The sequence below is a fragment of the Carassius carassius genome, chromosome 21, assembly GCF_963082965.1.
Source record: "Carassius carassius chromosome 21, fCarCar2.1, whole genome shotgun sequence".
Taxonomy (NCBI): Eukaryota; Metazoa; Chordata; class Actinopteri; order Cypriniformes; family Cyprinidae; genus Carassius; species Carassius carassius.
The window spans coordinates 9,185,289-9,306,866 of NC_081775.1; the positions used below are offsets into that span (position 1 = coordinate 9,185,289).

At 42.0% G+C, this 121,578-nt stretch overlaps 5 protein-coding genes and 1 non-coding gene across 7 annotated transcripts; 3 read left to right on the forward strand and 3 right to left on the reverse strand.

Moving 5' to 3' along the window:
* Positions 1–29,304: 29,304 nt before the first annotated feature.
* On the reverse strand, positions 29,305–51,629 carry LOC132097486 (embryonic polyadenylate-binding protein-like). Of its 2 annotated transcripts, none has more exons than XM_059503222.1 (16): positions 51,557–51,629; positions 50,903–51,109; positions 50,504–50,697; positions 50,285–50,400; positions 49,078–49,217; positions 48,801–48,895; positions 48,595–48,732; positions 43,048–43,143; positions 42,072–42,341; positions 41,890–41,971; positions 41,654–41,773; positions 41,211–41,350; positions 34,716–34,818; positions 29,793–29,923; positions 29,635–29,712; positions 29,305–29,559 (listed from the first exon to the last, which is right to left on the reverse strand). In XM_059503222.1, exons 2-15 carry the CDS (start codon positions 51,093–51,095, stop codon positions 29,653–29,655), a joined length of 1,878 nt encoding a protein of 625 aa, XP_059359205.1. In that variant the 5' UTR covers positions 51,096–51,109; positions 51,557–51,629; the 3' UTR covers positions 29,305–29,559; positions 29,635–29,652. The 2 variants fall into 2 exon arrangements, with proteins under 2 accessions (XP_059359205.1, XP_059359206.1); XM_059503223.1 differs by lacking the exon at positions 51,557–51,629 and adding an exon at positions 51,448–51,520.
* A 4,013-nt stretch (positions 51,630–55,642) lies between these two features.
* LOC132097483 (charged multivesicular body protein 4c-like) lies at positions 55,643–58,735 on the forward strand. The gene is made up of 5 exons (XM_059503216.1): positions 55,643–55,965; positions 56,452–56,629; positions 56,731–56,845; positions 57,355–57,484; positions 57,682–58,735. The coding sequence occupies exons 1-5, from the start codon at positions 55,782–55,784 to the stop codon at positions 57,744–57,746; spliced, it is 672 nt and encodes a 223-aa protein (XP_059359199.1). The 5' UTR covers positions 55,643–55,781; the 3' UTR covers positions 57,747–58,735.
* A 428-nt stretch (positions 58,736–59,163) lies between these two features.
* LOC132097481 (eukaryotic translation initiation factor 2 subunit 2-like) lies at positions 59,164–63,151 on the forward strand. The gene is made up of 9 exons (XM_059503214.1): positions 59,164–59,320; positions 59,609–59,780; positions 59,958–60,058; positions 60,824–60,959; positions 61,091–61,185; positions 61,297–61,445; positions 61,866–61,922; positions 62,010–62,095; positions 62,591–63,151. The coding sequence occupies exons 1-9, from the start codon at positions 59,306–59,308 to the stop codon at positions 62,764–62,766; spliced, it is 987 nt and encodes a 328-aa protein (XP_059359197.1). The 5' UTR covers positions 59,164–59,305; the 3' UTR covers positions 62,767–63,151.
* Positions 63,152–64,487: 1,336 nt separating this feature from the next.
* LOC132097482 (14-3-3 protein beta/alpha-B-like) lies at positions 64,488–71,293 on the forward strand. The gene is made up of 6 exons (XM_059503215.1): positions 64,488–64,646; positions 66,440–66,740; positions 66,952–67,075; positions 69,938–70,101; positions 70,453–70,548; positions 70,639–71,293. Exons 2-6 carry the CDS (start codon positions 66,447–66,449, stop codon positions 70,687–70,689), a joined length of 729 nt encoding a protein of 242 aa, XP_059359198.1. The 5' UTR covers positions 64,488–64,646; positions 66,440–66,446; the 3' UTR covers positions 70,690–71,293.
* A 10,800-nt stretch (positions 71,294–82,093) lies between these two features.
* Positions 82,094–90,469, reverse strand: LOC132097100 (L-rhamnose-binding lectin CSL2-like). Its single transcript, XM_059502724.1, has 9 exons — positions 90,380–90,469; positions 90,193–90,228; positions 89,681–89,725; positions 89,450–89,579; positions 89,271–89,380; positions 89,138–89,182; positions 88,911–89,046; positions 88,344–88,459; positions 82,094–82,290 (listed from the first exon to the last, which is right to left on the reverse strand). Coding segments are annotated over exons 1-9 (702 nt in total). The 5' UTR covers positions 90,462–90,469; the 3' UTR covers positions 82,094–82,288.
* A 22,490-nt stretch (positions 90,470–112,959) lies between these two features.
* LOC132098294 (small nucleolar RNA U13) lies at positions 112,960–113,060 on the reverse strand. Its single transcript, XR_009422861.1, has one exon. It is a non-coding gene; the product is annotated as a small nucleolar RNA U13 (small nucleolar RNA).
* Positions 113,061–121,578: the final 8,518 nt, after the last annotated feature.

A 121,578-nucleotide genomic window follows, 5' to 3' on the forward strand; every position in this document is an offset into this window, starting at 1 on the left:
AATATGCCCCAAACTTCGCATGTTAGATAAGTCTTCTGCCCTTAACAGATCTACATGCCCATATTCAATTATAGTCATAGCGCCACCTGCTGGCAACAGGAAGTGACATATTTTACACTGAGACAAACTACTCCTAGAGATTTTTTGACATTAATGTATTTTTGTGGTCAGTCTAATCTAAAGGCCTATGTAATGTTAAATTGTGTCAATCTTGAGTTTTTGTTAAAGAGCGTGTCCCTGGCAAAAATGACAAAATTTGATGTCTCGCCACAGCAAGAGAAGTTGTTGTGACTCAGGCATAAAATGTTTGATCTTCCCCAAACTTCACATGTTCGATAAGAGTGCAGCCCTGAACACATCTGAAGGCCAATATTCCATTATAATGATAGCACCACCTGCTGGCAACAGGAAGATTGGCACATATATGGAATAAACATTGATATTTTCTACTTATATTTATGAGTTTAGATGCATATTTCTCACCGTTCACCTATTTACTAAAGCCACTCGCTGCCGGTGAGCCCGGGTGCGAGGGCCCGTTCATCGCTGCTTGCAGCTTTAATTACAATTGTATCTTCTTTGTGTTGATGATCCAAGTCTCTACTAGCTAGCTAAACCACCACTTTTTCAGATAAATCAGTTGGCCAGCTCCCTCCAGTGTATGAAACATATTAAAACATGCTAGCAACACTTAGTTAAATGCTAAAGCATCCTATTAATGCAGTGGAACCGGAAGTTACTCTAATTAAGGCATACAATGCCCAATCTGCCCCAGACTTCACACTTTATAAGAGTCCTGGCCTGAAAACATCTAAAGGCCAATATTCAAGTATAATTATAGCTCCACCTACTGGCAACAGGAAATGACTTGTTAAACTAATGTCATGAAATGAAAATAAACATGAAATGTCTGATCTGCCCTAAACTTCACATTTGATAAGTTTCCTGGTCTCAACAGATTTTAAGGCCAATATTTCAGTTATCATACCGCCACCTGCTGGCGAAAGGATATTGCTTATTTTACACTAACTTAAACATGCAATATCTGATCTGTATTTACAGAGACAGTCAGCAAAGTTCACATTGTTTGTGGGGGGTTGTTTTGAGGTAAACTGGGGCTCCTGGACTGTGTTGTGCAGAGGTTCTGCTGCCACCTCATAACATATATATATATATTTTTTTAAAGGCAAATAAAATGCCTCCGAACTGTGCATGTTTAAGGCACTTTCTATGTGCACGTTCTGCTGCCACCTCATACATTTAAAAAAAAAAAGGCAAATAAAATGCTTCCGAACGGTCCTTTCACAAAGTTTGATATATGTGCATGTTTTAGGCACTTTCTATGTATGCCAAAAATACTTTTTTTTAAATCCACCTTAATCTTAATTACGTTTAACGATTAAAAATCAATCAAAAATGAGGAACGCTTCACGAATGTGCGTGTCATCCTTGCGCTCTCTGCCCAGCAATGGTCTCTGGATGCCAGCCAATCAGCAGCTCGGAAAATTGAGCGTTTATCGAGCGTTTTCAGCTTTGGGCCAATCAGAAGCTCGGATTATCGAGCGTTTTCAGCTTTGGGCCAATCAGCAGCTCGGTTTTCCGAGCGTTTGTCATAGCAACCATAACCAAACCGGACCTGACGTTAACCGAGTCACCGAGTGAGTAAAACAAAAATAAATAGAATATTACGAATGTACTGAAATAACATTGTCTTCCCAGAGTACTTTTACAATGTGCTGACATGGAATTTGACGATGTATTATTACGTCTTGCTGGTTTTGATAGTTAAAAGATACGTTAGTTAATTAACGTGAACGTCAACGTCAGACGACCTGTTTACACAGTTAAACTATATTTACACTTCGAATTTCGACTCCAAACTGTAGTAACTACTAGGGATGTAACGATATTGACGATATCGCGCTATCGCGGTGGTAAACGTGTCTCGATATCGTCGTGGTTGGGTTACAATATTAAAAGGACAGGTGTCCGTCAAAAAGCAAGAGGAATAAACACAGTCCCGTGGAACAAATCATTGTTAACTACATAGACCATGATTCTTTGCGCTGCGTCGTCACAACAACCGTTGTTAAGCCAATAGGATTGCACGCTGTCCACACAAGCTCACAGCAAGCCAGCATGGCCGACAGCGATACTTGTAAGGATGAAAAAAACAAAACCAAAGTTGAGATTGTGCCTGCCCCTGCAGCTTTTAAATCAGATGTCTGGAAACATTTTGGTTTCGCCGTGTCAAAAAACGCAAATTCTCTCACAAAGAAAGTCCTGTCCGGTCATAAAACCCTGAAGGAGGCATTTTCAACAACTATGCCACACAACAGCGCAAGGGCTCAAGAAATCACGAGGTACATCACGGAATACATAGCGTGTGATTTACGTCCCTTTTCTGCAGTAAATCTTTTGATCTTTCTAAAGAAAAACTTGAACATTAGCTAAAGGATAGTTCAGTGTTTTTCAGAAGGCTTTTTGCCAGACTATTTAAGCATTTTTTTTACTGTTTTTTTTTTCTTCTCCCTTGCAATGTAGATATTTTGATCTTTCTGATGAAAAACGTGACCATAAGCTAAATGATAGGTCAGTGTTTTTTAAAAAGCTTTTTGACTGACTATTTTATTTAAGTTTAAGTTATGTTCCTAAATACCAGTTTTAAAAGGCTGCTTTTATTTGCCTTGCACATTTAAACCTGACTTAACTTGATCTTTGTTTGCACTTAAAGGGAATTCCCTATTGTTTACAATTGTTCTAGTTGCTCCTTAACTTTGAACATTGCACAGAAGCATCAGTTATGCAACCAAATATTACTATACAGAATATTGATGTTCCTGACTACAACTTGCACTTTAAAAGCACTATGTGATCAGCGTTTTATGTCGTCATGGATCCATAAATACAACAATAAATTGCCTGTTGACTGGCAAAAGCAGAATAAATGTCAGCATTTTTTCGCTATTATCATCACAAACACTATCGTGAGCTATTTAACAATACCGTGAGCTTTTCCACAATATCGCAATAAATATCGTACCGTGAGGTCAATACCGAAATTGTATTGTACCGTGAGATTTTGATATCGTTACATCCCTAGTAACTACATCTACAGGGTCTAAGGAAGATAACCACGCAGTCTGATCAAAGATTAAATACATTTTGAGAGATCGCTAGTATGTAATGTAATGCATTGCATTGGAAATGAATGGGACAACATGTGACGATCTCTGAAAACAAAATTAAATTATGAAAAGACCATACAGTTAGTATCTTTAGACTCCTAAGATTATAATATCACCACGTGAAATCTAAAGATAAAGTTTAAGTGTATGTTTTATGCATTAACAATAAGCCTGTTTGTTTAATGGCTGCCAATGCATGGGGGGCTAACCCTGGGGTCATTATTTACCTGTTGTGTCACGTTATGTTAATTTGTTAACGTTAATATTTCAATAGTGAATGTGTAGTACTAGTATGTCATTAAACTTATGTGTGATATTCCAGTTAATAGGGAAATTAACATGTAGTTTAACCTGTAATGCTCGCTTAATGCTGTGCTGTGTCATTTCTTGTCATGCTAGAGATGGTTTTTGCTAATTTAAAAATAACGGCCTCGCAGCAGCTTCTACTGCGGGCCTCTGATGAGGCGGTGGCTTTCATCGCCGCTAAGGGGCCACACAGGAGCGCCGCTGCTGCGAGGGCCAAGAAGCCGGAGGAGGTGGAGAAGGAGTACCAAGCCCACGTCGTCTCCAAGGGCGGTGACACTGGTGACCCCATGTTGGTGCTGGGCTGCCACAGCATTCAGTTTGGGAAGTACCAGGGACAAACGTTCCGTTGGCTACTGGAGAACGACGTGGGCTACACCACGCAGTTGGTTGCCAGCCACCAGCGGGAGCGGGAGAAAAGTGCCTCCGACAGCCCCCTTATGGCCAACAAGGACGCACTCGCCCGGTACTCGTGCGCCCACCCTGCATTTGCGGAGCAGGTGCGGTACCACCGGGTGCACGAGGAGGCCCAGGCTCGCGCCGCTCAGCCCGGGTGTGAGGGCGAGGCGCTTGTTGGCTTTGGGGACTACAAGGAGGCCACCCTGAAGGACCTGTATGACTCCACAGAGAAAAAGCACCAGACGTAAGTCCTGTTGTGGTGAAGGGCAGTGGACTGTTGACAGGGTGCTGTGACTTATTGATATGCATGTTAATCTTTGATCATTGTCTTGCAGCTTTGTCAAGTGGCTGCGGTGATGGACGCCGCCAGGAAGTACATCCTGGGCCGAGACGAGGAGCGGTCGGCAGAGGTGGCTGCTACCCCCCCACCTCCCAGCAGCAGCAGCACCACCACCACCAGCAGTGGCCCCAGCAAGGCTGCTGCTTCCACCGCGCTGCCGCCCCGCAAGCCGATCGCTCCCACGTTCTCGGCCCTACTGGGAAGGCGTCCAATGGCCCCAGGTGAGCTGCAGGCCAAGGTCAGGAAGCTGATGACCACACCAGCACGGCCTGCAGTTCCAGGTAGATCTCTGTCATTCTCTTTAACACAACAGAGGTTCAGTGTACAGGATTAACTAACCACTGCCCAACCCCCCTCCCCCCACAGCGGTGTCTACGTCCGTCAGAGACCAGCGCCCCTCGGTTCCGCCACCGCCCCCCACCACAGAGGTGACGGACGTGGAACTGGTCCAGATGGCCACTGACATTGAAACAGGTAACTGGCACCACACTAGACGTGTCACACTGTAACATTTGCCCTCGATATATATATTCTTCTGTCAGTATTTTTGTATTAACTGTAATGGTTTCTTTTACTGGTCGCTACAGCTGATGCTTGAAGGACAAAGGTAGGTTTGGCAGGTAATGTAGCCGTCTTTGTCGGTGGTAGATGTGCCATCCTCACTAACGTGGTGGTAATGTAGAGTTGATTAAACACCTTCACATGTCTACTTCCCTTGGCCCTGCTGCATCTCTTAACATTCACCTTGTAGCACTAAACCATCTGCCCTATCACTGTCATGCTGCACGTCATCTAATCACTGTCATGCTGCACGTCATCTAATCACTGTCATGCTGCACGTCATCTAATCACTGTCATGCTGCACGTCATCTAATCACTATAACTGTGACTATCTAATGACTATCATCATGCTGATGCCATTTTGTTGTGTGTGAATGTGTCTGAAGCTCACGTACAGGTCCTTCAGACTCTCCCGCTGGTGGTGAGGCCTCCATCTCCACCCCGCCCACCGCCACCACCTCAAGTTGCAGTTGCGGCTGCTCCACCTACGCTCTCCGTTCTGGCTCGGGCTCCGGCGTTGACTGTGGAGGAGACGCCATCTGGGGAGGCTACCCTGGCACCAGCGCCGGCGAAGAGGAAGAGGAAGGAGAGGAAGGTGGAGCAGCCCCCGACGCCCACTCCTGCTTCGGCTGAGGTACACACACATACACACACACACACACTCAGTGGAGTTGACTGTCAAACTGCATGTAGCACCTCCTCTCAGCCTCATTACAGTGTTTTTGTTTGTGTTGTTTTTTTCCCTCACAGTCCCGGGTGCCTGAGAGCTGGCGGACAGCTCTCACCGTGGAAGAGCAGGAGTGGATCGGCCGGGCGCTGTTTAAGACCGACAGCGAGGGGAGGACCAAGCTCACCACAGACCTCAAGCTGTGGTGGGACCCCCCTCAGCCCCGGGCGAGTTACACTCAGCCACCCGCCTCACCGGCTGCCTTCTTCGCGTGTCGGCTGTTCCTCTGGACGCCCCTGCGTCTGTGGGGGGTCCGGCTGACATGCTGTAATAGGGCCCTCACGAAGTGTGGGCTCTACAAGACCATCCGGAGGGTCCTGGACATCGACGGCTGGCCCGGGTCACCTCCGTCTTTGGGATGGTCCTGAAGATGGATTCAACCAAGAAGGTAAATGTGGTGTTGTGTATATATATGTCATGCTCTGGCTATGTGCGTGCAGCCTTACTGAGATGCTTTGTTCTTTCAAACAGGTGACCCGGAAGCTCGCCGGTGCCGCCGCCCAGACCGCAGCGTGGTCAAAGAACGTTGGCAACGAGCACGGACAGGTGCTCATGTCCGTGCTCACGGACACCGAGGGTGCCGGCCTGTTGTCCATGGCTGCGGGGCTAATGCGGCGGTATCGGGACGCTGGGGTGGAGCCGCCTCAGCTCCTCTACGTTGACCGGGACTGCTGTTCGTCCCGCGGGGGATCCAAGACAGCTGACATGTTCGGGAAGTGGGACAAGCTGGTGGTCCGGCTGGACATCTGGCACCTGATGCGGCGTTTCGCGTCAGGTGTCACCACCGAGAGCCACCAGCTGTACAAGTCCTTCCTGCAGCAGCTATCTTCGTGCATCTTCCTGTGGGACCCAGAGGACGCGGCCCGGTTGCTCAAGGCCAAGAAGAGGACGCTCGAGGCGCAGGGGATGACCTTCTCGTCCGACGCCGGAGTGTGGAGGCACGTCAGCCGCAGGGACATGGCTCTCCATTGCCGTCGCCGCACGCGTGGAGCGGCGGAGACGGAGCGGCTGATCGGTGACCTCCTGGAAACCTTCGACGGTGCCAACGGGCGAGACACCATGGGGATTCCCCTGCTGGACCAAGACCGCATCAAGGCGATCTGGACGGAGCAGCGTCGCCACCTCCGGTGCATCCAGGACCCGCCGGGCGTGGAGCTGTACACCGAGACGGGCAGGCTGACCAAGGGGGGGATCAGCCTGCTGGTGTACCGTTGTGCGCGAGGCTCCACGTCCCTGGAGTCGTTCCACCTGCACCTCAACCGCTTCATTCCAGGTAGACCACATGTTTCACTGTCGTGTCAATCTTTCACTGTCATCGGCTCATTGTCATTCACATTGTGTGCACTGAATAAACTGCTCAATGCGTCTGGGTTTCTCCTGTTCAGGAGAAAGTGCCAATCCCTGGCACTTCCAGGCATTTCTCCTGGAGGGGGTGACGCGGTGGAACGAGGACAGGGCGGCGTCCGTGGCACAGGAGGGACGACCGCTGCTCCGCTCCTACAATGGCCCCCTGCAGCACTCACTTGACCAGCTCAGCCAAAGGGTGCTTGGCACGAGTGTGGTCAAGGATTACACCAAGCCCAGGGAGTACACCGGTAAGAACACTCAAGCCACCGCGCCGCTCACACACGTCCACACCGAATGATATTTGTGCCAGACTGACTGATGCGATTTGTGTTGTTGTACTTCAGGGGAACTCATCGGCATCGAGTACCTGTACTCCCAGACGGGCAGAGTGCTGCAGGACGTCAGCATGGACCCTGACATTCCGGACGCGGGGGGGGGGCGTTCCCCCACTCGTCGAGGACGACGAGCTCGCCGACGGCCAGCAGGAGGTGGAGGACCTCACCCTCCACGTGCCCGGCGAGTTCCCAGCTCCTCAGACGGACCCGCGGTCAGGGCAACCGGCTGACGCACCCGCGCCCGAGCCATCCCGTCCGACCGGTCCCCCAGAGCCCGCGCCCCACTCCCCCGGCCGGTCCTCGCCGGAGCCTCGGCCGGCTGCTGAGGTAAGCACGCCACCTCTTTGCAGTCTGCGATTGCAGTGCATCTCACATCACCAAAAACTGCGCTCTGTTCCTTCCAACTGACTTCTTGTTTTCCGTCTCTGCTCGTGTGTCTGCAGGACTACAAAGGACCGGATGACCAGCCGGGGTACCTGGCCATGGTCCAGTTGGCCACGGCCTTGGTGGGGTTGCGTCACGACCCGGCCTTTTCCGAGGGGAGGGTAGATGAGCTCATCGGGCTCTACGAGGCCCTGTCACCACGCGACAGGGCCCGGGTAGCTTACCCTCCCCGCTACAGGGACAGGCCAGCTCGGGGGCGCTTCATGGCAGCGAAGCCAAGCCGCACCAGTATACCTGGTGTGGAAAGCTTGAGACGGTAAGGCTACACCTCCATCATGAATTTTCCCTAATGTACACGCGAGCTGCTTTATGTAATGTTGCTCATTATCATCACGCTCATATCTGTCATTGTTTTTGTCCCTTGTCCGCAGCTGCCTGGTCGGACAGACCTCTGGACCTGCCAGCAGTCCCAGCGCAAGCCGGCTGGTAGAGGCAGTATGCACCCAGCTCTGCCGCTTGATCCCCTCTGGCACCCGTGCGCACGGTGCCCGGAGGTCGCGGTGGGACAGCATACTGCTTCGTTACCAGCACATCCGGGACCTTGTGCTGGGCCACCAGAGGCTGATGGTTCGGGCGCCCATACAGCTCTACGAGCTGAATTGCAGGACCCTCTCGCTGTGGTATGTTTGATGCTTTGGGCAGTGTTATGGGAGTGACATGATTGAATGACATGCTCTCCAAATTGCACGTGTAACTAAAATACTACGTTGAAATCCGTTCTCAGGTTCACCAGGACGCAGCGGGAGAAGGAAAGGACTGTGCTAGCTCCAGGCGTTGCAGCAGAGGGACGACCACCAGCGGCAGCGGGTTCCGCCGCGACAGCGCCGGCCCCAGCAGCGGTTGTGGATCTTCCTCCGGCAGCAGCGACGGCGGTGCCTGCAGGCCAGGCGACGACAGCGGCGTCAAGGGCGGCGGTAACTCTGGCAGCAGCACCGGCTGTGGCAGCACCGGTGCCTGTTCAGCCAGCGCCAGTACGTTTACTGGCGCCTTTACCGCCTGCCCCCTCAGCTGCTGTCCTGGCCGTACCGCCGGCTGCAGCAGCTGCAACTGGACCTTTTCCAGCTACGCAGCCTCTCCTTCTGGACCTCTCACACGTCCTCCCTCTGCTGCTGGCCGCCGCACATCACGCCGGCCCTCAGCTGCCTGCACTGCAGCTGCTGTCAGGACGGCAGGGACAACAAGCAGTGCAGGCAGCACCTCCTGCACCTCCTCCTACCTGCAAAACTCTATGGCTGAGGAGGAAGAAGGCTGAGCAGAGGGCAGCGGCAGGAACAGTCGTCGCTGCCCGGGCCGGCGTGCCACAAGCACAGAAGTGCAGAAAATGCGGCCAGCCAAAGCGGAGGGAGACCGGACACAGCCGCTACGGCAATGTACATTTTTGCTCGACCGCGGCGGGTAAGAGTGTGGAGGACTGGCTGAGGGAGATGAAGGACAGGGACCAGGGTCGAGCCCCGGACTGATTTCACATTCTCGCTGGGCCAGGTGTATATAGTTGTGTGTGAGTGTTTTTTAAAAAAAAGACATTATGTGTGATTGATGTGGTTTAAAAAAAGAGGAATAAAGTCTCTGCACAGAACAGTTATGCCATGTGTCTGCTCTGATGCTTTATTATTATTATCATCATCATCATCATCATCTTGTTTTATTGTATTGTGTAATAATCTATTTCACACTTGGTGTTCTGCATCTATACAACAACAACAACAACTACTACTGATATTTCATTGATATTTATTTTACTGAAGAAAAAGGTGAAACAAATAATACACGGCATGTAACTTTTATTTATACATTGACCTATAAAACAGGTATAATCATATTATCATCATCATCATCATGTTTTATTGTACTGTATTGTGTAATAATCTATTTCACACTTGGTGTTCTGCATCTATACAACAACAACAACAACAACTACTACTACTGATATTTCATTGATATTTATTTTACTGAAGAAAAAGGTGAAACAAATAATACACGGCATGTAACTTTTATTTATACATTGACCTATAAAACAGGTATAATATCATATTATCATCAAAATCATCATCATCATGTTTTATTGTATTGTATTGTGTAATAATCTATTTCACACTTGGTGTTCTGCATCTATACAACAACAACAACAACTACTGATATTTCATTGATATTTATTTTACTGAAGAAAAAGGTGAAACAAATAATACACGGCCTGTAACTTATTTATACATTGACCTATAAAACCGGTATAATATCAATATTTAATGAAGCATGTAACTTTTATTTATACATTGACCTATAAAAGAGGTATAATATATTATCATCATCATGTTTTATTGTATTGTATTGTGTAATAATCTATTTCACACTTGGTGTTCTGCATCTATACAACAACAACAACTACTACTGATATTTCATTGATATTTATTTTACTGAAGAAAAAGGTGAAACAAATAATACACGGCGTGTAACTTATTTATACATTGACCTATAAAACCGGTATAATATCATCATCATGTTTTATTGTATTGTATTGTGTAATTGTCAGGATGGGTGGTGGAGGGGATGAACTCAAATGCAGACAGTAGTCACAGCAACACAGTTTATTATACAAAAAACAGGAAAACAAAACCCACGAGGGGGCAAAACTAGGGCTAGACAGACGAAGGAAGACAAAACTAGACTAACACTGCACTTAACTAGACGATGACTAAAACATGATCAAACAATTACTTAGACAAGACTTGACAAAATCACAACTGGTAGCAACAGTAGACAATCTTTAAACAACGTGACAATATTTAAACAATGAACCGACAAAGGGACAGAGAAACATACGAGGTTATAAAGGGAGGCTACTAATGAACACAACAGGTGGAACAGGTGAATCAATGAAGACAAAACTAGGGTAACAAGGGGGGGCGGGGCAAGGGAACGAGAAAACGCAAGCACATGGCCCAAACAAATGGCCATGTGCTTGCACATAAAAGATGGGCCTGTCATGATCCTGCCACAAGACTAGAGAAAAATCAGAGACAAGAAGGCAGAATCATGACAGAACCCCTCCCCTAAGGAGCGGCTTCCAGACGCTCCCTAAGGGAACACTAAACACGTGACATGACAGACTGAGACCAGGACACAAACCAACAAAACATGACAAATAGCAATAAAGGCAGACACGAAAAGACGACAACAGGGTTGGGATTAAACAACAAAAATAACAAACACGGGAGGGGGGTGGGGGTACAACAAAGTTCATAGGGGGCAGTCCAGGGTGAACAGGTGGACTGGGGGTCTTGGGTGGACAGGACGATGGCTGATGGCGAGGGGTCCGGGCAGACTTCGATGGGGACACATGAGGAACAGTCTGGGGTGATGTGGTGACAGGGGTGACCGGGGAAACGCACAGGGGTACAGAGGGTGAAGAAACAGGAAGCCCGACCGGGGAAACAGCAGGGGACACAACAGGACACATGACGGGGGGTGTAGCAGGCGGCCGAGGAGCGGAGAGAGGAATGGAGCTCACAGAATCTGACTCAGAACCCACGCTCCACATCTCCGCCTTGGAAACAGCGTTGTCCGTAGCGTTGTCTGTAGCAGTCTCTGGAACAGCGCTCACGGCAGCTGACTGGGGTTTGGCGCTCACGGCAGCCGACTGGGGTACGGCGCTCACGGCAGCCGACTGGGGTACGGCGCTCACGATAGCAGGCTCTGGGACAGCACCTGGGACAGCGCTTACAGTAGCGGGCTCTGGAACAGCACCTGGGAGAGCGCTTGCAGTAGCGGGCTCTGGTACAGCGCTTTGTACAGCGCTTGCAGTAGCGGGCTCTGGGACCGGCAGAGATGAAGGGCGAGAGGCTCCCTTTCTCCTCTTCCTCTTAGGTCGCGGTGTGGTAGTCATAGCCGGACTCGTGACCGGTTGGAGAAGCTCAGCGGGATCTGTGACTTGCGTTGGATGGGCAGTCTCAGACAGCGCTGACTCAGCCGAGGATGACTCAGACGAAGAATCCCACGAAGTCCGTCTCCCTCGTTTACCATGAAGATTAACAGGCGTGGGAGGTGCCTCAGGACTCGAGGAGGGATGTGCCTGATCCCCCAGTGTTGCAACGGCCAGGAGACGACCCTCTGGGATCACTGGCAGCTTGGCCGAAGGTGGGGACCTCGAGGGGGAGACCTGCGGCTCCTCCTGGGAGAGCCTCTCCCATAGTTGGGCATAGTTCCGCAGGATCCACTCACCCTCGGACGAGTAAGGGAGGGTGACCCCCTTCTTGTCAGTAGGGGATGACAGCCAGCACTGCTTGCGGAACTCCAGTTGTCGCTGGAGTTCGGAGGACCCCCTGTCTGCTGAGTTCCTTCTTGGTCGGTTCATTCTGTCAGGATGGGTGGTGGAGGGGATGAACTCAAATGCAGACAGTAGTCACAGCAACACAGTTTATTATACAAAAAACAGGAAAACAAAACCCACGAGGGGGCAAAACAAGGGCTAGACAGACGAAGGAAGACAAAACTAGACTAACACTGCACTTAACTAGACTATGACTAAAACACGATCAAACAATTACTTAGACAAGACTTGACAAAATCACAACTGGTAGCAACAGTAGACAATCTTTAAACAACGTGACAATATTTAAACAATGAACCGACAAAGGGACAGAGAAACATACGAGGTTATAAAGGGAGGCTACTAATGAACACAACAGGTGGAACAGGTGAATCAATGAAGACAAAACTAGGGTAACAAGAGGGGGCGGGCAAGGGAACGAGAAAACGCAAGCACATGGCCCAAACAAATGGCCATGTGCTTGCACATAAAAGATAGGCCTGTCATGATCCTGCCACAAGACTAGACTTCATCGTATTGTATTGTGTAATAATCTATTTCACACTTGGTGTTCTGCATCTATACAACAACAACAACTACTACTGATATTTCATTGATATTTATTTTACTGAAGAAAAAGGTGAAACAAATAATACACGGCATGTAACCTTTATTTATACATTGACCTATAAAACAGGTATAATATCATATCATCATCATGTTTTATTGTATTGTATAATCTATTTCACACTTGGTGTTCTGCATCTATACAACAACAACTACTGATATTTCATTGATATTTATTTTACTGAAGAAAAAGGTGAAACAAATAATACAAGGCGTGTGACTTATTTATACGTTGACATAAAACAGGCATAGTATGAATATTTAATAACAAACATGTAGTAGTAGTAGTAGTAGTAGTAGTAGTAATTATTACATTTTAGCATTTGCGGCTCAACCGGGGTTCGAACCCGCGCTCCGAGGGCCGGCTCGCCCGCGCGACTGGGCATGCGCGAAAACAGAAAAGAACGACGGCAGGGCAGGGGGTACTCCAGGACAGGTTTGAGAAACACTTAGCTATGCGTTTCTCCACAACTAGGGACTGTTAATTCAAAGTTGTGTCTTTTTCTGCCACTAGAGCCCCCTTTACACTGCACGTGTGGAAGATTTTTATTAGTAAGATTTTAATTAAGTATATAATCAATGTGAATCTAGCCATTTTAGTTGCTAGTTATTACTCCATTATAATCTTATAGGTAATAGAAAGCTACATGCTGGAATGTACAAAACTGAGGAGAAACATATGGTCAGACATACATACAGGGCCTTTGTTTAGAATAAATCAAGCAGGGGGCCTCTCCTCTCTAGGGAGGTATTAAAATTGTAATCATAAGGAAAATTTTGACTGTGGAACTGCCCCATTTAGTGTTTTTAAGGGTGATACCAAATAACATTCGGGAGATCTCCTTGCAAGGACTCTCGGCTTTATTTTCTGTGAAATAAAGTATTTTCTTCTGAGAGAAAAATCCTTGACTGAGTGTGATTCTTCGGAGAACTGGCAGACGACACCACATATTTGGCACCCCAGGAAGAGCGGTGTTTGTTGTGTGAATGTAACTGTGTCCGGACGAATGAATGTGTGAACGATGATGAATGTATGAACAAATAAATTCCGTATTGGGTGGGTAAGGGTTGAGCACCGTTCCTGGACCGTCACTTCGGTGTGACCTGGCAGAATTGGACTCAACCCAGATCCACTTGAGAGGGATGAATGTATGATGAGCCTTGATAATAAAAGGACAATTAATGACTGATTATCCCTTAGATAAAGGGAGAAAGTATGCAAGAATAAGCACTCTGGCTCGATAAAGAGTGTAGAAAGTGTGAATGAGTTTAGGAAAATAGTATCAATAAAGTTTGAATCAAGATCTAGAATAGGTTTTTGCATTTGGATGCTTGTGTGAAAGGGGAGAAAATTCTTTGGCCCAGTGCAGTGGGAGTGGGAGCAAGGGATGAAGTGTCTACATTAAAGTTGTATTACAGGGGTGGACAAAAAAAGAAAGAGAAGTAAAAAATAAAGAATTCTGGTTAGAAATTGTTATCTAAAAAGTGATAAAATAGAGCAAATAAAATAGACAGTCAAATAATATAAAAAATAAAGTGTAAATGCATGAGACAAAATAAAAAACTAAATTCAAAGAGGTATGACACCGTAAAAAAAAAAAAAAAAAAAAAAAAAAAAAAAAAAAAAAAAAAAATAGGGTGAAATTGGTAAAAAAAAAAAAAAAAGTTAAATTAAGTGAAAGGAATGAAAAGATTGTAACCAAGTTACTATATAAAACTAAAAAGTTGATTTTTGATGGTAATAATATAAAGATATGGCAGCCACACCAGTGGAAATAATTGGATTAAAATATCCACTGTAAATAAACAATCTCAAAAAAAATGGCAGAAGAGAACAAAAAATGTGATGACAAAATTGCCAAAGGAAGGGACATTTGACGTGGCATTGTGTGAGGAAATGGAAACTCTGATAAAAAAAACTATAAAACTAAAAGCATCAATAGGAAAAGAGAAAAAAGAGAAACAAAGAGGGAAAAAGAGAAAGTAGTAATTGCTCTGTTTAAAAAAGAAGGTGAGGATATGTTGAAGAGTCTAAAACAGGCTAGGAAAATCCTGAAGGGAGCAGAGAAAGATAACATGAGAAAAGAAAAGTTATTTTCAGAGCCTTCCCCCCATTTGCCAGTACAAGGAGAGTTCCCAATACTCAAGGGAACAGTGGAAGTAACAGGAGAACTAGAGTTAGAAGGGCAGATAGAGATGGATGATAGAGAGGAACAAGATGTAAAAACACAGAGGCAACCCAGAAAGGAAATTGCAGAAAGTTTGCATCTTGATTGTTACAGGCAAGCACGTACAGCATTACAAAAAATGAAAGCTAATCAGGTAGATAAAACCTGGTTTGAGGAAGGATTAGAAAAAAAGAGGAGGAAAGATAGCGATATTGTAGCACAAGTACAAGCTATGGAAGAAGAAATGGAAGAGAAAATTAGAGAATCAGGGAAAAAGATACAAGAGGTAAATAAGTTGGAGAGAGGAAAGAGTAAGTTATTCTATGGTAGTGAGGATGAGAATCAGCAGAGGAGTTATTTGATAACGGTAAATGGGAACAGGGCAGAGAAAAAGGGTCACTTAGACCACTGGCCGCACAGCTCCCAATTTTAATCAAGGGTGAGCAGGGACAGTATGTCCCCTGGGCTTCACAGGACCTTGAGGGGCTTGTCACTCGCCTTCCTGATATAAATTAGGGCGCGGGCAAATTTATTCGAATGTTTGAGGACGAAACAACAGGAAAGCTATTGTCAGTAGGTGATGTCAAAGCTCTACTGGCTAGAATTATTGAAGGGACAAAGATGGATGAAATTCTCCTTAGAACGACTCTGAACAGAGCAGTGAACTCTCATAATATGGATGGGATTGTTTTTGATGCATTCCGCCCAGCAGTATGGCAGGCATTGCGTGCGAAGTATCCGATCAGACTGAATCCTAAATCACTGAAGGGAGAAGAAATCGGGGATGCAGAGAATCCAAACACATATGTACAGAAACAGTTGAAAAGGTGGAAACAAGAAACTGAGGGGGATCCCGAGGGAGACCCATTAATGGCAACATTGTTTAGGCAAGCTGAGATTGATGCTATGCCGCCAGCAGTAAAAAGCAAGCTGGAGGATGTGGTCGGTTTAACTTCTAAAACACACAAAGAGTTTTGCGACCATGTGTCTCATGCAGTGGAACAACACAGAAAAAATGAACAAAAACTCAAAAGTCAAGAGAAAGAGTTACAACGTAAACTAACTCAATTACAGCTTGAAGAATTCACAAAGAAAAATAAGAAAAATATTCAAGCTTCAGTAACCAATGCAGCAGCCAAACAAAATGACTATAATGCCTCCAGTAATTGCTCCACAACCAACTTTTCAGTCAAGCCCACTTACCGCAGTCCCTCCAAATGAACACTTGAACTCTGTGCCCATAATAAAGGTTTATACTCAACAGCCAGGACAAATGGGATGGAGAAAAAACCCCATACAGCAAGGTCAAAGAGGCAGAGGCAGAAGCAGGCCTCCAAGTCTGTGCTGGGGCTGTGGACAGCCCGGGCACAATAAAGCTGACTGTCCAACTCGTCAATGGTCACAGCAACCTCAAGGTGGAAGGGAGGTGAGCTGGCAACAGCCTAATCAGGGTCCAGTAAACCCTTGGGGAGGTCCCAATCCAGGCTATTAGGGGTGCCCAGAGAATCCTAAAGGGGAGAGTCAGCTTCCAATTTTATAGACAAAAGCTGATCAAGAGCCTATTATGCAGATTAAAATAGAGGGAAAAGATACTCCGATGATGATTGATACGGGCGCAAATCTAACTTGCATTAATTTGAAATATGCTTCACATCTCCCCATGTCTGGAAAATTTGCAAAGACGATAGGATTCTCGAGAAAAATGCAATTGATACCCATAACAGCTCCAGTGTGTCTACAAACAAAAGATCAAAGTATAACAATGCCCATTCTGGTATCAAACTCCTATTAATTTGTTAGGAAGAGATGAATTATGTAAATTAGGACTACAAATTTGGTGTTCTCCAAAAGGAATATATATTGATGCAATAGGAACAGAAACACAAATGGTTGCAGAGCCAAAAGCAAATGTTTATTGGATAGGACAGATAGAACAAGATGTGAGACAGACAGTCAATAAATGGGGAAAGTTTATTGAAGCACAGATACCTGAAGCACAGCTATCAAAGTCTGAATTTCATTGCACAATGATGTATGATCAAGAAAGGGATGAAAATATAGAACAGAAATGGCAAAAAGAAACAAAAGGACAGCGAATTGAGATAGTCTCCCAGTACATCATCATAGGTAAACAGGGAGCAGCTTTAAACATACCAGAAGGTGAATTTGTCAAAAAATGGTTCAATGTAAATAACTCTGTCCCGCATATTGCAGTACATGTAGGAAAAAGTTGGGAAGCAAAAGATTTAGGACCAATGATGAAAAGGGCAGAACAAAGCAAATGGGAATCAACAGAAAACCCATTCATTTTCCATTCAGCTGACAAAAATTACATCAAGATTTTGTGTGCAACCAGTTTGCTGGGAATTCCACAGGAAGTAGTTATCAGCCAAAAGAAAGACACAGATGACTACAGCATCCGAGTTAATAAACACAACTGAGACTGAATTATTTAAGGAAATGGAGTGTCAGGTACCAACTGAACTATGGTCTCAGCATGACACAGATATTGGATTAATAAAATCAGCAAATCCAGTAAGAGTTCAACTTAAACCCAATGCACGTCTACCTAGAAAAGCACAATATCCTTTACGGGCAGATGCTGAAGCAGGAATAAAAGACACAATTGAAGGCTTAGTGAAGGCAGGAGTATTGATAGAAACTACTAGTTACTGTAACACTCCAATTATGCCTGTAATCAAATCAGACAAAAACAGATGGCGACTTGTTCATGATTTACGAACAATAAATGAAATAACGGAAGATATGCCAGCTGAGGTACCAAACCCGCACACTTTACTGACAAATGTCCCTCCTGATGCTAAATACTTTGAAGTAGGCAGAGCAAAGATATATTACAGTAGTGTACCACTTGCAGAAGAGAATAGATATCTATTTGCATTTTCATTTGCAAATAAACAATATACATATTCTAGAATTCCCCAGGGATATAAACATTCACCACATATATTCAACAAGATTCTTAAGGCTGATTTAGAAGACCTCATAATAGACCGTACACCAGGGCTATTCAATTAGTTTCATTCGAGGGCCGCATTATCAAATCGAAAAGTTGAGGTGGGCCGGTGGGTTGGTTTGGGGGTTTATCTTATTTATTGAAACACATAACAGTTTCAATAAATAAGCTAAAGTAACCCTAAAGAAGTGTGGTATTTACTTGGAAATGTGGTACCCAACAGTATGCAAATATATAAAACCATAATAAATAAAAACTTGATAATTTACAGCTGTGTACAACTATTTTCCTTGGAACAAATAAATTATTTATACAAACTTATAGCTGTTGGTGAGAAATAATAATTATTTTATTTATAATGGTTATGCTTAAATGAAAATATTCTGACAGTGAGACTTGTTAACCACAGGCTCCCACTGTATAAAAAATGCCTAAACACAAGTTAAAAACTATACGCACCTTTACAAAGAAACTGACATAATTTCATAACAAGCATTAAATATATATTCCTCTACCCACCTAATAAAACTAATGCAATATAAATCACTATATTTACTATTAAACTATATAATATTATAGTATATATTTACTATATTTATTACTACATAGTATTCAATATAAATATTGCACATTTCTGCCCAACCATGGTAAATTACTACAGTAAATGTGGTAAATGTTTGTAAGGGTGATTAGGGGATTTAAAGTCTTCTAATTTCGGTCATGCCACAATGTTTCTCCTGCTTTCCTCATCAGTCTTGTTGGGAATGTTGAGGCTGTTTCATCCGATTTAATACTAATTAAATCATCGAGTGATTTGTGGTTTGTAACAGAAATGTTTCTGTCGAACTGAAACGCTTCCACTGGTTGTCGCAACGCTGTTTAATATTAGTGTGTCCGGGACCGGGAGTAAACGCAACTCCGCGCTGGGCCGTGTTTAAACAACTAGTGAAACAACTGAAAACATCGCTATTTGTTGTAACTGTACTGAACGAGAAACCGCTTCAGATGATTCAGTTACGGAGCGGTCCGAATGAATCCGAATAGTTTTAGACCGTTATGCAAGCGCGTTTGGAAAGAATCGAACCAAAAGAATGATTCATTCACGAAGGATTGGTAGCCTATCGCTGGTTCAGTCGACATAAATTCGGGACACATATAATAACTGCTGAAATATTCACACGTAAAACGTTTCTCAGGTCAATCGGAGCGAAAAGAGGAGGAGGGAGGTTGGTGCCGTCGGGCCGCATGGAGATGATTGGCGGGCCGCATGTGGCCCGCGGGCCGCCAATTGAATTGTTTAGGCATTTTTTATACAGTGGGAGCCTGTGGTTAACAAGTCTCACTGTCAGAATAATTTCATTTAAGCATAACAATTATAAATAAAATAATTATTATTTCTCACCAACAGCTATAAGTTTGTATAAATAATTTATTTGTTCCAAGGAAAATAGTTGTACACAGCTGTAAATTATCAAGTTTTTATTTATTATGGTTTTATATATTTGCATACTGTTGGGTACCACATTTCCAAGTAAATACCACACTTCTTTAGGGTTACTTTAGCTTATTTATTGAAACTGTTATGTGTTTCAATAAATAAGATAAACCCCCAAACCAACCCACCTCAACTTTTCGATTTGATAATGCGGCCCTCGAATGAAACTAATTGAATAGCCCTGCTATAGGCTATGTAGCCCAGGGATACCCACCATGTTACCAACAGGGTTTAGCTGCAGTGTATTATGCTTATGAAAAAGCATCCACAATAACTATGGGGTACCCAGTGACTATATATACCCATCACAAAGTTGTGGAATTAATAGAACAAGGGAAATTTGTTCTGACACAAGCTCGAATTCTAGCCTACTCCTCATTACTCACATATCCAGATGTTACCATTAAAAGATGCCAAACAGTTAATCCAGCTGAATTAATTCCTTTGGCTTTTGAAGGAGAACCTCATGAGTGTGTGAATGAGTCCTTGGCATTTACTAGATTACGACCAGATCTTAAATCAACACCTATTTCTGAAGCAGAAGTTACTTCGTAGATGGTTCTAGCTTTAGGGATCACGAAGGAAATCATACAGGATATTCAGTAGTGAAGAAAAACAAATAAAAGAATATGAATCTGTAATATCACAACATTGTGTACAGCCATGCTCTGCTCAATTAGCAGAATTAAAAGCTCTCACAACTGCATGTCAGTTAGCAAAAGGACAAACTGCTAACATTTTTACAGATTCAGCGTATGCTCATGGTGTATGTCATCTATTCGGAGCAGTGTGGAAACAAAGAGGTTTCAAAAAGAGTGATGGGACTCCCATCCAACATAGTGAACAAATAGGGCAATTGATTTCTGCTATGATGCTACCAAAACGACTAGCAATAATCAAATGTCAAGCACACAAGAAGGGAAATGACTATGTCATTAAAGGAAACAATGCAGCAGATTTAGAAGCTAAAAAAGCTTCAGGGTGTCAGGTAGCAGTATTAGCACCTGTTGTACTTCTCGAACCTCATCCTCAACTGGATGACATTATTCGAATTCAACAACAAGCAGGTCCTTATGAACAATCAATGTGGCATCAAAGGGGAGCTAAAAAAAGACTCACAGGACATCTGGCGTACACATGAAGGACACATTGTTGCACCTACTTCACTGTTGAATATTCTTATTACAGATGCACATGGTTTTGACCATTGTGCAAGGGGAGAAGTAGTAAGGATTGATGCATTACCGCTCGCACTAATGAGTTATCTCATGCAAACTAACAGGAACACGCATTTAACACCGCATGAAATGCTTACGGGTCGACCCATGCCTGTGCCATATTGTAGAGGTCCCTATAAAAGACCGCCTCTAGAACAATTACAAATGGAACTTCGTTCTTATATGAAGAAATTAACTGCCATACATAAAGCTATCTATTTACAGGAAAAAAAGAAAAGAGCCCAGAGAGGAATCGTAGACTGCCTGTCTAGTTGTTCCAGGGGACCAAATTTATCTGAGGGTATTCCGGAGAAAATGGAATGAGCCCCGGAGAGAAGGACCCTACACAGTGATGAGAGCTACTCCAACAGCAGTCCAAGTGGAAGGAAGCACAACCTGGTATCATCTAAACCACTGTACTAGAGTTCCCACAGGAAAGGAAGAAAGAAAGGAAAACAGTCAACCAGACAATGCAGGAGAGAGCATTGAGGAAAAATTTAGAGACACATGATGAAGTGCAAACTGACGAGAGCTCACCAAAAGATACACAAGGAGCTTCTTTCCTCCTGTCAGACAAACTGGAGAGGACAGAGAATAAGTCTGACAACATGTCTGAAGACCATCCTATGCCTAATGCATCTCATAATGCAGACTCAAACTCTACCGATAGAAAGCAACCTGACTTCCCTTCCATTGACTTTTCAACATTTGAACAAAAGTGACAAATGTAATCAACTCAACAGAACCAATGATAATCAAAATTCGTAGAGACATTGATTATGATGTACAAGGTGATGAAGACATTAGTCAAATTGATGCATTATGGGATACAGCCCAAAATAATGAATGGTATAAATGGGCAGCCTTTACAGCTAAAGAAACAGGAAAAGAAAATTGCTTGCTGTGCTCCAAATCCCCGTTAAACAAAGTAATAGCCATACCTAATCCATATGACTACCGAAACTGTGCCCAATTTGGGAGAAACTTTTGTCATTTAACAGATTTTACCAGGCCATATTGTATTGCTGAATGCCTAGGATTTTTAGGAAATCCTAAATTAACAGATTATTTCTTCAGACCACTCTGGGGATCCTGGTGTCAGTATTCAGATATCGGTCAAAATATAAAAATTGAAAAACAAAAAGTAGAGATTCCAAAATGGTATAGCATAGATTATAAACAAGAATATGAGTGTTTCCATAAACCAAAAGGAACCCAAGATGTGGGTAAATTCAAAAGGAAGATGTGCTATTATTTGGTATATATATTAGAAAAATTCTTGGAAATCAGGAGTTCCTGCTAGAGCTCCAGAACTTTTAGCATTCGGAACAAAAGGAAGTAAGATAGCACCTGAAAAATGTGAATATCAAACTATAGCCTTACCCCCAATAGAGATTTATGAAGACCAATCATTAGTAATAGCAGATTTCTTTTGGATCTGCGGAAGTGAAATATTATTGCCTTCTTTACCAGTTGGATGGAAAGGTATACGTGTAAGAGTACGATTACTTCAAGAAGTTAGCATGGCACAATGGGGAGCAGAACAGAGCACGAACAAGGAAGACAATAGAGCTAAAAGAGGATATGAGGCAGATCCCAATGTATATTTAGACTCAATTGGACAGCCAAGAGGAATTCCTAATAAATTTAAGGCAAGGAATGAAATAAAAGGAGGTTTTGAGTTAATCCTGGTGTGGATCACACCAAACAAAAATACAGAGTGGATTAATTATATTTATTATAATCAACAAAGATTCATTAATTATACTGAGGCGTTAACCTTATTAGGCGACCAAGTGCATGCAACAAGTAGAATGACATGGCAAAACAGACAGGCTCTTAATTGGCTCTTGGCAGACAAGGGAGGAGTTTGTGTTATGTTTGGAGATCAATGTTGTACATTTATCCCAAATAACACCGCCCCTGGAGGAGCTTTCAGTGAAGTTATGACAAAAATTAAGAAATGAAGTTACAGCAAATGCCGGAAGAGGTCCAACACATTTGGGATTGGATTGATGTGAAATTTGGAGCATGGGGAGCGTGGTTTATTAAACTAGGAATGTTTGTAGGAGTTGCGATATTAATAGGAGGATTATTATTTTGCTATGTATTACCTTTATTAAGATCATTAATCGTCAATGCTACTGTTAAGCAAATGGAAGTGATAAAAGTCCCGAATAATCAACAAAGGATCACTGAAAGGAGTCTGGAGGAATATTATGAAGGATGGCTAAACAAACTGAACTTAAATGGGCAAACTTTTGACGATAGTTCTATTGACTCTAACGAGAATGATGAAGATGTCTAAAGGTGAACCAAACCCTGGATATAAGTGCCAGTTTAACTTCGGCCCAGTTTATACAGTTCGACTTCAGTTTATACATACAGGGCCTTTGTTTAGAATAAATCAAGCAGGGGGCCTCTCCTCTCTAGGGAGGTATTTAAATTGTAATCATAAGGAAAAGTTTGACTATGTGGAACCGCCCCATTTAGTGTATTTAAGGGTGATACCAAATAACCTTGCAAGGACTCTCGGCTTTATTTTCTGTGAAATAATGTCTTTTCTTCTGAGAGAAAAATCCCTGAGTGAATGTGATTCTTCGGAGAACTGGCAGACGACACCACACACGTTGGTCCCAACAAAATTGCCAGAGTGCCTTCTGTGTGAAAGCATGTCCATATCCCATAATTGATTCTGGGTTGGGGGACCTAGTAACATTGCTGGGATCAGTCCCAGAACAAGCTCTCTGTGAAAATAAGCCAGAACCAATGGCTTAAAGGGTGTGTCGTAGTGATGACACGCGTTATCATGCAACTTTTTTTTACTGAGTGAAGGCAGATTAATGTTTGTGATGAAAAAATGTGCAATCACGTGTCACGTGCCTTTACAGGATGTGTTTGAAGGTGTGAATGCACACACAGATTCCGGAAAAATCACTGCCTCAGGACACCTTATCCGTGTATTTTTGGGGAATTTCTATGTGAAAGATGCTTGGGTGTCTCAAGTATACAGTCGGGGCCAAAAGTTTTGAGAATTACATAAATATTGGAAAAGTTGCTGCTTAAGTTTTTATAATAGCAATTTGCATATACTCCAGAATGTTATGAAGAGTGATCAGATGAATTGCATAGTCCTTCTTTGCCATGAAAATTTACTTAATCCCAAAAATACCTTTCCACTGCATTCCATTGCTGTGATTAAAGGACCTGCTGAGATCATTTCAGTAATCGTCTTGTTAACTCCGGTGAAAATGTTGACGAGCACAAGGCTGGAGATCATTATGTCAGGCTGATTGGGTTAGAATGGCAGACTTGACATGTTAAAAGGAGGGTGATGCTTGAAATCATTGTTCTTCCATTGTTAACCATGGTGACCTGCAAAGAAACGCGTGCAGCCATCATGCATTGCATAAAAATGGCTTCACAGGCAAGGATATTGTGGCTACTAAAATTGCACCTAAATCAACAATTTATAGGATCATCAAGACCTTCAAGGAAAGAGGTTCAATTCTTGTAAAGAAGGCTTCTGGGTGTCCAAGAAAGTCCAGCAAGCGCCAGGATAGTCTCCTAAAGAAGATTCAGCTGCGGGATCGGAGTGCCACCAGTGCAGAGCTTGCTCAGGAATGGCAGCAGGCAGGTGTGAGCGCATCTGCACGCACAGCGAGGCGAAGACTTTTGGAAGATGGCCTGGTGTCAAGAAGGGCAGCAAAGAAGCCACTTCTCTCCAAAAAAAACATCAGGGACAGATTGATCTTCTGCAGAAAGTATAGTGAATGGACTGCTGAGGACTGGGGAAAAGTCCTATTCTCCGATAAGGCACCTTTCCGATTGTTTGGGGCATCTGGAAAAAGGCTTGTCCGGAAAAGAAAAGGTGAGCGCTACCATCAGTCCGGTGTCATGCCAACAGTAAAGCATCCTGACACCATTCATGTGTGGGGTTGCTTCTCATCCAAGGGAGTGGGTTCACTCACAATTCTGCCCAAAAACACAGCCATGAATAAAGAATGGTACCAAAACAGCCTCCAACAGCAGCTTCTTCCAACAATCCAACAACAGTTTGGTGAAGAACAATGCATTTTCCAGCACGATGGAGCACCGTGCCATAAGGCAAAAGTGATAACTAAGTGGCTCGGGGACCAGAATGTTGAAATTTTGGGTCCATGGCCTGGAAACTCCCCAGATCTTAATCCCATTGAGAACTTGGTCAATCCTCAAGAGACGGGTGGACAAACAAAAACCAACTAATTCTGACAAACTCCAAGAAGTGATTATGAAAGAATGGGTTGCTATCAGTCAGGATTTGGCCCAGAAGTTGATTGAGAGCATGCCCAGTCGAATTGCAGAGGTCCTGAAAAAGAAGGGCCAACACTGCAAATACTGACTCGTTGCATAAATGTCATGTAATTGTCGATAAAAGCCTTTGAAACGTATGAAGTGCTTGTAATTATATTTCAGTACGTCACAGAAACAACTAAAACAAAGATCTAAAAGCAGTTTAGCAGCAAACTTTTTGAAAACTAATATTTAGGTAATTCTCAAAACTTTTGGCCACGACTGTAGGTTATGCCATTGTTGATTAGAAGCATCACTTTGGTCTTAATTTTCGGTACCAGAATAATAGCGAAATTGTAATTCCATAATTTAATCTTTCCTTGCTCTGCAGTTTAAACACTTAACATGTTTGTGGTTTCATGCATTTGGTCACACTATTTTAAAGGGGTCATATGATAAAAAATAACTATTTGGTGTAATGCAATGGGTTTATGTAGTTTAAAGTAAAAAAAAAAAAAAATTCTCCACATAATGTAGAAAACCAATAAAACCCCTTACATACAAGGCATTTGTTGCATCTAGTGGGGACATAATTATGGATTATAATGATTATACTGTATGCATTACATATCATGCTCCGTAAACAAAAAAACTGTCCGCATTTGTGATCAGAGAAATGACAAACAACAACTGCTACTTTACAATTGCATTTGAAATGTCAGTGACAAATTTTTTAAATATATAAAACGTACTTACAGACTGCGAGTCAGAGGCGCCAGACTGTCTTTGCAGAGTTGGAATTGCCCCACTTTATGATGCTGGTGCTGTAGGCTACTCTTCCAGGAAACAGTCCTCGTCCTCCATAAAATGCTCTCACACATCTGAAGATTTGTGAACTGTTGTGGAACGGTGTTGAAATTACAACTTAACCACTGATTTCTAGTTGTGTCCTTTTTTGACTTCTTTCTTTGTGTGAATATTTGGGTGGCGTTATGCAAATCTTCCCACATCGTGATGTAGAGATGTGGGGACATGTTTAAACAAGGCATTTTAGGTTGGCATGGTAAACATACCTTTATAAAGAATATCTCTTTGGATCTGAGATTTTAGTCTTTGCAACTTTACAGATCTTCTTTATGAACCAAGAGTTTGTAACACTCCAAAGAGAAAGGAAATTTTTTATTATATAACTAGTCACACTTGTGGTGTTCCCAGTCAAAGATAACCGGCCTACAATCAATTGCTTATAAATATCTCATTATGTTATATTAATCACCAGAAATTGGATTTCAATCTTTTTATCAAATTGTTTTCCTTCATTTAAGTTTGGTTTTGTGTTTCTATTTTTTTTTTTTAAGCACACGTTCAAATGTGAGCATAATCAACATGTTCCTGAACACTAGCGGTTTCGTTTACTTTCATTCTTCCCCATTCACTTTCAATCACAAGTGTGATTTTGTGCTCTTTTTTTCCTTTTTTTTTTTTTACAATATAAAAGCATTTCCAAGAAAAATGCTTTTATATTAGATTATATTAATATAAAGCACAAGAGTGTGATGGTGCAAACTGACAATTTTTTTAATCTCATATGGTGAAAATTATTCATAAAAATTCTTTCACTCAAAAAATTAGGTGCTCAGTCTCAGATAAATGAGGCCCACGATTAATCAGATGCACATAGAAACACAAAACCAGTCCTAAATGAAAGAAAACAAGTTGACAAAAACAGTGAATCCCATATTTGATGATAATATAATAAGGCATAATGAGAGATTTAAGCAATTATTTGGAGGCCGTGAACACCACGACTGTGACAGGAATCCGAACACAACCAGAGGGTTAATTTAAACTTAAATTAAGCACCTGGCAGGACATTGTGAAACACTACAACAATTGCTATTGATTTAAATAATTTACTCTGGATAAGTACTCACTTGCAAAGAGCCACCTTTAAATAGAGCAGGCTTAGGGAGTTCAGTCTCAGTTCGGCGATTTTATCAGTCAGTAGATGTTCGTGATGGGCATGTGGTTATCAACCAAGAAAACCATTCTAGTTTCTGGAAAAATTTTGTGCAGCAATTAAAGGTGACATTTAATGAAAATCTGATTTTGCCAGGTTTTAATTGTTATGATCAGGTCCCGAATGCATCTACCAACCAAGGAAACGTGAAATAGGTTAACACAGTAACTTTGTTTTGGTAGGCCCTTTTTTTACAAGGTCTGAGAAGTCGGATATCGCTCCCTTGGTGACATGGCAATGGGATCTCGAGATGATCATTATATTATTACCGCCCTTTAATATTAAACTTCCATACAATGTGCCATCAATTTGATTTTGCAAGTGACGACAGTGTACCAGCACTAATGCCATGGTGAAAGTTTGAGCAAAACATACCAAGTGTTGTGTCTTTGGCTGCACGGACGAGAACAGGGGCCCGTTCTTCGTACGTCGCTTATTACATCAAATGACACATCCAAGATGATATCATCGTGCTAATCATGATCTGGCTAATTGGGTTCTTCGAACACACCTGTTGTGTATGATTAGTATCGCTGAATTGAGTTATCTGAGATAATTGCGCGTTGATGTGTTGGCTTAAAAGGTAATATGTATCGATACTCGAAACCACGATCAGCAGTGCAGCGATTGGCTGGTGGCAAGACGGCAATGTAATGACGTCATATAATTTAAAATGACACCCGACGAAAAACTTGACAAATTTCTGGACTTTTATAAGGAAACAGCCAAGCAAACAAAACTACATAAATGTTATAATAGATACATGAAACAGATAATAGATGCATGTTTTTTATTTTATTAGAATTTTTTTCATGATTCCCAATTATTTATATTCGCAATTTATAATAGTTGTACAGTCTTTACATTTTTATTTCAATGTAGAAATTATCTATTCATTTCATTTTATATTTGGACAGATTTGTTACGTGACAGCATTAATGAAAGTTTCTTAAGGCTCAATATCATGTTATCTGCATCTGCACTCCATCAAGCCACTCTTATAATAGCAGTCATCACCCAAAATAATGCACGACTCTATTATCTGTATAGCATGTGTGTAAGACTCTAATACAATTATGAAGTAATAATTTTATGACAAATAAATATTTCAGTGAGTAAAACTGGCTGTGTCTATAGTAGGCTGTTATGGACTACATAGCATTTTTATATTATTTTTAAATAAATTTTTTAATGATTATTATTTTAAATTATTGTCCCTGGATCAGTACGATACACTTGTAATAAAGTAGCGGTGGTAGCAGACATATTTTGAGTATCAGTTCTGGTTGAAAAGAAGCGATCTAATCCTGTTTACATGAAATAAGCCTGCTCCCGAGCAGGTTTAAGCTTACGGACCTGTTGCTATGACAGCAGCTCCGGGATGAGCTTCGAAGAACCAAATGATCAAAGATCACGCCAAATCGTCAACATTCAAATCCAGCTGAGTTAGCAACGTACGAAGAACTGGCCCCAGAACTGTATTTAGAGTCCCAACCTCAGACGACACAACAGAGCAATGGATTTATTGATTTATTTAATGTATATTGCTGCTGCCATATAGATCTAAAACCTACACAGACATAACATCTCTTTTGTAACTTGTGTGTTTTTAACAAACTTGTGTGTGAAAGAGAACTTAGTTTAGTACTCACATGCTGTTGACAGTCGCTTTCTGTCCATGTGCTTCAGATGTGTGCTCTCAGAAAACCTTAAATCAGAAGCTTAAACTAATATAAACTAATAGTTTAAAACTATTTCGGCGCGATAAACATAACCAGAACCAAAACAGATGTTTTAACCGGTCTGAGATGTAATGGCAGCTCTAATCTGAAAAAGGGGGCGAGAGCAGCAGCTAATTTGTATTTAAAGAGACAGGCACAAAAACGTCATGTTTCTGCTTCCACTCAAAATAGTTAATTTTCAAAATATAATAAATGATCCGTTGGGAATTTTGAGCTGAGACTTTACAGAATCGTTCTGGGGACACTAGACACGTATATTACATAAAGTAAAAAAAACTTCAAAAAGCAGCAATAGTTGTATGAAAAATCTTCGTAATCCCACTTTTTCTCTACAAAAACTATTGTAGTTAAGAAATGTAATGTTTATATTTCAAGTAAAGTTTACTAATAGCAGATCAGCCAAAAATGGAAATACACTAATTCAATAGACAACTTCTCACATATAATTCATGTTAATAAAAAGATTACCTGAAAAATGTTTAAATATCTGCACTAGTAACCTTAGGAGTATCAAGTTAATACCAGATCACAACACTCATTGGATACATTCTATGCATAAAACTAAAAATAAGTTGTATTCACAAAACCATTCTTAAATATTATTTCCAGCATTTAGCACAAACATTAATTGAATCCCAAAAGGTTTTTATATTAATTCCAAGTGGGGTTTGTAAGATTATACATTTCAGGTTGTACCTTACCTCTGCAAAGTAGACCAATCTTTTACACACATTCATTAATGCAAAGCTTATTTTAATAAAAAGCTATGTAAAGTTACTGCAAATGTGTCCCTGCCACAAACTCAAAATAACAGTCTTAAGAATAACACACTCAGAAACTTATTTTGCATGTCCATTAAGCCAGAATCATTTTTATTGCACAGAAATTAAATATTTTGTAGCCTTTTGTCATTTTATTTTTTTCTATTTTTCTATTTTTTTTTTTATAAACAAAATCAGAACAAAACTTAACACTCTGGAGAGCAAAATGACATTTGCAGTGTGCGAACCATGCATCAAATAGCATGACTCTGAAGTGCTGTTTTCTTTCCCTCAATCTTTGGAACAACTCTCACAGACCTTCAGGGTGCATGCCTGTAAAATTGAAAAACTAATTGGTTTAGCATGATTAAGACCAAATATTACGACAGACAAATGCACATAGATTACCTGCCTTACAAAGCTCCCTCATTTTGCCGACAGTTCCTTGGCTTGATGAGCCTGAAGCACAGCTACGGCCTCTTCAACCTACACAGAAAAGTGCAATGATCAAACAAAATCTGATCTTTGAGACTAAAATGTCGAGTAAATGTTTTGAGCAGGTGAACCTTGGAGTGCAGGGACTCTGGAGCCTCGAGCATGTGCAGTAGTTCAGAGTTGTCGATCTCCAGCAGCATGCCTGTGATCTTTCCAGCAAGAGTAGGATGCAAGGCCTGGATAAGTGGATACAGGCGCTCGCCTGTATGGAAGGCAAACAGTTTGGTCGTTTTCCTCATATTATGATATGACATCTTATGAGCTATATTCCAAACCCATATGATAGCTATCTGCCATTTTACACTAAAAAGATACGGAAGTTTCGATGTAATATCGTCACTCCTGAAAACGTCTCCGGTTACTATCGTAACCTCGGTTCCCTGAGAGGCGGGAACGAGACATTACGTCAGTCAAAACGTATATGGGAACTCCTCCCTTCTCCACTTTCGCTGAAATCTTATTGGCCAACGCCAGCTGGGGGCAGCTGGCCAATTGACGCGAAGCATGCAAATACTGACAGGTCAGCAGGCAGTATAAAATCCGTGGGCGCGAAAATTACGTCAGAATCATGACTGAACGCTAGCACAGCTGATCAAACAGCGACCACGGCGGCTAACGTAATGTCTCGTTCCCACCTCTCAGGGAACAGAGGTTACGATAGTAACAGGAGACGTTCCCTTTCGAGGCGGTAACTCAACATTACGTCAGCCAAGACGTATATGGGAACTGTATAAAATCCCGCCGTGAGAGCAGTGAAGATAAGCCAATCACCCCCACACATAAGCAGGACTGTTCTAGCCAATGGCCGTGCCACTAAGAGTGCTTGCATCTGATAGGCGGAACTAAACCAATGAGACACCTGCTCCGACCCTAACAAAATTTGCATAACTTCAAGCAATAAATCGAAGTCTGCACTAAACAGGGCAGACACAAAGCAATAAGCACTCAAGCATGAGAGTTAAACAGAGTCGACGGCGTTTGCGGTGACTACTGCATAAACCATATAAACAATAACAGAGTTCGCAGCCATGGTAACTACTGTATAGCTGGTTATAACAATGAATAAAACGTAACTCACCGAAAGTACATGTGACGCTACAGAGGGTACATCCAGCTTGTAAACCCTGGCGATTGTGTTCTGGGAAGACCATCCAGCAGCAAAACAAATATTGGACAGACATACCTCTAGACCAGGCCCATCAGGAAGCATTTATATTGTCCTCGCAGAATGAGCTCTGATGTTGAGGGGATAATCCTTCCCCTGGCATTCGATAGAGTCCACGATCCAGTGAGAAAGTCTCCGTTTAGAAACAGCACGTCCCTTATTATATCCACCAAGCACACAAACAGCTGGTCTGACTGACGAAAGGTGGCAGAGCGATCCATATACACCCGTAAAACCCTAACAGGGTCCCGGCGCTCTGAGCATCAGCGTCACACGAGGCTGACAGCTCAACAGATAAGGCGGGCAAGGAAACAAAACGGTGTATTGAGTGACTTTGGAATGAAACCCGGTCTCGGCCGTAGAGTGACATTACAGTCGCCAGGTCCAAAACCGATGCAATATCGTTCACCAAAAACTCATGAAAGTCTCCAAGGTGCTTCGCCGAGGCGAGAGCAAGAAGCAAAGCAGACTTCAGGGAAGCTCCTTAACTACATTCGAAGCTAAGGGCTTGAACGGTAGTAAGAGAGTCCTCAAAACTAGAGCTAAATCCCACGGCAGCACGGAGGGCGGCCATGAAGTACACAATCTCCTTGCTCCCCTGAGAAAACTGATTACCAGAGCGTGCTTACCGATCGTTTGCCCGTCAACCGGGGAACGAAAAGCAGCAATAGCGGTCACATACACCTTCAGCGTAGATGGTTTCAAACTCCCGCTACCCATACTGTGCTGTAGAAAGCGCAAAACATCCGACACGGAACAGGTCCCCGGGTCAATATAAATGTCCTCGCACCATTTCACCATGCACTCTCTCAGGTCCGCGAACCAGGGCTGATTCAGCCAGTTCGGGGCCACGAGTATAACTGATGCTCTCTCCTCCCTGATTTTGCACAACAAGGCAGAATCTTCACCGGAGGGAACGTGTAAGCCTGGCTTCCGGCCAACGCGATGTCAGAGCATCTCCCGGCAGAGGGGAGTGAGATAGCGAGAAGAACGACTTAGTGTTTGTTCTCGCTCGAGGCAAACAAATCCACTTCCTCCCTCCCAAATTATTAGATCTGATCCTGGGTGAAGCCTCCATCTCCTTGAGGAATCCCGTTCCTCGAAAGCATGCTCACTCCACGGTTCAAAGTACCGGGGATGTGCGACGCTCTTATGGAGATTAAGTGTCGGTCTGCCCACAACAGGAGACTCACTGCCTGTTTGAATAGAGCTCTGGAGCGCACGCCGCCCTGGCGATTTATGTACGAGACCACAGACCTGTTGTCGGTTTGAATCAGTACATGTTGTCACTCCAATTTCGACCAAAAGGCTTGTAGGGATAAGGACCCTGCTTCCAATTCCAAATGGTTTATGTGCCACCTTCTCTGTGACTCCGGACGCCCAGACGCACTGCTCCCCAGCCTGAAGTAGAAGTTGTAGAGAAAAGAAAAGAACTCCTGGGCTGAACATATCCGGTCTGTTCCACGGTCTCAGAGTGCTGACGCAACTGTGAATGACCGTATGTGCTTGTGGACCGAAGACCACACCCTCGGCGGAACTTGAGTTACAGCCAAAACTGTAGCGCCCGCAATGTAGCAGACCCAGATGACACACTGAAGAAGCCTCTTGTGGCTCTGCACTGTTCTGAGACAGGGCGAGTGACACAGTGTTGAGTGTAAGAGGAAGTAAAACTATTTTGTTGATTGTATACATGCTTCAATTGTGGAACTCACACAAACAGCATTTAAACAGACATAGCAATCGTCGCCCGAAGGAACATGGGGGACATGATGCATTTGAACATGGCGCTTGGGGGCGGGGCCTCCCGCGCACTCACTCTTTCACTTTATCGGTCAGACAGGGAGACTGCTCGGTGGCCAAGGATGGCGCGCTGGCTCTCTCGCTGCGCGGGGTCCTCAACTGACCCTGACGTTTCCTCCCAGGCTCTTACCACTGCTGGTTTCGGCCGAAACGAGCGTCCGGTTCAGAGCGGGGGGCCACGGCGGGCTGTTTTAGCTGGTCTTAGAGCCTGACGAGGTGCAGAAGAGCGGAACCTCGCAGATGATGACTGGAGTGAGCGACGGGGCATCACGTGGCTCATTGCCTTGGCGCGCTTTCTGTGTCTCTGAGAAACGCTCCATGACTCCATGGCGTCACCAAAGAGGCCGGAGGGAGCAACTGGAACGTTTAGGAGCGTCCTACGGTCCGCGTCTTCCAGGTCAGCTAGGGTAAGCTATAGGTGCCTGTAAGGACGACCATGAGCCCATGAAACGGCTGAGCAGAGCGCTTAGTAGCCATCAGCGCGAGATCAGTTGCCGCGCACAGATCCCTGATGACGTCAGCGCTACTGTGCCGCCGTCTGCCTGAAACACCTCGAGTATTGCCCTGGCATGAAGAGCAGAAGCTGCCTTCCCTCAGAAGTATAGGCTTTGTCCGTCTATGGGCCGTGAACCGCACGGCTTGGAAAGCAGGCTGTGGTCCGAGCCCAATGCAGAGGGAGACGGGCACAGGTGTGCGGTAACAGTCTCCTCGACGGTGGGGGGGAGGGTTTCCACCCCGTCCATGTGCGTGAACATGGCCTGCGTGGCAGAGTGGGTGCGCGCCGATTGGTGTGCAGCCCACGACTTCACCACGAGCTCTTGCATGCCTCAGTGCCGTCTGGCAGCAGCTCGACTGGAGGAGCCACGAGTCCAGCTACCTTTCACAGGCTCGTCAGGTGCGTTGCAAGCGAGACCCAGCTCCGTGACTGCCTTTCCAAAGACCCTGATGAGCTCCTCCTGGAGGTCTGCAGGGCCCTCTTGGTCGGGGCGGTCCCACTGAGAGGCCCAAACCTTTTCCAACGTCAAAAGTCAACATGGAGTCGTTTTCCTCACCAGCTCCGAAGAGGACGAAGTTCGTGGGGCGGAAGCTATCGTCCACCACGCCGACGTCAAACTCGTCTTCGGGCGGGGGAGGGCCCACCAGCGGCTCGCTGGCGGCAGTGGGCCTCATTCCCGCTGTTTTCCGAGCCACTCTGGCTCTGAGGGCGCGCACTGGCAGCTCGGCACAGTGGGTGCACGTGTGGTCCGTGTGAGGCTCCCAGGCAGGTCACACAGAACTGGTGAAGGTCCGAATCTAGCATTGGCAGCCATCGGATGCAGAGAGGAAAAACAGGGTGAATAGTCCTCTATTGTAACTTCCACGATGACTTAGATAAGACTTCTAGCGTGAAGAAAGAGATTCTGACGTAATTTTCGCGCCCATGCATTTTATACTGCCCGCTGACCTGTCAGTATTTGCATGCTTCGCGTCAATTGGCCAGCTGCCCCCAGCTGGCGTTAGCCAATAAGATTTCAGCGAAAGTGGAGGAGGGAGGAGTTCCCATATACATCTTAGCTGACGTAATGTTAAGTTACCGCCTCGAGAGGGAACACTTCATGTTGGTTGTATTGACGGAAGTTAGAGGGAGAGGGGAGTTTCCAGGAGTGATGATCTTACCGTGCCGAAGTCAAAGTGCTGCAAAGTGCTCTTCCGCCATAGATTATTTTGTGTTACCAAAGTGGATAAAAATGGTGACTAATATGTGGCGATTTCCTTACTTATGCAACTACTCATGTAATGGTCTTTAAATAGGAAAAACATGGAAGTCTTTGGTAGCTTCTTAATTCACCCCTGTTTGGATCCTAAGGAAAGAATAGTGCTGAGCTAAATGCCAGCATAGTGGCGCCGCACGCTACAGTGATTGAGTGCATGTACTGAGACAGGAGAGGTACATAACTCGTCTAAGTTGCGGGAAGAACACTGTGGAATAAGGAAAAACGGTGTCATTTTGCTTTAAACCTTTAAGTGATTGTGTGTGCACGCCTCGTACCCAGGAGTTGTTTCTGCTCTTTCAAGGGTGCAGCCGCCAGCATTGAGGCAGTAAGGGGCTCCTTCCCTCTCACATGAACCGCCGGCTCTGTAGTTGGTACTACCTAAGAAAAACAAAACAAAAAAAACGGTAAAAAGACAGTTAGTTATATTTCTCAATTTAATGCTCCTTAATGTCAAATTACATCGCAGTGGCCTAAAACTGGATTTTTACTCTATGTGGTTGTCCTACATTTGAAATTTGCTTTTCTATTGACCACTTTTACAGTATTTTTGTATTTACAGAGACAGTCAGCAAAGTTCACATTGTTTGTGGGGGGTGGTTTTGAGGTAAACTGGGGCTCCTGGACTGTGTTGTGCAGAGGTTCTGCTGCCACCTCATAAAATATATATATATTTTTAAAAAGGGAAATAAAATGCTTCCGAACTGTCATTTCACAAAGTTTGATATATGTGCATGTTTTAGGCACTTTCTATGTATGCCAAAAATACTTTTTTTAAATCCACCTTAATCTTGAATTACCATTAACGATTAAAAATCATTCAAAAATAAGGAACGCTTCACGAATTTGCGTGTCATCCTTGATGCGCGAAGGCGCCACTGCACGTGCGCGAAAACAGAAGAATGAACGGTGAGCTTATATATGTCAGTATCCACATTCATTTCTGATCATTTAAACTACATATTTTGTGTAATTTATGGTTTTCTACCAAGAAACAGGCAAGCCTGTGAGAGAAGGGGCCCCTCTCGACAACAGGATTGGCTCTCAGTGTTGACGCATTCAGGTCATGTGATCTGTTCTCCTCCCCCAGCACTGAAGTTCCCATCCCCCAACATCAGTCTAGTGACTCGTGTAAGACCATTGTGAACCATAGTGTAAACCGAAGCACCCACAGACCTTTGTTTTAGATTTAAATTCTTTTGTAAATTTAGAGGCTACAGTGCCTCCATCTGCCACAAGAGAAATCTCCTCCTCTGCAAAAACAAATGTTTTATAGCCACAAGTTACAGAACAATTAAAAAAAAGCAAGATCTTTCACTGAATCCTTAAAGTGAAACTACTTTTAAATGTTATGAAATCTACAAATTACTACAGTGAAACAAAGACAGTTGTCAAAAGGAAAAGTGAGCTAACATGTTAGCATTTGTCACAGTTTATGTTTCCCAGCTCCACACAATCCTCCTCCACACTACATCTGCTTCCCTCCAGGGGAAGTCTTCAGTCCCAAATTTAGTTGTATCAAATTTAATGCCTTAAAGTTAAATTGTACAAGAAAGTCTTATGATATCAAGAGGACTTACATTTGGGGACAAGAGACAAGAATTGCAATATGGCATAATGTGATGATTAAACTTCAAAAAGGAAATGATTCCAAGAAATAAATTTAAGCTGCAAGCAGCGATGAAAGGGCCCTCGTATTCGGGCTCACTACCTCCCGTGGCCATAGAAGAACTGCGAACATTGGGCCATATGCTTATAAAATGGTAAATATTTGTGCCACATTTCCTTCTGCCAATAGGTGGCACTTTGATTATAACTGAATATCAGCATGTAAATGTCTTCAGGCCAGGACTCTTACCAAACATGCAAAGTCTCGGGCAGATCAGACATTGCATGTTTAAGTTAGTGTAAAATGTCATTTCCTGTTGCTGGCAGGTGGCGCTAAGGCTATAAATGAATATTGGCCTAAAGATGAGTTAAGGCCAGGACCCATATCAAACATGAATTTTGGGCAGACCAGATATTACATGTTTAAATTAGAATAAAACAAGTAATTTCCTGTCGCCAGCAGGTGGCGCTATAACTGAATATTGGCCTTTAGAGGTGTTCAGGCCAGGACTCTTATAAAATGGGTGAAGTTTGGGGAAGACTGGTCATTGTATGCATGAGTTAGAACAACTTCCTGTTTCATAGTGTTAATAGCATCCTTAAGCACATAAATGTTGCTAGCAGAATATTTTGAGAATGTTTCTAGCATGATAAGCACACAATGGCATATTTTACGGTGTTGTTAATAGTGCATAAGTGTAAAACATGGCACTTCCTGTTGCCAGTAGGTGGTGCTATAACTAACAAAATGAGCATGTAGATATCTTCAGGCCAAGACTCTAATCAAACTTGTGAAGTTTGAGGCAAATTGGACATCGTATATTCAAGTTACAGTAATGTTCTGCTTCACTGCATTAATAGCATGCTTTAACACTTAGCCAAGTCTTGCTAGCATGTTTTAACATGCTTCTAGAACTTTGCCAGCCTATTTAACACTTGTTGATGCTTTTTATTATTTTGCAAGGTGCCCAAAACAGTGTTAACCATGCCACTTCCCAGTACCAACAGGTGGCGCTATGACTATAACTGAATTTGGTCATGGGTGTTTGTTCAGGACAGAACACCCATCACACGTGTGAAGTTTGGGGCAGATCAGACATTGCTTGCCTGAGTTACAGCAACTTCCTGTTTCACAGCGAAATATATGATAACCCTCACCAAATTTAAAAGGTAATCCGATTAAAACTTTAGGAGGAGTTCGTCAAAGTACGAGGCATGGAAATGGCAAATACTGCACAAAAAAAAAAATCGTACAGGATATTCAAAATAACCTACTTCCTGTTGGGTTTTGGATTTTGTACCAACAATCTTTTTTTTCAAGTAATTGTGCTACACGTGTACCGATTTTCATGCATGTACATGAAACATAGCTCGAGGCGCACTCCATTGAAATTTAACAGGTGGCGCTATAGAGCCATTTTGCCACGCCCACTTCTGAAACCAATGTCAGATGTAAATTTTCGCCAGTTCTGATGCATGTGCAAAGTTTCGTGAGTTTTGGAGGATGTTTAGGCCCTCAAAAATGTGATTCATTTCGGAGAAGGAAGGAAGAAACGGAGCACTTCCAGTAGGGTCCTTGCACTGCAGTTACTCTCGGGCCCTAACAAGCGCTGCACATTCAAAGTCTCAACTTTCTCAAACGCTCCCCTGCTGGCAGAAAATAAATGAGCATTTTCAATAGTACTTTTTTGATCAGAGTTCAGAACAATGCAAAAAATAAATAAATAAATAAAAAAAGTGAGAAAGAAAGTGACGTGACATTCAGCTAAGTATGGTGACCCACACTCAGAATTCGTGCTCTGCATTTAACCCATCCGAAGTGCACACACACAGAGCAGTGAACACACACACACACACACACACACTGTGAACACACACCCGGAGCAGTGGGCAGCCATTTATGCTGCGGCGCCTGGGGAGCAGTTGGGTGTTCAATGCCTTGCTCAAGGGCACCTAAGTCGTGGTATTGAAGGTGGAGAGAGAACTGTACATACACTCCCCCCACCCACAATTCCTGCCGGCCCAAGACTCGAACTCACAACACTTCGATTGAGAGTCTGACTCTCTAACCATTAGGCCACGACTTCCCCTTAAAAAAACCATTCCCCCCAACTTTGTTTGGTCTACAATAATATCGTTATTGTTGTTTTGACAATGTAAGATTTGATTGTCCAGCATATCATGAAAAGCAAACAAAACACCATGCAGAGTGCATCAGGGTTTCCAAAAGTGTGGTTTCTGAACCCCTGGAGGTTCCTGAGGGAATTGCAGGGGGTTCAAGAGTTGGTACATGGTTAGGGTGACCACCCATTCTGCTTTGACTTGCAAAGCATTTTTACCCTTTGTCCCACACGTCAACCATTTATTAAAGTGTAATTTTTTACACAAATTACAGTAATGTTTTTTATAACTTAAGTGTATTAACAATACCTATGTAAATATTACTGAAACTTTAAATTATATTATATATTAATTATATTTTAAATATAAATTTTACACAATATTAATAAATATTAAGAAACTTGCGTTTAAGACACTATATTGGCTGTTTTTACTCTCTTTCACAAAAGTCATCTCAAACACTGACATGGAGTGACTGGATGCTGTTTTGTTCCTCAAAATCACCCTTTTAAAGGATTCGGTTAAAATGCAATGACTCTCTTATTAACAGTGACTTATTGCCTTCTGCTGGCAGTTTTAATTTAACATTTAAAAAGGTAATTTTTCATTTTTTTAATAAATTTTAGTATAAAATTTAAAATATTAGTTTTCAATGTTTTGTTTAAAATATCAAAACATTTAAGCATTTGTAACAGCTGGTTAAAGTATTCCATTGTCCCTTGGAGCTGCATTAAACTGAATAAATTTAAAATTCCACTTCTAATGCAGCTTCTGTTTCCTCTGCATTGCAAAGATAAATTGTTGATACTGAATTAATTTGCTTGGTAACAGCCCAAATACAAGAATGTGACTCAAAAAAATAGCTTAAAGGCTGAAATGTAAAGTTTATCCTTTTATAAAACTTTGTTTTTGTAAAAACCTGTATCTGAACTGTAAATTGTGCTTTTTACAGGAATTTTAGTTATAAATGGTACTATAGACATTGCCCTACACCACTCGTATCTCACACTCGTATTAATTTTACTTGTGCAGGTCTTAAAGTCTTAAAGTTGAGCTTAATCCTGCAGAAACCCTGTCCCTCAATCTCTTTAGGACATTACAAAGAGGCAGACAAAATATCCACAAATCTACAGAAATACGGTTTGAGGTTCCTTGAAGCAGTGCAAAACTTCAGTATTTGACCGTTATAGCTTAAGCTGTAATGTCTCAGTTCACCTCTAGAGGGCCTCAAGTATAAGCCATGCATTTCTCGACAACTAGAGGCTGTTAGATCAAAGTGGTGTCGTTTTCTGCCACTAGGTGTCTCTCGAGCATAAGTTATGCCTTTGCTCATCAATAAAATCGTCGATTTGATCTCGTTTCAGTGTTTTACTGCATAAGTGGATAAATAGCGACTTTGGATCTAATTTTTAATGTACCTATCCTGTCAGCCTGTTGCACTTATTACCAGAAATTACATCTTATTTGTGGTTTCATGCATTTGAGCAGTCATAAGCCTGAGTTAGAGGGAGGTGCTTGCAGTTCGCTGGACTATTCGCGTTCGTTGGGGCATTCTAATGTGACTTCATGCGTCACATTCCTAATACGTCACCGGATTCTGTATGCACCACCTTATTGATGCATACTACAGGTGCATATCAATAAATTAGGATGTCATGGTAAAGTTCATTTCAGTAATTCAACTCAAATTGCTTTCCAGAAGGCCAACAATTCACTAAAAATGTGTTCGTTTTAGTGGTCTTATGAAGTGTTCTAATTTGATGAGATGGATTTTTGTTAAATGTGAGCCAAAATCACCACAATTAAAAGAACCAAAGACTTAAACTACTTCAGTCTGTGTGCACTGAATTTAATACACAAGTTTCACAATTTGAGTTGAATTACTGAAATAAAACTTTTCCACCACATTATAATTTATTGAGATGCACCTGTATATGCAAAAAAGCAGATGTGCCCAGAATAAACAAAACAATAAATTGCAGTGTGGCTTATTACATTAAGAAATTGATATTGAAGCAACAGACTGAGATCTCGATAAAGTTCTTCATGGGCAGGGGCTTAAGTGTAAAACATCCATCACTGAGGAGTAATTCCAATACAGCAGTTGCTAGTAAGAAGTACTCGCTTGGAAAGAGCTGCACTGAAAACAGAGCAGCTTACTCAGCGAGCTCTCAAGTGCTCCGAGTCTGATGATGCTCAGTCTCCATTTGGCTTTTATATAAGTCCAGTCAGGAGATGTTATCACGAGCATGTGGTTGTAAAGCAATGAAACCATGGGAGTTTCGGGAAACACATTTTCCAGCACCAAATTAAACGATGACATCCTAAACATTTTGACATGCTACCAATGAAACTGGACACTCAGTACACGCCCCTAACTAGGAAACTCAGAGCTTAAAGACAACTCTCGGTTTCCAACTCTTAGTGACTACTTTGTGGTGATGGGCATTCATGTGCTAATAACTTGTAAATACAATCTTTCCTACATGTCTTAAATGCACTGATTGCAGTATAGGTCAGAAAACCTGTTCTCTCGAAGTAAACTATTTGGATGTAAGGCTTTTTTTTTTTTTTAAACGCGCGCACACACACTCCCTATAGATTCTTCCCCACGAAAGCTTCCATCATTTAGGTGTTTTTTTTAATCAAGTTCTACGGTCTATGATATCAGTCCAATACACTCAAATGTTGCATTTCTCGTCAAACAGTCCCTAAAGTAGCAATGATGTTCTGACGATTTGCACAATTTGAAAAAAAAAAAAAAAAAAAAAAAAAAAACTACACACCAGATTATGCCTTATTAACGTCTACACCTACCCCGACCATAAATCCCCCCTTATAGTAATGCAAATACAGTAATTATGTGTTGACCAGTATGAGAAAATGGACAATATTGATGTTTGCATGCGCCGTAAGCCCTGATCTAATCTAATGGGTAGGATGCAGTTCCAGGACACCAGGTTCAAAAGGCAAAGCTGCAAGCACCACTCCACAACCAAATTCAGCTTGAGTACAGAATGAAAGATGATAAGTGTGCATGTTACCTGGTGGACGACAGGAGCTGGAGCACTGATGACCTGCTGCACATTTCGGACACCTGCTGAGTACTTGTATTGACTGACTCCTCTGACTACAGCCCCCGCTCCTGCAGTTCTACCACCTGCAGTCTGTGTGCCAATGTTGGCTAAGTCAAGAGAAAAAAAAAAAAAAAAAAAAAAAAGACACAAGAGATTATTCACATTCCAGTCAAAAACAGAACATTCAAGATGACCCTAATATCGGTCAATGCTAGCTCATATGATTACATGCATTTTAACATATGGACCAAAGTAATTAAGAGAAGAGATACACCAATGCATTAAGGCCAATTTCCCCTTCTAGAAAAATAGATCTTGTATACAAACACACCTTCAAACAAGTTTTTGTATCTTTGTTAGGACTTTCTGCTGATGTTTTTATTCTTTGTTAAACGCGCAAAAAGCCTTACCCATTCGCTGGGTGTTGTTAACAATGTGAGGAACCTGAGTGGAGGCCTGGCGGACTGTGCTGATGGTGGTGGAGGGCCTGCGGGGCACTGCTTGTCTTAGAAACTGAGCTGTGAACGGAGCTAGTGCAGCCAATAACAGAAATTAACTCATCCAAATACAAAAACCACAAAAGCACACTGATGGGCTTTAAAAAAAAAAAAAAAATTGAATATTGAGATAAAATTAGTTACTTTACCTTGAGTTCTAGGAGCCTGAGTGGTCCAGCGTGGCATAGGCCGCAGGTTTGGTACAGTGTTGTAAAAAGAGCGAACCTGCTGCTAGAAATGCAGATATGCATAGAAGTTCACACAGCACAAGTAATGCACATAATGCTATCCCCATACAAAACCACACATGCATATAAACCCTTCCACCCACTTGCGGAACAGAGGTCATGTAGTAGCCGGAGCTCTGCTGGTAGGTGGTGGGTATGGCAGGGCTGGGAATGGCACGAATGCTGGCTAGTCTCTGCATGTACTGATTGGTGAGGATAGCCTTTCGCTCCTCTTTTCTCTGGGCAAGAGCCACATACAGTGGTTTAGTGCTAACGATACGGCCATTCATCTCAGTCACTGCCTTCGTGGCCTCTTCGGGAGAGGAAAAACACACAAAGCCAAAGCCTCTACTGTGGCCTCCATCGGTCATCACCTATCCCCAAATACAAGAAAATCAGAAGCAAGACTTTGTTCAATTTTATGATGAAATAAATTACATAGTTCTTGAATTTTTTTTGAAATTCTCACATTTATGATCATGTAATATATTTTTAGGCAAAACCTGCATTTTAGCATCATTCAGATTACAGTATTTTTACATTTATAGTGATTCTCATTTTAGTAAAAAAATAAAAAATGTTTTAAGTGCTGTTTTTATTTACTTTATTTTCAGTTCAAGTTTGATTAAATTTTATGATTAATTTTATTTCAAGTAACTAAAGTTTGTTTTTATTAGGTTTATTAGTTGGAATATATTAAATATGAATGGGTTGGATGGTGAAAATTGTGTTGCAATGTAGCTAAAATAATGGCTATATATCTACTTGAAAATGTCATTTTTTCAAAAAAAAAAATAAAAAAAGATTTTCCAAGATTAAAAATGTAAGCATAAATATTTTTTACGTTTATAATTTATTTGGATGACCCCTTAAGCAGAATTGTGCCAATATAACTGACATCACACACACTATGTTTATAAATAATGTTATGAACTAATGTTTAACCAATGTCTGATTTTTAAGACTTATCTTGTACTCCTATCAAACTTGTGAATCATTTTTATTATATTTAGTAGTTTGTTATCCTGTTAGCGTTGACGTTATTTATTAAGTTGAGTGTTCTGTTGCACTTAACATTACCTTTGCACTGGTGATGGTTCCATAAGGAGCAAACGCTTTCCTCAGCTTCTCATCATCAATGCTGTCATCTAGATTTTTTACATAGAGATTTACTCCCTAAAATTCAAGAAACAATGCATGCATTAAAACGGTCCTGAAAAAACCAACATACAGTTTAGCGCATGCATATCCTTCTCAGATGATTAGGATGACACTGAATTTTGGCTGTTTGCAGATTTATACAAGTTACCATACAGGTAAGCAGAGTTGGGTATGATGTGTTACACACAATAACAGTTACTGTATTCTAATTAGTTTTCCTGGTAACGCAGTAATGTAATGCTTATATTATAAATGAAGGCTTTTGTAATTTGATTACAGTTACTAATGACCCCAAAGAACTAGTTAATTATAGACCGATCTCGAATCTCCCTTTTCTGTCCAAGATACTAGAAAAGGTAGTATCCTCACAATTATATTCCTTCTTGGGAAAAAAAAAAAAAAAAAAAAAAAAGTGTTATCTGTGAGGAATTCCAGTCAGGATTTAGACCATATCATAGTACTGAGACTTAACTCACAGTTACAAATGACCTGCTCTTATCTTCTGATCGTGGTTGTATCTTTCTATTAGTTCTATTGGATCTTAGTGCTGCGTTTGACACGATTGACCACAACATTCTTTTGCATAGACTTGAACACTTTGTTGGCATTAATGGAAGTGCATTAGCATGGTTTAAATCGTACTTATATGCCCGCCATCAATTCGTAGCAGTGAATGAAGAGGTATCATATCAATCACAAGTGCAGTATGGAGTACCTCAAGGCTCAGTACTAGGGCCGCTACTCTTCACGCTTTATATGTTACCCTTGGGAGATATCATCAGGAAACATTGTGTTAGCTTTCACTGTTATGCTGATGATATGCAGTTCTAAATTTCTTCACAGCACGGTGAAACACCTATTTGAAAAACGAATGGAATGCATATTCGATATAAAAAAAAAACTGGATGACGAGTAATTTCTTACTGCTAAATTCTGAAAAAACAGAGGTGTTAATTATAGGACCTAAAAACTCTGCATGTAATAACCTAGAACACTGTCGAAGACTTGATGGCTGCTCTGTCAATTCTTCATCATCAGTTAGGAACCTAGGTGTGCTATTTGATCGCAATCTTTCCTTAGGAAGCCACGTTTCTAGCATTTGTAAAACTGCATTTTTCCATCTCAAAAATATATCTAAATTACGGCCTATGCTCTCAATTTCAAATGCAGAAATGTTAATCCATGCTTTTATGACCTCAAGGTTAGATTATTGTAAGGCTTTATTGGGTGGTTGTTCTGCACGCTTAGTAAACAAACTACAGCTAGTCCAAAATGCAGCAGCAAGAGTTCTTACTAGAACCAGGAAGTATGACCATATTAGCCCGGTCCTGTCAACACTGCAATGGCTCCCTATCAAACATTGTATAGACTTTAAAATATTGCTCATTACTTATAAAGCCCTGAATGGTTTAGCACCTCAGTATTTTGAATGAGCTCCTGTTACATTATAATCCTCCACGTCCGATGCGTTCTCAAAACTCAGGCAATTTGATAATACCTAGAATATCAAAATCAACTGCGGGCAGCAGATCCTTTTCCTATTTGGCACCTAAATCAACAATTTATAGGATCAAGAACTTCAAGGAAAGAGGTTCAATTCTTGTAAAGAAGGCTTCAGGGCGTCCAAGAAAGTCCAGCAAGCGCCAGGATCGTCTCCTAAAGAGGATTCAGCTGCGGGATCGGAGTGCCACCAGTGCAGAGCTTGCTCAGGAATGGCAGTAGGCAGGTGTGAGTGCATCTGCACGCACAGTGAGGTGAATACTTTTGGAAGATGGCCTGGTGTCAAGAAGGGCAGCAAAGAAGCCACTTCTCTCCAAAAAAAAACATCAGGGACAGATTGATCTTCAATCAACAAAAACCCACTAATTCTGACAAACTCCAAGAAGTGATTATGAAAGAATGGGTTGCTATCAGTCAGGATTTGGCCCAGAAGTTGATTGAGAGCATGCCCAGTCGAATTGCAGAGGTCCTGAAAAAGAAGGGCCAACACTGCAAATACTGACTCTTTGCATAAATGTCATGTAATTGTCGATAAAAGCCTTTGAAACGTATGAAGTGCTTGTAATTATATTTCAGTACATCACAGAAAACAACAAACAAAGATCTAAAAGCAGTTTAGCAGCAAACTTTTTGAAAACTAATATTTATGTAATTCTCAAAACTTTTGGCCACTCCTGTAGATTAAAAGACCCATCTCTTTAACCTGGCTTACACATAACACTAATATGCTTCTGATATCCAAATCCGTTAAAGGATTTTTAGGCTGCATTAATTAGGTAAACCGGAACTGGGAACACTTCTCATAACACCCGATGTACTTGCTACATCATTAGAAGAATGGCATCTATATTAATATTAGTCTGTTTCTCTCATTCAGAGGTCACCAAACCCACCAGATCCAGTCTGCACCCAGATCAGAGGGTCACTGCAGTCACTCGGATCCAGTACGTATCCAGACCAGATGGTGAATCAGCACCTAGAAAGGACCTCTACATCCCTGAAAGACAGCGGAGACCAGGACAACTAGAGCCCCAGATACAGATCCCCTGTAAAGATCTGGTCTCAGATGACCACCAGGACAAGACCACAGGAAACAGATGATTCTTCTGCACAATCTGACTTTGCTGCAGCCTGGAATTAAACTGCTGGTTTCGTCTGGTCAGAGGAGAACTGGCCCCCCAACTGAGCCTGGTTTCTCCCATGGTTTTTTATCTCCATTCTGTCACCGATGGAGTTTTGGTTCCTTGCCACTGTTGCCTCTAGCTTGCTTAGTTGGCGTCATGTCATTTACAGCGATATCGTTGACTTAGTGTCTGTGCATTCATTTGCATTCATTATTTAAACTGAACAGAGATGACATCACTGAATTCAATAATGAACTGCCTTTAACTGTCATTTCACATTATTGACACACTGTTTTCCTAATGAATGTTGTTCAGTTGCTTTGGCGCAATGTATTTTTGTTTAAAGTGCTATATAAATAAAGGTGACTTAACTAATGTCAATAAAATTTGCTATACTTAAGTTACAAATGCAGTGTGAAAAATGTGTAGTATAAATCATCGATATTCCCTTTCAAAGTGAAAGTCGTGACATTTATTTGAAATTGTTGCTCTGCATTTAACCCATCCAAGTGCACACACACAGCAGTGAGAAGTGAACACACACCTGGAAGTGTGTGGGCAGCTACAGGTCCTTCTCAAAAAATTAGCATATTGTGATAAAGTTCATTATTTTCCATAATGTAATGATAAAAATTAAACTTTCATATATTTTAGATTCATTGCACACCAACTGAAATATTTCAGGTCTTTTATTGTTTTAATACTGATGATTTTGGCATACAGCACATGAAAACCCAAAATTCCTATCTCAAAAAATTAGCATATCATGAAAAGGTTCTCTAAACGAGCTATTAACCTAATCATCTGAATCAACTAATTAACTCTAAACACCTGCAAAAGATTCCTGAGGCTTTTAAAAACTCCCAGCCTGGTTCATTACTCAAAACTGCAATCATGGGTAAGACTGCCGACTTGACTGCTGTCCAGAAGGCCATCATTGACACCCTCAAGCAAGAGGGTAAGACACAGAAAGAAATTTCTGGACGAATAGGCTGTTCCCAGAGTGCTGTATCAAGGCACCTCAGTGGGAAGTCTGTGGGAAGGAAAAAGTGTGGCAAAAAACGCTGCACAACGAGAAGAGGTTACCGGACCCTGAGGAAGATTGTGGAGAAGGACCGATTCCAGACCTTGGGGGACCTGCGGAAGCAGTGGACGGAGTCTGGAGTAGAAACATCCAGAGCCACCGTGCACAGGCGTGTGCAGGAAATGGGCTACAGGTGCCGCATTCCCCAGGTCAAGCCACTTTGGGCTACAGAGAAGCAGCACTGGACTGTTGCTCAGTGGTCCAAAGTACTTTTTTCGGATGAAAGCAAATTTTGCATGTCATTCGGAAATCAAGGTGCCAGAGTCTGGAGGAAGACTGGGGAGAAGGAAATGCCAAAATACCTGTAGTCCAGTGTCAAGTACCCACAGTCAGTGATGGTCTGGGGTGCCATGTCAGCTGCTGGTGTTTGTCCACTGTGTTTTATCAAGGGCAGGGTCAATGCAGCTAGCTATCAGGAGATTTGGGAGCACTTCATGCTTCCATGCCAGGTCGTTTTTCAGCACGACCTGGCACCTGCTCACAGTGCCAAAACCACTGGTAAATGGTTTACTGACCATGGTATTACTGTGCTCAATTGGCCTGCCAACTCTCCTGACCTGAACCCCATAGAGAATCTGTGGGATATTGTGAACAGAAAGTTGAGAGACGCAAGACCCAACACTCTGGATGAGCTTAAGGCCGCTATCGAAGCATCCTGGGCCTCCATCTAAAAAAGCCCATACATGTACATTAACAATTTTGTGCAGCATGTTTCTCGCTCGTGTTTTGACCAAAAGAAGTTACTAAAACTGCAATTCATCGACTGGCCACAAGAGACTGGCTCCAAAAGGGAGTCATTGTCCCATAGACCACCCATGTTAAAACACCTTTACAGCAGAAAAAAAATGTTAACAGCTTGGTACAAAAAGTGGGTTTGATCTATATAGATAATTTCATGCCTTCCTGACAACTGTTGGGGGAGGTTTTTTTTGTTTGTTTATAACTCATCTAATTAAATTATATTAAGCCTTAAAGTTCTGCATAATTAGGGCGTGGCTACTTGAATGGCAGGTCAATTGCTGCGCTGTCCTACAAAAGGCAAAAGAATGAGATCCTCCTCTGGATTAAGCCCAGTTGCATCGAATTCTTCTGGGGTAAATTCTAGGCTTATTCCTCACAGTGCGTCTTCTTCCAAAAATGAAAAGTAGCTGAGATTAACTTGAATTTTTCTTTGTTTACTGAGATGAATTGGACATTTACAGGTTTGCGCAGCTCAAGCCTGATTTAGCGTGGATGATTATTTTATAGCACACAATGTGCATGGGTGGGATCACATTATAGGTGAGCTCAGACGGGAAAGACTGTACCCCGCGTTGGTTTCACATGGATTATTTTATTAGAATATTTGTTTTCGACATGACTTTATTCAAGAAAAAGAAACTTCAAGCTTTCTTTAGATATGTAATTTTCATTTATTTTAGTGACTCATTTAAGGAAGATGTTTACGGAGACTGAGAATGCAGAAAGCACACCCTATATTTTTTTTCTTTATTTTACAAAAGCAAAAAAAAAGGTTCTTTATATTGCAAGTGTATACAAATAAGACTCATAATTTTTCAGTCAATATTAAATGAAGGAAAGAACTGAGTTTCACTTTGTAGTGTATTTTCTAGGTTTGATAAAGTAAACTTTATCAAAAAACTTTTTTTAAACTACTTTTTAAATGCAGTAATCAAATTACAATTATAAAAGTAATCAGATTACTAATTACTTTCGAGTAACTTATCCAACACTGCAAGCAAGCATGTGCACATGTACCTGGTAGCGTTGTATGCGCTCCTGCTTTATTTGCTCAAACTTGCGCTTGAGTTCTCCCTGCCTCTCCAGTCTTTTCTGAGCTCTGCCCACATACAGGACTCTGCCATTCAGATCTTTGCCGTTCATCTCAGTTACTGCCTACCATAGAGAGAAAAGGCTTCAGTCTTCAAATCTACTCACACATACTGCAAAATTTGTTTTCTTACCCTCCTTGCATCTCCGTGGTTTTCAAAGTTGACAAATCCAAAGCCACGAGACTGTCCCCTTTCATCCGTCATCACACACACGCTAAGGGTCTTACCTGTGAACCATAGCCAGCTTTAAAAGAAGCAGAATCAATACTCCTAATGAAAAGTGCTTGAATTCTAGATCTTAAATCAAAGTTTAATACCCCCTGCTGATACTTTTAGCGCATTTGCATATTTAACACTACATTTCCAAAGAATGTCTTTACAAAAAAACAAACAAATTGAAACTGCTTACCAAATTCAGAGAAGATGCCCTTCAGTTTCTCACGGTCAATATCTTCACTGAAGTTCTTAATATACACATTGGTGAACTCCATGGCTTTAGCTCCCAACTCGGCCTCACGCTCCTTACGAGACTTAAAATGCCCTACAAACCTGCAAATGCAGATTAAACGTCACTTACTTTTGTGAATCGCAATACGGACTTTGAATTATTGCAGAAAGTAAACTTGCAAGAAAAAGCAAATACAAAATACTCCAGAAATATAAAACCATTCAAAATGTATTCAATACTATACCAAATAATAATAAAAGATAAGTGTAAACACAAATACATATACATCTGTCCATAAATGATCAAATAGTAATGACAGAACTAGCATAATGTTTTGTCCTTGCTTTGAATAATATCAAATTACTTCACTTCCAAAGAAGTGGACCAAGTTTTTCCACCCCTGGTTGGTGGAAAAAGATCAAGGAGAGGATGAGGAAGTCTATATTACAGAACTGTGTTTTCTTTAATAAAAACAATAGTTAATGAAGGGCTTTTGAGCCATTGAATTTAAAGGGACAATAAGTAACTTTTTAGGTATTTTATTATCTAAAATCAATATTTTTATTCATAAATATGCCCTCAATGGTGTACAAATACCTATGCCAATGTTTAAACTAATCCTCGTAAATGAAGAATTTATTATCTTTATATACATGGGACGGGTAGGTGGACGGAGGCTTCCATGTAGTTCCGCCATCTTGCAAAACTATAATAGCAGAGAGGGACAAAAAGTACTAAGCCAACGCATTTCCACAACGCGTTTTCGGTCAGAGCCAGAAACGCAGGTGCGAAGCAGTGAGAGGCGCTTGAAACTGCACCGGCAAGTTTAAAAGTCTGGATTGCATTCTTATTATGGACCATACATATGCCGCGCCACAGGAGAAGAAAACATCGTCGCCAAAACGAAGTGCTATTAGAAAACACCCTGTCAAAGCTTTTTGGTACATATCGCCTACCGTAGATGCAACACGCATTTGAAAAAGCGAGGCGCTGGAGAGTAAAATTAGTTTGAATGCAAAATACAATTTCACCACTAGATGGGATTAATTCCTACTTACAGTCACTTTAATTGAAAAAGAAATTGTTGACATCTTGATGTTGTGTGTTTGCAGAGACCCCTAGTTTTTCCCTTGCTCTCTGGTTGAGAACCACTGGTGTCAATACTTACACTTTGCGATCATTCAGAAGCATGCCATTCATGGTCTCAATGGCTCTGTTGGCTGCTTCTTGAGTCTCAAAGTGCACAAACCCATAACCTTTTGAGCCATTCTCATCACAAACCACCTAGGATGAAAAACGCATTAGTTACATTGTAAATTATTTCAATCAACTTGTGGATAAAACTGCATTTAACAATAAACACACACAGTAATGAAAACAGATGTACCTTGCATGACAAGATGTTACCAAAGGCAGAAAAGGTGTCATAGAGAGCCTTGTTGTCAATAGACTCATCCATGTTCTTGATGAAGATGTTTCCCACACCAGACTTTCTCAGACCTGGATCTCGCTGTGACCACATGATCCTGATTGGACGACCCTTGATGACTTCATAGTTCATTGTGTCAAGAGCACATTCCGCTTTAATGTGGAGAAAAGTGAGATTTACCATTTAGAGAAGTGCTTGAATCACTAAAAGTGGTGACTAGTTTGGGTAATTCATTATTATTAAAATGCAATTCATCTAAATTACATTCAATAAATAAATTCAATAAATAAATTCCAGAACAGAGCTGCAAGAGCATTCTCGATTCAATTTGCAACACCCAAGTAAGAGTGTGCTCACCATCAGCAGGCTGCTGGAAATTGATGTAAGCATATCCTAGGGATCTCCGTGTAATGACATCACGGCACACACGGATGGACATGATCTGACCAGCCGGAGAAAACTTCTGGTACAGCATGGCCTCAGTGATATCAGGATGAAGGTCACCGACATAAAGCGAGGCTAATGGGTATGCTGGTCCACTGCTATTCATCCTTCAGACGCACTCTGCAATGAAATGTTGGGGAAAAGATATTAAGAGCACAAATAGGCTTACACAGATTCCTGAAGCCGATTTAAGTCTACGGGAATGCCTTCGTCCTCACGAGGATTACATTTAGTTCAATTAATTTAAAATTGTTAAAATGCGCAAAAGAACAACACATGATTTGTTGCTCCGCGTTCAGTGTCATTAGGGTTATTTATAGAAGCCTATATGAAAAGACCATATCTGTGAATCCTTATTAGGCACTCGCCAGCAACTGTGGCCGATGGACAAAAAGTAAAAATAACTACCTTTAAAGTGCATTATTAAAACAAAATGGGCAAAAAGTAAAAATAACTACCTTTAAAGTGCATTATTAAAACAAAATGGGCAAAAAGTAAAAATAGCTACCTTTAAAGTGCATTATTAAAACAAAAGCCCTCTGAGGAAACAATGTTAGTAACAGTTACCTGCTGCAATGTGGAGCACATAAACATATCCTTCAGTGTACGCTAGCTGCAAGCGGGCTCCACCCCGTTGGGACTGTTTTTGTGCGACTTTAATTATTACCGAGGAACACCTGTCACCGAGGAACACCTGTCAACACGCGCTCCATTGTGTATCAATTAAAATCCATCTGTGTGAAGAATTGCCTTTCCGTGTTGTTCCGCGAAAGAAAATAGTTCCTGCATGTGAACTCACACTGTCCTTTGATTAGGCTATTTAAGTTGCTAGCTACAGTATGTACGATTAAAAAAAAATCAAATACTGCGAATGAGGATATTGTTATTGTGCTGTACATTCAATACCGCAACATCGATATACAGCAGTCAAAATTTGAAATGTGAATCAAAACCTTTCATCAAAGTTGTCCTAAAAAATCTTAACTGTTTTGATCCACTTCAAAGGTTGACTACTATATTTAGCACAGTCTTCCGGTTTTTGGCCTTTCTGATAATCTTTCTACATTTGAAGCCTAGTGGTGAAAAAGCGTAATGCTGGGTGATACTTGGGCTTCATGGGCAGTAGCATCATATTGACAGTATTCCACACACTTCATATAAGCAAGTGTAGGTAACAAAATAAATAATAATACATTTAAACATACTGAACACAGAACACTTAATATAGCCTACACACTATATAAACAATATGCAGGGTGAAAGCAACTTACAGCAAATGGAGTGTCAGTGTACTGTAATGAAATGTATGCAACATATAGTGAAAGTGAAAAGTGAAAGTCATGACATTTGACAAGTATGTTAACCAATACTCGGAATTGGTGCTCTGCATTTAACTCATCCAAGTGCACACACACACAGCAGTGAGAAGTGAACACACACCCGGAGCAGTGGGCGGCTATATATCCAGCGCCTGGGGAGCAACTGGAAGATCAGTGCCTTGCTTAAAGGGAGAGTTCACCCAAAAATCAAAATTATGTCATTAATAACTCACCCTCATGTCGTTCCAAACCCGTGAGACCTCCGTTCATCTTCGGAACACAGTTTAAGATATTTTAGATTTAGTCCGAGAGCTCTCAGTCCCTCCATTGAAACTGTGTGTACGGTATACTGTCCATGGTTAGAAAGGTAAGAAAAACATCATCAAATTAGTCCATGTGACATCAGAGGGTCAGTTAGAATTTTTTGAAGCATCGAAAATACATTTTGGTACAAAAATAGCAAAAACTACGACTTTATTCAGCATTGTCTTCTCTTCCGTGTCTGTTGTGAGAGAGTTCAAAACAAAGCAGTTTGCGACATCCGGTTCGCTAACGAATCATTCGATGTAACCGGATCTTTTTGAACCAGTTCACCAAATCGAACTGAATCGTTTTAAATGGTTCGCGTCTCCAATACGCATTAATCCACAAATGACTTAAGCTGTTAACTTTTTTAATGTGCCTGACACTTGAGTTCAAACAAACCAATATCCCGGAGTAATTCATGCACTCAAACAGTACACTGACTGAACTGCTGTGAAGAGAGAACTGAAGATGAACATCGAGCCGAGCCAGATAACGAACAAAAGACTGACTCGTTCACGAGAGGCGAAGGGAAGGAAAAGTTTTGGTAGAAAAAAAGTGTATACAAGCAATAGGGATAACCGCACCCTGGAGAGGATTGTGAAACAAAACCCATTCAAAAGTGTGGGGGAGATTCACAAAGATTGGATTGCAGCTGGAGTCAGTGCTTCAAGAACCACTACGCACAGACGTATGCAAGACATGGGTTTCAGCTGTCGCATTCCTTGTGTCAAGCCACTCCTAAACAACAGACAGGGTCCGAAGCATCTCACCCTTGCTAAAGACAAAAAGGACTGGACTGCTGCTGAGTGGTCCAAAGTTATGTTTTCTGATGAAAGTCAATTTTGCATTTCCTTTGGAAATCAGGCTCCCAGAGTCTGGAGGAAGAGAGGAGAGGCACACAATCCATGTTGCTTGAGGTCCAGTGTAAAGTTTCCACAGTCAGTGATGGTTTGGGGTGCCATGTCATCTGCTGGTGTTGGTCCACTGTGTTTTCTAAGGTCCAAGGTCAACGCAGCCATATACCAGGAAGTTTCAGAGCACTTCATGCTTCCTGCTGCTGACCAACTTTATGGAGATGCAAATTTAATTTTCTAACAGGACTTTGCACCTGCACACAGTGCCAAAGCTACCAGTACCTGGTTTAAGGACCTTGGTATCCCTGTTCTTAATTGGCCAGCAAACTCGCCTGACCTTAACCCCATAGAAAATCTATGGGGTATTGTGAAGAGGAAGATGCGATATGCCAGACCCAAGAATGCAGAAGAGCTGAAGGCCACTATCAGAGCAACCTGGGCTCTCATAACACCTGAGCAGTGCCACAGACTGATCGACTCCATGCTACGCCGCATTGCTGCAGTAATTCAGGCAAAAAGAGCCACAACTAAGTATTGACTGCTGTACATGCTCATTCTTTTCAAGCTCATACTTTTCAGTTGGCCAAGATTTCTAAAAATCCTTTCTTTGTATTGGTCTTAAGTAATATTCCAATTTTCTGAGTTCCTGAATTTGGGATTCTCCTTAGTTGTCAGTTATAATCATCAAAATTAAAAGAAATAAACATTTGAAATATATCAGTCTGTTTGTAATGAATTTAATATTATATACAAGTTTCACTTTTTGAATGGAAAATAGTGAAAATAAATCAACTTTTGAAATGGTGAAATAAATCAACTTTTTGATGAATGGGACGAGACCTGGTTGAGCTGCACTAGAGAAGACAACGAGTGTTATCACTATGTTGGAGACATGCTACTTGTAACACACACTGGCCCAGCTAACCAATCTCAAATTTCAGAAGACAGGCCTTCATTTGATACAAGACTATTCGAGCCGTTCATGCCAGACTGGGGATGGAGGTTTTGTCATAATGTAAAATATGTGAAAAATAACAACCTAGAATGAGATCCTGTTCTAGTACACCCCAAAACAAAATCAAGACTTTATAAAAGAGCATAATAGAACCCCTTTAAAACATTTTCTATGGCAGAAAAGAAAACACGAACTGGATCAGGGCCTGTATTCACAAAACATTTTATCTTACAACTAGAGTTCTAAATAGCAGTAAAGGTTTTTTTCTGAAAACCTATTCACAAAGCTGTTTAGAATTTTTTTTTTTTAATATGGAAAAGAGAGAAGTCTTAGGGGCGGGGTTGATCTCGTGGTTATGGATGATGTCAGCATGCTTACTAACTATACACACAATGTTTGGCTTATAGTCTCTGTCAGAGATTTATTAATAGAAATATTATAGAGCATGATTTTGCCATATATAAAGGTTTAAAAATAAGAATGTTGCCACATTCAAAAGAAGATTTTGAATGCCGGCTGTCTCTAATTTAACAAGTATATTCAGCTAATTGTCGCCCTCTTACATTTCTGCTTCTCGTAAACAATTAATGTATATGCATATAAACAGCCTTTAATTAACAGAGTAGAATAATCATGGATGGTAGTACTACATTATTATTATTATTATTTTATATATATAAAATAAAACTGTACGGAAGATCAGTTGTTACTTCTTGCCCAACTGGTTAATGAAAACAAGGATATAATCAAAGGAAAATGTAGAGTTGGGATAACTTCCAAACCAATGGCGATACCTTTTTAAAAGGTCATTATCATCAGATCTTTCTAAAATGTTTACATTCAGAGGCCGATCGCTGGCAATCGCCAATTTAGGATAGTTTTGGTTAATAGTTGTGGTTTAATCTTAGTGACTTAGAGGTCCTCTTCACTACTCCTAACCTTTAACAGATTTAGGAGCTTTTTTTTAGAGCTAAAACGCTTTGTGAAAAACTCTGAGCAAAAAGTCTTACATTTAGGATTGACCTGATCATTATTTTTTAGACATTCTCCTAAATCGGCGAGTTATAGCCTTAAAGATGTTTTGTGAATACAGGCCCTGGTAGGTGGCCTAAATAATCAAACAAAAGAAAAGTGTTAAATCATTTGTTTGGTCACGAGTTGTAGTTTTACTGTTCGGCAGCCGCAGCGTTGATAGGTGGCATGACCGTGACGAGTCCCATGACGTCAGCGGGCCTGAAGGCGGAAGTAAGACAATCAACAACTGAACACGGAACAGTGACTGACGGTATTATCAGTAGCGTCTAGAAACACACCGACTCGGAGGGATTTTTTTTGTGTTTCGCAAAATACAAAGCAATATGTCCGTATTCGGCAAGTTGTTTGGCGGTGGGGGGAAAGGAGGCAAAGGCCCGAGCCCACAAGAAGCGATCCAGAAACTCCGTGAGACAGAAGAGATGTTAACCAAGAAACAAGAGTACTTAGAGCAAAAGATTGATGCGGAACTGTTAACAGCAAAGAAAAACGGCACGAAAAACAAACGAGGTATGTATTTAAAACCGAGCCTTCCTGTGATAAGGATCATAGGTGTCTTAAATAACTTTTAAAAGAAAGCTTTTCTCTCGGCCCACCTGTCGTGGATTTCAGTGATGTTAGCTACACCCCTGCGACACTCGCCTTGAACTCACTGTTATACAAACCATGAAGTCAGTTTATTAATATAACTCTTATGTCAGGTACGATACGCTGTCAATGAGCTAAATTCAAGAGTTGGACTAAATAAAGGATTGCGCTTCATATCACTTAGTTACGTCTGATTAGTGTCATGTGGTGTGTTGTGAAATAACAGCCATTGACAGAGAACTTAACCGAGTTTTTTACCTTAACCAAACATCCCACATCTCTTGTTTGTGTATGGTTCAATCTTAATCTTGAATCTTTGTTGATTAGCTTAGAAAAAAAGTTAAGATATAGTGTGCGTGTAATATATAATTTATTTATTTTGTGCATGTCTGTTATCCCTTTTTTAAGCTGCCTTACAGGCCCTGAAAAGAAAGAAGAGATATGAGAAGCAACTGGCTCAGATAGATGGCACTCTCTCCACTATCGAGTTCCAGCGAGAAGCATTAGAGAATGCTAATACAAACACAGAAGTGCTTAAAAACATGGGCTTAGCTGCCAAGGCCATGAAGACAGCGCATGAAAACATGTAAGATGCCCGAGTAAAATTTCCTATTGAATCTGTATCACAGAATACTGTTAGTGATGTGTAAAAATATAAATTGGTTTAATATTATTGATTGTTGTCAGGGATCTAGACAAAGTGGACGACCTCATGCAGGACATCACAGAACAGCAGGAGCTAGCACAGGAGATTTCTGATGCCATTTCAAAGCCTATAGGTTTTGGAGAAGACTATGATGAGGTGAGTTTAGACAAAGGGAGCGAACTTGTGAGATGTTTGATACACACTAAGGTGCATTCAAGAATTTGAATCCCCTTACAAAAAATCCCATATAATTTCAGTATGGTGTTCAAAGTTTCTCGACAGAACTTGTTAGGATTTTAAAATATCAAGCAGAGAAGCATTGTGTCTTAAATAAAAATGATTTAAGATTCTGCATTTTTTTAAGAAAACTTGTGATACTGATCCTGTGAATCCCAGATGTTTTTGCTCTTTGGATAATCTTGTTAAGAACATCATCACGTTTAAACATTTAAATTAAACATTATTGTTAATTTTTCATTTCAACTTAAAAAAAAAAATAACAGCAAAATTAAACGCATTTACCTGACTGGACCTATATTTTTTACAAAGGTACTATCAAACTATGATTAAGGTGAAATGCTTGATAATACGTCTTACATGGATGTATCGCTTCAAATGCAGTTTTACAGATGTTGACCGAACAATGCGATTCTTTCTCTTTCTAGGATGACCTTTTGGCTGAATTAGAGGAGTTGGAACAGGAGGAGCTGGACAAGAACCTGCTGGAAATTGGTGGGACAGAGGATGTCCCTCTGCCCAGTGTGCCTTCAGTCCCATTACCCAAGAAACCTGTCGGTTTGTATCATGCTGATCAGTACATATCAACATAATAAAAACAGATACTTTTTTTATATATATCTCACAAACTACTTTCAATTTTTTACATATGAGACAATACATGTGAAATTGTACTTAAAAAGTGGAGTACACTAATAGAAAGACGTCTTGAGAGTTGTAAACCCTTATAACTATTTGTCTTTGTGTTTCTCCAGCCCAAAAAAAGAGAGAAGAGGAGGATGAGGATGACATGGAAGAACTCAAGGCATGGGCCATGTGAATGTATCGAATCTGAGAGACTCTTGTTGCTCATCGCGGTTGGCCTGGGCAGGCGAACCTTCAGAGGGTTAACACTACAAAACAAATTTTACCATAGCTCTTGCAGAGTGGATAAAACAAACCCAGAAAAAAAACAAGAGTTACAACTGAAATGGATATGAAGCAGGTTAATCTGACAATAAAATCTGATAACATAATATATGAATTGACCCTTAAATGTTTGGCCATGGTTATTTAGGTAATGCATTGTTGTTTCTAATTTTTGCCTCTTTTGATAGAAGTGTTTTTTTGACCTCTCTACTATTCAGAAACTGGTTGTTTTGTTTTGTCATGGAGATACGCATGTTTGCCAATACATAATTTTCATATACATGATCAACATGCTCTCATCTGATATATTAAATATATTTGGTACAGTTGTTTGCTTCGATCTTTGATCTCAGTGTGTTAAGTTAAATTAATGTTATTCAAGCACTTCCAACAGCATAAGCTTTTTTCAGTTTGTTGACAGTGACATTATGTTTTGGTGGCAAAATAACAAAATGAAATTACTAAAATTAGCTCTACATATACACACACATCTATATAAATATATCTGACTGCCCATCATGTTTTGTTTTGGTGCTGCATCCGAATAGTTGCAGAAAAAGACCTATTTAATAACAGACCTATCCTATTGTGCTTTTTTCAGGCCTGGTTCATTGATGTGCTGAGGGTTTATCAGACAACAGATGGTTGTAATTATACAAAAGCTATACCATGTTTGTTTGTTTTTCCTTGTATGGGAGCAAATACTTCTTTTTGAGATGCAAAAATGCTGTATCTATTCAGGTTGAGGCATATGTGTACATTTGTATGTTTAAAAAAAATCAGATGGCTTTTATTTGAGAGATCATTAAACTTGGATTCCTTTTCTCTGGTGTTGTTAGTCTCCTGTAGTATATAGCTTAGTTCTTGTTAAAATTATATATGAAACAATAACTTCTGTCCTGCCCTTGCACTCTAACGCATAAAGACGTGTCTGCTGTGTTATGTGCCTTAACGAATGGCGTGTCTTTAAATGACTCTGAAATACCTCATGGTTGACTGATGAAAATTATAAGAGGGGGGCATTGCGTTTGTACTGGATTTAGCTGCTCATTTCTCTCTTCATTTTGTTCTTTATTTTACATTCATGTTGGTAAGGGGTGTGGGTGGATTCATGATTTTCAATAAAGCACATGACTGTTTGCTTTTGAAAAATATCTTGCTTATTTGATTAACATTTCGCTGTTCGATTCGCTGTGTTCTACATATGTTTCTGTAAGGAGCTACAAAACAAGCAACAATAATAATTATAACTATAAATGTAAATCTGAAGATAAATCTCGTATTGGATTGAAATACATCAGCAGTGTCATAGCAAGTCGCGTAATGTTGTCGTCATAACGATGTAATCATTGGTCGTCGGAAGTACGCTTGCGCGCTGAGCTCGTGCCTGTGCTGATGCAAGACAGTGCATGAGAACAGGAGTGCTAACCGTATCGTCGAGATTCAACAGCAACATTTGATTCAGTCATAATGTCAGAAGATGAGGTATTGTGGTGGTCTATTTGTATCTTTTGATATTATGGACAGCTGAGTGGAAATATTCAGCTACGTTGTGACTTTTGGCAATAGATTATGAGAGCAGTTAACGTCGTGCTGTGTGGTTGCACGCTTTGACGCCATTGCGATTTTTTTCTAATTCCATAAAATACAAAAACTAAAGTAAATAATTCTCAATATTGCTTGAGCAGTAAAAAGAGTTGAGCTCAGTGTTGTATCCTTCAGTACATTGAGGCATGTTTGAGCAAATGAACCTGGTGCGTTATGTGTCCTCAGATTTTATTCGACCCCTCCACAACAAAAAAGAAAAAGAAGAAGAAGAAGCCCTTCATGCTCGACGAGGATGGAGATGGAGAGGAGGTTCAACAGACTGAACAGAAAGAAACTGAGCCTGAAGCAGCAGAGGAGCGAGAACTGGACCCTGAAGATGATGAAGTCAAGAAAAAGGGTGAGAGGAGTGTTTTGTTCTTCTCTTTTATCTCTGGGTCTTGGGTTTAGTCAAATGATTCTCAACATATGTTTTTAAATCACAAACATAGAACATTTTATTGCGTGTGTAGAGTTTGCGCTCAGTGGTTTCAGGAGTGTACTTTTGGCCATTTATGACACTGTTTGATCTTCACAGAGACTTCCGATGATTTAGATGATCTGAACTTCTTTAACCAGAAGAAGAAGAAAAAGAAACCGAAGAAGGTGTTTGAAAATGACATTGAGGAGGGCATGAAGGTAATTGTTTTTTGGAGATTGGCAGGGAATGATGCAATGCACATTAAATGTTTTTCACCACTTGTGTCCAGGCATATGTGACCATATCTGTGTGTTTACATTGGGCCTTCTTCATCTTTAACCATTGCACTAACATTTGAATGATTTAACCATGCACATCATTTAAAATGTAATGTGCCCTTGTAATCTTCAAAAACATCTTTTCTTGTTCAAGACGGCATTTCACGTATACATCACAACAGCGGAAAAAGATGATCACCGCTTCCGTTTCATACCAGCTTTAATTTAGTGTGTTGCATTATTATTATTATTATTATTTAAAGAAATTGGAATCCCCCCCCCCCCCCCAACTTAATATACTGTATCTACTAATATCTTTAACTACTCTGTATGTACTAACACTTACATGATAAAATGCACTTACTTTGTAGATACACGTTTTAACATTATATGTATTAAAAAAAAATACCTGTATGTAATTATATACGTAATTAATTTCTGTATTTGCCCCACACACAAACCTTTATTCATTTCCCATATCAGAAGTGTTTTGCAATGCAACTTAACTACATTGTACCTGACATAGTGCATAGTTAAGACACCTAATATAAAGTGGGTCCATTACATTTCTGGTATTGTATTTTTTATTTTATTTTTTAGCTGTCATGTATAATGATTCCCAATGTGTCGTCCATTGAGCTTATTTTCTTGTATTGGATAGTTTTTCTAAAGGCTGTTGACGCTTTTCATTTTATTGGTGACCAGGAGCTGAAAATTGAGGGAGACCAGCAGGAAATGATGCAAGAGGACGATGAATTTGATCTGATGCTTCCAACTAAAAAAAAGAAGTCAAAAAAAGTGGAATTTGTAGAGGAAAGTGATACTGTGGAAAAGGATGATGGTATGAAGACACGCCTCATTTAATTAGTCTAATTATGCAGCTCAGTAATACTAGATTCTAAATGAAAAAGTTTTTATTGTTGATGATAAAATATTAGATTGTGTGAATTCTTGACCTATATTTTTTTACAGTCATTGAGGATGATAAAAATACAGATGGCGTTACATTCAGTTCACAGTCAGGCCCAGCATGGGCCGGTTCAGAGAGAGATTACACCTACGATGAGGTATGATGATGATTCTTATTCCTCACACATTTGATATACTTTACCCCATGCCAATGGCATAGTTTCCCTTTGATTCAGAGTGTCATTATTTCCATATCTGCATCTTTACAGTTGTTGAGCCGGGTGTTTAACATCATGAGGGAGAAGAATCCTGATATGGTGGCTGGGGAGAAGAGGAAGTTTGTGATGAAGCCACCTCAGGTGGTCCGAGTTGGGACCAAGAAAACATCTTTTGTCAACTTCACTGACATCTGTAAACTGTAAGTATAAACATTTAGTGTCCATGTCTACGTGTTTTTTTTTTTTTTTTTCAAATAAAATAATACAACATATGATACATGGGTCAGTTACAAGGCTTTTTTTTTGGTCCTACCAGTTTATTCAAAAATACATTAAAACTTTGAAATACAAAAAAAATGCACTAAAAATTCATACATACAATGATGATGCAAGCATGTTTTTTAATTTCAGTTTTTTTTTTTTTTTAATACACACAATTTAATACATTCACATGTGGGTGTGAAATAAATAAATAATTAAATTCCTTTATTATTATTTTTTTTACATAGACACATTTACTTGTCATTGACCCATATGTGAATATAACCAAACCAGTAATTCTAGTTTATCGGTGTAGTTTTATCTATTAAACTTTTGCATGTTTGCATTTTCATCTTCAGGTTGCATCGACAGCCCAAACATCTCCTGGCGTTCCTGTTAGCTGAGTTAGGAACATGGTGAGCTTTTAATTGCATTTCCAGAATTCTGTCCAATGTGAAATAGTGAGTTCTCCTGTAATGCAAGCAGTGTCTTCTTGCTTCTAGTGGATCCATAGATGGAAATAACCAGCTTGTTATTAAGGGACGCTTTCAACAGAAACAAATAGAAAACGTCTTGAGAAGATATATAAGTAAGTCAAACATTTTGCACGTATGAATTTGTAGTTGGTGTACCAATACTTTTTTGCTGATATGTGCACCCTATCAGATCCCTAGACATACTTGCTGTAACTTGGCATCATTTAATTTTAGCACTTACAAATAAATGAAATATTGCACTTCAGACACTTTAAAAGCAGTTAATGCATGCTGTAGCCATGAGCACTTAATCGTCTTAACAATTGGTGCAAGTGATGCATCTCGCCATCATTTGAGAATGAGTCACGACATGTATGTTGAAGGATATGGCAACTCCCCTACAATGTCATCTTATGTGATTTGTGCTTTTGAAACCCTGATTATTGTATTAATAGTTGTGCAGCCCTAGTTTCATGTAAATGATGTAGTCACCTCCTTTAAAATAAGTACATGTAGTATAATAGTGTTTTATTTCAGTCCACTCCACTCCTTTGGTTTACAGAAAAAAAGTTACTAATTTTCGACAATGAATTTTCTCTGTTTCACAGAGGAATATGTGACTTGTCACACCTGCCGCTCACCGGATACAATTCTGCAGAAGGACACGCGTCTCTACTTCCTGCAATGTGAAACCTGTCACTCACGCTGCTCTGTAGCCAGCATCAAGACCGGCTTCCAGGCTGTCACCGGCAAAAGAGCCCAGCTTCGAGCCAAAGCCAACTAATAAAAAGCACCCTGTTCTGGTCTCTTGCCCAGGCTGATGCTCTGCCCCTCTGGTTGATGACTGTCCCTGCTGCTCTTCTCTGAAGCACGGTGACCCAAAGCTTGGAGTGAACTGTGGAGGTTTTTGAGTGTAATCTATATTAATAAATCTGACTCTGAAGCTAGAAGGGTTGCCAACAGGCTGCCTCTGATTTGCTTGTCTTACTTTACCTCCTTCCTCCAGAAATGTTTTTTCTGCATTTAGCATATCTGATAACCAGAGCATATTTCTTGTCTATTTGGTAAATTTTTACTTTCAGAGCAGTATTTGTTTTTCAGAGAAAATGCAGGGATATTATTGGGTGGAAAATGAAAATAAATTTTGCTAAACGAACCACAGCCTTTTATATCAGATTTTGTTGTATCAAAGAAAAACTGAATCTCCGATGCACAATAATGTTCAGATTGGATCCAAGCGAGTGTTTTGTGATCCAGACATACAGCAAAAGTTTGATTTTTAATCTCCTCTGATCTCTAGAAAACTAGAAAACTCTTCTTATATAATTACACAGATGATTACAGATTGCACTGATTTCTTCAGTACAACATAGGGCAGCAGATGTCTGGGCATGTTTGCAGTGCTTGGATGGAACTGAATTCTTTTTGTTGGTATATTTTAAATTGGAATTATTCTTTTTTTTGTTGTTGGCATATTTGAAATTGGAATTATAATTACTATTTTTTTTGTTTATAAAAATGACTAAAAGTTTCAGTTTTGTGTTCTTGTTTTTTGCTTATTGATGCATGCCAATGTTTGGGTCTAAGATTTTTAAAAGCTTCAAGGACACATTAAATAGAAAAAAATGACAGTAAAGGCATGTTTAATGTAACAAAGATTTTCAAAAAACATATTTCAAATAAATGCTGTTCTTTTGAACTTTTTATTCATCAAAGAATCTTAAAAATAAAATGTATCGCCGTTTAAATAAAAAATATTAAGCAGCTCAACTTTTTTCAACATTGATAAATTTCTCTATACAAGCAAATCAGCATATTAGATTGATTTATGAATAGTCATGTGACACTGAAGACTGGAGTAATGATGCTTAAAATATCAGCTTTGATCACAGGAATAAATTGCATTAAAAATCTATTTAAAATTGTAATAGATCTTACCAACTCAAAACTTTTTGAACTGTAAAGTAATTAACATTTCACTTTGTCGGGCTGATGTAGCTTTTTCAAACATTGTGTTTGCTTTTTCTTGCTTTTTTGCTTTTATTTATTGTTTAGATGCAGTACTTCTGTGACTTCATTTTGTTCTAATTTCAGTATATTGTTGATGAAATAGCAGTAGGCATATTACTCTGTTTCACCAGAGTAAAACTGCCACACCTTACCTCACTCTCCCAAATGTGCTTCACTGGTTTTAGTTGGAAACTGCTGACGACTTTTTTGGTCTATACTGTATTTTTAAAGGGAACGTGTCACTTATATCTCCAGACGGTGGCATTTACAAACAATACTAATGAAGTTCAAAAATCAAAGCTAGGAACACAGACGTCAATACAAATGCTTTCTCTGCATAACTTCTTAATTTCATTCCTTAAATTCTGTGCTTAACTTCTCGTTGCTTTAATGAGTCGTTCATTATAACAGTACTCGCCGATCCCGGTATTTTAACATTAACTAAACGGGATACTCATGATGTTAAATGTATGTTACATAATAATAACAAACAAAAAAAAAACTTTCAGACAGTGTGACCGATTTGCAGGAAGCGGAAGTGTCACTTGTAAGCGGAAGAGGTGCTGCCCAGAACAAGCGAAGAGCGAGGCAGAGGACGAGGATCCGATTTGTGTCTTTTTAACGAATAAAGTCAGCGTAAACCGCATTCACAACGTGAGTGTATTTCCCTTATTCGTTCTAGCACTGTTCACGTGTCTTACATGACATGCTTTGATCGCGTGAATGAACTTGTGTTCAGTACTAGCGGCTAGCAGACAGGTTTAGCAGGTTGCTAAGCGCTTCGGGCCTCGCAGTCTGTCAGACGCGCTGAAGCGTTACAATTAAATATCATTTTGTGTTAGATAATATTAACGTGATAACGTTAGCAGTATTGTTCAGAAGGTTGAGAATCATTACATACCATCGGAGAATGTCGTCATTTCAATGAAAGGATGTGAGGTTCTCGTGCTGCTCATATCAGCAGAGCCTGACCAGAGTTCAGTTGAATCGATTGGCTGGACGTCTCGGGAAAAAAAGAACATATTAATTAGGAAAGCCACGGCACTGGATGATTTATTGTTATTTTTTAGCATCGGCCTGAATGTTCAATTTGTTTTAGTTTCATCTACTATTTAGTCGCTGTTTTCCTCTAAACAGGCCTTGTTAAATGTGACAAGTGAGTGTGAGACATGATGTCATAATGTTTTATGTTGGTAGAACATTAACGTTACATTTTTTGACACTTTCTTATAACTTTCGTCACAATGAGATCATAAACCTATTAGGGCTGTGTTTTGTAATTTTGTATTGTATTATTCGATTCCGATTCACAAGCTCTTGATTCGCTCCGATTTCGATTCATATGGATACAGGACATGTCAGCTTTCTCTTAGAGAAAAAAATATCTGTAAAGTAATGCTGTAAAATATATAGGGAACCCCATCGATTATTACATTGATATTAAAGAGTGCAATTCATCCGCTCTGAATTGTATACAACGAATTAAGTTCCACATCAGGAAATTTTCATATACATTTCTTAATGATAATAGTTGTTTTTAGTCCAATTCACTGATGAAAAATAAACATTTAAACGTGATTGCCATCTACACAAGTTATGACAGATGTATTCAAACATACATTAAATCATTAAATGAGTATTCACGAACCGAGTTCATGGACATCTGAATGGCTATTCTGAGGTGTAGATGCGACATTGCTTACAAGCTGTTTAATCGACATGCCTCTGGTTGAAACACAGATTGAACGATTTTATGAGACATGATGCGTTTCAGTAAATTGTACCGTTTCTTTCAACACCTGATGTTCATAAAATTGAATTTGTGCTGTTCACTATTAGTCAAGAGGACGAAATGATCAGTTCATGTGCCATTTTAACTTGTGTGGCTACAGTGATCTGTCATGCCATATTAAAGTGTGTCAAAACTGCATTTATTCTTGTAAATCCATGATTAAACTTTGAAAGCTGAGGCATTGTTTATATCAAAAGTAACAGCACAAAGCTTATTAAAATGATTGGATTATTATTATTGGATAATAATGTCTCGTGAAGTTTTGTGCATCAGCTGAAAACAGCATAAACTAAAACAAAACTATCAAAACTATCAGCATAAACTATCAAACTTAGATTTAAGAATCAATATAAATTAAAATTAAATTAATGTTTTTAGCAGACACTCTTATCCAAAGCGAGTTACAAGTGCATTCAGACTAAAATGTTTTTACCTAACATGTGTTCCCTAGGAATCGAACCCACAACCTTTCGCTGCTAACGCAATGCTCTACCACTTGAGCCACAAGAACACAAGTATAATATAAATTGATGAAAATTAGGATTGAGTAATTCAAATTGCTAATCTACTGCTCCTCATCAATTATTTATTTCTAAATCCATTTAATGTAGTTGTTTTCTTGTTCTGTTCATACCTCCTCGTATCTGATTCTCAGTCTAAAAATGGACAAGAGTGACCTGGTGCAGAAAGCCAAGCTCGCGGAGCAGGCCGAGCGCTACGATGACATGGCAGCAGCTATGAAGGCTGTTACCGAGGGCGGCGTGGAGCTTTCCAATGAAGAGCGCAACCTGCTGTCTGTGGCGTACAAGAACGTGGTGGGCGCCCGCCGCTCCTCCTGGCGTGTGATCTCCAGCATCGAGCAGAAGACCGAGGGTACCGAGAAGAAGAAACAGTTGGCACGCGTGTATCGTGAAAAGATCGAGACTGAACTGCAGTGCATCTGCAAGGATGTGCTGGTATCTGCTCTTCTTTCTCATGATCCTCTGAACATTTTATAATGATAACATCACATGAAGTTCATTCTTAAATACGAAGTATTTCATTTTCAGTTTGCTAAGGACACTTTAATTTCAGTATTTAAAGTGTAAGACTCAAATGTTGTTCCATTTTTCACTGTGTTTGACCACAAATATGAGACGTCCTGATGATCCCAACCTGTCTTGACAGGATCTTTTGGACAAGTTCCTCATTCCCAATGCTTCTCAGGCAGAGAGCAAGGTGTTTTACCTGAAAATGAAAGGCGATTACTTTAGATACTTAGCTGAGGTTGCGCCTGGAGAATCCAAGGACAGTAAGTTCATTGTATGCCTCTATAGCCCCTTTAACACTGCACGTCCGACCCGGCAAATTGCCGGAACATTGCCAGGTCGCCTTCTGTGTGAAAGCAAACACGTCCCGGGATTGATTCCGGCATTGGTTACTAGGTCGGGGACCTAGTAACATTGCCGGGTTCAATCCCGGGACGAGCGCTGTGTGAACAAAAGCCAGATCTAATGCCGTGTCGGAGTGATGACGTGTGTTATCACGCGACTCTTTTACATGCTGGTTTGAAGGAAGATCAACGTTTGCGACAAAAAAATATGTGCAAACTGTAATGAAGCAGAGATCAGTTAGTTCCTCACTTTCCGCGCTGACGCCGAGATCATTCGCCAGCTTCAGTGAAAGTATAACCTGCCTAATGTTTTCGGCTCGTACATTACACGTCACACCCTGATGTCACGTGTCGTTACGGGATCTTTACGGATTGTGTGTGAAAGCACGCACATATCCCGGGTAATCACTGGCAGTGTGAAAGTGCAAAATCTAGCGACCCGGGAACAATTGCCAGAACACTTTACCCGTGTATTTGCCGGAATTTCAGTGTGAAAGGGGCTTCTCTGTTTGTCTGTCCATCCATCCATCTTTCTATTGTTCTGTCATTATGTCTCACATTTTAGTGTTTCCCATACATTGATTTATTTGTGGCGTCCCACCACAATATCAACATTGACCACCAAATAGATTTGCACAGATTTGTTCAAAACAAAACAAAACAAAACTGTGAGTGACGGTATATAAATACATCATCATTCGTAATGTACAAATTAGGCTTTTAATGTGATTTATGAACTTTTAAAGTACATTAAAATAGAAACAACACAATATTCTTCAACATGGAAAGCAATAGAAATGTAGTAACCAATTCATTTCCCCAGATAATTGTCATATCATGCGCTTTGCAGGGCTGCGAGACACAGGACAGACAGTCTATTCAACTTAATTCGTTCCTATGACTTATTAATTTGTGGCAACTGTTAACGTTTCTTTAATTGTATTCTTTAACCTATGATTTAACTGAATTGAGGAAACGGTGAAATATATCTGACTTAAATAATTAATATAAGTAATTATATTATATAATAGATAATTATATAATTATAAATAACTAATAAAAGTTGTTTACTTTTTTTATCGCTGTTTGATCAGGCTGGCGCTTCACGCGCACCCCCCACATATTCTACCAGTTTAAACTTACATCGCAGTCTTTTCTTTTTCAAAATAAACTGCAGTCAACCAAACATATAAAAGGTAACACTGGTCAGTTTAAATAGACCTTAGTATACCGATCCACTCTGCTCTTATCCCAAAGGAAATTTTTGCTCATGTGAATGATATCATGAGTATGATATTTTCAGTTTATATGCGAATGCATGTAAAGTACAAGCCTAGTAATTTACATTACAAATAATAGTTTAACATTCAAATACATTGCGAATGTGGAAACAATTGGATTTGTGCTGAATGAGAGGTGAGCAATAGCCAAACCCACGGTCGCTCTGTCCTCGTCTGCACGCATGCATGCACTGTAAATGCCAGATTTTTAAAAAGCAGTAGTCCTACCGGAACGCAAAAAATTCAAAATCTGACATTTTCAGGAACAGGATCCAGCAGGATCAAACTAAGTACTGATCATAATACTGTGAACATTTGAGATAATTCTATTTTAAATGCTATAATGTCAGTTGAAAATATTGCAATTGTGTTTTAAAATACAACAACAAGCACCAGGAAACCATTTAAAGAGGTTTGTTCAGTGGTCAGTAAAATGATCTTAAATGTATGGCGTGCCCTCTTCATTTTATCAAATTTTCATAATCACATCTATTCATTTTTTAATCCTGCTACTAGCATTTTATTCAAACTAAACCCCCTTTAATTTGGGTAAGAAAGCTTTTTTGTTGTTTTTTTTTTTGTTGAGTGGTTTTTGCACATACTGTCATACCAGTGAATGTGCCACTGCAATAGATGCATTTTGCAGCATTAAGGTTAACAATCAATTGATAGTTCATTTAAACGATGATCGAAAATTTACATCCCTAAATGCCTGATAAAGTAGCATTTACAGGCATAGCGTTGCTTTGCCTTGGAAAACAACCATATTTATGCAGTTTCCAAAAGTTTCCTACTGGCAGAGAGTGAATTTGCATTCTCAATCAGCCTGTCTGCTGTTTTTGTTAAGACCAGCGCAAAAATCGACCCATATTTTTAAGCAGCAAACATCAAAATGTGTAGAACATTTAATAAAACTTTGTTTTACAAAACCCTGTATCTGAACTGTAAATCATGCTTTATACATTCATATTACGATTTAAAATGTTACAGTATTAATTTTGCATGTGGTTAAAAGCCTTAAATTTGATTTTAAAAACCCTGCAGATACACTGACATAGGCTAAATGATATTAACTGTAAAGTTAACCTCTTTAACTATGTTGCTCAGTTTCTGCTCCTTCAATCCAGATGAACATTACAAACATTTTTCCAAAATGTTTTTTTTTTTCAGAAAGCCCTGTAAAATAGCATCATGTTAAATGTGCTAAAAAAATGTTTAGATGTTGTGTGAGGGAGATGTTTAATTATGTATATAAAGTTCTTCGAATAAATATTTGCATTGGAGCATGTTTTTTTTATTACATTACAATAAAATAAAAAAAATAATAAACTCTCCCCCTTCATTGGGGGAAGTGCCGTCATAGAGTATAGGTCTGTGGGAAACACTGTTCTGTTTCTATCTGTCTGTCATTCTATCTGTTCATTGCAGTGCATTACTGTCTGACTGTTTTTAATCTTTTTAATGTAAATCAACACACTGTCAATTTAATGTATTCTTTCAGGCACGGTTGACAACTCTCAGAAGGCTTACCAAGATGCCTTTGAGATAAGTAAGCAGGATATGCAGCCTACACACCCTATACGGTTGGGTCTTGCCCTCAACTTTTCCGTTTTTTACTACGAGATCCTCAACATTCCTGAGAAAGCCTGTCAGCTCGCTAAGATGGTTGGTATCTCTTTAAATGCTAGCAACATAAGGGGCCATTCACAAAGGACGAGTTCTTGTGTTTAACAAAATTTAGACCGAGACTTGTTTATAGAAATTCAACTGATTTTTAACTTGCCAAGTATTAAGAGTACAGTAAATTAGCCAAAGATTCCCATGTAGTGCATGTGTACATATAAAACCATAAAAAACAAGAATGTGTCCTATGTGGACAGCCTCTTAAACTTCATTATATAAATGTGTATTTTATTTCTTTGCAAATCTTGACTACAGTAAACATTGATACAATACAAGCACCAGTGTTTTTGATGCTCATTCAACCCAAGTGAGAAATCAGAGCCTCTCTTACAGGCATTTGATGAAGCCATTGCTGAGCTTGACACTTTAAATGAGGACTCCTACAAAGACAGCACCTTGATCATGCAGCTTCTAAGGGACAACCTCACTGTAAGTCCTCCATCATACATTCTGCACCAGTGTTATTTCTGTTTCAGTGCTTTATCGGCTCATACATTATATCAATTCTCATACTTGCAGCTTTGGACGTCAGAAAACCAGGGCGATGAAGCAGGTGACAACGAGAACTAGGGGAGCCTCACAGATCTCCGAACACCCACACACATCCACCTTAAATACACAAATGGCTTCCACCAACCCTCCCACCTCATTCCACCCTTCAGCACCCACCCCTCTCAAAATCCAGTTCCCAGCCCCGCTCCCCTATACCTTCTGAATGATGATCAGCACCTGCAGGAAGACGCTCAGCGAAGCCCCCGTGGCTGGGAGGGGAGTGGGGCTGGCTCACAGGGTGGCATGCTGACATTAGAGCAGGTCCAGTGATTTTGATTGTGAATTTAACATGTACTGATAATCAAACCCTGTCCTTTATGCTTGTCCGAGTGACTGTAAGAGTGTGTGTGCTGCTAACGGAGAGTAACTGTGTATGTTTGTGTGTGTGTGTGTGTGTGTGTGTGTGAGAGAGAGAGAGAGTTGAGTGTATTGGGTATCGGGGGTTGTGAACTCTAATAGTCCTTTCTGATAATTCCCTTTGTTCAACTTTAGCTGGTTGTGCATTTTCATCCTCTTTTTCATTTTTTTTTTTTTTTGTTACAATCATATTTTTTTGTATAATTCATCGGTATTTTCAGGTTTTATTGTATGGTTATTAAACTGGCAGTTTATTTTCACCAAATACAGAGTAAGTCTGACATCTCTGCTCTCTTGTTCAATTCTGTGCTGTTTAAGCTGTTTCCATAAATGTCATATTCTTAAACACTAGCCATGACATTTTTAAACATTCCTTTTAAAGAGAACACTAAAGTATTTTGAACTAACTTAAATGGTATTAACTTGAATGAGTAAAGCTGGCTTTTAAGTTCTCTTTCTGCTTTGACTATGTTAATCATACGTTGAAGTACATAAATAAATATAGGGTTATAACCCTACAGTACAATCAAATGAGGTTAGACATTATTGTTTATTTTTTAAGTCAGAAAAGCTTGTTTGAGAAGTACCATAATTTTGCCACTAGATGGGCAGAATACTAATGTTCAAAAGGTTGGGGTCCAGTAACATTAACTGATTTCTTGGTTGATTTTTAGGAAATTATTATTTTTATTAAACAATGTATTTCATTGATCAAAAGTAACATTAATGAGGTTTATAATGTTACAAAGATTTCCATTTAAAATAAATGCTGTTCTGTTGAACTTTCTGTTCATCAAAAAAAGTTAATACATTATATATTTGAATGAAATATTAGTTGGTTTGTGCAATTATCTGCACTTGATATTTTAAAGGGTAAGGATAACCAGCATTTCATTGTTACAATGTCGGTAATAAATGAACAATGTGTACCCTGATGAATTTATCCTTAAACTTGGTAAATGATATTAAGGTGTTTACAGTTAACATGTTTTAAGAACAATAGGCACACACCTGATTTGCATTGCAAGACGATGCTTTCCATAGTTTTCTGGACCTTGACAGTGTATTTTACTTGTCAGTCTATGGGACAGTCACAAGCCTCCCAATTTTCATCCAAAATATCTTAAAGAGTACATAATAGTGATGGGTCGTTCGCGAATGAGCCGACTCTAAGAGCCGGCTCTTGTAGGTGAACGACGGGAGCTGGCTCGAATATGTGAAGAGCCGACTCTATTTAAAAAAAAATATATATATATATATATAGCCTATAGAAATTAAATCATTATGTAATAATGAAATAATGGATGCATTTTATTTTTAAAATAATCGAATAATTCAAAAAACAAAAAAATATATATTTCGACTGTTTGATCAGCCTCACATTCTGTTCCTGTCAATCATACACGAGGTGTCAACCAATTATATGGCATGAGGGAGGGGCTGAGCCATCACACACACACACACACCACACACACAGTGTCAAACTCGGAGGAGAGGAGAGGAAAAACACAACAGCTTTTGAAAACAAAACAAAAGCAGGAAAATGAGTCGGAAGCACAGCCGCATTTGGAATCATTTTAATGACCATCAGCCCCTCGAAAGTAAGGCAGCTTGCATTTCTGAATGCAAACCTCTAATAAAATAAAAATATGATCAGCATTGTGTGTTCTTGCTAGTTATACAAAACATAACTAGTGAGATAGTTCATGCTGACTATATAACATGCCAAAAAAGAGGGACCAGTTTAATCCTTTCAGTTATTTATTTTTCTTTAATATGGGTTCTATTATGTTGTTCAGATTGTATTTGTTTCGTAATGTTGTTGTTTCTATACATTCAAAAGTTGTAATTTAAATGCAGATGTTTAATAGTATTCTTTTTTTAATAACAAATCAATGCATTTTAAAAGAAATTGTGAGTATGATTTCATTTAATAATTTAATTAGACTTGTTTTCACAACTATCATAGTCAAAACATTATTGTTTTTTAAAGAGCCGTTTGTGAGCCAAAAGAACCGGCTCTTTTCAGTGAGCTGAGTCAAACGAGCCGGCTCACGAAAAAGAGCCGAAATGCCCATCACTAGTACATAACACACACAGTTTCACCTAATCTCGTGTTAATCTTGAGTACCTATAGAGTAGTACTGCATCCTTAATATATCCAAAAAGTCTATAGTTGTATCATATTTATAAAAGAAAAATACAGCATTCCAATTTTTTCCGGAAAAAAGACGGGCTCCTCGAGGTGTGCAGTGATTGGAGCATAATACTGATGTTTCATGTTGTTTCCATTCAGGGCCGTAGCTGGGGTCAGTGGGGCCCCGGTGCAGGTTGTACCAGTGGGCCCTGTTTGAAAGTGTTTAATTTGTATGTTCGTTCTGTTTATTTGTTTGTGCTATTTACAGTGTTTAAGTTTTTTTCAAGTTTGTAAGTGTTTAAATGTAAAATAGCACTGTAAAAATTAAATATACAGTCAAACCAAAATTTATTCAGACACCTTCAACATTTCTCACATTATCAGTTTATTTGCTAAAGTTTTGAAAATGGTAATAAAATATGACAAGAACTCCGAGTTAAAGTGTCTGAACAAATTCATCTTGATAATATTAGATAACTTTGATATAAAGATATGTAATGGATTACAATCAAACAAAACGTACTCGGTTACTAACGTAACCTCGGTTCCCTGAGATGAGGGAACGAGTACTGCGTAAGCTAGCTTACGCTATGGGAAAAGGTCCCCTTTTCTCGAGAATATGAAGCCAAAAATTATCCTTAATTTTTAAATAATGTAAAACGCAGTGCTGCAGCACAGCAGACCCAAGCGAAGCGGCTCGCGCGCTTATTGTCTGTGCTGCGGCAACTGCAGCAACCTATGGTGAGGCGGCGGAGAGTAACGAACCAATGGGGGCGCTTTGCGCCCATTGGACGTCAGAGCGCGCCAAAATAGGCGTGGCTGGAACTATATAAGCCACCGCTTCACCATAGGGATCAGGTTTTAAATCGACTGAAGCGATCACCCGGTCCGAGCACATAGCACGGCAGGTTACGCAGTACTCGTTCCCTCATCTCAGGGAACCGAGGTTACGTTAGTAACAGAGTACGTTCCCTTTCGAGAGTACTCTCGTACTGCGTAAGCTAGCTTACGCTATGGGAACACAATGTAAAACGCCGTGCGTGCTCGGGAACTTCGACCTGTCACAGCCCGAGGCGAGAGCTCGGGGCTTTATAGCAGGAGAAATCCCAGTCCCAACAGCCAACCTTAGTGAGCTTTATATAGGGAACGAAAAAAGGGGGACGTGATAAGGCTTAGCACGTCTATATAGAAAGTACCCTGGCCTGCAGGGCAGGGACTTGCAGATTATAGAATCTAATAAATGTGGACGGAGAGGCCCAGCCTGCCGCCGCACAGATATCATCAAGTGGTATCCCGCAGGACCACGCCCATGACGAGGCCATACCTCGGGTGGAATGGGCTCTGATGCCGAACGGGCAGTGAAGGCCCTTAGATTTGTAAGCCAGCGAGATAGTGTCTACTATCCATCGCGATAGGCTTTGCTTCGTGGTGGCGAGACCTCGGGTGCGCCCACCAAAGCATATGAAGAGCTGGTCCGACCTCCTGAATAAGGCGGAGCGCGCAATATAGGTTTTAAGAGCCCTGACGGGGCAGATGAAGCTCGCGTTGCTTTCGTCGCTTTGCGAGGAAAGGGCTGACAGCGAGATGACCTGCGCTCTGAACGGTGTTGAGAGCACCTTGGGGACATAGCCGTGTCTTGGTCTGAGAATGACTCTGGAGTCATTAGGCCCAAACTCGAGACAGTCAGCGCTTACAAATAGCGCATGTAAATCCCCCACTCGCTTGACTGAGGCCAGAGCCAGTAGAAAAGCGGTTTTGAACGAAAGAAGCTTCATATCGACAGACTGAAGCGGTTCAAAAGGGGGGCCCTTTAAGGCCTCTAGGACCGTAGACAGGTCCCAGGAAGGGATTGAAGGGGGTCGGGGAGGGTTCATCCGACGAGCTCCCTTAAGGAAACGAATGACCAGTTCGTTTTTTCCCCGTGATAGGCCGGCCACCGGAGCATGAGAAGCTGCAATGGCTGCCACATACACTTTGAGCGTAGACGGGGATCTGCCCGCATCTAAACGCTCCTGTAGGAAGGAGAGTATCTCCGTCACATCACATAAGTGAGGGTCTAGGTTCCGTGTCCCGCACCAGGTGGAGAACACTGACCATTTCTGCGCGTATAGGCGCCTGGTTGAGGGCGCTCTGGCTTCCGTAATGGTCTTTAACACTCCCTCAGGGAGGTTCCCGGGTACCCGTTGAGGGGCCATACATGAAGGGCCCAAAGTTCGGGGTGGGGATGCCAGAGCGCGCCCTTCAGCTGCGTGAGGAGATCTTTCCGCAGCGGTATTGGCCATGGGGCTGTACTGGACAGCTGCATCAGCTCGGAGAACCAAGGTTGGGTCGTCCAGAGTGAGGCTACTAGCAGCATAGCACATCTGCTCTTCCTGACCCGATCGATGACCTGCGGTAGCATCGCGACCGGTGGGAAGGCATAAAGCGGGCGTCTGGGCCAATCGAGGGCCAGCGCGTCCCTGCTCTTTGAAAAATATATTGGGCAATGAGCGTTGTCTTCTGAGGCGAAGAGGTCGACCTCTGCCCTGCCGAAGATGCTCCACATCAACTGAACCGTCTGTGGGTGAAGAGACCACTCCCCAGGGGGAACATTCGCCCTGGAAAGCATGTCCGGGCCCCGGTTCAGGATGCCAGGTACATGCGCTGCCTTTAGCGAGCGCAGATTGTAATGTGCCCATGTCAGAAGACGCTCGGTCAGGGTGTGCAAGGTTTCTGACCTGACACCACCCTGGCGATTTATGTAGGCCACCACTGACATGCTGTCTGATCTGACCAGAACGTGGTGGCCCTTTAAAAATGGGAGGAAAGCTTTCAGGGATAGTTCGACCGCTATCATCTCCAGACAGTTTATGTGTAACAGTCGCTCCGGGCTCGACCAGAGGCCGGAGGCAGACCTGCCCTCGTACAGGGCGCCCCAACCGAGGTTGGATGCATCTGTCGAGACTACTTTCCATTTCGAGACAGCGCCCGTGCTTACGCCTAACTGATACCAGTTGGCTATTTTCCAAGGGGCCAGAGCTGTGATGCAGCCGTGGGTCACCCTGATGCGCGCGCGGCCGGAAATCCAGGCGCGCGCTGGAACACGGTCTCTCAGCCAGCGCTGTAGTGGGCGCATGCGCAGCAGGCCCAGTTTGAGAACCGCAGAGGCTGATGCCATCAGACCTAGCATTTCCTGAAATCGTTTGAGCGGGTAAAGAGACCCGGCTTTGAACGACACGGCTAAATGCTGAATAGTGAGAGCGCGCTGTGACGTCAGACGCGCTGTACATGTCACAGAGTCTATGTCTATCCCCAAAAAGGAAATCCTCTGGCTGGGAGACAGAGCGCTCTTGACAGTGTTGATCGTGAGACCCAGGCATTCTAAATGGCTGAGGATCCAGGATCTGTGTGTCATCAGTAGTTCCTCGGAATGGGCTAAAACTAGCCAGTCGTCGAGGTAGTTCAATACTCGCACTCCCCGCATTCTCAGGGGTGCGAGAGCGGCATCCATGCACCGTGTAAACGTACGGGGCGCTACGGAGAGGCCGAATGGAAGAACCATGTACTGATAAGTCTGCCCCTCGAAGGCGAATCTCAAGAATGGCCTGTGATGGGGTGCTATTTGAATGTGAAAGTAAGCGTCTTTCAGATCCACTGAGAAAAACCAATCCCTCGGGCGAATTTGCGCGAGTATTTGTTTGGTAGTTTAAGCGCTTTGTTCAAACGTCTGAGATCTAGGATGGGTCTGAGACCGCCATCCTTTTTTGGTACGAGGAAGTAGCGGCTGTAAAAGCCTGACTCGCGCTGCGCAGGGGGGACAGTTTCTATCGCCCCTTTTGCAAGAAGGTTTATCAGTTCGGCGCGAAGGACGTGTGTCATTTCGCTTTTCACTTTCGTTTCGACCACGGCGCGAAAGCGCGGCAGTCTGCGCGCGAACTGGAGCGAGTAACCTCGTTTTATTATATTCAAAACCCAATTTGATATGCCGGGGATGGCCTGCCATGCAGCGGCTCGTGCGGCTATGGGTTGAATGTGCTTCGGGCACTGGCCGCCTGTTATGAGGGGACCAGTAGCTCGAGTATGCTGTGCTTGTGACACTGTGGTGACAGCACTTATTTGTAGGGTTGCGCACTGAGAAGTGGGCACGCGCGCTACATTTAGAGCACCTCCGGCGCGAGCGGGAAGGTGGGCATGAAAGGAGACCCGAGTGAGTCTTTGTGACACTTGGGGGAGTGTGTATACATGTAGGGGTGCGTACTGTGTAGTGGGCACACTGCCTACATAGAAAAAGCTCTTTTTGTGCTTTATTGAGGTCGCCGTGAAAACGGCGTTTGTGTGCAGGCGTGCGTGCATTGTAACAGGCTCGTTTACTGCAGTATAGACATCTCCAACCGCCTTTAGTGAGGGGATTGGAGGAAGCATGTGAGGTTTCTTGTGTGGTGGTCCGGCCGCAGCGGGACTTAACCACGGTCTTTTCAGCCCGAAGGTCAGGAGGGCTTCGGAGGCTCGGGGTTCAGCACAATCCTGGGCCGAGGTCCCCGTCTCTCTGGCGGTTTGCGGCTCGTAGAGCGAGAGCGGTGCTGGGTTTTGGTCGCTGGGCGAGACTGTAAGTCTGGCTGCGATGGCTTCGAGGTCTGAGGGGGCGGCGCATTTTAACGGCGTCCCGCAGCAGAGCTAGCGCGTTTCGGCAGGAAGTGTCTCATTGCCTGTGACGTTTTCTGAGCCTCAGTGAAGCGTTCAGCGAAACCCTTAACCGACTGGCCAAAGAGGCCGGAAGGCGAGATAGGAGAGTCGAGAAAGGCTGATTTGTCGGCGTCTTTCATCTCCGTGAGCGTGAGCCAGAGGTGTCGCTCTAAAACAGCGAGGCTTGCCATGCTTCGGCCGATCGCTTGTGCTGTGGTCTTTGTCGCACGCAGGGCTAGATCAGTAGCGCTGCGGAGATCTTTAAAGTCATAGGTATCTGGGGCAGACTCGTCCAGGTTACGGAGAAGTCTGGCCTGAAAAACCTGCAGCACAGCCATGGTGTGTAGAGCCGAAGCAGCTTGACCAGCGGAGGTGTAAGCTCGGCCAGCGAGAGCTGAGGTGGTGCGGCACGGCTTGGATGGATGCACAGGCTTCGACCGCCATCCAGCGGCTGAGGGCGGGCAGAGGTGTGCAGCAATAGCCTCCTCGAGAGGGGGGAGGCTCTCGTAACCGTGGTCTCGGGCGCCGTCGACAGAGGAGAGCGCTGACGAGACAGAAGTCTTCAAGCGTGATGAGAATGGGGCTTTCCACGACTTCGTGAGTTCATTGTGAACTTCCGGGAAGAAGGGGGCGTTTCTTTGCGGAGGGGCCGAAGGGCGCCCCTGCAGGAACCATTCATCCAGCCTGCTTTTAGCGGGCTCGTCTGGAGGAGACCAGTCGAGCTGAAGGTCGCTGACAGCCCTTGTAAGCACGCGAGTAAGCTCCGCGTCGATATCGGCGCGTTGTCCGGTGCAGCTGGGTGCTGTAGAGGGGTGGGGGTCCGCAATGGAGCCCGACCATTCCTCACTACTGGACGCGGCGAGAGAAAGGCTGTCGTGTCTGTCCTCTTCCGCCTCAGGCGCTCCGAAGGAGAAGGGGGCGCTGGTGAGCAGGGACTGGCGCTGCTCGTCCACGAAGAGGACAGGCGAAGGAGAGAGAGCGGGCGAGGCACGCGGGGAGTGTTCTGGCGTGAGCTCGCGTGTAGCAGTATGCTCAGGCATTCTCTGATCGCGGCGTTTCTTACGCGGCACTTGAGAGAGAAGAGGCGGAGCGGGTGGAGCATCGTGGCTGGTTTGAGCTAATCGAGCCCGCAGGGTCGATATAGCCATGTCGTCGCACTCAGGGCAGCCGCCCTTGAAGAGTGCGCTCTCAGCATGCTCGCGGCCCAGGCAGGAGACACAGATGATGTGGCGGTCCTCGCTGGGCAGAGGGCCTCGGCAGGAAGCGCAGGCCCGAGGCATTTGAAACAACGCCTCGAATTCTGGAGGAAAAAAGTGTGATGCAGCGGCAAACACACTAGCTTTGAAAAGGATATAGTCACGCCGGATGGCGCAGCAGGAAGCGAGTGCTGAAGGCGGCGTCGAGATGAAGCACGAGCCGGCGTCCTCAGATCTGCGTTGCAGTGCTATCCCGCTGAGAGGCTTTTCGACGGCGTGTAGAGGCTTCAGGTGAGATCGCTGAAGGAGATGAAATCTGATCCCTATGGTGAAGCGGTGGCTTATATAGTTCCAGCCACGCCTATTTTGGCGCGCTCTGACGTCCAATGGGCGCGAAGCGCCCCCATTGGTTCGTTACTCTCCGCCGCCTCACCATAGGTTCCTGCAGTTGCCGCAGCACAGCCAATAAGCGCGCGAGCCGCTTCGCTTGGGTCTGCTGTGCTGCAGCACTGCGTTTTACATTATTTAAAAATTAAAGATAATTTTTGGCTTCATATTCTCGAGAAAAGGGGACCTTTTCCCATAGCGTAAGCTAGCTTACGCAGTACGAGAGTACTCTCGAAAGGGAACTTCAGACAACTGTCAATACTTTGTTGACCAATTACCAAGCAATGATTAATTGATGTGGTGTGAAAAGGTTGCATTAGCAATTCCGGAAAAAAAAACACGTAAGCAAAACATGGTCAGGTCAAAGTGTCTGAATGAATTTTGGTCCCAAATATATCTGTTTTTTTTTCACTAGTAGTAAACTGTATGAAATTTTTGGGGGTATAATATGTCACAGTTCGCTTTATGTCATGACATTTGCCAAGTATGGTAACCCATACTTGGAATTGGTGTTCTGCATTTAACCCATCCAAGTGCACACACATAGCAGTGAGAAGTGAACACACCCAGAGCAGTGGACAGGTATATCCAGCACCCAGTGAGCAACTGGGGGGTCAGTACCTTGCTCAAGGGCACTTCAGTCATGGGCATTGAGGGTGGAAGAGAGCACTGTTCATTCACTCCCTCCACCTACAACTCCTGCCAGCACCGACACTCAAACCTGCAGCCTTTGGGTTACAAGTCCAACTCTCTAACTATAAGGCCACAGCTGCCCCTCTTATTTTGCTAAACTCACTTACATACATTAATTGATAGTGTCCTGCACGTACTAGAAAAAAAATCTATATTTCTTCATTTCATTTGAATTTTTTCATTTTTCTTTCATTGGATTAACATTACAGCAGCTAGAAATTAATTAATTAATTAATAGAAATTAAGCGCGGTCACTTTAAGAGACAATGAATGCATCCAATATTATACACATATGATTTTTGTCTCAACTGTTTACTTTCACTTAAGACATAACCAACAGTTTTTTCGAACATCCAAGACGGGTATTTTCACATATTTTATATATATTTGTCGGTAGTATGGTACAAGAGCAAAAACAGACAAATTCTGTGTTCAAGTGTTTTGAGACGCCTCACACTGAACACCAGAACACCGCGGTGCTGAACTGGGCTCTTGCACATCCTTTTCTGTTTGTTTAAACTGCAATTTATTTTTGTTCGTTCAGGTGCAGGAGGATCTTAAAGGAGAACTTCGCAAAGGAGAGCTCGGTTCAGTGTTGCTGTCTGTAAGACGCGGCTCTCTCTCCGTGTGCGCACCGAACTCAGCGCGCGAGTAACCAGCTACTCCGTTCAGCTTTTCCGCGTCTTGTGTTTGAATGGTTTAAACTCTTTTGAATGGTTAAATTGGCAAGGCTTAATAACACGTGAAAATGATACGCTTTCGTGACGACACACAGCCATGGCCTGTCAACTGTCCTGATCGTCTTTGTAGGCTGGCCTCAGCCAGATGGTTGAGATCGCCGGGCCCCCCCGCCCTTGGCCGTGGACCCCTATAATAGTCACCACCTTTCACCCCACTAGCGATGGCCCTGTTTCCATTACATTTATTCACTCAAATGACCAGAACACAGAACAGAACAGTTGCTGCCCCAGAAAAACAAACTGCATCCACTGTTCATGTAATGCTGGGTTTTTGGGGAAGCTGAACACGTTAAACTTTCCCTCACATCCAAAAACGCACTTATTTGGAGGCATTCTCGAACAAATCCTATGCAGCGCTGCCGACGATTTTGAAGCTTTCCTCTGGTCAATGTGTGTTCGTGGGCCCGCTTCGGGAGAAATGCTCATATAAGGACTTCCGTTTCTCGTCTACGTCATTAGATCCACGAACAAAACAAAACAGCTGAAACTTGTACCAACCCGGAAGTAAGATTTTCGGCACAGAAATACTGTCATTCTTCTAAATTATTTTTTTAAACTTTGGCCACGTTTAGCATGAGAATCCATCTCTTTAACACTGTGAACAACTCTGAATACACAAAACACCATTGTACCCCCCCCTCCCCAAATTGTGTTCTGAAGACGAATGAAGCTTTTACGGGTTTTGAACGACATGGGGGTAAGTGATTAATGACAAAATTGTCATTTTGGGGTGGAGTATCCCTTTACGTTTTCATTAAAACTAAACTTTAATTCTCAGACATTTCTTCAACTAAAACTTTACAAAACAAAAACCAGGACAAGCTTGTCTAAACGTGATAAAAAACTAAATAGTAGATTTTACACAGGACTAAGACTACTACGGACTGAATTTAAAAAAAAAAAGCTGACAGAATGAACAATATATTCATGTGGAACTATATATTTAGCAATTTACAATTCTGAGTGAACTAATTGAAATAAAGGATGGGCAAATTGAAGGAAATGGTGGGGAAGGAACAAATGTGAAAGAAGGACAGGTGAGAAAGAAAGACTCCCACATTTGGTGAGATGTGGAAATAGATGTCTGTATGTTAATACATTGTTTGTGTTGTCCAGATTTCAGGAGATCAAAGTGTCTGAGGTTCTTCCACCCTCAAAACTTTAATCATAAAGTAATTATGCAGTTACTGTCACAAAAAAAAAAAAACTGTAAAAACAGGAGGACTCCTGTGCCAAGGAAGTGCTGTGCCAAAAAAGGAATGAGTTTATTAGAAACTTCAGATGATAACATCAAAACGAACACAATTCAGGAGAAAACAGGGCTCCCAGTGCCCACACCAACTGGACTTATGGCTGGGAGGATGAAAGAGAAGAGTTCAGTCTAGCTCTCCCAGTCCAGACACTTCAAATGGAATCCAGTGGATTAATTAATCCTCGCCTGAGGATCCTGGACAGAGTACAAAAAATAAGCAGAGAGGATATCTCAAAACATACAAGGTAAGGGCAGACGCAACACAAATGACATACTGACACAGAGAGAAGCCATCAACAGGAATAAATAGGAAGAGGAAACGAGTAACAGGTACGCATTTTGAGGGGCCCAGACCCCTGCGAGTTAGCGCTGATTGCTCCCACAGCAGACTGGAAAATAACAAACCACAATGTGCAGCAGACAGAGACAAAACACGGATGAACAGCAGGAATGAGTTGCAGGGTCTCCGCGGATCCTTAAAAAGTATTAAAACGTCTTAAATAAAATATACGTTTTTACGTTCTTAATGTATTAAATTGCGTTAATATTTGAAGAGTGGCATTAAATTTCATCTGGGCGGTATTAAATTTCATGTGGGCGGAATGAAAGAAAGTTATCGGAAAAACTATTTTCCATGCTAACGTAATTTCACCAGCGCACGTCCCTGTCTGAAGACAGTAAAACGTAGCGTGTGCCTATAGCACAGTCATCATACTGTCACGATCGGTGTTACTGGAAACACGGAGAGGGAACCAATTGCAGGTAAGTCATTTATTACAGGGTAATCCAAAGGGGTAAACAGTCCAGGCAGGGGTCAAAACCAGAATATCCAAACATAACATAAACAAGACACGAAGGCAAGGCAAGGCAAGAAGCGAATAAACATGAATAACTATCAACATTAAACAAGGACTCCGTAAAACAGACTCAGACAGACCGGGTATAAATACACAGAAGGATAATGAGGGAACAGGAGACAGGTGGGGAACAATCAATTACTCAAGGAGGAAGGTGACCAAATAAGGGAACAGGAAGTGATAAGGTGACAGACACCGTGAGAAAGGAGGACATCTAGTGGAACCCCAGAGAACACAACCCAGACACTGTGGCAGTACCCCCCCTCTACGGAGCGGCTCCCAGACGCTCCACGACAGACACAAAACAGCGACCAGGTGGAGGTTCAGGGGGAGGGATGGAGGGCCAGACTCACTGAGGGGAACAGACAGAAACATAACAGAAACTAAGAAACACAAAACAGAAGTCAATGAAGGACATCATGTGGCGCCCACCAGGGCGGAGCAGAAGACCACCACAGCCGTGTGGTCAGGGCGGAAGCCCCCCAGGGCGGAGCAGAAGACCACCACATCCTAGTGGTCAAAGCCAGAGTCCTCCAGGGCGGAGCGGAAGACCACCACAACCGTGTGGTCAGGGCGGAAGGCCCCCAGGGCGGGGCAGAACAACACCACAGCCATGTGGTCAGGACCAGAGCCCCCCAAGGCGGAGCAAACCTCCGTGCGGCCGGACCAACGGGACGATTAAACTCTGGTAAACCCCTGGTGTCCTTACTGGACTCCAGAAGATCGGTGCTGGCCTGACTCTGCTCTTGAAGACCATCGGTGACTGGCCTTTGTTCATGAAGACCATCGGTGACTTGCATTTGTACATGAAGATCAATGATGACTTGCATTTGTACATGAAGATCAATGGTGACTTGCATTTGTTAATGAAGATCAATGGTGACTTGCATTTGTTAATGAAGATCACCGGTGACTTGACTCAGTCCTTGAAGATCACCGGTGACTTGACTTGACTCTGAAAGTCCATGGTACCTAGCCCTGACTCTGGAGGATCAGCGGTGACTAGCCCTGACTCTGGAGGATCAGCGGTGACTAGCCCTGACACCGGCACCTGACTCGACTCGGGAGAGTTCACCGGCACCTGACTCGACTCCGGAGAGTTCACCGGCACCTGACTTGACTCGGGAGAGTTCACCGGCACCTGACTCGACTCGGGAGAGTTCACCGGCACCTGACTCGACTCCGGAAGGTCAGCGGAGACTCTCATCCTGTGCATCTTGGACCATGACTCTGGACAGGCGGCCATCTTGTACTGTGGTGCTGGGCTGGCGGCCATCTGGGGTTGTGGCGCTGGACTGGCGGCCATCTTGTACTGTGGCGCTGGACCGGTGGCCAATTTGGCCACTGGTGCTGGGTTAGCGGCCATCTTGTGCTGTGGCGCTGGACTGACGGCCATCTGGTGCTGTGGCGCTGGACTGACGGCCATCTTGGGCTGTGGAGCTGAACCGGTGGCCAATTTGGGCATTGGCGCTGGGCTGGCGGCCATCTTGGGCTGTGGCGCTGGAACAGTGGCCAATTTGGGCTGTGGCGCTGGGTTAGCGGCCATCTTGTGCTGTGGCGCTTGGCTGGTAGCCATCCTGGGCAGTGGTGCTGGACTGGCGGCCATCTTGTGTTGTGGCGCTGGACTGGCGGCCATCCTGTACTGTGGCGCTGGACCGGTGGCCAATTCGGGCATAGGGGCTGGGTTAGCGGCCATCTTGTGCTGTGGCGCTTGGCTGGTTGCCATCCTGGGCAGTGGTGCTGGGCTGACGACCACCCTGCCGGAAGAGACAGGAGTGGCTGGGGCATCCCACCGAAGCCGATTCTGCAGGTAGCGGACGAATTCCCAGAATTCCAGTGTCTCCAACTGCGCCATCTCCTCCTGAGACACTGGATCATCCAGCCCGCCATTGAAATAGTCTTTGAGGGCCGCATCGTTGTAGCCTATGCCCTCGGCCAGGGACCAGAACACCTGAGCCAGGGCACCCACTTCATTTCCCTCTTGGCGGAGGGCGGTCAACCTAAGATACTTGGCTCGCCGCTCCGCCATCTTGGCTGGGGAACGGAAAAACGACATACCGCTGGTTCCTAGAAGGACGGAGTCCTTCTGTCACGATCGGTGTTACTGGAAACACGGAGAGGGAACCAATTGCAGGTAAGTCATTTATTACAAGGTAATCCAATGGGGTAAACAGTCCAGGCAGGGGTCAAAACCAGAATATCCAAACATAACATAAACAAGACACGAAGGCAAGGCAAGGCAAGGCAAGGCAAGGCAAGGCAAGGCGCGAATAAACATGAATAACTATCAACATTAAACAAGGACTCCGTAAAACAGACTCAGACAGACAGGGTATAAATACACAGAAGGATAATGAGGGAACAGGAGACAGGTGGGGAACAATCAATTACTCAACGAGGAGGAAGGTGACCAAATAAGGGAACAGGAAGTGATAAGGTGACAGAGAAAGGAGGACATCTAGTGGAACCCCAGAGAACACAACCCAGACACTGTGACACATACACCATTTAGGGGGCAGTGTTTTCCCAGTAGGCCTGTCATAGAAACAGACGAAGAAGTGTTTCATTCAGAGTGGCAGACGCGAGCCAAGAGGAAAGTGCAGGTTTAATGATAACTGGCTCGATGATGAGAAATATAGCAGGTTACAAAAACCAAGGAAAACGAAGTGCGGTGCAGACTTTGCAAAAAGACCATACAATTGGGAACAATGAGCTGCAAAGCCCCTTGACGCACAAGGGGAGAAGCACAAGCGCTATGCCGATAGTCAGACAACAACGGTCCCCATTCAGATGTTTGCAGCATCGGTATCTACTTCAAAGGCTAACGTTACACCCGCGTTGGTGTCTTCGGGTCCCAGTACAAGTAATGCCTTCGGTACATTCTCCCCAACCACTACACTGAAGGCCGAAATGCTGTGGGCTTTGCACACGGTTAGCCGACATCACTCCAACGAAGACGTGAGCACCAGTGATGCGCTGGTCAATGTATTAATAACCCGTACACGACCGACGTTTTCAACTGACCCGCCCGCAACTCGGACCGCAAAAAAGAAAAATATTGTACCCGACCCGCTTCCTGACCCGCATTTTTTAAAAGCAGCAAATGCTCATTGTAGCGTCATTGGGCCATAGACATAGGAACTAGGCAAAAAAAAAAAAAAAAACTATTCCAATTTTGTTAAGAATTATACAAAATTGTCAATAAGCTCATAATTTGTACTAAAGTAGTCTAGTCTGGCTATGTCTATTTTGATGTTTGAAGTTTAGCAGAGGTTCGGGTTTGTTCCGATCAGAGCTCGTGAGCGGAGAGCGCATTTCTGAATATTCCGCTCAGCTCACTCATTCCGTGGGGTCGCTCACTCAACCCAGAATGGCCTGCTGGTTCGAGAAATTTGCAAAAATGAAGTTGACGATGCTTACTCGCCATGAATGCCAGAGAGAAATACATATTTCATATAGATTACATAATCAGAGAGTAGCCTACTTATTTTGGTTTGAATATTTTATTTTAAAATAGACATTTCAAGCTTTCTGCAATATATAGCCTATATTTCTAAAATCTGTGAGGCACAAGCTGAGTTTCGGCACCCTCCAGTTCACATGCAATGCAAGTGATCGTGCCGGCGCCTCATTACATTGTCTGCTATATATTTGCTTCTTATTTATAAAATATGGGCAATTGATAGATAAAACATTGATCAAAATTAAGATTGTGTCTAGTACTATATAAATCACAAAGGTTTATTTGGCATCTTTATTTCAAACGACCCGACCGACCGCGACCTGATTATCATAAAAAATATTTTTGGATGACTCGTAACTGCGGGTGATCGCAGGCACCCGCTCATTTTGGATCAACCCTCGCATCACTGGTGAGCACCGTCTTCAGGGCAATGTTCCCTGATTCGGAATGTGCAAAAACATTTAGTTGTGGCAAGGACAAAATCTCTTATCTTGCTCGATTTGGACTTGTTCCGTACATAAAAAGGCAACGTCTGTCAAGTGTGAATCAAGGCAGCTTCGTTCTCATGTTTGAAGAATATTGGGGTTCTTTGCTGTTGTTTGGACACTAATTCCCTTTTTTTACTCCGTGTTTAACTTGTCATTTGCAATTTGATTTGTTTACGCACTGTTTGTACGTTATTTACAGCAGTATTGTTGTAGTATTGAGAAGGCAGTTGCCTGACATGCACTTTATGTTGCTAAATATGCCCTGACTATTTGCACTGTTGTTCAAATACAAATGTGCTTTGTTAACCCGAACTGCCTAGAGTGTCGTGTATATATATATATATATATATATATATATATATATATATATATATACATATACACAGTACAGACCAAAAGTTTGGAAACATTACTATTTTTAATGTTTTTGAAAGAAGTTTCTTCTGCTCATCAAGCCTGCATTTATTTGATCAAAAATACAGAAAAAAACAGTAATATTGTGAAATATTATTACAACTTAAAATAATAGTTTTCTATTTGAATATACTTTAAAAAAATAATTTATTCCTGTGATGCAAAGCTGAATTTTCAGCATCATTACTCCAGCCTTCAGTGTCACATGTAACATCCAGTCTATCACATGATCATTTAGAAATCATTCTAATATTCTGATTTATTATGAGTGTTGGAAACAGTTCTGCTGTCTAATATATTTGATAAAAGGTTAAAAAGAACTGCATTTATTCAAAATAAAACATAAATTCTAATATATTTTCTTTACCATCACTTTTTATCAATTTAACACATCCTTGCTGAATAAAAGTATTGATTTTATTTAAAAAAAAAAAAAAGAAAAAAAAATTACTGACCCCAAATTACTGACCAGTAGTGTATATTGTTTTTCTGTATTTTTGATCAAATAAATGCAGGCTTGATGAGCAGAAGAAACTTCTTTCAAAAACATTAAAAATAGTAATGTTTCCAAACTTTTGGTCTGTACTATATATATAATTATTATTTATTTTGCCGGGATAATGGTCTTAATTTTTATTCTTGAAGGTCTTAAAAAGGTCTTAAAAGTCATTAAATTTGTTGATCAAAAATGTCCAGATACCCTGAGTTGGAGAGAGGTGCCGACCATTACAGTTACATATACTGATGTACTTCGATCCTACTTAAGTTGTTAAAAAAAAGGTTCTACCAATTGAATTGTAAATAAATGTATACATTTTCATTTTAGCGAAATTAGCATGGAATTAAGTGTCCAAAAACATTACATTAAGTTCCCAGTATATTCTTTTAAAAGTGTTCTTTTTTTTCACAGGCAAGAAACAAACTTTTGAACTTTGACTATGCGTTTCAAAAGTCTCTTAAATCACAATATTCTAAAGAGTCTTCCTGAAAATAACAGAATAAATTGAGTAGCAAACAAATACTCACAATTTTTATGATGGAGGCAAGAATAAGAGATTGCAAGGTACTTGTATGTACCAAAGCAGGGATCAGTAAGGCCCATACCTTTTCCATACACCCTACAAATTTCCAGGCCATTGCAGCTTTACATGTCAAAAAAGGAAGACTTTCATTACTCATTGCATCTTTATCCCAGCAAACAAAATGTGTTTTAGGAACATTATTACGCATTATTTCTGAATGATCACTGAATATTTAAAAAACATTTTCTTAGTTATGCAAAAGTTAAAGCAAACATTAAAAGAACGTTAGATTTTATCATGGGAATGTGACTTTTGAAGATTCTCTAAACAAGAAATAAGTAGTAATGTTTTAAAAAGGTTTGACTAAACATTTCAGGAAAAAAAAAAAAATCCATGAACATTTTATTAATGTTTTTTAATACAATAGGCTACATTTTGTAAATGTTATTAAAGACTAAACAAAATAAAACATTCTACTGGAGGAACGTTTGTTAACTTTCAGAAAATTCCCTGTTAGCTGCAGACGGTATTTAAAGAAGATCATGAACTTTAAAACAATTAATTTATATACCTTTTTGACACAAAATCCATTGCTGTGGGTGAAAAGCAGTTGATGTTTTGGAGCTGTTGAGATGGACGTCCTTCAGAGCAGGTGATTTTATCTGTACGTCCATAGTTTGCAGTATTTATCTGTATCTTACCATGTTCTACATGGAGATAAAACAATTGTATTTCTTAAATTAATCCATGTGATCTGATTTCTTGAAACAAAGTAAGAGATGTGGAAAAATCACTCACCACATTTCAAATAACCGAATCCACCGTCACAAGTCACACTTGTTTCTGGAAGATGGAGCATATAAGACAGTTAGACAGAGAAGGAAATGATAAAGAACTGGAATTGGAGGAAGCGAGAGGAAAAACTCCAAACCTGCTGAGATGCAAATGTAGTTGGTGGTGTAGTACTTGTATGTGCCAAAACATGGATCTGGTTTGGCGAGTCCTTGAGCTTTAAACTCACACGTTCTCTGTCCATTACACCTGTTTAAAGATAAAGACATATGTAATTAAGCCAGCAACATACTCATAATTCTATCTATTTCCTCTTACCGTATAAAGATCACAGGGACATTTTTTGAACACCAAGTATTAGATATTTGACTTTGTGGTCGTCCAGCACTGCAAATTTGGCTGCTTGTGCGACCAAATGTTGCTGATTGTACACTGATCAAACCAGTATCTGAACAGAAGAAAAATATAATTTCACAATAGATTACGGTTCACAACAATAGTAAGCTTTATATAATTAAATAACTTTAGTTATTAGACACAACAACATACCACAACTGAGCCGCTGAACAAGGCCACCACATGTAACTACAGTCTCTGAAAAATTAAAGAGTGCAGCTTCAAGATATTATATGTCAAGATGTGATTGACAAACTATAAGCTCATATAAAATATTTTTTTATAAAAAAAACAAACTCAAGATAAGAAAATACTAAATTGGACAGATTCACATACAAGACTGTCCAATACTGAGAAGGAAAAAAAAGAAACACTTGTTCAAAACAAAATGCAAAGTTCTTACAAATGTACTTATTGTATTTACAGTGCTTTAATGTACTCATTTATGAATGAACAATTCTGTATATTCATAATAAAAATCATCATGTTTTAGGGGATTTGCACCACATGACATATATAACCTGAACTAACCTAATAATGTTAATAAGAATAATAAAAACATACAGTAGTGACATTCACATCACAACCCACCCAAATAAACAACAACTATGAAATTTTAAACTGGACAATTCAGCCAAGTAATCTTTGCTTATGAAATGAAATACCTGCAGATATCGGCAATCTGGAGTTCAGAAGCACCACTGTAATACAACAACAGAAGATACATGATTAAAATCCCTGTGCAATGCTAATATTAAAGTCATTCACACTATTCTCAACCCTAAATTTAACCCAAATGTCTAAATGTGCAACTGTGCATCTGATTTTGCAATTTAATCAGATGCAACTTACAGGTAAGCAGGGGGACACTGAGAGAGAACATGATTCTGCGGGCATCAAAGGTGTGGATGAAGCCGCTGATGAGCTGATCCATATTTATACAGTCAGTTTTCTGATTACTCAATCAGATAAGAATCTTAAACTTAAACTCTTAAAGACATCTGTGTGAAAAATGTGATGCTGAGCAAACACTTCCTATTATAATAGGAACTTGCTCGATAATTTCTTAAGAGTTGGTGCAAAATTTTTTTACATCGCATATTTAACGTGCATATTTTTTCCATTAAAAGAAACTCACCTGAAACTAAATGGGTCAATTACATATAGGATTTTAAAGAGCCTGTCCCTCCAACAAAGATGAAGATGGGTTTTGAATCTTGCACAAACTCCCTTTCGAGATGTTGATGCAGAGGACAATTTTCATGTGTTCCCGCAGGATTGATTTACAGTGATTGACCTGAAGGATGCATACTTCACATCTCGATGTTGCCTCAACACAGATGCCCTGGGGTGCGTTTCCCAAAAGCAACTACGGTCCCAATTTCCGTCATTACCAATAGAGTTCAATGGAACTTATTCGACCTTAGCTAACAATACTTTTGGGAGACACACTGTGGACTGCACATGGAGTTTAGGAGCTCTGACCGGCTCTTGTTTTCCTTGGAGGTCAGCAGAAGGTAAAGGCTGTCTCCAAGCAGAGGTTCCAGAAACAAAACAAAAAAACAGCAGCAGTGACCTTACAGCGGGGGTGTCAAACATAAGACATGCGCGCCGAACATGACCCACAGAGGTGTCCAATCCGGTCCGCAGGATGATTTAAACAATAATATAATAGCATCCCAAACATGCTCAGTAGGTGACATGGCCTGTGAATATGCTGGCCATGCAAGAACTGGGATGTTTTCAGCTTCCAGGAATCTGTGCATTATCATGCTGCAACATGAGGTTATGGTCGTGGTTGAATGACACAACAATGGGCCTCAAGATCTCTTCACAGTATCTCTGTGCATTCAAAATGGCATCAATAAAATGCACCTGTGTTCATGGTCCATAACATATGCCTGCCCATACCATAACCCCACCGCCACCATGGGCCACTCGATCCATAACGTTGACATCAGAAAACCACTCACCCACATGATGCCATACATGCAGTGAAAACCAAAATTCATCCGTGTGAAGAGAACAGCTCTCCAAAGTGCCAGACGCCACCGAATGTGAGCATTTGCCCACTCAAGTTGGTTACGACAACAAACTACAATCAGGTTGAGACCCAGATGAGGATGATGAGCATGCAGATGAGCTTCCCTCAGATGGTTTCTGAGCGTTTGTGCAGAAATTCTTTGGTTTTGCAAACTGATTGTTGCAGCAGATGGTCTCAGACGATCTTGAGGTGAAGATGCTGGATGTGGAGGTCCTGGTCTGGTGTGGTAACACGTGGTCTACTGTTGTTAGGCCAGTAGGATGTACTGCCAAATTCTCTGAAATGCCTTTGGAGACGGTTTATGGTAGAGAAATGAACATTGAATTCACGTGAAACAGCTATGGTGGACATTATTGCAGTCAGCATGACAGTTGCACGCTCCCTCAAAACTTGAGACATCTGTGGCATTGTGCTGTGTGATAAAACTGCACATTTTACAGTGGCCTTTTATTGTGGCCACCCTAAGGCACACCTGTGCAATAATCATGCTGTCTAATCAGCATCTTGATATGCCACACCTGTGAGGTGGATGGATTATCTTGGCAAAGAATAAGTGCTCATTAACACAGATTTTGACAGATTTGTGAACAATATTTGAGAGAAATAGGCCTTTTGTATACATAGAAAAAGTCTTACATCTTTGAGTTTAGCTCATGAAAAATCTGATTACAATATGATTAAAAAAATGGGTCAAAAATGCCCTGTAAGAAATTTTATTTTATATGTCATGAGAGTTAAGTAATGTCTAAGTATAGCAAGAATGTTACTTTCCTTAATGTCAGCGCAGTCGGAAATGAATTGATTTAATACAACAGCTCAACAAAGAAGATGCTAGTATTCAGTGTTATATTAGTCACAATGCTGTATGTTTCAGCAAGGAAAAGTTTTTAATGAAACCAAAGTAAGACCAACTGTGCGTCTCCGAGCAGCACTATGCTCATTCAGAGTTATGAATGAGCTCATTAATGAATTAATCTGTGTTTTTAAACAAATCATTTGAGTCAGTGATTCAGTGGCCCATTTATAAAGACAATCACTAGCTTCTTCTTTAAATGAATCAGCCATTTTGAATGAATGAGTCAATGGATCACTCATTAAGACGGAGACTTGCTGCCATGTACTGGTGGCTTTAGTGTCATATTTATCTATTCATGACAGGCTTAAACCAACCATGGTGCTATCTCAAAATAGAATTCACACTCTGCAAAATATGTTAATTATCATTATATATAAAAAAAACCATTTTGTGTCAATATTTCACACCCCTAAAATAATCTAGAATTATCTTTAAAAAATTCCCATAATTATTTTTGTTTGTGTAGTTAATATTAATGCAATTGTAAGCACACTAGGGTTTAAAAAAAAGGTATTTTGGCCTGCACAAGAAGATATTTTCTCCGATCCGGCCCTCAACCTTAAATTAGTTTGACACCCTTGCCCTACAGCTTGTGTTAATGATCTGAAAAGTATTACAGTGTGTCTTTCTGATTCACAGTGTTGAACAAAAAATGACATTGTTGAAATACTTCCGCTGTCTGTCTGTGGTTCAAGTTTCAAACTTTTCATTATGACATTCATTAAGCAGCTTGTTGACCTGCCATACTGAATGCTTGAACTTTGCTGTTTTACATTGCTCATTTACCTCACTGAATAGAGTCATTTACAATTTTTACACTCCTATGCACAAATAATACAGGTTGTGTCAGGTTGAGACTTCACATGGCTTGCGTGTGCATTTTACATAGTTTATTTAATAGTTTAATTAATATAAAAACGTCTAGGTAAATATGACGAAACTGAGGGAGATCATGGATATGTTGCTTCTGAAATTAAGTCTATCTATATTTACACAACTTGCTGTCTGACTTTTGTCACATCACCGCTGCTCTCCTGCTGACCCACAGCCCCCAATGGGACGAATAAAGGGAGCTTTGTTACATCTGAATCCACACAAGCACATATAAGCTGCATATTTACACAAACACATTTATATGTGTTTTGTCTAAAAGTGCTGCATGTCTCAACTTCATTATTCTCTTCCTGTTGTGTCATAAGCTGTGACAGTTTCCTAATTTCTACAGTCAGATGAATTTGCAGAATTTATGTGGAAACATTTGTGTTTTTGAACTCTGTTAAATGATTCAATTGTAACTGCATGATTTCACATGCTGAATCATTGGTGAGGATTCTAGTTCACTCAGACTTTATCATCATTCTTTCACAATAAAGAAAGCAGGTTTACTTTTCCATGTCCACAAAAATTTCCTAATTTTTGGCAGTCCAACCAAATGTATTTTTGGCTATTGCTACAAATATAAATAAATATATAAATTTATATACAAATATATATAAATTTATGGATTTATTCAAACATAAATTAAACATAAGAACAGTAAAAAAAAAACAAAAAAAACCGAATATGTTACATGGTGCATATATTTAGCGAAATACCCCTCTCTACAGTTTATTTTTCTGGCTAACCAGTTTATGCCCACCTAATATGTTTGTTTCTGAGGTAAATGTGATGTTACGTGACATTGTTTACTTTATGTTGACATCTTTGCATGGCTGAAACACTGATTGAGCGATTGCATGAAATGGATTGTAAAGTTGTACTCTTTTTAATGGCATTTATTATTAAATACTGCAATACAATGAATGGACAGAATTTGAAATCTGAGACTTTGCTTCATATTAAAAGCACCAAAGCACAATGCTTATTGCGATTTATTGGATGGGAAGTGCCCTTCAATTTTCTATCCATTAACTGAAAACTGGCTACACTAATTGATTCTTGAGATTTAAGAATGCATATCGTTACGTTAAAAAAGAGAATCCAGATATCAATATTTTTTACCCAGCACTTATACACAGCCCCCCATTTTCAGGTGCTCAAATCTAATTGAGCGAATAAATATAATCATAAATCAAATATTTTGAGAATCTTTAGCAGGCAATGACTGCCATCAGTCTGGAACTCAAAGACATCACCAGAGACTGGGTTTCCTCCTTTGTGATGCTTTGCCAGGCCTTTACTGCAGCTGACTTCATTTGTTATCTTCCTGCGTTTCGTTTTGTCTTCAGCAACTGAAATGCAGTTCCTCTTTTTTACCTGCAGCTTACAAACGCAAATGGCACACTTAGAATCAACTCCTCCTTTTACCTGCTTATTTGATGTGGAAATAATGATGGAATTGCCCACATTTGTCCATGAAATGGCTTTTGTGTCAACTATCCAATTACTTATGGTTCCTTGTAAAACATATTAAAGAGCTGTAATTTCTTAACCTTTACTCCAGTTGTGATTGGAATACCCCCCAAATAAATTCAAATTCAAGTTTGTGGCCACCACAGAAAGCTGTAGCTTGAATATAAACTGATCTGTGTAACCACGTCACCACATCTTCTTCATTGTAGGAAAATGATGATTGGTTTTTTATCACACGTTGAAATGTGTTAATTCAGCACTTTGACCATCTGATACAAATTATGAAGGATCCGAATGTAGATTTTCATCTTATTGAAGACGTTTCATGCTGCAATGCATGCTGGGTACCAGCACAGGACAAAACTCATCCATGACTCCCAGCATGCATTTTAGCATGAATATGTGCTTTTATTTTTGTTTATGTGTTGAGTTTTAGTATTTAGTATTTAGTGTTTTGTGCTGTTCAGAGTTTATTTATTTTGTGTGTTTTTTTTTTTATTCTCTTTATTGAGGTTTTTTACATATCAAATACAGAAAGACAAAAACACAATAACAAACAACATACATCAGAGGGCATCATTTCTATTTCCATGCTAAGCCAATCAATTAAACATTCTCACCAAAGTAGTCTATGAAAGTTTGCCACATTGAATAAAATATTTCAGACTTCCCCCTTAACAAGTATTTAATTTTCTCCAATTTCAAATGACCCATTATGTCTTTCATTAAGGCTGAGTGAGCAGGGGGCATTTTTTTGTTTCCAACACAAGAGAATCAATCTCCATGCCAACAAGATCACAAAACAAAACATGCTGTTTTGGGTATACGAAAGTTGTACATTGACAGGTTTCACACCAAAAAGAGCCCAAATTGGTTCTGGCTTAAGCTGTTTTTTCAAAATCTTGGAAAGGGTTTGAAATATAGTGTTCCAATAGGTCGTAATGTGAGGACAATTCCAAAACATATGTGCAAGAGAGGCTGGCCCTTGTAAACATCTATCACAAGAAGGACTAATGAAAGGAAACATCTTTGACAACTTTAATTTGGATAAATGCAATCTGTGAAGCACCTTGAACTGCAAAAGACAATGTCTAATACAAACAGAGGTAGAATGAACATTTCTTTGGGCTTTTGACCATTGATTGTCTGTAATAGACACCCCTAGGTCATCTTGCCAGGCTCTTTTCAAATGGTCCAATGTAGGTGTTGTTTCTTCCTGTGATAGCACATTGTGGATTTTAGCAATTAGCCCTCTTTGAAATGTATTAGACAAAAACACTGTTTCCATTGCAGAATTTGGGGGCTGATTAGGGAATAAGCACTTAACAAAACTTCGGATCTGTAAGTATTTAAAGAAATCTTTACTTTCCAAACTGTATTTGCTCTGTAATTGTTTGAATGTGGGAAATATATTTTCAATAAATAAATCTTTTAAACATCGAATACCTTTATATTATACCTTTATATACCACTGAAGAAATGTCATATTTAAGACTGATAGAGGAAATGTATGATTATTAATCAATGGACTTAAAGCTGACGCATCCCTTCATCCGTAATGCATCCTAATCTGGGACCAGATTTTAACTGAATGAGAAACTACTGGGTTCTCAAGTTTTTGTTTTGAAATAGGCAAAGCTGAATAAAGTAATGCTTTTGACGAGGTGGGATAACAGCTTTCATTCTCCATCTACTCCAATCAGCCCCCTGAGTGGACAACCAAAACGACATTGAGCGGATATTACATGACCAGTAGTAACGTCGGAAACAGGGTAATCCCATTCCTCCCTGGCAAGTTGGTCTTTGCAAGAACATTTTCTTGATTCTAGGAGTTTTTCCATTCCATATAAAATATGACATGAGGGAATCTAGTTTACTAAAAATGCTTTGGCTATCCAAATAGGAATACATTGGAACAAGAACAAAAACTTAACTTAAATAATATTTATTCGACCTGTTAGTGAAAGTGGTAGATTTTTCCATGAATCTATATCCTTTTTCGTTTGATCATATAATTTCAAAAAGTTGTCCTTAAAGAGGCCGTTATATTCCTGCGTGATATTTATCCCAAGATATTTAAATTCAACTGAGATTGAAAAAGGAAAGATATTAAACACATTAGTATTCATACGGGATTTAGAATTAATTGGAAATAAGACACTTTTTGATAAGTTCAATTTGTAACCTGATACTGCTCCAAATTCTTTCAAAATTTCCATTATCACAGGAACAGATTTAACAGGGTTTGAAATGTATAGTAACAGATCATCTGCGTACAAAGAAACCTTATGTTCCATTTTTCCCCTTTTAATCCCAATGAACTCCTCCGTTACCCGTAATAAAAGAGCCAGGGGTTCAATGGCTATTGCAAAAAGTAATGACGAGAGCAGGCAGCCCTGTCTAGTCGAGCGGCTGAGAGGGAAATAACTTGAATGCATATTGTTAGTCCGCACTGAAGCATGGGGTTGGGCATATAATAATTTTACCAAAGATATAATTTTTGGGCCAAATCCGAAGTCGAAAAGAGATAATCCCATTCGACCCTGTCAAAAGCTTTTTCCGCATCCAAGGAAAGTAAAATTTCAGGGTATAGATTTTTTTTATCCTGAGTGTGAATTATATTTAGTAATCTTCTAATATTTAAAACAACTGTCTGTTTTTGATAAACCCAGTTTGGTCCTGTGAAATGATTGTCGGTAAGATTGTTTCCAGCCGATTGTTTCCAGTATTTTATTGTCCACGTTGAGTAAGCTCACCAGTCTATAAGACGCGGGGTCTAAGGGATCCTTGTCTTTTTTGTGAATAAGAGAAATGCTTGCATGGTAAAATGTTGGAGGTAGAGAGCCCCTATGTAAGGCTTCATTGAATACATCTAACAGCAATATCGAGATCTGCTCTTTAAAGGCTTTGTAAAATTCTGAAAAGTAGCCGTATGGACCAGGCGCTTTAGAATTTTGCATACTGTTTATAGCTTGTTCAATTTCTTGCTTTGTTATGGGTTTTTCCAGTTGTTCTAGATTTTCTAAGCTAATTGTTGGAATAGACATTTTATCAAAAAACATATCTATGAGTGTGGGGTTTTTCTTGGATTCTGAAGTATATAGTTTTTTATAGACACATTTAAATGTATCATTTATCCCCTGTAGGTCTCTTGTAACTAGGCATGAATCTGTGCGGATTTCCGTAATCATCCTTGATGCAGTTTGTTTTTTAATTTGTTGAGCCAAAATCTTACCCATTCTTTCCCCTTGTTCATAATATCTATGCCTTGCTTTGGTCAACATTTTAACTGTTCTTGAAGTGTATACTAATTCCAGTTCTGTCTGCAAAGCCAGCTTTTTCTTATGTAGAATTACTGAGGGACTAGATGAATGTTGTTTATCTGTTTCTGTTATTTCTTTTTTTAGTTGGGTTTCTTTTTCCCTTTGTTGCTTGTTTTTCAGGCTTTTCCATGAGATTACCTGGCCTCTAATGAATGCATTTAGCGCTTCCCAGAGGGTGGATTTTGTGACATCTGGAGTGTCATTAAATGATGAATACAAATTTATGTGCTTTTTTATTTCTTCTATTCCTTCTTTGCTTGATAGTATGCTGTTATCAAACCTCCAGATCTTCGATGTTTGATTATATACGAAAGTTAAATGCAGAGTTAGAGGACTATGATCTGACAACATTAATGTTTCATAATTGCAATGTTTCGTTTGTTAAAGGAGTTTACTATCTATTAAAAAGTAATCTATTCTGGTATAAGTCTGATAAACTGGGGAATGATAAGAATATTGCCGTGTATTGGGGTGCAGGGTTCTCCATGGATCTATTATTTTATAAGTATTCATGAATTTCTTAACACTTTTTGCCATTTTAGTGACAGTAACCGGTCTCCGTGATTAAAATCTCCCCCAATTATCATTTGATGAGAGTCCATGTCAGGTATATTTAATAACAATGAGTTTATAAATTGTTCGTCATCAACGTTGGGCGCATATATATTTACTAATGTGATCAAATTATCATAAAGTTTACCAGTGACAATGATGAATCTGCCTTGAGAGTCTGGTATTATCTTTGAAGCGATAAACGGTACTGTTTTTTTAATTAATATTGCTGTACCCCTACCCTTTGCACCGAAGTTAAAGTGAAATATCTGTCCAATCCATTTATTGCGTAATCTGTTGTGATCTTGATTTTTCAAGTGCGTTTCTTGTAGAAAGCAAATATCCATATCTAGTTTTTTCAAATGTGCTAAAATATTACACCGTTTTATGGTTCCTTTAAGCCCTTTGCAATTCCAAGTCACAAATTTGACCAAGTTGTGCGGAATTGTTTTAGCCAACATGGTGTTAACCTTGTTCATATTTAATTAATGCATGGCAGTGAAAACTATCTTGTATGACATCCTCTGAAGTAGAACAAAGACTGAACATATGAACTTTTTCAACATCCCTAAACTAAACGTGCTAGGGTAAAAACAAAGAACAAAAAAGATCTTCATAAAGATCCCTACATTCCTAATCCCTAAATCCGTGGACACTTGATTTACCCACTTAACTCCTAAAGTTGTATATACACTGTAAAACCCGACAAGTTAACTTAACTCAAACCGTTTTAAAAACTCAAAAAAAAAGGAACTACAGCTGACTTCAGACACAGGCTCACTCAAACCTGACAAGTTATGTTAACTCAAATCGTTTGAGGCAACCGATTGCCTTAAACCGTTTAAGTTGAAAAAACTAACAGTTATAAGTACTCTGAACTTAATTCAGTTGAGTTCACTGAAAGAAGATATACATTGCAATTAAGTAATTAAGTGATTAATTGAGTGATAATTGAGCTTTAGTGATGAACACCTGCTGTTAACAAACAGAATCACAGAAGAAAAGAGAAACACAAGAACTACTACAACTGACTTCAGACACAGCCTTAGATGAAATCAACTGAAATAAAATACATGAAATCTCTCAAGATCTGATTAAACAACCCCTCAAACAGCATCACCAGCTGCACTTATTAATAACCAGACTGACTTTATTTCTGTCAGACGTCTACAGAAGATCTTATTGAGAATGAACTAAGGTTTAGATGATGATTTATTGTTTCATTTGAAGTAACCGTGTTAGAGATCAGTGTTTGCTTTAGTTGGGCTCTTGACCCTTGACTTCTGTCTTAGTCTTTTCTCTGGCTGTTATAACTGTGTGTTTCTAAAACACATTCGTTGTAATTCAAAAGCCCAGAAGAAATGCCATCAGGTGTTAACCTGTACCTAGGTGTAGGTTGTTATACTTTATATTGGTGATGATAATTATTATTCACAATTATTGATCTGTACGTAGTCTAATCTCTGATGAAGTAGGTGTAGTGTAATTTGTAGAAGTGGACCTAGTAAAAAATGACACTAAGAGCCAATGGTTCTGTGATAATCAGTTAATATAAAAAGGACTTTCTTTACATTTGGTACACATACATTTTTCTTCTATGCCAGTAGTTGGTCAAACACAGACATTAATAATCAGAATATGAACCTCTACAATGGTGACAAAAAAAACATGCTGCAATGCATGCTGGGTTCTACTGTAGTACAAAACTCATCCATGGCTCCCAGCATGCTCTGCAGCATTTTTTTTTATGGTCACCATTGTTGAGGTTCATATTCTGATTATTGATGTCTGTGTGTGACTAATTGACACCATAGAAGACCACACTGTTTGGAAAGTCTTTGTATTAACTGATTATCACAGAACCACTGGCTCTTGGCATCACTTTTACTATAATCAAATTACGCAACACCTATTTCATCAGAGATTAGACTCTGAGCAGTTCAGTAATTGATAGGTACAGGTTAACACCTGATGGCGTTTCTCCTGGGCTTTTGAATTACAACAAATGTGTTTTAGAAACACACAGTTATAACAGCCAGTGAAAAGACTAAGACAGAAATCAAGGGTCAAGAGCCCAACTAAAGCAAACACTGATCTCTAACATGGTTACTTCAAATGAAACAATAAATCAACAGCTAAACCTTAGTTCATTCTCAATAAGAACTTCTGTAGACATCTGACAGAAATAAAGTCAGTCTGGTTATTAATAAGTGGAGCTTGTGATGCTGTTTGAGGGGTTGTTTAATCAGATCTTGAGAGATTTCATGTATTTTATTTCAGTTGATTTCATCTAAGGCTGTGTCTGAAGTCAGTTGTAGTAGTTCTTGTGTTTCTCTTTTCTTCTGTGATTCTGTTTGTTAACAGCAGCTGTTCATCACTAATTCTCAATCAGCACTCAGTTAATCACTTAATTACTTGAATGCAAAGTTTCAAAACTTACATGGTTTAAATCAAGGCAATCTGTTTACTCAAACGGTTTGAGTTATGTTAACTTGTCGGGTTTTACAGTGCATTGGTGGCGGCACATACATCATTTTACTAGGTAGCCTCATATGTGCTTATTTTAGACTTGGAAAACCAAATATTATTAATTATCGGGATAATTTCTTTTACTTAAGAGATAAACATTTTTGATCAGATTAATGACATCTGGGACATCAATACCATAAAGGCATAAAGGAATTTTAAATATTACTCACTCTAAAATACTAAATTTCATCATGCCTCTCAAATATATCATAGAGGTTTACACAGTGAACATATTTATATGTCCAGTTTTCCATTAAATATATTATTAATTTCATTGCGTTAATAAAACGTTTTAAACTACATTACCCACAAGCCTCCGTCGTTCTATCTATGGAAAGAGAAAACTAGGCGCTGTTTTTTGTAGTTCATTGAAGTTATTCTTAGGGTTAGGGTTAGGCTCTCACTAAAGAGGTGATTTTTCTCAACATAGAAACACTTCATTGTTGACTTAATATATTACTAATGTAATAATAGCAGCAAAACATTATTTTGTAACATGATGCACTGTTTAATATGGGTTAAAAGATAGTCAAACAACAGACAGTCCTGCGGTGACATGGGACATTCACAGCCAATGACATCAAAGCTGAGCAGCGGCATCACACTTCCTTAAGGGAAGTCGTGGCCTAATGGTTAGAGAGTCGGACTCCCAATCGAAAGGTTGTGAGTTCGAGCCCCGGGCCGGCAGGAATTGTGGGTGGGGGGAGTGCATGTACAGTTCTCTCTCCACCTTCAATACCACGACTTAGGTGCCCTTGAGCAAGGCATCGAACCCCCAACTGCTCCCCGGGCGCCGCAGCATAAATGGCTGCCCACTGCTCCGGGTGTGTGCTCACAGTGTGTGTGTGTGTGTGTGTGTTCACTGCTCTGTGTGTGTGCATTTCGGATGGGTTAAATGCAGAGCACAAATTCTGAGTATGGGTCACCATACTTGGCTGAATGTCACTTCACTTCACTCACTTAACCACTTATGGTCATTCATGAGTGCTGTTTTCTGTTTTTCGACTAAAGGGATAGATTGGTTAACAATAACTTAAATTTGCTACCTATTAGATTTAGATAGTGTTTTATTAACGTCTACACCTTCTTCCAACAATAATGCAAACACAGAAATTATTGTTATTCAGCTTGACAATAATTAGGCAATATTGATGTGCACATGTGTATGTACAACTACACATGTGATATGAACTGCACAGTCACAGTTGTATCTTATCTAACCAATAGATTCATTTCAATTTAAAAGATAGATTTTTTTTTCTGACCAAAGACAAGAGCATTTACTTATAAAAAGTAAAAAAGTTACATTATTAAGTTATTAGATTATTCACTTTTTTGTTTCTGTGATTTGCCTTGCTTTACCAATTGATCTCTAGGAATAAAAACTGAAATAAAGTATAATGAGAGTACATAATTCTGTAAGAATTTTCCAGTATTTATTGATATGTCAAACTCATTTAAAGACAAAGTGCCCATATTACTGCACTTCATCCTCTGTCACCAAGCTTGTTTTTGAAGAATTAAACTATGAAGAATAAAAAGGCAGTAATGTTGTAAACATTAACTATTTTCAGTATGCAAATACTTTTATTAAAAAACAAAACAGTATAAATACAGTATGTCTTTCAGAGAAAAATGGAAAAAGATACATTTTATTAAAAATTTCTATTGACCAAAAAGTGACACAACACAATGTAAATGTTTCAAACTCACAAAATAACATCATGAAGACATGCATGTCAAGTGTGCAATATCATCCATAAAACTCAATCAGCACAGCATCAAATAAACACTGATTGTCCGAACAATGGAAGAAAGATAAAGTGTTCAGGAAAACAAACACACAACAAACACTCGTGCACTGCACCCACACCTCAAACTACACACATGGAACACGGCACTTGGAAGGGACCACCACCAAGCAGAGAGAGAGAGGCTCGCCACACAGACACGAGTCCTGGTCACCCCAACCGCTGGAGAGGAAGCAGAATTACAATTTAGACATATAATCGTTTATACCCACACGCACACTCAGACACATCATTATAAAACTAGGCATTCAATAGAATGACAGAGATATAGATCTGCTGGTCATAGTATACCAATCCAAAAACAACAACGGATGGGCCGAAAACTACCACGTCACACACCTGATCAAAAGAAAAATATAATGGTCGGAGAGAGCAGGGCACCGTATTAAATTTGTAGCAGACCAGGCTACCAGGCAGCTGATGTTATAAGTGCCCAGCATTGAAATAAACACGTAGCGTAAAACAAGCACACCCCAGCAGTACTCCAAATACAGGTAGCAGATATTACACATCTGCTCTTGCGGTCAAGCCAGCGCAGCCCCGCATAATGAAACAGTGTGCAGCACAATGCTTATCCGAAGTTAGTAGCGAATGTCAGCATACATTTACTTTTTGAAGCATGTATCTTGTAATCTGTAGTGAAATACATTTTAAAAGTAGTCAAACCCTGCACATCAGTGACCACAATGATTTAAATTTCTCATTCATAGGGAAAAAAATAAATAAACATGTAATTCTTATTTTAGAGATTAATTAAGATTAAGATTAATTTAAATTTACTTAGGTGTTTTATGTAACATGTTTCGGTCACTTTCACAGCTTCTGACATAACAGGAAGTGGTTGAAGTTCAGAAAGAGCCAAAACTAGATGTACAGGACAAATAAGGTACTACAACCTAGATATGGTGTGAACAGTTGTGAAAAAGCTGGTTAACAGATACATGCAGCACTTCATGTAAATGTGTTTGTCTAAATAATAAAGCAGGTGTGCTTGTGTGGATTCAGATGTATCAAAACTCTCTTTATTTGAATTGTTAGGTGCTGTGGGTCGGTGACGACACAAGTTAAGTGGAAATATGGATTGGCTCAATTAATGCTATATTCAGATCTCCCTCATTGTCATCTACTGAATTTCTATTTTAGATTTTGAATTAAACTATTAAATAAACTACTAAGAAAACTCATGCAGGCAGTTCAACTAACTGCTTAATGAATTTCATAAATAGTCTACATTTGTGATTGTGAACTGAAGTGTGTTGCTGTATGGTTTTAATCCATTTAATCCAGGCTTCCTAACACCGCTTCATCCTCATAGCCACTCTTTGAACTCTTACAACATCTTGCTCTGATTCTTCATGAACTGCACCTGCTTATCACAACCATAACACCCTACTGCACGATTCCCATCACAGTTACTGTACATTTCAGTTTGGCACTTTGGAGCCTCTGCCTTGCAGTTTTGTATTACGTGATCTCCACCACATTTTGGACACCTTCTTTTACCCTGACAAGACCCAGCAACATGTCCAAACCTATTATAGCCTAACCTAAATTATAGCAGCGCAATGTGATTTAATGTAATCCTTCACATACTGTAATCCCAAGGACCACTTTCTATGGCAGTACACCGTCTTTAAACAATAACGGGAATGGTGGATCTCCAGCTCCATCCCTACGCTTAAATCTCACCACATCAGCTACCTGGGCCGCCTTTATATTTTCAAAGATTTCCTTCACAGACAAACCTGCAAACACTCTATACACTGCTTCACTGACTCCATGCTGGCTTCCTCCAGAGCCTCCACCTTGACCACCAGCTTCCCCACATCTCTAGCATTATTATAACTAATAATTCCTATGAAAAAAATAATAATTTCTATTTTTGCAACAAACTCTTAACATAACTTTAAACAATGTCTTGGCCTGAATCTGACTTTACAAAGTACTGGTAACCCTTAATGTGTTCACTTCCCTAATTCCACCTCCCTGTTCAATTTCTATAACCTTAAACAACACAACAAATTCTTCACTACCTCCAGTATTCCTAACTTTATTTCTTTCATCTCTTGACATTTTAGGGCTTTCACCCGATACTTCTCTCCTAGAGCCCCCCTTTTCCCTAACCACCATCTGCCTCCCTCCACTCCTCGAGGCCATAGGCTTCTAATAGCCCCTCCTTTCTCACCAATCATCAAACTCTAATAATTAGTGATAGCTGGTTTATAAACGAACTTAAAACTTTGCAAATCATTCGTTTCGAAACAGTGGTTCATAGCAAGTATATAAAAACTGCGTCATGTGGTTTCAGTAAACACGGCTTTGTTATGTCATAACTTTTCCAAAACATTTCGAAATATAATTTGTTTGCAGGGAGTTCATTAAGATCGGCCACCCACCCCCCACTCCAGCTGCGAGCCACTGAACCTATGGTTCTCTTACGAGAGCTCTCTCGTACTGCGTCTTAGCTAAGACGCTACGGGAAAAGTCTCTTTTCACGAAATACTGAAGCAAAAAATTATCCTTAATTTTGTATTTTTGTAAAGCGCATTTGCAGCAGTACACAGCCATAGGCGAGACGGCTCGCTCGCTCACTGGCTTGTTCTGCGGCAACTGCACAGCCTATCGAGCGCAGGCTGATGCAACATCAGACCAATAAGGGCGCTTCGCGCCCTTCTTGCCACTTCCCGCCGAAACGGGTGTGGCCCAACCTATAAAAGGAGCTCGAAAAGGCTGACTCACCTGATTTTTCATCTCTTCAGCGAAGCTCACGCATCGCTGGATCACGAGGAAGCAAGCGCCGTCTGGAAGAGCATATCAGCAGGACGAGCCATCCTGAAGCCGCTGGCACCGCCGCCTTCCACTGCCGTTCCTGCTGCGCTATCCGGCGCCCATATCCTTTATAATCCTTGTTCTGTGATACTCTGTGTGTGTGTTCGCCCTGCGACGCACATTCACAAAAGAGCTGCGTCTTTTTAAAGATGCCTTCGTGCGGCTCGTGCAGAACCCCGCTCAGCGAAGGAGATCGTCATGTCATCTGCGTCTCCTGTCTGGGTGAAGACCATGCAGCGCTCGCTGATGGCGGATGTCCTCATTGCGAGCTGATGCCTATGGTGACTCTGAGGACTCGCCTGGCATCCTTCTCGAAGCCTGCATCATCCGCTGCGCCGCAGCGCCGTAAGAAGCGCCGCTCGCAGCGCCTACCAGAACCGCCTCCAGCTCGGCCGAGCTCGCCGGTTCCCTCCGCTTCGCCGGTCTCCCCTGCATCGCTTCCCGATGCTCAGTGTCCGCTGCTTGCCGACGCGTCATCGGAGGAAGTGGATCTCAGGCCCGCGTCGGAGGAAGAAGACACGTGCTCTCTGCTTGCTTCGGGCAGTGAGGGTTGGACGAGCTCCGTGGATCTCGCGCCAGCTGCTCAGAGGCCCAGCAGACGGGGGGATATCGATAAGGAGCTGATGCGTGTACTCTCGTTGGCCGCGGCGAGCCTCGGCCTCGAGTGGTCTGCACCAGCGCCCCCTTCGCGTTCCCGGCTGGATGGTAGCTATCTTCCGGATGAGCGCTCTTCCTCAAGCTCAAAACACGCCCCTTTTCTTCCTGAGCTTCACGAAGAAGTGGCGAAGGCTTGGGACGCTCCATTCTCGGCGAGAATCCGCTCATCTGTTTCGCCAGCATTCTCCACACTGGACGGTGCTAAGAACAGAGGCTACCTGTCACTTCCGCCGGTGGAACAGGCTATAGCAGCGCACCTTTGCCCGCCCTCTGCTGGACGGCGGACTAAGGCGGCGTTGCCATCCAAAGCCTGCCGCATGACGTCATCGCTGCTCACACGGATATTCTCTGCTGCTGGGCAGGCTGCGTCTGCGTTACACACCATGGCGACGCTACAGATTTTCCAGGGCGATCTTCTCCGCAAGCTGGATGAGATGGGACCTGAAGCGATCTGTCTCGCGGATCTGAGGAGTGCTTCGGATCTCTCCCTCCGCGCTACTAAGTCCGCTGCACAGGCCATGGGACGGGTTATGGCTTCCGCTACGGTGGCTGAGAGGCATTTGTGGCTGACGCTTTCTGACATCAAGGAGTCTGAGCGCGCTGCGTTTCTTGACGCTCCGCTAACTCCTGCCGGCCTCTTTGGATCTTCCGTCAACGAGTTTGTGGAGAGATTCGCCGAGGACCAGAAAGCTTCACAGGCGTTCAAGCACTTCTTGCCGAAGCGCTCCAGTTCTGCAGCTAGCCGCTCTAGACCGGCCCCACAGAGCTCTCAGTCACGCCCACCGCCTCCTGCTGCGCCGTCACGACAGCGTCAGCAACGCAGCTCGGGACCCCGTTCTCGCTCTTCGAGCCGTCGCCCCGCGCCGCGGGAGCCGCGGCAGAGGATTGCGGTGAAGCCAGAAGCCCCGAAAGCATCCTAGCACTGCTGGGAAAGCGCCGGTGTTCGAGTTCCGCTGCGGCCGAGCTCTCACCCAAGCTCGCCGCTGTTGCAGTTCCAAGAGTTGCGACTGCCTCAGTGTCTTCTGCAATGCGCAAGCCTGCACGAGTGCCCGCTTGCCTGCACACAAAAGCCGTTATCACGGCTACCCAGATGTTTCACAAAAACAGCGTTTTTTCTGGTGTCCCGGCCACGGCCGATGGTGCTATAAATGTTGTGACGATGCCCACTCCTCAGTGCCCATCTCCACATGTAAGCACAGCCCTACACACAGGGCCTGCGCTCATAATGTCGACTCAAGTCGGTCGCGCACACTACATAGTAAACGTGCCCACCCCTCAGTGCCCACAATTACTATGTCACACGCGTCATGCGGTTTCTGTAAAAACGAAACCCGTGCACGCTCGTCCGGCCACGGCCGATGGTGCTTTAAATGCAGTGACGATGCCCACTACCCAGTGCCCATCCCCGCATGTAAGCACAGCCCTGCACACAGGGCTGGCGCACATAAGATCGACACAGATCGGTCGAGCGCGCCGCATAGTAAACGTGCCCACTTCCCAGTGCCCACATACACTATGTCACTTACGGCGCGGGGCTTCTGTAAAAACGAGGCCCGTGCACGTACATTCTGCACAGGCAGACGGCGAGTTGGAAGTGGTAAAAGTGCACACATGCAGCCCACGGTTACTCGCAGATATATTGAGTCCCACGGGACCCGCTCAGCCTCCCTCCAGTCGGTTAAGCGCCGGAACGGGGTCGAGGATGAGCGATCTGCCCGCTGTGATCAGCGCGCTCCCCGCCTCAGATGCGCAGCACACTCGAGCGCCGCCGTTGCCCAGTCAACAGAGCGCGTGTCACATCCAGCCCTTAGCCATTCATGCAGATGCATGGTCAGCGCTTCCAGGGGTTTCGGATTGGGTGCTAGGCATTATAAAGAGAGGCTACTCGCTACAGTTTTCTCGACGCCCACCGCGCTTCTCAGCGCGCGTCGAAACTACGGTCAAAACAGAAGTAGCACACATACTTCGGGCCGAAATATCGAAACTGTTGAGCAAAGGGGCTGTAGAGCCTGTGTCTCAAGCTCAAAGCGAGGGGGGGCTGTACAGCAGATACTTTCTGGTGCCCAAGAGAGACGGGGGTCTCAGGCCCATACTGGATCTAAGGCAGCTGAACAAGGCATTGATGAAACGCAGTTTCAAAATGCTCACGACCAGGAAGCTCCTCGCGCAGATTCGCGGAGGGGACTGGTTCATGTCAATAGATCTGAAGGACGCGTATTTTCAAATACAGATAGCGTCAAACCACAGGCGGTTTTTGAGATTCGCCTTCGAGGGCCAGGCATACCAGTTTGCAGTCCTGCCATTCGGCTTGTCCGTAGCTCCTCGTACGTTTACGAGGTGCATGGATGCAGCGCTCGCTCCTCTCAGACTCAGAGGCATACGAGTGCTGAATTATTTGGACGACTGGCTGGTTCTGGCCCAATCACGAGCGGAGCTCGTGGACCACAGGGCTGTTTTACTCGATCACCTCGAGAAGCTCGGCCTCAGTGTCAATTGGGCGAAGAGTTCGCTGAACCCCAGTCAGACGATCCTGTTTCTGGGTATAGTTCTGAACTCGTGTTCCATGACGGCGCGACTGTCACCACAGCGCACGATGGGCATTCAGCGCGCAGCGAGTTCTTTCCGCTGCGGCGCGACTGTGTCGCTCAAACACTGTCAAAGGATGCTGGGTCTCATGGCCTCAGCATCTCCGGTTCTGCGGCTGGGCCTGCTCCGCATGCGCCCCCTGCAGTTCTGGCTGAAGGCTCGGGTGCCGCGCAGAGCGTGGGCGTCTGGCCGGCTGCATTTCAAGGTCGATCAGAGCTGTGTTGCGGCTCTAGCACCTTGGACAGCGAACGGCTGGTACCGATCAGGTGTAAGCCTGGGGACTTCCCCGAGTGTGAAAATGGTGTCGACAGACGCCTCCACTTCGGGATGGGGAGCGCTGCTCGAAGGCAGACCGTCCTTTGGCCTATGGTCAGAACGGGAAAAGCTCCATCATATCAACTGCCTGGAAATGCTGGCAGTGGAGAATGCGCTGACGCGCTTTTGTCCCCATATCAAGGATCACCACGTCGTAGTCCGTTCGGACAACATGTCCGTGGTGTCCTACATAAATCGCCAGGGCGGTCTCGGGTCCCGAAACCTGTACAGGCTGACGGAACGCCTCCTGATTTGGGCTCAACGCAACGTGCGCTCGCTGAGAGCGGTGCATGTGCCTGGACTGCAGAATCTGGGTCCAGACAGGCTGTCCAGAGGCAATGTCCCTACGGGCGAATGGTCTCTACACCCGCAAACAGTTCGGCTGTTGTGGGAGAGATTTGGCATGGCGGAGGTGGACCTCTTTGCGTCCCACGAAAACGCTCACTGCCCCGCATTCTTTTCCAAGAACGAAAGCGCGCTGTCACGGAAATGGCCGTGCTGCCCGCTTTATGCGTTCCCTCCCGTCTCCCTCCTTCCGCAGGTGATAGAACGGGTGAGAGAAACGAGATGTTCAATACTGCTTGTGGCACCTCTTTGGAAGAACCAACCATGGTTCCCAGATTTGATGCAATTAGCAGATGTCGCCCCATGGCCGGTACCGTTGAGGAGAGATCTCCTCTCGCAGGCCAGGGGCTCGATTTGGCACCCTCAACCGGAGTTGTGGTCCCTCCATGTATGGGCACTCAACGGTTACCCGCTGATCTCGCAGTGGGAGTGCTAAATACCATCACTCAGGCTAGAGCTCCGTCGACACGACGTCTGTATGCCTCGAAGTGGTCGGTGTTCTCCAGCTGGTGCACAGCTCGAGGTTATTCACCCCTTAGTTGTGAGGTGACGGAGGTCCTCTCCTTCCTACAGGAGCTGTTGGATAAGGGCAGAGCCCCATCCACGCTCAAAGTTTATGTGGCGGCCATCGCGGCGTTTTCTGAAACGGCGTCCGGTCAGTCAATAGGAAGGAACGATTTAGTCATTCGGTTCCTCAGAGGAGCTAGGAGGCTGAATCCTCCCAGACCTCCGTCAGTCCCTATGTGGGACCTCGCGGCGGTTTTGGAGGCCTTGAAGGGTCCCCCTTTTGAGCCTATCCAATCGGTTAGCCTTCAGCATCTGTCGTTCAAGACAGTATTCTTGTTGGCTCTCGCTTCTGTGAAGCGTGTGGGTGATTTGCACGCGCTCTCGGTGAGCCAGTCGTGCTTGGAGTTTGGGCCCAATGACTCAAGGGTCATACTCAAACCTAGGCACGGTTATGTGCCGAAATCCCTCAGCACACCGTTTCGGGCTCAGGTTATTGCCCTGTCTGCCCTGCCGGTGTCAGGGGAGGATGGAGACTCGAGTCTTCTTTGCCCTGTCAGGGTTTTAAGAGCTTATGTGTCTCGCTCTGCTGCCTTTCGGCAGACGGAGCAGCTATTTGTCTCATTCGGTGGACGTTCCAAAGGAATGGCTGTTTCGAGACAGACTCTATCCAGATGGATAGTTGACGCCATAGCGTTAGCTTACGCTTCCAGGGGCCTTCAGTGCCCGTTGGGCGTCAGAGCACACTCCACAAGAGGCGTCGCCTCATCGTGGGCGTGGTCTACTGGGATCTCCTTGCAGGATATATGTATGGCGGCGGGTTGGGCCTCGCCGTCTACATTTATCAGGTTCTATAACCTGGAGGTTCCCGCCTTGCAAGCAAGGCTGCTGTCGGTATAGAAGAATCAGGGCCCTGAGGGGAATTCTGAATTCATGAGCGCTAGGCGCTGCCGACTGTTATATGGGCAGTATTGCGTAAGACCCGCATTGCCACATTGGTCAGGCCTTGCCTCGGCTGTGTGATGTCATATTGCCGCATCTACGGATGCTGCTAGATATGGGACGGAGGGTTTTTCCCCCTTTTTTCTGTCCCGGACTCTCTGTGAGTCCCTCAGGTGACTGTGCACTGTAAATCCTGGGCGTTGCTTCAGGTTTATCGGTGTGTGATCCCTGCGCGCACGGCGTTTTACATCGGGTTCCCGTAGCGTCTTAGCTAAGACGCAGTACGAGAGAGCTCTCGTAAGAGAACGTACTCGGTTACTAAACGTAACCTCGGTTCTCTCTAGAAGAGCGAACGAGTACTGCGTTCTCTGCCGTGCGTACGATTCACTCTGGTTCGCTTCGGCGATGAAATAAATCAGGTGAGTCAGCCTTTTCGAGCTCCTTTTATAGGTTGGGCCACACCCGTTTCGGCGGGAAGTGGCAAGAAGGGCGCGAAGCGCCCTTATTGGTCTGATGTTGCATCAGCCTGCGCTCGATAGGCTGTGCAGTTGCCGCAGAACAAGCCAGTGAGCGAGCGGGCCGTCTCGCCTATGGCTGTGTACTGCTGCAAATGCGCTTTACAAAAATACAAAAGTAAGGATAATTTTTTGCTTCAGTATTTCGTGAAAAGAGACTTTTCCCGTAGCGTCTTAGCTAAGACGCAGTACTCGTTCGCTCTTCTAGAGAGAACCGAGGTTACGTTTAGTAACCGAGTACGTTTTTGTCTTGAAAAATAATTTCCCCACATTTTTAACCAGAAATTTATTTGATGAGTAGTAAAAATTAGTACTTGGGCTGTTTAGGCAAGCTCTCCATAAAACAAACAAAACGAGCCCTGCAAATTAATAAGAATTATTTTTTAATTACACACACACTTCATATCTAATTGTTTTTTATTATTTTAATTGCATTAAATATGTGCTTTCAAGAAAGCATTTTGTATTTGCTTTGTATTTATTTACTTTTATTTTACTTTTGGTATGAGTTGTCGTTGCATTGACCCGATTCAAGAATGGTGGTGTCTCTAGCACTTCAAAATATGGAATCATCTGTGAAGCAATTGATTTTATGTTTTGAAAAGGTTTATTTCTCCTGTTAATTTGCTACTAAGAAAGATTTTCATTCTATATACAGCAATCCAGCTTCATTAACTTGCCCTAAAATTATTTTAATTGTGAAAAAATTTTCTTTTTAACATTCAATACCTATTGTCCTATAAAAGTTACATAAGTGAGTTTTTCCATATAAAAATAAAATAGTATGTACATAATAAAATGTTAGCCTATATTTAATCATATTCATGAGAGGGGCATGCTGGGAACTTTTCATTGATCATGTATTAACCCTTTACTGGACAAATAAGTCACAAAGCCTGTAAAGACTTAAATCTTCTGCTGATATTTTGAACCAAATTGATAACCAAATAACTAACTCCATAAACTACAGCAAACATTGATTTTTCACTCGCTTTTAAATTTAACAAATCAAACACCTATTTCTTTTCTATCTTGTTCAGGTCTATGTTCCCCATCCTTTCTCCCTCACCCATCCTCCCTCCACTTGGTTTCACTCACAATGGTCAATAATATAATGCTCTACATTATTGCAAGTTATATTTAGTCATGTTTTGGTGTCAGTTGTTTTAGGATGACTGGTACAATGGTCTCAACCCTACAGAAGAAGACTAAAAGACTTTAACAAAATAAACACTTTAAAACTTCCATTTCTTCTCAGTCTTTCTGAAGTAGAGTCAGATGGTTAGTGTGCTGAATTGTAACAAGTCAATTGGCAGCACATTTCACAAATAATTGTGACCAAACCAATCATCATTATTTAAACTGAGAAGAATCACATAAGATTTAGTCAAACAGATATGTTCATCATCAAGCTACATCTCTCTCTGTTGTGGTGGCAAACTGGAGTCATTGCTTTTCTTTTGAACAGTCAATGCATATTGTCATAAGTCAGGGATAGGCAAGTTTAGCTTCAGCCCTCATAAAAACTCACCTGCCTCTATCTATCTAGTAATACAAAAACACTGATTGCCTTTTTCAGGTGTGTTTAATTAGGGAGCTAAACTCTGCAGGATAGTGGCCCTCCAGGAGGACCACTCCTATCCCTGTCATAAGGGATGTTAGTGAGATTTTTCATATGGAATTAAAAGAGCATTTATTTAATGCAAAGTTAGTCAGTATTCAATCATATTCTTGAGAGGGGCATGCTGGGAACTTTTCATTGGTCACTCATTAACCCTTTACTGGACAAAGAATTTACAAAGACTTAAAAGACGGGAAACTTCCGCTGATATTTTGAACCAGTTTGAGCAAAATTCAAAGGATGATATATGATTTAATTACTTACGTAAATCCAATATAATTAAGCTCTGTTAAAGTTGTTTTTATACAACCTGTCATTGTCAGAAAGTAAATGTCTTTTTACTGATAGAAAAATTGAGGATTTCACCTAAACATCCAGATAAAACTAATGTGCACAAAAGTAAAATATAGGCTTTGAAAATTAGATTTGAACAGGCAAGCCTAAGTGGGCTCATAGTAAATTTGGCTCGTTTGAGATGCATGCCAGTTAGAAGTGTGTCCGAGGGCAGTCCACCTTGCTATGTCACATCGGTGGGAAGTCCAGGGGCCAAAGAGTAAAAGTCCTGCCATATTTTTGCTCCACTCATGAACTCAGCAGCTGATTTCACCAGAGGAGGAACCAAGTCCTTCCATCCAAGGCACAAAAGGGTCTTGAGTCAAATCCCAAGTCCTCAAAGAAATAAAAGTTAATGAGATGATAAAGTGACTAATTAAATGATGATTGTGTATTAGTGATGAACACCTGCTGTTAACAATCAACATCTCTGAACAAAAGAGAAACACAAGAACTACAACTGACTTTAAGCACAGACTTGGATGAAAAATTTTGGAAGAAAAAAAAAACTTTGCCACCATAATTGTGGTGAGTATTTGCTTCAGTTGACGTCTTGAGCCTTTTTTTTTTTTAAGTAGTTTTGATAAATTTGCTTCTAAGCAATTGTATACTGTTTCACAGCAGACATTTGTGCTAGCAGGTAACTTATGCTTTTGATTTCTGTTTCTTTATTGTTCTTTATTGAAACAGAAGTCTCACTATGCAAACGCCAACATAATGCAACAATGTAAAGAAACACCTAGTCTAGAATTAGGCATTAAGGCATGAACATTTATCATATGATTCTCAACAGTTGTGAAAATAATTATTCATACTGCAGTGCATTATAGGAGTTTTTTTTGTATTGCATCATGAGTTTTGTTGATTGTCACCATTGTAGATATTCATATGGTGGTTCTTGATGGTGGTTCTTGATATGAGTGTGTCTAAACAGCAAATATCTATAGATGTTACACATCTATTTAAAATAAATTCCACACAAATATTAGAGCAGTACTTTCTTTTGCATGCTGTAGCTTTTTCTGGGATGAATATTCAAAGCCTAAACTTATGAGAAAAATCTAGTTTGGACATAAGAACTAGCTCACTGTATATCACTGGTTTTTCTTCTCCACAACATACAGAGCTACAGAGAGAGATCTAACACAATAAGTCAAGGATCAACAGCACAACTAAAGAAAACACTGATCTCCATGATGGTATAATTTTAACTGTAATTCTCAATAACAGCAGGTGTTCATCACTAATACACAATCATCATTTAATTAGTAGTTTATCATCTCCTTAACTCTTTCAGGACTTGGGATTTAACTTGAGACTTGTTTGTGACTTGGAAGGAATGACTTGGTTCCTGCTCTGGTGAAATCAGCTGCTGAGTTCATGAGTGGAGCAAAAATATGGCAGGACTTTTACTCTTTGGCCCCTGGACTTCCCACCTCTGCACCGATGTGAGCCAAAAATCTTTCGGGACAGTGAGTCGTCCATGCAGACAAGTGCAGTTTTCCCCCAACTGCACAAACCAAAAGCATAATGGGAAACAACTTGCTGATGACACAGCTTAAAAGGTTAGTTCACCCTAAAATGAAAATTCTGTCACTAATTACTCACCCTCATGTCGTTCTCAACCCCTAAGACCTTTGTTCATCTTCGTAGCACAAATGAAGATTCTTTTGATGAAATCTGAGAGCTCTCTGATTCTGCATAGAAACATAGTAAGAACAATGATAAAACAGTATATGTGACATCAGTGGTTTAACATAAATACTGCAAAGCTACAAGTATATCTTTGTGGATGTCGAAAACAAAAATAACAGTTTATTAAACAATTCTTCTTGATACTTGTGCTCACGCCAGAACGTAATCAACACTGTAACCAATTTTTGTAATTTGAACAGTATTTTACTGTTATATGTACATTAAGATAATGTAAGATGTGTATACAGTATTTTATTGTAAACAGCAAAGGATTAAAGGAAAATATATGGTCACTTGAACTCGCCCACGAAAAACTGACCAATGGCAAGAGATTTCTTTATTTATTGTTTGGTGGAAGTGGCAGTAAAAGGACAAAAGAGAATTGTTGCACCATTAACTCGACAAAAAGGTTAGTATATTATTTCTGTAAAAAAAAAAAAAAAGAGATATTTGAAGATGTTTTAACTTGTTAACAGCAAACAAATATTATTCATTGTCTCATTTTTCATGTCAGGAGTTGGAGCCTTTTTTTCTGACTGACGGCTGGAATGCCGCCATAACGGTGATAAACATTGACTGGTGAGTAAGTTAAAGGTCACCTATACTTTTTGAAATAAAACTAAGTTAATCCAAGAAACATGTTTGTACATTCTGCTGCTCTGTAATGCAAGCTAGTTAATATGTGGATTCATTATTAACCTTCACAGTGAACTAAGGTGAAATTCTGACAACATTAATGTTGATGTGAATAACAGTCTCACTGAATTTGTTTAACAGAGCCTGAGAAGTCACCTGCAGGAGAAAAAAAAAACAATCCACGCCGACGGTTTTGCAGTCTGTCTCCTCCTCTCCTCGGGTGTGTGTTCACGGTGTGTGTGCTCTTTGGATGGGTTAAATGCAGAGCACTAATTCTGAGTATGGGTTACCATACTTGGCTGTATGTCACATCACTAAATAAATGAGTGCGCTTAAGACAGTAAAATGTTTGTAATAAAATAATTCATGAATTATTTTTTTAAATAACATTTGATAGTTTTGGAAATATGTTTGTATGCTATTCTTTCTTGACATGAACACTTATTTTGGTGATTTTATTATACTAAGCTTTTACCCCCAGAGTTAGATGCATGCTATTATAACATTGCATTCAGTTAGAGAGCAAAGGAATGACAACATAACCAGCACATTATTTGTGTTGTATTGTTTTTTACCTTCTTCTCTTGAAACTCTGTTTTTTTTTCCTTTTTGTTCTCAGCTTCTTCAGAAGAGAGGGACAGACGGAAAATTAATGTTTCGTTTGTGTCCTGCCTGTTAACTTTAAATTTTGATTCAACAATAGTGTGATTATATGTTCATATTTTATTGAAACCATTGATGTCCCTCTTTGCAGATCTCAAACTAACTTTGGATTTAAGGACACAGAAGTCTGCTTGTGTGAGGAGGAGGTTCTCTTACGAGAGCTCTCTCGTACTGCGTCTTAGCTAAGACGCTACGGGAAAAGTCTCTTTTCACGAAATACTGAAGCAAAAAATTATCCTTAATTTTGTATTTTTGTAAAGCGCATTTGCAGCAGTACTCAGCCATAGGCGAGACGGCTCGTTCGCTCATTGGCTTGTTCTGCGGCAACTGCACAGCCTATCAAGCGCGGGCTGATGCAACATCAGACCAATAAGGGCGCTTCGCGCCCTTCTTGCCACTTCCCGCCGAAATGGGTGTGGCCCAACCTATAAAAGGAGCTCGAAAAGGCTGACTCACCTGATTTTTCATCTCTTCAGCGAAGCTCACGCATCGCTGGATCACGGAGGAAGCAAGCGCCGTCTGAGAAAGCACATCAGCAGGACGAGCCATTCTGAAGCTGCTGGCATCGCCGCCTTCCACTGCCGTTCCTGCTGCGCTATTCGGCACCTATATCCTTTCAATTCTGTTATATCCAAGCTGTTCTTTATGTGTGTGTGTGTGTGTTTGCCCTGCGACACACACTCGTAAAAGAGCTCGCGTCTTTTTTAAGATGCCTTCATGCGGCTCGTCAGAGCCCCACTCAGCAAGGGAGACCGGTACGTCATCTGTGTCTCCTGCCTGGGTGAAGATCATGCAGCGCTTGTGCTCGCTGACGGCGGATGCCCCCACTGCGAGCTGTTGCCATGGTGACTCTGAGGACTCGCCTGGCCTTTTTCTCTGAGCCTGCATTCTCCGCTGCGCCGAGGCGCCGTAAAAGCATCGCTTCCAGCGGATTCCGGAACCGTCTTCAGCTCAACCGAGCTCGCCGGTTCGCCCTGCTTCACCGGCCCCCCCTGCATCGCTTCCCGGTGGGCAGCGCCCACTGTTTGCCGGCGCGTCGTCCGAGGAAGTCGATCTCAGGGCCGCGTCGGAGGAAGAGGACACGCGCTCTCTGCTAGCTTCGGGCAGTGAGGGCTGGGCGAGCTCCGAGGATCTCGTGCCTTCTGCTCAGAAGCCCAGCAGACGAGCTGACATCGAGAAAGAGCCGGGGCGAATGCTCGTGTTGGCCACGATGAGTCTCGGCCGCGAGTGGTTTGCACCAGCGCCCCCCCCTCTCGTTCCCGGCTGGATGGTATTTCCCTTTCGGATGAGCGTACTTCTCAAAGCCCGCCTCATTTCTTCCTGAGCTTCACGAAGAGGTGGCGAAGGCTTGGAACGCTCCATATTCAGCGCGAACTCGTTCGTCTGTCTCACTAGCATTCTCCACACTGATGATGCTAAAAACAGGAACTACCACTCACTTCCGCCGTTGGAACAGGCGATAGCGACGCACCTTTGTCCGCCCTCTGCTGGACGGCGGCAAAAGCGGTGTTGCCATCTAAAGCCTGCTGTGTGACACTGCGTCGGCACTACTAATGATGGCTGCTTCATCGAAGCGCAGGTGTACGAGTTCCGCTGTGGCCGAGCTCTCACCCAAGCGCGCCGCTGTTTCAGTTCCAGGAATTGTGACTGTCTCAGCGTTTTCTGCAATGCGCAAGCCTGCACAGTTGCCCGCTTGCCTGCACACAAAAGCCGTTATCACAACAGCTTCAGCAACGCAGCTCGAGACCCCCGTTCTCGCTCTACCGGCCGTCGCCCCGTCCAGAGGATTACGGTGAGGCCGGGAGCCCCGAAGCCATCCTAGGAAAGCCATCTACGCATGCTGCATGACGCTGCGTCGGCACTATACACGATGGCTGCTTCATCGAAGCGCCGGTGTACGAGTTCCGCTGTGGCCGGGCTCTCACCTAAGCGCGCCGCTGTTTCAGTTCCAGAGATTGTGACTGTTTCAGCGTTTTTTGCAATGCGCAAGCCTGTACGGTTGCCCGCTTGCCTGCACACGAAAACCGTTATCACGGCTACCCATATATTTCCCGAAAAAGGTGTAATTTCTGGTGTCCCGGCCACGGCCGATGGTGCTATAAATGTAGTGACGATGCCCACTGCTCAGTGCCCATCTCCACATATAAGCACAGCCCTTCACACAGGGCTCGCGCCCATAAAAGCGACTCAAGTCGATCACGCGCACTACATAGTAGACGTGCCCACTCCTCAGTGCCCACAATCACTATGTCACACGCATCATGTGGTTTCTGTAAAAACGAAACCCGTGCACGTTCGTCCGGCCACGGCTGATGGTGCTATAAATGTAGTGACGATGCCCACTCCTCAGTGCCCATCTCCACATGTAAGCACAGCCCTGCACACAGGGCCTGCGCCCATAAAAGCGACTCAAGTCGATCGCGCACACTGCATAGTAAACGTGCCCACTCCCCAGTGCCCACATACACTATGTCACATACGGCGCGTGGCTTCTGTAAAAACGAGGCCCGTGCACGTACGCTCTGCACAGGCAGACAGCGAGTTGAAAGTGGCATATGCAGCCCACAGTCACTCGCAGACATATCGAGTCCCACGGGACCTGCTCAGCCTTCCCCCAGTCGGTTAAGCGCCGGGACGGGGTCGAGGAGGAGCGATCTGCCCGCTGTGATCAGCGCGCTCCCCGCTTCAAATGCGCAGCACACCCGAGCGCCGCCGTTGCCCAGTCAACAGAGTGCGCTTCGCATCCAGCCCTTAGCCATTCATGCAGATGCATGGTCAGCGCTTCCAGGGGTTTCGGATTGGGTGCTAGGCATTATAAAGAGAGGCTACTCGCTACAGTTTTTTTTGACGCCCTCCGCGCTTTTCAGCGCGCGTCGAAACTACGGTCAAAACAGAAGTAGCACACATACTTCGGGCCGAAATATCAAAACTGTTGAGCAAAGGGGCTGTAGAGCCTGTGTCTCAAGCTCAAAGCGAGGGGGGGGGCTGTACAGCAGATACTTTCTGGTGCCCAAGAGAGACGGGGGTCTCAGGCCCATACTGGATCTAAGACAGCTGAACAAGGCATTGATGAAACGCAGTTTCAAAATGCTTACGACCAGGAAACTCCTCGTGCAGATTCGCAGAGGGGACTGGTTCATGTCAATAGATCTGAGGGACGCGTATTTTCAAATACAGATAGCGTCAAACCACAGGCAATATTTGAGATTCGCCTTCGAGGGCCAGCCATACAGGTTTACAGTCCTCCGTGGCTCCTCGTACGTTTACGAGGTGCATGGATGCAGCGCTCGCTCCTCTCAGACTCAGAGGCATACGAGTGCTGAATTATTTGGACGACTGGCTGGTTCTGGCCCGATCACGAGCGGAGCTCGTGGACCACAGGGCCGTTTTACTCGATCACCTCGAGAAGCTCGGCCTCAGTGTCAATTGGGCGAAGAGTTCGCTGAACCCCAGTCAGACGATCCTGTTTCTGGGTATAGTTCTGAACTCGTGTTCCATGACGGCGCGGCTGTCACCACAGCGCGCGATGGGCTTTCAGCGCGCAGCGAGTTCTTTCCGCTGCAGCGCGACCGTGTCGCTCAAACACTGTCAAAAGATGCTGGGTCTCATGGCCTCAGCATCTCCGGTTCTGCGGCTGGGCCTGCTCCGCATGCGCCCCCTGCAGTTCTGGCTGAAGGCTCGGGTGCCGCGCAGAGCGTGGGCGTCTGGCCGGCTGCATTTCAAGGTCGATCAGAGCTGTGTTGCGGCTCTAGCACCTTGGACAGCGAACGGCTGGTACCGATCAGGTGTAAGCCTGGGGAGTTCCCCGAGTGTGAAAATGGTGTCGACGGACGCCTCCACTTCGGGATGGGGAGCGCTGCTCGAAGGCAGACCGTCCTTTGGCCTATGGTCAGAACGGGAAAAGCTCCATCATATCAACTGCCTGGAAATGCTGGCAGTGGAGAACGCGCTGACGCGCTTTTGTCCCCATATCAAGGATCACCACGTCGTAGTCCGTGCGGACAACATGTCCGTGGTGTCCTACATAAATCGCCAGGGCGGTCTCGGGTCCCGAAACCTGTGCAGGCTGACGGAACGCCTCCTGGTTTGGGCTCAGCACAACGTGCGCTCGCTGAGAGCAGTGCATGTGCCTGGACTGCAGAATCTGGGTCCAGACAGGCTGTCCAGAGGCAATGTTCCTACGGGCGAATGGTCTCTACACCTGCAAACAGTCCGGCTGTTGTGGGAGAGATTTGGCATGGCGGAGGTGGACCTCTTTGCGTCCCACGAAAACGCTCACTGCCCCGCGTTATTTTCCAAGAACGAAAGCGCGCTGTCACGGAGATGGCCGTGCTGCCCGCTTAATGCTTTCCCTCCCGTCTCCCTCCTTCCGCAGGTGATAGAACGGGTGAGAGAAACGAGATGTCCATGCACCTATGTGTAGCCGCACTGGGTTGTACATTATAATTAACTCAAATGATATATATAGGGAATTTTAATAATTAATCAGGAATATGATTAATATATATATCTCATATGACAGTTACATTCAATTTATTGAAGATGAAAAATAGGTCAATTGTATATATCAATAACTCATTACAAGGCACTGTAATTTACTCATTAATATGTCAATATTCCATTCTTCATATCAATTATAGTGATATCTCTTACTGTAAATTACCGCAAATCAAACAGTGGTTTGTCCAGCAAACTGCCGTAAGATTAACTTTCAGTAAAGTTATCACTTCTTATAATTCAAGGAAAAATATTCTCTGGCCATGAAAACATTATCTTATCATTATGAAATTTCGGTTACTAAAAAGTAAAGAGCTTGTAGCTAAAGATCAGACATTTCATTGACTCGTGAGGTGAGCGTTTCAGACAGACGCAATCATGAATATATATTGGTTTTTAATAATTGAACTAATAATACATCAAACTACAAATCACACAGAGTAAAT

What these genes read in the sequence shown, in the direction of transcription:
- LOC132097482 (XM_059503215.1), top strand. Translation starts at nt 66,447, where the DNA reads ATGGACAAGAGTGACCTGGTGCAGAAAGCCAAGCTCGCGGAGCAGGCC. An exon ending in GCATCTGCAAGGATGTGCTG is followed by an intron (nt 66,741 to 66,951) that starts GTATCTGCTCTT and finishes CTGTCTTGACAG; the next exon opens with GATCTTTTGGACAAGTTCCT. An exon ending in GCCTGGAGAATCCAAGGACA is followed by an intron (nt 67,076 to 69,937) that starts GTAAGTTCATTG and finishes GTATTCTTTCAG; the next exon opens with GCACGGTTGACAACTCTCAG.
- LOC132097483 (XM_059503216.1), top strand. Translation starts at nt 55,782, where the DNA reads ATGTCCGTATTCGGCAAGTTGTTTGGCGGTGGGGGGAAAGGAGGCAAA. An exon ending in TTGGAGAAGACTATGATGAG is followed by an intron (nt 56,846 to 57,354) that starts GTGAGTTTAGAC and finishes TTCTCTTTCTAG; the next exon opens with GATGACCTTTTGGCTGAATT. An exon ending in ATTACCCAAGAAACCTGTCG is followed by an intron (nt 57,485 to 57,681) that starts GTTTGTATCATG and finishes GTGTTTCTCCAG; the next exon opens with CCCAAAAAAAGAGAGAAGAG.
- LOC132097486 (XM_059503222.1), bottom strand. Translation starts at nt 51,095, where the DNA reads ATGAATAGCAGTGGACCAGCATACCCATTAGCCTCGCTTTATGTCGGT. An exon ending in GTAACATCTTGTCATGCAAG is followed by an intron (nt 50,401 to 50,503) that starts GTACATCTGTTT and finishes TTTTCATCCTAG; the next exon opens with GTGGTTTGTGATGAGAATGG. An exon ending in CAGAGTCCCTGCACTCCAAG is followed by an intron (nt 29,713 to 29,792) that starts GTTCACCTGCTC and finishes TTTTCTGTGTAG; the next exon opens with GTTGAAGAGGCCGTAGCTGT.
- LOC132097481 (XM_059503214.1), top strand. An exon ending in ACATTGAGGAGGGCATGAAG is followed by an intron (nt 60,059 to 60,823) that starts GTAATTGTTTTT and finishes ATTGGTGACCAG; the next exon opens with GAGCTGAAAATTGAGGGAGA. An exon ending in CGTCTTGAGAAGATATATAA is followed by an intron (nt 62,096 to 62,590) that starts GTAAGTCAAACA and finishes TCTGTTTCACAG; the next exon opens with AGGAATATGTGACTTGTCAC.
- LOC132097100 (XM_059502724.1), bottom strand. Translation starts at nt 90,461, where the DNA reads ATGGATCAGCTCATCAGCGGCTTCATCCACACCTTTGATGCCCGCAGA. An exon ending in GTCCCTGTGATCTTTATACG is followed by an intron (nt 89,381 to 89,449) that starts GTAAGAGGAAAT and finishes ATCTTTAAACAG; the next exon opens with GTGTAATGGACAGAGAACGT. An exon ending in ATGGATTTTGTGTCAAAAAG is followed by an intron (nt 88,460 to 88,910) that starts GTATATAAATTA and finishes TGACATGTAAAG; the next exon opens with CTGCAATGGCCTGGAAATTT.